At 44.1% G+C, this 144,179-nt stretch overlaps 1 protein-coding gene across 1 annotated transcript; it reads left to right on the top strand.

Moving 5' to 3' along the window:
- Window positions 1–45,567: 45,567 nt before the first annotated feature.
- On the top strand, window positions 45,568–110,275 carry KCNMB1 (potassium calcium-activated channel subfamily M regulatory beta subunit 1). Its single transcript, XM_056516524.1, has 4 exons — window positions 45,568–45,664; window positions 59,731–59,942; window positions 90,123–90,318; window positions 109,668–110,275. Exons 2-4 carry the CDS (start codon window positions 59,809–59,811, stop codon window positions 109,950–109,952), a joined length of 615 nt encoding a protein of 204 aa, XP_056372499.1. The 5' UTR covers window positions 45,568–45,664; window positions 59,731–59,808; the 3' UTR covers window positions 109,953–110,275.
- Window positions 110,276–144,179: the final 33,904 nt, after the last annotated feature.

Raw genomic sequence — 144,179 nt, 5'->3', positions numbered from 1 at the left:
AAAACTAAATAAAACCTATATAAATTAGGTTTCTTTGTAACCGTATGGACCTACAGAATAAAGATAAGGTGTAATTTTTAACAGAAAGTGCACTGCATAGGATCGGAAGCCTCAAAATGTTACAAAATGTAATTTTTTTTTCAATTTTGCCCCACAAGTATTTTTTTTCTGGTTTCACTATAGATTTTGCGGTAAGATGACTGATGTCATTAGAAAGTGTAAGCCCTCCTTTTCTCATGACTAAAAAGCCCTCATATGGGTCTTGAGGTGCAAAATTGAAAGTGTTATGATTTTTAGAAGGTGAAGAGGAAATAACGAATGTGCAAAAATTTAAAATGGTCCAGTCCTTAAAGGACAACTGCAACCATAACAACTTTTACCCTATCTGCAGGATAGGGGATAAGTGTTTGATCGCGGGGGTCCACCCGTGATCTCCCAAACGGACCCCAGCATTGCCACTCTGTGTGAACAGCTAATGAGCGTAGTGTAAACCTCACTGAGGTCGACGGTACGCCCCCTCCCCATACAGCTTTATGGGAGAGGCATAAATGCTGCCTCCCCGCCTCTCCCATAGAACTACATGGAGGAGGCGTGTCGGCCATGGCATCATGCTGCGGTTGCCACGCCTTCTGGATGGGAGAGCCACGGCAGAGTCGGGACCCTGTGCGGAAGATCGCGAGGGGTTCCAGCCGTCGGACCCCCGCAATCAGACACTTATCCCCTATCCTGTGGATAGGGGATAAGTTGTTAAGGATGCATATTTCATAAGGGGTTCAAAGCATCTTTTCAAGGGGTTATCCAGGATTAGAAAAACAGAGCTGATTTCTTCCCAAAACAGTGCCACATCTGTCCACAGGTTATGTGTGGTATTGCAGTTCAGTTCCATTGAAGTCAATGGAGCCAAGTTGTAATACCACACAACCTGGGGACACACATGGTGCTGTTTTTTGGAAGAAATTGTGTCAGTTTTTCTATTCCTGGATAGCTCCCTTAAAAATGCAACAAAAACAAATAGTGCATCCCAAAATCTCTATACACAGCATAGCCAGGCTGCTGTGTATATGGGAGGGGACGTGGAAGCCATCATGCCCCCTCCCATAGACATGAATGGAGGGGGTGTGGTGTGACATCACAACCACAGCCACCCAAACCAAGTAGTATTTTATCTTCCTTTTTCTACAGTAGCCTTGTAAATCTTTTTTTATTTTTATTTAATAAACATGTGTATCAGATTTACAACACAGGATTTGTATTGATTACGGCATCTGAGGGGTTAATGGCCGACATCTGTGTGATCGTGGATGTCCACTATTACCGGCGGGTCCCTGGCTGCTGATAGCAGCCGGGACCCGCCACGCATGAGGCAAGCACCATTCCAGTGCTCGCGGTCATTGCGGAGCATAATTGTACATCATGGCGTATTAAGTACCACCACACCATGACGTACATATACAGTCATGGCCGTAAATGTTGGCACCCCTGAAATTTTTCAAGAAAATTAAGTGTTTCTCACAGAAAAGGATTGCAGTAACACATGTTTTGCTATACACATGTTGATTCCCTTCGTGTGTATTTGAACTAAACAAAAAAATGGGAGGGAAAAAAGCAAATTAGACATAATGTCACACCAATCTCCAAAAATGGTCTGGACAAAATTATTGGCACCTATAACTTAATATTTGGTTGCACACCCTTTGGAAAAAATAACTGAAATCAGTCACTTCCTATAACCATCAATAAGCTTCTTACACCTCTCAGCCGGAATGTTGGACCACTCTTTCTTTGCAAACTGCTCCAGGTCTCTCTTATTGGAAGGAGGCCTTTTCCCAACAGCAATTTTAAGATCTCTCCACAGGTGTTCAATGGAATTTAGATCTGGACTCATCTGGACACAATTCAAAACACAGTTCTTCTAGCAAGTATTTTGCAATTGTAGCATTTAATGGGGTTCCGCAACTACAATTTGATATTTAGGAATTATATAAATTATACAAATTTACTCCATAATTTGTAATTATGCCTGTATAACTGAGATATTAAGAACAGTGGACAGAATTACAAATGTGTTTATGCCTATAGTTTGTCAAAAAATGTGGCAAAACTAGGTGCATTTTCTTATAATTAAATAAGATCAAAGAAACAAAGGGGTACTCCGGCCCTAAGACCTAAGACATCTTATCACCTATCCAAAGGGGGATAAGGAGATAAGATGTCTGATCGCGGGGGTCCCGCCGCTGGGGACCCAACTCCCCCCCTCCCCCCGCAATCTAGCATAGGGCCCCCACCTGCGAGCACTGGAGGAAGCACTGGAGGAACCACGGGGACGGAGTATTGCAATGTCATTACTCCGCCCCCGTGTGACTTCACACCCCGCCCTCAATGCAAGTCCATGGGTGGGACCCCTGCGATAAGATGTCTAAGGGCCGCAGTACCCCTTTAAATGTCCCTGTTAGTAGATATAGCCATAGTCCTACTTCTACATTTTAGGTTTAAGTTCAAAGGGTATGAATGATATTTAATTAACATTTATTAGGAAAAACTTAAAGATCTATGACCAAAACCTTTAAATATGGTAATATATAAAGTTGAGGAGAAAAGTTGGGCACAATCTAAGGTTAGTTAAGAGGAAGATCAGAATTCATGCCAACAATGTTACTGAAAGAGAAATAGACATTGAGCAGACATTGGAAAATCCCCATTAAGTGAATTTAAACATGCTTGGGATAAACATTTCTATCCTAAGAGTAAAAACAACAGAATATAATGGACCATGTGCTCCTTTCTGCTATTAATTGTGTTTCTAAGAACTATACTTTTTTAAATAAAGTCTTACCTTTCACAAAACAGACATAACATTAATTGGATAGTCTCACTAATAGGTAAATGTTACCGCCATTCATGCAGAACTTAACACAATTACTAAATTTTGTCTATTAAATCCTAAAATAATCAGTCATTAAAAGGTTAACCTAAGTCATTTAGAAGTTACGTTACTATAAGCAATGCATTTCAGACAAACATGACTTTCACAGTTAATGCAGCAAACTCTTTAACAGACTGTCACCCTTCCTGTTTATTGTTTAATGTAAAGTATGTTAAATATTTAATACAGATAGTTCAATGGGACTGTTTAATCAGAGTAGCTAATATACTCATAATTATTTAATGCTGTGACAAACCCAGCAATATATTCAGACACAGTAAAAGCAAAGTAGCATTCACACAATATAAATGTAGACTGTTGTACTAGCGTAAAATACATATTCTGCACTAAATGTTATCTTTTCTACTTAAATACAGTTGTCTTGTTGTAAGCCTCTAGCTTAGAATAAGAATATAACATAAAACTAAATGCATTTAGTTTGACCTGTAAAGGGTTATAAGTATTATAAAAATGAACTGCTCAGGATCCCCATATAAATATCCTGTAAAACCACACAATGATTTTGGTTAAGGGGTGAATTTCTAGACATAAATGTCTTAACAATCTAAGGAAGCGAGGTACATGATTAAAACATGGGATTGGGCACAGGTTTTGGTAGATTGCAGTAGTGTACAAGCACTTTTACAGCTATTTGTAGGACCCCTTAATAATGATAATGGGGAGGTTGTCACGGGCGATCAAGAGAAGGCGGAGCTACTGAATGGGTTCTTTAGTTCTGTATACAGTATGGAAAAAGGAGCTGACATTGGCCAGGTCAGTGCTGGTAACACATCATGTAATGTACTGAACTCGCTTAATGTAGAGATGGTTCAAGGTAAGTTAAGTAAAGTAAATGTAAGCAAATCTCCAGGGCCGGATGGACTACACCCAAGAGTTCTTAGAGAGGTAAGTTCAGTAATATCTGTACCCTTGTTCATGATATTTAGAGATTCTCTGGTGTCTGGTATTGTGCCAAGGGACTGGCGCAAGGCTAATGTGGTACCAATCTTCAAGAAGGGCTCTAAGTCTTCGCCAGGCAATTATAGACCGGTAAGTCTAACGTGCATTGTGGGTAAATTATTTGAAGGATTTATAAGAGATTACATACAGGAATACATAGGGGATAATAGTATTATAAGTGATAGCCAGCATGGGTTTACTAAGGATAGAAGTTGTCAAACCAATCTAATTTGCTTTTATGAAGAGGTGAGTAGAAGCCTTGACAGAGGAATGGCTGTGGATATAGTGTTTCTGGATTTTGCCAAAGCGTTTGATACTGTCCCTCACAGACATCTGACAGGTAAGTTAAGGTCCTTGGGCTTGGAAACTTTAGTTTGTAACTGGATTGAACACTGGCTCATGGATCATACCCAGAGAGTGGTGGTCAATGATTCGTACTCTGATTGGCCCCCGGTAATTAGTGGTGTACCCCAAGGTTCAGTACTGGGCCTGCTGCTGTTTAATTTATTTATCAATGATATAGAGGATGGTATTAACAGCTCTGTTTCTATCTTTGCAGATGACACCAAGCTTTGTAGCACGGTACAGTCTATAGAGGATGTGCATAAGTTACAAGATGATTTGGATAGACTTAGTGCCTGGGCATCCACTTGGCAAATGAGGTTCAATGTGGATAAATGTAAAGTTATGCATCTGGGTACTAAGAACATGCATGCATCGTATGTCTTAGGGGGGATTAAACTGGCAGAGTCACTGGTAGAAGGATCTGGGTGTACTTGTAGATCACAGACTACAGAATAGCATGCAATGTCAGGCTGCTGCTTCCAAAGCCGGCAGGATATTGTCATGTATAAAAAGAGGCATGGACTCGAGGGACAGGGACATAATACTCCCCCTTTATAAAGCATTGGTACGGCCTCACCTGGAATATGCTGTTCAGTTTTGGTCGCCTGTTCATAAAAGGGACACTACGGAGTTGGAAAGGGTGCAGAGATGCGCGACTAAACTAATATGGGGCATGGAACATCTTAGCTATGAGGAGCGATTAAAGGAGTTACAATTGTTTAGTCTTGAGAAGAGACGTTTAAGGGGGGATATGATAAATGTATATAAGTATATTAATGGCCCATACAAAAAATATGGAGAAAAACTGTTCCAGGTTAAACCCCCCCAAAGGACGAGGGGGCACTCCCTCCATCTGGAGAAGAAAAGGTTTAGTCTAAAGGGGCGACACGCCTTCTTTACCGTGAGGACTGTGAATTTATGGAACGGTCTACCTCAGGAACTGGTCACAGCAGGAACAATTAACAGCTTTAAAACAGGGTTAGATACATTCCTGGAACAAAATAACATTAATGCTTATGCAGAATTATAAAACTACATCCCTTTCCCTTATCCCCTTACACCCTTCACTTCAATTCCCTGGTTGGACTTGATGAACGTATGTCTTTTTTCAACCATACTTACTATGTAACTATGTAACTATTTGTGCAGCAGAGATCCTATAGACCAGCCAAACATACATACTGCATCTGCAAGGACCTGCCTGGGGGATAATGTCAGAGTGTGCACAAATGAGGAGAAGGAGATAATAGGGGAAAGTATGGAGGAGGAGCTGTGGAGGGAAGGTGAGGAGACCAATACATGGGGGCAATAGTGGGCAGTATTTCTGAGAGAGGGGAGCATAGGGAGCCACATATAGTGGGGCATAGGAAGCAGTATACGTAACGGTGCCATAAAGAACAGTATATGAGAGCAAGAAGGCTGTAGGAAGCAGTTTATAAAGAAGCTTTCATAGGGAGCAGAATGTGTGGGGGCCATTGGGAGTAGTATATGCGTGGGGCGCTATAGGGAGCAGTATATATATGGAGGCATGGGGAGCAGTATATGTGAGAGAGGGGGCCCTAGGGAACAGTGTGTGGAGAGAAGTCTTTTGGTTTGTTCTGGAGTCGGTTTTACAAGATTAAAATATCATTAATACATGGGATAGGTGATAAATATCTGATTGTTGGGGGTCTGAACACTGGGATCCCCACCAATCATGAGAATAGATACTCCGTGTCCCCCATGTGAATGGAGTAGTGGCTCACATAATTACCCATCACTCTATCAATTCTCCATTAGCATTATAAACATTTCCAAGCACTAAACACATCAAATATAGAGTTAATGGACAGGTGGGTGATCATTTGCGCTACCCCATTTACCCAGTGAAGAAGAATGCCCTGTAGTCTCCTGATCGGTGGGGTGGTCTTACTCCCATTGATCAGATACTAACAGTATCCACTATATGTTGACTAGTTTTAATTAGTTAAAAGCAGTTAGGTTTGTGGACAAATATTTTGTAGTGAACCCCTGTGCTGCAATTCCCTATCCACATCTTTAGGCACTATTATATGTGGATTATAGAATTTGGAGGCATTAGCAGCACTGTATGTACAGTATTGTGGGCACTTGGGGCAGCAACAGGCACAGAATTAGCAGCAGCAGCAGGATGACAGTATAAAGGATGGGTTGTGTTAAGGTTGTGTTTCTACAGAGAAAGGGGATGGCTACAGAAGTGAGGTGCCACATGTTTCTTGGTATAGTTTGCAGTTTGTGGAAGAAGTTGTAATATTGGTCTGGGCCAGATGAAAAATCTAAAGTCACTGGGTGCCCACAATGTGTTATATGTGACTGCATCTGATCAGGCCAGAAGCATTTTAGGGTTTAATTTATCTCACATAGTTAAATAGGCACTGTCATATGAACAAACATTGCATTCATCAATAGTACAAGCAAATATAATAAACTTTGTAATATATCTTATTAGACAAAAGTACTTCTTTCTCCTGTTATCAAACATTCTCCCTCTCTCCATCTTTCTGCTGCTAAACTCTTCACTTAAAAAATCAGCTCAGCTTTGTCCTATGTCTGCAAACAAGCAATACAGGACTATGTAGGGAGGAGGAGGGAGATGGTAGGGGAAGTGCCAAAGAATTCATGGGAAGTGGTATGTACTTGGTTTCCTTATTTTGCTGCTAATAAATCTCCTGGTTACTTTATACTTTTTTTTTAACACTTTTGTGTTGTGTATTTCATCTTTGGAGTAAATTGCACTTGATATATCTTGTCTAGTTCATTTTGCATTGATTACTGACAGTGTCTGCATGTGCACATACATGCACATACACTCTATAGACCTGAACTATTTGTCTTTTAGTTATGTCTTTTGTATTTGTAATATAATAAAGTGATAATTTTATACATAATATATTAAACATGTGATTGCATTTTTGGTGCTATGTTCTCTTTTTTGATCAAATGTTAAGGTTATGTCCTATGTTGATAGATTTCTAATAGGTATCATATTTTTAACCCCTTAAGGACCCAGCCCCTTTTCACCTTAACCCTTTAAGGACCAGGCCCATTTTGGCCTTAAGAACCGGAGCATTTTTTGCACATCTGACCACTGTCACTTTAAGCATTAATAACTCTGGGATGCTTTTACCTTTCATTCTGATTCTGAGAATGTTTTTTCGTGACATATTCTACTTTATGTTAGTGGTAAAATTTCATCGATAGTTGCATCATTTCTTGGTAAAAAAATTCCAAAATTTGATGAAAAAATTGCAATTTTTTCATTTTTCAACCTTTGAAGCTCTCTGCTTGTAAGGAAAATAGACATTCCAAATAAATTATATTTTGATTCACAAGTAAAATATGTTTACTTTATGTTTGCATTATAAAGTTGACATGTTTTTACTTTCAGAAGACATCAGAGGGCTTCAAAGTTCTGCAGCAATTTTTCAATTTTTCACAAAATTTTCAAAATTGGAATTTTTCATGGACCAGTTCAGGTTTGAAGTGGATTTGAACGGCTTTCTTATTAGAAATACTGCATAAATGACCCCATTATAAAAACTGCACCCCACAAAGTATTTAAATTGACATTCAGTAAGTGTGTTAACCCTTTAGGTGTTTCACAGGAATAGCAGCAAAATGAAGAAGAAAATTCAAAATTTTCGTTTTTTACATTCGCATGTTTTTGTAGACCCAGTTTTTGAATTTTTTACAATGGGTAAAAGGAGAAATATCCTCTCAAAATTTGTAACCCAATTTCTCTCGAGTAAGGAAATACCTCATATGTGTATGTCAAATGTTCAGCGGGTGCAGTAGAGGGCTCAGAAGGGAAGGAGCGACAATGGTATTTTGGAGAGTGAGTTTTTCTGAAACGGTTTTTGGGGGGCATGTCAAATTTAGGAAGCCCCTATGGTGCCAGAACAACAGAAAAAAAAAACAAATGGCATACCATTTGGAAAATGAACCCCTCAAGGCACGTAACAAGGGGCCCAGTGAGCCTTAACACCCCACAAGTGTTTGACAACTTTTCATTAAAGTCGGATGTGTAAATGAAAAAAAAAACACATTTTTCACGAAAGTGCAGTTTTTCCCCCCAAATTTACAATTTTTACAAAGTGTAATGGGAGAAAATGCCCCCCAAAATTTGTAACACCATCTCTTCTGAGTATGGAAATACCCCATGTTAGGACGTAAAATGCTCTGCGGGCAAACTACAATGCTCAGAAGAGAAGGAGTCACATTTGGCTTTTGGAAAGCAAATTTTGCTGAAATGGTTTTTGGGGGGCATGTCGCATTTAGGAAGCCCCTATGGTGCCAGAACAGCAAAAAAAAAAACATGACATACTATTTTGGAAGCTACACCCCTCAAGGAATATAACAAGGGGCACAGGGAGCCTTAACACCTTACAGGTGTTTGACGACTTCTTATTAAAGTTCAATGCGTAAATGAAAAAAAAATTCTCACAAAAATGCAGTTTTTTTCCCAAATGTTAGATTTTTTCAAGGGGTAAATTACCCCCAAAATTTGTAACCCCATTTCTTCTGAGTATGGAAATACTCCATGTGTGGACGTCAAGTGCTATGCTGGCGCACTACAATGCTCAGAAGAGGGAGCGCCATTGAGCTTTTGGAAAGATAATTTGTTTGGAATGGAAGTAAGGGGCCATGTGCGTTTACAAAGCCCCCGTGGTGCCAGAACAGTGGACCCCCACACATGTGACCCCATTTTAGAAACTACACCCCTCACAGAATTTAATAAGGGGTGCAGTGAGTATTTACAGCCCATTGGCGTTTAACGGATCTTTGGAACAGAGGGCTGTGCAAATGGGGCGTAAATGCTCACAGCACCCCTTATTACATTATGAGGGGTGTAGTTTCCAAAATGAGGTCACATGTGGGGGGGGAATCCATTGTTCTGGCACTATTGCGGCTTTGTAAACACACGTGGCCTTTCATTCTGGACAAATTTTCTCTACAAAAGCCTAATGGCGCTCCCTCTCTTCTGAGCATTGTAGTTCACCCGCAGAGCACTTTACATCCACATGTGCGGTAAGCTCTTACTCAGAAGAAATAGGGCAAAGAAAAACCCCAAACTGTCCGAGAACCACAAGAAAAAATACAACTGAACACACCCTCGGACAGAGAACCAAAGGAAAAACCCAAAAAGGGCGGGAGCTGTGTCCCCTTATGGATCCTTCGAGAAAGAGATTTCACGGTAAGTGTTAAAAAATCTCCTTTTCTCTATCGGCTCCATTGGGGGACACAGACCGTGTGACGTACCAAAGCCGTCCCTTGGGTGGGCAGATAAGTAATCAGGAAGACGGCAGATCCACTGCCGCCTGCAACACTTTACGACCCAGACTAGCATCAGCCGATGCGAAAGTATGAACTCGGAAAACCTCGAGAGAGTGTGCAAAGACGACCAGGTAGCCACCTTGCAAATCTGCGAGGCCGAGGCTCTATTCCGGAGAGCCCAGGAAGCCCAACAGAACGCGTGGAATGAGCCACAACCCTGAAAGGAGGAATCTTCCCCTTACAGCGATAGGCTTCCGCAATGGCGGACCGAATCCACCGAGAAACGGTGGCCTTGGAAGCAGGTTGTCCATTGCGACGACCGTCCGTAAGGACGACAAAGGAATCACACTGACGAAACGAAGAAGTGATGGACAGATAAGACCGAACAGCCCAAAACTACATCCAGCTTGTGTAGTATGTGCTCCTTAGGATGAGAAGGAGCCGGACAAAAGGACGGGAGGACAATGTGCGTTGGACTTGAGATGAAAGGCCGAGACCACCTTAGGAAAAAAGGAAGGAAGTGGCCAGAAAACAACCTGTCCTGGTGGATCACCAGAAACGGAAAACGGCAGGAAATAACTGCCAGTTCAGACACCCTCCGGATGGAGGTGATAGCAACAAGAAACGCCACTTTCCAATAAAGGAGGCGGAGAGACACCTCTCTAAGGGGCTCAAAGGGTTCACCCTGGAGGTCACTCAGAACCAAGTTCAAGTCCCAAGGGGGAGAAGGTGACCGATAAGGAGGAACAGAGTGCGCCACTCCTTGCATGAAGGTCCGGACATGAGAAATAGAAACCAGGGGCCGAAATCAGACCTTTAAGGGAACTGAGAGACAACCCCAGTTCCAACCCCGACTGCAAAAAAAAAAGGAGAGAAGACGGGAAACCAAGAAGGTCACCTGGGAGAAGTCCTGAGCTTCACACCAATGAAAATAAAACCGCCAAGTACGGTGGTAAATTCGTGCGGAGGAGGGCTTACGAGCCTACAGCATGGTGTGAATGACTTGGGAAGAGAACCCGCGGGCCCTCAAAACCACGGTCTCAACTGCCACGCCAACAAATGCAGCGACTGTAAATTGGGGTGGCAAGAGGACCCGCGGGAGTAGGACCAGGCGGAGCGGAAGGCGCAGAGGGGCGTCGTCCAGGAGCCTGACTACGTCGGCGTACCACGACCTTCGGGGCCAATCTGGAGCTACCAGAAAAGCGGGGACGTCCTCTGGCTTGAGCTTCCTCAGGGTCCCGGAACTTGGACACAAACGGAAGGATCTTCCGATTGTGCCGGAACGCGAAGAGGTCCACGTCCGGAAAGCCCCAGAGGTCGCAGAGCTGCGCTAAGACCTCCGGATGAAGAGACCACTTGCCGGGGTCGGGTGAGGACCGACTGAGGAAGTCCGCTTCCCAGTTGAACACTCCCGGAATGTGAAAACGCTGAAATGGCCGGAACCTTACTCTCCGCCCAGGTGAGAATCTTGGTCACCTCGGCCAAGGCTGCCGAGCTGCGAGCGCTGCCCTGTCGATTATGTACGCCACGGCCGTGGCGTTGTCCAACTGAACGCGGACAGGACGAGACTGAAGACGGGACTCCCAATGAAGAAGACAAGGAAGAATCGCCCGTAATTCCAATATGTTTATCGGAAAAAGGGGTCTCCAGGGGAGACCAGAGTCCCTGGACCGTCCAATCCCTGAACACGCTGCCCCAGCCCAACCGTCGTAACAACCTGCCAGAGAAGGGGAAGATTACTGCCCTTGGAGAAGAAGGGGGGAGCAGAGCCACCAGAGCAGAGACTGACGGACGCTGCTAGGGAGAACAATCTGACGATCGAGGGACAGAGGAGACCTGTTCCATCGAGAGAGAATCGCCAGTTGAAGGGGGCGGTAATGAAACTGGGCAAAGGGTACGGCCTCCATAGTTGTCACCACCCGACCCAGGACGTCCATACTGTACAGATGGAGACTGATACCTGGGTCTGAAGGGAGCGAACCCCCGACCAGAGCGCCAGACGTTTGTCCGGCGGAACCCAAATGCGGCAGAGGCTGTCGAATCGAAGTCCCAGGAAGGTTAGAGACTGGGTAGGACAGAACACTGACTTGTCCCGGTTGACCAACCACCCAAAGCGAGTCAGAGGGTAGAGAGTGACGTCCAGATTCTCCAGAGTCTGGGCTCTGGTCGGAGCCTTGAAGAGAGGGTTGTCCAGATAGGATATCACCGAGATACCCCTAAACCAAACAGGCCCAACACTGGCGCAAGGATCTTTGTAAGGACCCGAGGAGCCGTGGCCAAACCAAAGAGGAGGGCTACGAATTGAAAGTGCCCCTTCGGAACCGCAAGCGGAGGTACCGATGATGACCCGGAAGTATTGGCACATGGAGGTAGGCATCCTTGATGTCCCCCGATGAAGGGAACTCCCCTTGTTCCAGGGATGCCACCACCGAACGGAGAGATTCCATTCTGAAGTGGTGGATGAGAAGGTGACGGTTGGATTGGTCGCACAGAACCATCCATCTTGAAACACAAAAAAATTTGAATAGAAACCCAGAAAACGGTCCCCTGGAGAAACGTGGACGATAACCCTCTGGAGAAGCAGAGACTGGAGAGCCGCTCGAAATTGCTTCGCAAGAGGAGGAGACCGGGGGGCCCGGGATCGAAAAACGCGATCCCTCGGAAGGGAAGCGAATTCGATCCAGTAACCGTTGGACACCACATCCCTGACCCCAGAGTCCTGAATGTGTGAAATCCAGATGTCTCGGAAAACAAGAGATGACCTCCCACCTGAAAGAAACCGCGGGTGGGGGCCTCACTTCATGCAGAAGTGGGCTTGCGGTTGCCCGATTTGGGCGCAAAACGGCCAGACCGTTTGGAGTCCGACTTCCAAGCCGGGCGTGCCCGGCACGAGGGAGCCTTCTTGTCCGGCGAGGACGCCTGCCCGGACCCTTAGTTGGAACCAGAGGTCCGAAATGACCGAAAGGAAAAAGGACTTCCATTGGGAAGAAGGGCGAGCCCTATTTTGAGGTAAGAAGGAACTCTTACCTCCCGTTGCCTCGGAGATAATCTCATCGAGGCGTTCGGCAAAAAGACGGCCACCCGTAATGGAAAGCTCAGTGAGAGACCTTTTGGAAGCGGCATCCGCATTCCAAGCTTTAAGCCACATAAAGCGGCTGAGAGCCGCTAGGTGACCCACCGCAAAGGCAGAACAACGGGCTGACTACGTGGAAGCTGCGCACAGAAAGTCCCCAGCTTTAGAGCATTGGAGAGCCAGAGCAGATAGATCCTCTGGGGGGGGGATCCCGCTAAGATATTCTGATGGAGCTTTTGGCACCACTCCGACAGGGCCTTGGACACACATGTCGAGGCGAAGATGGGAAGAAGAGAAGAGCCAGCTGCTTCAGAAGCAAACTTCGCTAAGGATTCTACCTTCTCATCCGTGGGATCCTTGAAAGCAGTGGCAACTGCCAGAGGCAGAGTAGTCACCCTAGAGATCCGGGAGATTGGTGGATCCACTGAGGGAGGGGAAACCACCTTAGCGACAAAGTCCTTGACAAATGGATAACGTTCTTGGATTGTCTTGATTCCCGGGAACCTCTTGTCTGGATGTTTCAATGTAGATTCCAGAATGTCGTCAAAGTCAGCGTGAGAGCTGAACCTTTGAGGTGCTGGCTTAGCACGATGAAAGGATACTTCTGGATAGACATCCGAAGATCCCGGGTCCTGAGTCAGATGCCGGCTCGAAAGCCTCGTCCACCAGTTCACCAGGGGAAGTGAATGAGTAGAGGAAGTCCTGGAGGGGGGCGACCCTGACCGGGTGCGCAGCTCTGGAGTGGCAGAGCGGCTATTCCGAGAGCGTCCTCTGGAGGAGCGACCAGATGACAGGGGGGGGCGGGACCCACGAGGGGAATGCCCACGTCTATCTGAAGACTCAATGGAAGAGTCAGACGAGGCACCCCTAGTACACTTGTGAGAGCGTGAAGCATGAGGAGACGAGGAGCGGACCCTCTCAGAGGTCCTGCGCAGGGAAGACCCCTTCAGGGCGGACACCCCTACCCGGGAGGCCTCAGCCACCGAACGGGAGACTTGGGTCAAGTCAGCCATATACTGGGTCAAGGAGAAACCCAGGGTGGTGGAGCGTCTGAACCCACCGGGACCGAAAGGGCATCAGGGGGTACAAGGGGTCTGGGGGAGCAGTGGAGCAGGCAGGGCAAGTGGGCTCAGCAGATCCAGACATCTTGGTATTACAGTGCTTACAAAAATACTAAGTCACTGAAGTTCCAGGTTTCTGACTAGAGGGAGGAACAGCTCTGGGAGCAGACATAATGGTGAAAAAAGAGATAGAGAGAGACTAGCCTTTTCACCCTGGTCTGTGTCCCCTGTCAGCTGCAGTGAGGTAAGACAGGACAAGACTTCTGGGAGTGATGGGATTCAGCGGTGCTGGTCAGATGAGGACACGTCAGGTAGGTAATGGAATACTTTTTATTTGAACAATGCAACGCGTTTCACCGCAGGTGCGGCTTCATCAGGCATCAGCTGCAGTGAGGAGAACCCACTCCGTGCAGCTAAGGAGACTAAAAAAGACCAGCCAATAGAAAGGGAGGGGCGTGCCCGAAGTAAGGCACCCAGTAAGTGACATTGTGAAAATCGCGCCCACGGCGCTGCTTGGGGGCTGCTTCGCGTCCCTGGAAGCTCTCATTCCTGGGGGCGGAGCTAAGACCGGCTGAGAAGGGCTGTCATGGCGCCCGCTCCTTGTCCCGAGCTCCATGCCCAGTCCGCCTAGCGCTTGGGGGAATGGAGCGGGCGGCCTAAATGCCAGCCGATATGGCCGGTGAAAGTGAAAGTACGCCGGCGCAGAAGCGCCCGGCTAGAAGCGCCCGGACCGAACAGCGCCGCAGCAGACAGCTGCACTGAAGTAGTTGCACCAAGCACACACACACAATAAAATAAAGTGCACCCAGAAGTAAATGCCCTATAATATATGCCCCCTTAGGTGCTACTGCTCCCCCAATAAAAAGATGCAGCCCCTGTAAAATGCAGGCCCATAAACCTGAAGATGGGCCAAAAACAGGGGGTCTCCAGAGGTTGCAAGTCCGTACCTACGGAAAAAAAAGGGGGGAAAGTACTTACCTCAGTCAGAAGAACTTACCTAATGGAGTCTTCAGTGAAGTCTTCAGCCAGCTTACGGTCCCTGCATCTCGCCTGGCTGCTATGCGCGAGCGAGGCGAGCAGAGACATAGGGGGACCCAGACCCATGAGGTACCACCCAGGCGTTGACCGTTGGTAAAGGGGGGGTTAACAGCGCATATACGCAATGTCTGTGCCCCCTTACTCGCAATGGGGAAACAGTCCCTGAGTCCCCACCTGAAAACGGAAAAGAAAGGGAATAAAAAACGAACACGTCCCTATACTAGGAAAATAAAAAACAGAAGACCTGGACTGGAGAATCCAGCCCATGTCCACCTCCTTCAGACACTAAGCTTAAACTGACTAGCTCAGAGCCTGAAGGCGCGTATATCCTGCTGGGAGGAGCTGACTTTTTTTTTATTACCATAGTATCAGCAAGATACACCCCACGGTCAGTGTCCCCCAATGGAGCCGATAGAGAAACTTTTTTTTTTTTTTTTCACTTTCCCATCCAACTTTAACGAAAATTCGTCAAACACCTGTAGGGTGTTAAAGCTCACTATACCCCTTGTTACATTCCGTGAGGGGTGTAGTTTCCAAAATGGGGTCACATGTGGGTATTTATTTTTTTGCGTTTATGTCAGAACCGCTGTAAAATCAGCCACCCCTGTGCAAATCACCAATTTAGGCCTCAAATGGACATAGTGCGCTCTCACTCCTGAGCCTTGTTGTGCGTCCGCAGAGCATTTTACGCCCACATATGGGGTATTCTCGTACTCAGGAGAAATTGTGTTACAAATTTTGGGGGTCTTTTTTCCTTTTACCTCTTGTGAAAATAAAAAGTATGGGGCAACACCAGCATGTTAGTGTAAATTTTTTTACTTTTTTACAAGAACAGGCTGGTGTAGACCCCGACTTTTCCTTTTCATAAGGGGTAAAAGGAGAAAAATTTGTAACTCAATTGCTTCCGAGTATGGAAATTCCCATGTGGCCCCAAACTGTTTCCTTGAAATACGACAGGGCTCCGAAGTGAGAGAGTGCCATGCGCATTTGAGGACTAAATTAGGGATTGCATAGGGGTGGACATAGGGGTATTCTACACCAGTAATTCCCAAACAGGGTGCCTCCAGCTGTTGCTAAACTCCCAGCATGCCTGGACAGTCAGTGTCTGTCAGGAAATGCTAGGAGTTGTTGTTTTGCAACAGCTGGAGGCTCCATTTTGGAAACACTGCTGTACGCTGTATGGGGGGGAGGGGCAGTGTAAGGGGTTGTATATGTAGTGTTTTACCCTTTATTATGTGTTAGTGTAGTGTAGTGTGGTGCAGTGTTTTTAGGGTACATTCACACAGGGGGTTTACGGTGAGTTTCCCGCTAGGAGTTTGCGTTGCGGCGGAAATTCAGCTGCAGTTCAAACTTAAAGCAGAAAACTTACTGTAAACCTGCCCGTGTGAATGTTCCCTGTACATTCACATGGGGGGGAAAGGGGCAAACCTACAGCTGTTGCAAAACTACAACTCCCAACATGCACTGACAGACCATGCATGCTGGGAGTTGTACTTTTGCAACAGCTGGAGGCACACTGGTTGGGAACCTTCAGTTAACCTTCAGTTCAGTTCTGTTATCTAACTCAGTATTTTCCAACCAGTGTGCCTCCAGCTGTTGCAAAACTACAACTCCCAGCATGTACTGATCTCTGAAGGGCATGCTGGGAGATGTAGTTATGCAACAGCTGGAGGTACGCAACTACAACTCCCAGCATGGCGAGAAAGCCGTTTGCTGTTCGTACATCCTGGGAGTTGTAGTTTTGCAAGATTTAGAGGGCCACGGTTTAGAAACCACCACACAGTGATCTCCAAACTGTGGCCCTGCAGATGGTGCAAAACTACAAATCCCAGCATGCACAGACAGCAAATGGCTGTCTGGGCATGCTGAGAGTTGTAGTTTTGCAACATCTGGAGGGTTACAGTTTAGAGACCACTGCACAGTGTTCTCCAAACTGTAGCCCTCCAGCTGTTGCAAAACTACAAATCCCAGCATGCCAACACAGCAAATAGCTGTCTGGGCATGCAGAGAGTTGTAGTCAAGTCACCGGCTTCCATAGTCTGCAGCACGCCGCACCAGGGAGCCAGCCGGACGTCATCGCAGCCCGCCGATCACCGCCGCTGATCGCCGCCGATGGTAAGTGGACCTTCGGCGCCGTTCACCGTCTGTGCCTTTGCTCTGTCCGGACTACAGTGGATGGGCAGAGCGGGGGAACCGAACGTTAACCCCCCCGCCCCCGATCTGCTATTGGTCGTTGCTTCTGAACGACAAATAGCAGGGATAGGAGGGGTGGCACCCCTGCCACCTCACTCCTATCCCTTCAGGGGGATCATGGGTGCCTGCTGATAGATATCAGCAGTCATGCTGGTCCGATCCCCGCCCAGTGCGCGTCGGAGACCGAAATTCCCACGGGCATAGAGGTACGCCCTGGGTCGTTAAGTACCAGGGAGTGAAGGCGTACCTGTGCGCCCTGGGTCCCTAAGTGGTTAAGTATGAAAAAAAAAATAGTTTTTCATGGGGGAAAAACACCACTAGCTGGGTGAAAAATGGCACACCTAGAGCATGATGCATTTTTGAAAAACATACTGAAGGTAGAGTGTTTAATATAGCTGCAGAAAACTTCTGCAAAGCAAATGCAGGTAAAAAAAACATCTGAGAAATGGCACAAAAATGTTTGCATTTTTTTTGAAAAATCACTGGCCCTTATTTACTAAGCCAAAACCAACCAGTTTTTGTAGGGTTATTTTGGTGCAGAGTGTCTGCGACATGTCTGCACCAGCGTGCGACAGGAAAATCTGACAAACCTGACTTTGCACTGTGAGAAGCCGAAAAAGGTGGTGGTTGGTCAAAAAAGGGGGCATGGCTGGCACAAAAAGGGGCGTGGTTTACCAACCCGACTATTTACTATTGAATTCACAGAAAACCCTGTGGATAAATGGCTGGAAAATTCCACCTAGAAAAAACTGGTCAGAAAATGTTCTGAATCTGTGAATCTCTGTGAATCTCCATAGTAAATAGGGAGGAATCCTGCAAGTCTGAAACAACATTTCACACTAGTAAAAACCCAACACTCTTAGTAAATGAGGCCCACTATGTGTGAAACCAGCCTTACAATATATTTCCTGGAATTTTTACAAAATTGTGTATAGACTAGAACAATCACAACACTACGTATCACTAAACCGGCATCTGTTCCATTGCATGAACAATGTACATTTAAGCCCAGTACGGATGCTCGTGTACAAAAGCTTCTTTCTTCATCCAGTCACAAAAAAAAAATAAGGAAAATACGCATATCTGTTGGTCAGACCATCCTTAGCCATTCTGACAGCTGATAGAAAACAGATCTCATGCAGTTTTCCTTTATGCAGAAAGTCACATAATCCAATCACAGCACCAGAGTTGGAGATCACATGTTCCAAGAAGGTCACATGATTCACCCAGACCACCTGAGTTGGAGATTACATGATCCAAGGAGGTTACATGATCCTCTTAAAGCATCTGAGTTAGAGATATTTTTGCAATGAGATACAAGTATGAAGATAATAAAATATGTTACTTTACAGTTGCATACGTGGCAATGGCAAATTTCTGATACACTAAGAGAATAAAACCACACTACGTTAAATGCAACAGCTTCTATATCGCTAACAATCTATACTCATTTCCTTAAGTGGTGAGAATTGGGAACTGGTGCATAGAAAAATTACTGAATTGGAAAACACATATTGAATGAAACAAACTGCAGAGTCGAAAGGTATCCGGATCAACTCTCACAGGATATACTCATAGGTACTACTAGTGCTTATGTCCAACATTATAGATCACCTAGATGACGTAAATAAGAGAACAGAAAAATACAGTCATATATCTAAATCAATAATGCAAAATCACATCCTGTCTCTTGTTCAGGGCATCTGGATATCTAGCGCACAATTTCATCATCCTGAACACCTCATGATTCAACAGTTTTTTGCCTATGATCTCCCCCTCTTAGTGGCATACGGTGCTTCCGGGTCATTCAGGTCTCCGGTGACCCGGAAAAGGAGGGTGATCGGTGGTGTATGACACACCACCAACCACGCTTCGTACACCCCCCAGGACAGCGGTGATTAGGAGGTCGAAATGACCGCACCAATCACGGCAGTGAGGAGCAGGGAGGAGGGGGTTAACAGCACGCTGCCCACTCTGCCCACCACACTTTGTATGCTGGTGAGCATGACGGAGCCCCATGCTGCTATCTCCCCCTTCAGAGTGAAACAGAGTGAATCCAGTACCATCCTTTGCCATCCTGTGGCATCAAGCACTTCAGTGTATAGGGACAACTTAAAGTAGGGAAAGATTTAGGAGGTAAAAAATATTTACCGTATTTACTCGAGTATAAGCCGACCCGAATATAAGCCGAGGCCCCTATTTTTACCCTAAAAACCCATGAAAAGTTATTGACTCGACTATAAGCCTAGGGGGGGAAATACATCATCCCCCCATGTAATCATCCAGACCCCCGTCATCATCCCCCCCCCTTCATCATCACCGCCTGTCAATCCCTTCATCAGTGGTTTTCAACCTGCGGACCTCCAGATGTTGCAAAACTACAACTCCCAGCAAGCCCGGAGAGCCGTCGGCTGTCCAGGCATGCTGGGAGTTGTAGTTTTGAAACCTAGATGGCCCGGACCAGATGGCCCGGACCAGCTCACCCTAACTTCCCGTCGAGGGGAGGTGAGCACAAAACAAAAGGGGGGCCATCGGCTGTCCAGGCATGCTGGGAGTTGTAGTCTTGAAACCTCTGGAGGTCTGCAGGTTGAAGACCACTGCAGCCTTTGTCATTATCCAGACCCCCCCCCCCCCTCTATTGTTTTGTACTCACCTCCCCTCGGCGGGAAGTTAGGGTGAGCTGGTCCGGGCCATCTATGCTGCAGGGACCGTCCGGTGGGGATGGTTTGTCGTTGCGGGCTGTCCATTTCCACCGGGGGGGCCCCTTCTCCGCGCTTCGGGCCCGGACTAGTGACATTGCCTTGACGACGACGCACAGGGACGTTCATGCGCAACGTCCCTGTGCGTCGTCGTCAAGGCAACATCACTACTCCGGGGCCGGGCCCGAAGCGCGGAGAAGACGCCCCCCCCCCCGGTGAAAATGGACAGCCTGCAACTACTAATCCTCCCCACAGGACGGTCCCTGCAGCATAGATGGCCCAGACCAGCTCACCCTAACTTCCCGCCGAGGGAAGCAAAAGGGGGGGGCTGGATGATGACGAAGGCTGCAGTGGTCTTCAACCTGCAGACCTCCAGAGGTTTCAAAACTACAACACCCAGCATGCCCGGACAGTCGATGGCTGTCTGGGCTTGCTGGAAGTTGTAGTTTTGCAACGTCTGGAGGTCCGCAGGTTGAAGACCACTGATGAATTTAATTAAAAAAAATATAAAATCCGGAGCGTTCTTTTTTTGCTCTGTGTGGCCGGACCCTCTTCCCTATAAAAGAGCAGCCGGCCACCGTTAGCAAAATGCCCACCCACCGCTGATCAGTTTTGTAATACTGATCAGCGTTTTTTTGTGGTGCAGGCGTTTTTTCCGGGTCATAGCAGCTTTTTTATTTTCATTTTTGCACCTTTTTGCTGGTCCGTGCCACCAGAAGCAGGCTAGTGGGTTAGGGTAGGAAGTCAAGCACCACACCACATGCAGCACACACACTAATAAAGTTTTCCCGTTCATACACAAACTCCCCCCCCCCCCCCCCTTAGAGGAGGGAAATGGCACACAGGGCGTTTTCAGTGGAGGAGGCATATGCCTTACTTGCCTCCGACACTGAAAGCGCCATTGAGGGCGAGGAAGATCCCACTTTTTTGTTATCTTCCTCGTCCTCTACATTATCTATTGATGATGAGCCACCAAGGTGGCAGAGACACCGCCATGCAAGGCCGCAAACCTCCTCAGCTCCTGACCCTGTGCCCCATGCTAGTATGAGTCCCCCCTGGTGCCTGTACTAGTCAAACCCCCCAGCCAAGTTTACTGGTGCCCCCTATCGGTTAACTTGTCTAGACTGAGCCAGCGGACTACGAGCCCGTGATTCCTGCGTTTGTTGGTGACTCAGGAATCAAGATTGACATTGTCGGGTTCACTGAAATGGACTATTTAAGTTTTGTTTTCAGTGACAACTTTGTCAATCTAATGGTTGACCAGATGAATCTGTACGCCCAACGGTTCATCGCCACAAACCCAGGATCCTTTTTAGCTAGGTCCAATGGCTGGTTCCAAGTCAATGCAGATGAAATGAGGACATTTTGGGGCCTTGTGTTGCAAATGGCCCTAGTTAAAAAAAAACAGTGTCAGGCAATATTGGAGGGGGGACGTCCTCTACCAGACCCCACTCTACAGTATGGCAATTACACGTCCCCGGTTCGAGGTAATTCAGAAATGTTTGCATTATTCTGATAATGCGGCATGTCCCCTCCCGCGTATGAATGCCTCTACAAAATCATGCCGGTCAACAATCACTTTTGGGCCAAATTTGGGGAGGCCTATTTCCCTGGAAGGGAGGTCTCTATTGATGAGTCTCTCATCAGCTTTAAGGGGAGACTCAGCTTTCGACAATACATTCCCACTAAGCGGACAAGGTATGGCGTGAAGATGTATAAACTTTGCTAGAGTACCTCAGGGTACACTTGCAAGTTAATAGTGTACGGGGGATGAGATTCCCATATTGAACCCACAGAATTTCCCCCCACTCTGTGTGTTAGTTGGACTTTTTGCACCAATTGCTAGATAAGGGTTACCACCTTTACATGGATAACTTTTATACTAGTATCCCTCTGTTCACATCCCTCACCGCCAGATCCAAGTCCGCTTGTGGGACTGTGCGGAAGAATCAAAGAGGCCTCCAGATCTATCCCCTTCAGACACCTATCCCCAGGGGGGAGTCCCGTGCCCTTACCCATGAAAACCTGTTGATGGTCAGATATAAGGATAAGAGCGTTGTCCTCATGTTGACCACAATTCATGGTAATGGCAGCACCCCTGTCCCTGTGCGAGGTACCGCGGGACCGGTAGTCAAGCCTGATTGTATTCTGGACTACAAACGATATATGAGGGAGTTGATTTCTCTGATCCAGTCCTCAAGCCATATAATGCCATGCGGAAAACATGGACATGGTACAATAAAGTTGCAGTCTACATGGTACAGGTTGCTATGTACATACCTTCAGTTCCAAGAGGAATTTCTAAAGGCCCTAATCTTTGGCGACCGACAGAAAAGGGGCCAGAGCACCTCTGGAAGTGTAGGTGCTCAGATCATCCCAGGCCAACACTTTCCAGGTGAGGTCCCCCACACTGGAAAGAAGGGACGATCCCAGAAAACATGAAGAGTATGTTACAGGAGGGGGATACGGAAGGACATCACCACTCAATGCAACACTTCCACCGATCATCCAGGCCTCTGCATGAAAGATTGCTTCAGGAAATATCACACTTCCATGGAGTACTAAATGTATAATCCTTTTCCCTCATTTTAATTTCCCTGAATTCTACTCCAATGTACCAGTCAAGAATACATTGACTTCCAAATTTTAAACCTAAACACCCCCCGCCAAAAAAAAAACAAAAAAAATAAAACCTCTTTCATAATACCCCTCATAATGGCTTATGGGTGTTACGGTGAGCGCTCCGATCGTGGGCGCTCCTCACCCTGCATGCGAATCGCGGCCCATTCCTTACCAGCTTCTGCCCAGCTCTCTGGTTCTCTGCGCGTGCCCCTGCCTCCTAGGGCTCGCGCGCCGGCTTCTCGAGATTTAAAGGGCCAGTGCACCGCTAATTGGTGCCTGGTTCTTCATCTATGTTATTTAAGGTAGCTACTCCCCCTCTTCCCTGCCGGATCTTCAGTGCCCCTTGCCTGAGATGAAGCGTTCCCTATTGTCTGTTGCCTTGCCGGTGTATTTTGACCCTTCTGCTACATTATTAGGCTACGCAAGTTTGCTGCCTGCCTTGACCTTTCTGCTAAGTCCGACTACGCCTCTGCCTCTGAATGTATGTAACCCTCAGCTACTGATATGCCATAGGCCTCAAATGTAAACAGACCTCTGTGACTTTTGAGCTTGTTGTGCGCCCATCCAGCATGTTACCCCATATGTGGATGTATTTCCATAGTCAGGACAAAAAGCCCTCCCAAATTTTTAACCCAATTTCTCCCATTACCCCTTGTGAAAATGATAAAATTGGGTAACATCAGCATTTTAGTGTAAAAAATTAAATTTTTCATCTTTACAGCCCACTGTTCTAAAAAACTGTGAGGTGTAAGCAGGGCCGTCATCAGGGGGGTACAGCCAGTACCCCAGTAAGGGGCCCGGGCATCCTAGGAGGCCCGGGCCCCCGCTGTACCCCCCTGCAGCGGGCGCAGCACAGAAGGGATGGATTGATGGTGGGAAACTCCAGCCTGTGAGGGGGCCCACTGCTGCAGCACCATCTTCCTTTAAAATGTTCAGCCTGCAGGACTTTAATGTCAGTGCAGGAGCCTGGGCTGTGGCCGCACTGACTCTCTAGGAGGAGAGCAGAGAGATTCTCCTCCTCCCCTTCCCCCCACACTCCTCTGCGTGCAGGCTGCAGCCTTATTGGAGCAGGAGCATGCTTTGCTTCCTGCTCCACTGAGGATTCCGACACCTGCCCGCGCTGAGGCCACCCATCAATAAGGTAACTTTCAAGGAACAAATTGCTGTTTTAGGGTCAGTGGGTGATTTCTCAATGTTCCTGAGCAGGGTGCTGCCAGCTGTTGCCAAACTACAACTCCCAGAATGGTATGCTGGGAGTTGCTGGTTGAGAAACACTGATCTATCTATCTATCTATCTATCTATCTATCTATCTATCTCCTATATATCTCCTATCTATCTATCTCATATTTATCTATATTATATCTATCTATCTAGCTCATATCTATCTATCTATCTCATATCTATCTATCTCATGTCTATCTATCTATCTATCTCAAATCTATCTATTTATCTCTCTCATATCTATCTATCTCATATCTATCGATCTATTTATCTATCTCATATGTATCTATCTATCTATCTCATATCTATCTCATATATATCTCATATTTATCTATTGATCTCATATCTATCTATCTATCTCATATCTATTTATCTCATATCTATCTATCTATCTATCTATCTATCTATCTGTCTATCTCATATCCATTTATCTCATATCTATCTATCTATCTATCTATCTCATATCTTTTTATCTATCTATCTCATATCTATCTATCTCATATCTATTTATCTATCTATCTCATATCTATTTATCTATCTATCTATCTCATAGCTATTTATCTATCTATCTGTCTATATCTATGTTATACTTCAGCATATGAGGTATTGGGTTACAAATTTTAGGGGGCTTTTTCTCCTTATACCCCTTGTAAAAATGAGGGGAAACATGTTAGTGTAAAAAATGCAGATTTACATTTTTCTCCTCCACTTTGCTGCTATTCTTGTGAAACACCTAAAGGGTTAACAAAAGTGACAACAAAAAGTGACACCAAAAGTTATACAGTCGGCAGGCGATAACCAAGTCTAAAACTTGGTTAGACCTCAACACATACATAACACAACCAATAATTGCAGTGTATAAGAAAGTCTGTATAAAAGGGAAAGTAAATAAAAAAAATTGTGTAACCCTTGGCTATCTATCTATGTATATATATGCAATACACAACAGTAAAAACTGATTTAAACCAACAAAGCAAATATTGGTGTAGACGAAAAAGGGACTCTATGTATAATGTCATACTTTACAGAAAATATTAAAAGCATTGCATAAGGTGCAAAACATAAAGATGATGTCAGTAAAAGAGGCACTCATGGGGCAGCTCACATAAGAGGTAATGCTAGTACTATGGGGGGTATTTATCAAAGGATTTATGTGTTTTTTTCACATAACTTTGGCGCAATACTTTGGCGCAGTGTCTTTTTGTGGCAAAGTTTGGCGCATCTTCTCCACTGTCATTTTTACAACTTTCTCAAAATCATACGGTCCTGTGTGTGTGATTTTAACTTTAGTCAGTAATTCATCATTTGCGCCAATCGATCTTTGGCGCAATTTTGGCGCAAATTCAATTTTTTGGGCGCAAATCCCCGCCAAGAAATTTTGCACATGGAAAACACACTTTGCAATGTCAGAAAATGTAAAGGCGTCAAAATACATTCAAAATGTTTTTTTGTGAAAGCAGCGACGCCTCCAGGGCTGCTCAATACTATCCTGCGACATAGTTGTCTCCGAGGAACCTTCACCCTCTATTGAGCCAGCATTGGACATGGCCACACAGGTTCAGGAAAGGTAAGCACTAAAGCAGTGGTCTCCAACCTGCGGACCTCCAGATGTTGCAAAACTACAACTCCCAGCATGCCCGGACAACCAACGGCTGTCCGAGCATGCTGGGAATTGTAGTTTTGCAACATCTGGAGGTCTGCAGGTTGAAGACCACTGCACTAAAGTAAAAAAAAAAAAAACTACTGAAGTTGAAAATAAAATCCATTTCACATGGTGACTATAAACCCCACAAAAGAAAAGAACTCATGTCGCTTGCTGATATACTGCAGGAGGGACTCCGAAATGGCTGCTCTACAGGGTAAAATACGCGTCCTCTGTGGTGGTAAGTTCTGTGTAAAAGGCGCTGTGAACAGCTGATTTCAACATTTCAGCCAAAATTAATGACAACTTGCACCAAATGATAAATTTGGTGCATGTCCACGAAAACCAAAGTGAAAAAAAAGGGTAAAAAGAAACTGTCAACAGGCAGAATTGACAAATACCCCCCTATATGTGTGTGAACATAAACAGCTTCCACAGTAAAAAACAAAAACAAAAAAAAAAAACAGTAGGTGGATGGAATTGCTCTAGGCTAAGTGCAAATGCAGTGTTTTAATTGTAAGAAAGTAGCAAAACACTATTGAACTACAGAATAAGACTCACAAATAAGACTTGTGTCACCAAAAAATTCAACTCATGCCACAAAAAAACAAGCAAAAGGAAAAATGTTAATTATGGCTTTCAAACTAACAATAGAAAATGTAAAAAAAAAAAAAACTGCTACGTCATTAAGTTACAAGCTAGGCCTCTTTCTGGAAAGGTTAAAAAATGTGTCATCTTCCTTTGAACCCTCTCCAGATCTAACATGGTACACCATTTAAAGGATTTTGTAGATGGGCAATATCATATTGGAATTGCAGGTATTAACTCTTTAATTTGCTTTTATGGTTGCTGCTTGACATTAAATACCATCGCTTAACTTACTGTAATCAGAATATCTAAGTTCATTTGTAGTACATGCATTAATATGATTACTCCAGCTTAGGTGCAATATTTTACATATCAACATTAAAATGTATCTTGCCCATGTTTTTGCCAGCATAACTGGGTCTTTTTGTAAAGGGATCTGTCCTGTCAAACTAACTTGATCAGCTTTTATGAGGAGGTGAGCTCCAGACTGGACCAAGGGCAATCGCTGGATGTTGTACATCTGGATTTTTCCAAAGCATTTGATACGGTGCCACATAAACGGTTGGTGCATAAAATGAGAAGGATGGGGCTAGGGGAGAATGTGTGTAAGTGGGTAAGTAACTGGCTCAGTGATAGGAAACAGAAGGTGGTTATTAATGGTACTTATTCTGATTGGGTGACTGTTACTAGTGGGGTACCACAGGGGTCCGTCTTGAGTCCTGTTCTGTTTAATATATTTATTAATGACCTTGTAGAGGGGTTGAATAGTAAAGTAACAATCTTTCAGATGATACTAAACTCTGTAAAGCGGTAAACACTATAGAGGACAGTGCACTGTTACAAATGGATCTGGATAGGTTGGAAGTTTGGGCTGGGAAGTGGCAAATGAGGTTCAACACTGATAAATGTAAGGTAATGCCCATGGGGAGGAAAAAATACGGTCTGGGGTTATGTATTAAATAGGAGAACACTTAGGACGACTGACATGGAAAAGGACTTAGGAGTCTTAGTAACAGTAAATTTAGCTGTAGTGACCAGTGTCGGGCAGCTGCTGCCAAGGCTAATAAAATCATGGGGTGCATCAATAGGGGCATAGATGCCCACGACAAGGAAATAATTCTACCGCTGTACAAATCACTAGTCAGACCACACATGGAATACTGCGTACAGTACTGGGAACCAGTGTACAAGAAAGATATAGTGGAGCTAGAGAGGGTTCAAAGACGGGCAACCAGAGTAATACGGGGAATGGGAGGACTACAGTACCCAGAAAGATTATCAGAATTAGGGTTATTTAGTTTAGAAAAAAGAAGGCTTAGGGGAGACCTAATAACTATGTATAAATATATCAGGGGACAGTACAGAGATCTCTCCCATGACCTATTTATACCCAGGACTGTATATATAACAAGGGGGCATCCTCTACGTTTAGAGGAAAGAAGGTTTCTACACCAGCACAGACGGGGATTCTTTACTGTAAGAGCAGTGAGGCTGTGGAATTCTCTCCCGCAGGAGGTGTGTTACGCCGAGCGCTCCGGGTCCCCGCTCCTCCCCGGAGCGCTCGCTACACTCTCCTCACTGCAGCGCTCCGGTCAGATCCACTGACCCGGGGCGCTGCGATACCGCCTCCAGCCGGGATGCGATTCGCGATGCGGGTAGCGCCCGCTCGCGATGCGCACCCCGGCTCCCGTACCTGACTCGCTCCCCGTCAGTCCTGTCCCGGCGCGCGCGGCCCCGCTCCCTAGGGCGCGCGCGCGCCGGGTCTTTGCGATTTAAAGGGCCACTGCGCCGCTGATTGGCGCAGTGGTTCCTATTAGTGTTATCACCTGTGCACTTCCCTATATCACATCACTTCCCCTGCACTTCCTTGCCGGATCTTGTTGCCATCGTGCCAGTGAAAGCGTTTCCTTGTGTGTTCCTAGCCTGTGTTCCAGACCTCCTGCCGTTGCCCCTGACTACGATCCTTGCTGCCTGCCCCGACCTTCTGCTACGTCCGACCTTGCTTCTGTCTACTCCCTTGTACCGCGCCTATCTTCAGCAGCCAGAGAGGTTGAGCCGTTGCTAGTGGATACGACCTGGTCACTACCGCCGCAGCAAGACCATCCCGCTTTGCGGCGGGCTCTGGTGAAAACCAGTAGTGACTTAGAACCGATCCACTAGCACGGTCCACGCCAATCCCTCTCTGGCACAGAGGATCCACTACCTGCCAGCCGGCATCGTGACAGTAGATCCGGCCATGGATCCCGCTGAAGTTCCTCTGCCAGTTGTCGCTGACCTCACCACGGTGGTCGCCCAGCAGTCACAACAGATAGCGCAACAAGGCCAACAGCTGTCTCAACTGACCGTTATGCTACAGCAGTTACTACCACAGCTTCAGCAATCATCTCCTCCGCCAGCTCCTGCACCTCCTCCGCAGCGAGTGGCCGCTTCTGGACTACGACTATCCTTGCCGGATAAATTTGATGGGGACTCTAAGTTTTGCCGTGGCTTTCTTTCCCAATGTACACTGCACTTGGAGATGATGTCGGACCAGTTTCCCACTGAAAGGTCTAAGGTGGCTTTCGTAGTCAGCCTTCTGTCTGGAAAAGCCCTGTCTTGGGCCACACCGCTCTGGGACCGCAATGACCCCGTCACTGCCTCTGTACACTCCTTCTTCTCGGAAATTCGAAGTGTCTTTGAGGAACCTGCCCGAGCCTCTTCTGCTGAGACTGCCCTGTTGAACCTGGTCCAGGGTAATTCTTCCGTTGGCGAGTATGCCGTACAATTCCGTACTCTTGCTTCAGAATTATCCTGGAATAATGAGGCCCTCTGCGCGACCTTTAAAAAAGGCCTATCCAGCAACATTAAAGATGTTCTGGCCGCACGAGAAATCCCTGCTAATCTACATGAACTCATTCACCTAGCCACTCGCATTGACATGCGTTTTTCCGAAAGGCGTCAGGAGCTCCGCCAGGATATGGACTCTGTTCGCACGAGGCGTTTCTTCTCCCCGGCTCCTCTCTCCTCTGGTCCCCTGCAATCTGTTCCTGTGCCTCCCGCCGTGGAGGCTATGCAGGTCGACCGGTCTCGCCTGACACCTCAAGAGAGGACACGACGCCGCATGGAGAATCTGTGCCTGTACTGTGCTAGTACCGAACACTTCCTGAAGGATTGTCCTATCCGTCCTCCCCGCCTGGAAAGACGTACGCTGACTCCGCACAAAGGTGAGACAGTCCTTGATGTTTACTCTGCTTCTCCACGTCTTACTGTGCCTGTGCGGATATCTGCCTCTACCTTCTCCTTCTCTACTATGGCCTTCTTGGACTCCGGATCTGCAGGAAATTTTATTTTGGCCTCTCTCGTCAACAGGTTCAACATCCCGGTGACCAGTCTCGCCAGACCCCTCTACATCAATTGTGTAAACAATGAAAGATTGGACTGTACCATACGTTTCCGCACGGAGCCCCTTCTAATGTGCATCGGATCTCATCACGAGAGGATTGAACTTTTGGTCCTCCCCAATTGCACTTCTGAAATTCTCCTTGGACTTCCCTGGCTTCAACTTCATTCCCCAACCCTGGATTGGTCCACTGGGGAGATCAAGAGTTGGGGGCCCTCTTGTTCCAAGGACTGCCTAAAACTGGTTCCCAGTAAACCTTGCCGTGACTCGGTGGTTCCTCCTGTAACCGGTCTCCCTAAGGCCTATATGGACTTTGCGGATGTTTTTTGCAAAAAACAAGCTGAGACTCTACCTCCTCACAGGCCTTATGATTGTCCTATCGACCTCCTCCCGGGCACTACTCCACCCCGGGGCAGAATTTATCCTCTCTCCGCTCCAGAGACTCTTGCCATGTCTGAATACGTCCAGGAAAATTTATAAAAGGGCTTTATCCGTAAATCCTCCTCTCCTGCCGGAGCCGGATTTTTCTTTGTGTCCAAAAAAGATGGCTCTCTACGTCCTTGCATTGACTACCGCGGTCTTAATAAAATCACGGTTAAGAACCGCTACCCCCTACCCCTCATCTCTGAACTCTTTGATCGCCTCCAAGGTGCCCACATCTTTACCAAACTGGACTTAAGAGGTGCTTATAATCTCATCCGCATCAGAGAGGGGGATGAATGGAAAACGGCATTTAACACCAGAGATGGACACTTTGAGTATCTGGTCATGCCCTTTGGCCTGTGCAACGCCCCTGCCGTCTTCCAAGACTTTGTTAATGAAATTTTTCGTGATCTCTTATACTCCTGTGTTGTTGTATATCTGGACGATATCCTGATTTTTTCTGCCAATCTAGAAGAACACCGCCAGCATGTCCGTATGGTTCTTCAGAGACTTCGTGACAATCAACTCTATGCCAAAATAGAGAAATGTCTGTTTGAATGCCAATCTCTTCCCTTCCTAGGATACTTGGTCTCTGGCCAGGGACTACAAATGGATCCAGACAAACTCTCTGCCGTCTTAGATTGGCCACGCCCCTCCGGACTCCGTGCTATCCAACGTTTTTTGGGGTTCGCCAATTATTACAGGCAATTTATTCCACATTTTTCTACCGTTGTGGCTCCTATCGTGGCTTTAACCAAAAAAAATGCCGATCCCAAATCTTGGCCTCCTCAAGCGGAAGACGCCTTTAAACGGCTCAAGTCTGCCTTTTCTTCGGCTCCCGTGCTCTCCAGACCTGACCCATCTAAACCCTTCCTATTGGAGGTTGATGCCTCCTCAGTGGGAGCTGGAGCTGTCCTTCTACAAAAAAATTCTTCCGGGCATGCTGTTACTTGTGGTTTTTTTTCTAGGACCTTCTCTCCGGCGGAGAGGAACTACTCCATCGGGGATCGAGAGCTTCTAGCCATTAAATTAGCACTTGAGGAATGGAGGCATCTGCTGGAGGGTTCAAGATTTCCAGTTATTATTTACACCGATCACAAGAACCTCTCCTACCTCCAGTCTGCCCAACGGCTGAATCCTCGCCGGGCCAGATGGTCTCTGTTCTTTGCCCGATTTAATTTTGAAATTCACTTTCGGCCTGCCGATAAGAACATTAGGGCCGATGCTCTCTCTCGTTCCTCAGATGCTTCTGAAGTTGAACTCTCTCCGCAACACATCATTCCTCCTGACTGCCTGATTTCCACTTCTCCAGCCTCCATCAGGCAAACTCCTCCAGGAAAGACCTTTGTTTCTCCACGCCAACGCCTCGGAATCCTCAAATGGGGTCACTCCTCCCATCTCGCAGGTCATGCGGGCATCAAGAAATCTGTGCAACTCATCTCTCGCTTCTATTGGTGGCCGACTCTAGAGACGGATGTGGTGGACTTTGTGCGAGCCTGCACTATCTGTGCCCGGGATAAGACTCCTCGCCAGAAGCCCGCTGGTTTTCTTCATCCTCTGCCTGTCCCCGAACAGCCTTGGTCTCTGATTGGTATGGATTTTATTACTGACTTACCCCCTTCCCGTGGCAACACTGTTATTTGGGTGGTCGTTGATCGATTCTCCAAAATGGCACATTTCATCCCTCTTCCTGGTCTTCCTTCAGCGCCTCAGTTGGCTAAACAATTTTTTGTACACATTTTTCGTCTTCACGGGTTGCCTACGCAGATCGTCTCGGATAGAGGCGTCCAATTCGTGTCTAAATTCTGGAGGGCTCTCTGTAAACAACTCAAGATTAAATTAAATTTTTCTTCTGCATATCATCCTCAATCCAATGGACAAGTAGAAAGAATTAACCAGGTCTTGTGTGATTATTTACGACATTTTGTTTCCTCCCGCCAGGATGACTGGGCAGATCTTCTACCTTGGGCCGAATTCTCGTATAATTTCAGAGTCTCTGAATCTTCCTCCAAATCCCCATTTTTCGTGGTGTACGGCCGTCACCCTCTTCCCCCCCTCCCTACCCCCTTGCCCTCTGGTTTGCCCGCTGTGGATGAAATTTCTCGTGATCTTTCCATCATATGGAGAGAGACCCAAAATTCTCTCTTACAGGCTTCATCACGCATGAAGAAGTTCGCGGATAAGAAAAGAAGAGCTCCTCCCATTTTTTCCCCTGGAGACAAGGTATGGCTCTCCGCTAAATATGTCCGCTTCCGTGTCCCTAGCTATAAGTTGGGACCACGCTATCTTGGTCCTTTCAAAATTTTGTGCCAGATTAATCCTGTCTCTTACAAACTTCTTCTTCCTCCTTCTCTTCGTATTCCTAATGCCTTTCACGTTTCTCTTCTTAAACCACTTATCATTAACCGTTTCTCTCCCAAATCTGTTCCTCCCACTCCTGTTTCCGGCTCCTCGGACATCTTCTCCGTCAAAGAGATTTTGGCATCCAAAAAGGTCAGAGGGAAAACTTTTTTTTTAGTGGATTGGGAGGGTTGTGGTCCAGAAGAGAGATCCTGGGAACCTGAGGACAATATCCTAGACAAAAGTCTGCTCCTCAGGTTCTCAGGCTCTAAGAAGAGGGGGAGACCCAAGGGGGGGGGTACTGTTACGCCGAGCGCTCCGGGTCCCCGCTCCTCCCCGGAGCGCTCGCTACACTCTCCTCACTGCAGCGCTCCGGTCAGATCCACTGACCCGGGGCGCTGCGATACCGCCTCCAGCCGGGATGCGATTCGCGATGCGGGTAGTGCCCGCTCGCGATGCGCACCCCGGCTCCCGTACCTGACTCGCTCCCCGTCAGTCCTGTCCCGGCGCGCGCGGCCCCGCTCCCTAGGGCGCGCGCGCGCCGGGTCTTTGCGATTTAAAGGGCCACTGCGCCGCTGATTGGCGCAGTGGTTCCTATTAGTGTTATCACCTGTGCACTTCCCTATATCACATCACTTCCCCTGCACTTCCTTGCCGGATCTTGTTGCCATCGTGCCAGTGAAAGCGTTTCCTTGTGTGTTCCTAGCCTGTGTTCCAGACCTCCTGCCGTTGCCCCTGACTACGATCCTTGCTGCCTGCCCCGACCTTCTGCTACGTCCGACCTTGCTTCTGTCTACTCCCTTGTACCGCGCCTATCTTCAGCAGCCAGAGAGGTTGAGCCGTTGCTAGTGGATACGACCTGGTCACTACCGCCGCAGCAAGACCATCCCGCTTTGCGGCGGGCTCTGGTGAAAACCAGTAGTGACTTAGAACCGATCCACTAGCACGGTCCACGCCAATCCCTCTCTGGCACAGAGGATCCACTACCTGCCAGCCGGCATCGTGACAGTGTGGTCATGGTGAACTCTGTAAAAGAGTTCAAAACGGGTCTGGATGCATTCTTGGAGAGTAATAACATTGCTGGTTATGTATACTAGATTTATAGGGACAGAACGCTGATCCAGGGATTTATTCTGACCGCCATATTTGGAGAATTTTTACCTCTAGTATGAAGGTTTTTTGCCTTCCTCTGGATCAACACAGTAGGGACTCATTAGGGATATAGGTTGAACTTGATGGACTCTGGTCTTTTTTCAACCTCATGAACCATGTTTTTTTGGGGAAGGGAGGTTAACGCTGCTGTCAATACCTACAGGGAAGGGGGAGTTAACTCTGTTGCCTATACCTAGAGGGAAGGGGGCTACCTAATTTTATACCTGGATGCCTAACTACTTACCTACATACCAGGCTATCTACATATCCAGCTACCTATCTATATTACATACCTGGCCTTCATACATGGCTGCCTAACTACCTAGCTAGCACCCTACCTACCTGGCTTGTCACCTACCTACATATCTGGCTTCCTGAGCTACCTACCTAGTTACCTATTTACCCTGCTACCTACCTACCTGCCCTTTTACTGTGCAGGACACCAAGGAGGGCATTATTACAGTTTGTGGGCCTATAGATGGATAGATTGTGTAAAGGAGGGGAGGGTACTGGAAATATGCAGAGTCTAACATGTTTGTCCTGCATATGTTAAGAGATCCACATGGCGGTCTTATCCGGACAGAGAAGAAAAGGAAAGAGGACATCGCTGATCAGAAAAGATGTAATTGTGAGTCCCAAAATGTAACTGTAATCACTTATATGGTATACACATCCTGTGCACAGCTGATATCAACCGCCATATGGTCCTGTATATAATCACTTCTAGTATACAGATCCTGTATAGTATACTGGTATGTGTATAGTGGTTTTATTCAGTACAGTATGGCCGTATTATTGGTCATGGAAGTTTACCTATGTTTAAGTGTTTCTTACAGATATAAATTTTAGTTTATTGTGTGTGGGATTTGGGTGGAATAGGGGCGTGGCAGAAGAATGGTGAGCTGCAGAGCCTAGCAGGGGCCCTTGCCTTTTTTGGTCCTGGGGCCCCGAGTGTTGTCAGTCCGTCCCTGGCTCTATCACCTCTGTGCTGCACTGCCTTGCTGTGCATTTGTTTCCCTGCTGATCCAATCCCCTTACACTATGAGAGCGATATAGCCGCACAGTGTAGGACGGACATGCTCCTCCTCCAGACCTCCCCTGTAGCGTGCGCAGCGTGTTCTGTGATGTCACGCGGAGGCAAAGTCACGGCAACGCAAGAGTGAGGCACGGCCAAGTGGTTACTGCGCAAAACCAGTGGCATTACTCTCGATATCCCGCTCTCCCAGAACGGCTTACGGCAGCCAATATCTGCTAGAGGTGATTTTTTCATTTTGAAATCATCAATTTGTAATAAATTGTGTAATTTATTCGTTATATAATTATTATTATTATTATTATGATAGTGTACCCTAGCACTTCCATCTTTCTATGGATTCGCTAGTTAGTTAGTCACCCTAATGTTTTAGTTTAACAGCTTTAATGATAACAGCTATTGTTTATTTATTTTATATACCGTATTTATCGGCGTATAGCACGCACTGTTTAGGCTAAAATTTTTAGCCTAAAGTCTGTGTGCGTGTTATACGCCGATACCCCCCCAGGAAATGCAGGGGGAGAGAGGCCGTCGCTGCCCGCTTCTCTCCCCCTGCCTTTCCTGGGGTCTAGAGCGCTGCTGTTGGCCCTTTTCACCCCCTGGTTATCGGCGCCGCTGCCCGTTCTGTCCCCATGACTATCGGTGCCGGCGCCGATAGCCAGGGGGAGAGAAGCGGCGCCGACAGCCAGGGGGAGAGAAGGGGCAGCGGCACCCATTGCCGGCGCCGCTGCCCCGTTGCCTCCCCCCATCCCCGGTGGCATAATTACCTGAGTCGGGTCCGCGCTGCTCCAGGCCTCCGTCGTGCGTCCCCGGCGTCATTGCTATGCGCTGAACGGCGCGGCGCATGACGTCAGAGCGCCGCGCCGTGCATAGCAACGACGCTGGGGACGCACGACGGAGGCCTGGAGCAGCGCTGACCGGACTCAGGTAATTATGCCACCGGGGATGGGGGGAGGCAACGGGGCAGCGGCGCCGGCAATGGGTGCCGCTGCCCCTTCTCTCCCCCTGGCTGTCGGCGCCGCTTCTCTCCCCCTGGCTATCGGCGCCGGCACCGATAGTCAGGGGGACAGAACGGGCGCAGCGGCGCCGATAACCAGGGGGTGAAAAGGGCCGACAGCAGCGCTCTAGACCCCAGGAAAGGCAGGGGGAGAGAAGCGGGCAGCGACGGCCTCTCTCCCCCTGCCTTTCCTGGGGGTATATCGGGGTATACACGCGCACACACGCACCCTCATTTTATCATGGATATTTGGGTAAAAAACTTTTTTTACCCAAATATCCTTGGTAAAATGAGGGTGCGTGTTATAGGCCGGTGCGTGGTATACCCCGATAAATACGGTATATTTTTCAGATTTTTTTTCCTCAGCCATGTACAGTAAGAGTTTATTTCTTCTTCCTTCATGCTGCATTTTTATTTCATTTCCTCATTCGTTCAGCCTCAGTCAGACCCATCTGTGTCACATATTACAGGGGCAAATGACTACCTACTGATTTTAGACTGAGTTTAGATTAAAATATTGTTTTAAACTTGCATGATACTACATATTGTTCACACAGAGCACCTGACCTGGGCTGGTTTGTTGAGTGCAATTCACATAGAGATCATGAGCAAATTAGCAATGTGTTGTTAGTGACTTGTGTGACACCTGTCGCTAAAACACGGAGGAAAAGAAGAAAGTATAACCATCTCACCTATTGACTATATTCCTGAAAATTTTGGAAATCGTCTGGAAGCATTGGCAAAAAAAGAGATGTATTGGATTTACCATCTCCAATCGTTGCAACCACACGGACTTAATGAAGCGACCGAATTAATACGCTAAAATCCATCAGGTCACTCATTGAAATGAAAAAAAAAAAATTTTGTCTGAAAATTTTTTATCTAAGAAATGAAAATTTTTTATATATATTTTTTTTCCATCTTAATGAAATCTTTTTCAGATTATTTAAAGGGTAGCTCCCACCATCCTATTTTTTATTTTTTTTTGCTAGCCCGTTAACGCCCCCCCCCCCCCCCGCAGCGGCAGTAGCCTGTTCCCTCCTCCCCCCCCCCGCCCCGCATACCCCGTTCCCTCATTACACTTGCAGTTACTGCAGAGTCCAGCAGCGGGCGTTCAGGGACAGCAGCGGCAACGAGGCGGCGGCGGTGATGTGCGGGTGGAGTGGCCTCCCAGCCAGTGGCCGGGGAGCCAATGCGCTCACTCCTGCCTGTCTGATTGACAGGCAGGGAGCGAGTGAAGCCTAACTGAAAAAGGACTGATTGCCACTCCAAAATCAGTCCTTTTTCAGTAGCCGGTTTTTAAATGTAAATGAAACCTTTTTAATGAAAAAAAAAATAAAATAAAAGTATATTAGAGATATGTTGTAGTACATAAGTACTACAAAATATCAAAAAATAAAGTTGGTGACAGTGCCCATTTAATATTACCTGATTTCTTCCGGACATCATCCACATAAAGAGTGATATAGTTTGCAAATATGAGAACCCAATTTTTGGTATGCTACCCATTCCAGATGTCCCAGAGGTCTCCCATCCTTTGAATGGACCAAATACACTCTGCTGCACTAAATAGAGTCTGCACGAGCTCCAGTGAATAGGAACACCAAGGTCCCATACAGAAAGGACCATTAGTATCTGTGGCATTCAGTTACTTATACATAACCCATTGATGACATTTTTACATGGGCACTCCATTCTCTTTAATTCTTTTTAATATTTAAACTATTTTTATTTGTTTCTGTGTATTAATATTTTACTGTAAATTTCTTATAACTGAAGATGGATTATTCTAATAGATATACTGTTTCTGAATAATTGTTTGTTATTTTTGCGGTCTTTTTGCCGGTATAAATGACGGCATTCCCTGCCTGTGTATTCATTGGACCTGACGAAGAGGGGATCACGCCCTTCGAAACGCGTAGTCCCACCCCCTGTGTTACAGCCATTTTTATTTCTTTTATAAAATAAAATCCATTTGGTTTTATCATCTCCACTTGGATTTGACTTTTACTATCCTTTCCTGGATTAACAGACATCTGTGAGGAGAACGCCCGAATACACCTAATTTTCTGCTGCTGAGCAGACTACAGCTTCTGCAATCCTTTTCTGTGAGAAATACTTAATTTTCTTGAAAAATTTCAGGGGTGCCAACATTTACGGCCATGACTGTATGTAGTGTTTTACTCATTATTTAGGGTTAGTGTAGTGTTTTTAGGGTACATTCACATGGGTGGGAGTTTACAGTGAAACTTGCTGTGAACCCCTGCCTGTACATTCACATGGGGGGAGGGGACAAAACTACAACTCCCAGCATGCACTGACAGACCGTGCATGCTGGCAGCTGTAGTTATGCAACAGCTAGAGGCACACTGGTTGGGAATGGGAAACACTGAGTTAGGTAACTGACTACCGCAGTGTTTCCGCACCACTGTCTGTTTCCTAACTCAGTGTTTCCCAACCAATGTGCTTCCAGCTGTTGCAAAACTACAACTCCCAGCATGCATGGTCTGTCAGTTATAGTTTTGCAACAGCAGGAGGCACACGGGTTGGGAAACACTGAGTTAGGAAACATACAATGTTTCCCAACCAGTGTGCCTCCAGTTGTTGCAATACTACAACTCCCAGCATGCCCAGACAGCCGAAGGATATGTTGGGAGTTGAAGTTATTCAACAACTGGGGGAGAACAGTTTGGAGACCACTGTAAAGGGGTACTCCGGCCCTGACACATCTTATCCCCTATCCAAAGGATAGGGGATAAGATGTCTCACCTCCCATGCCCCCTCCCATAGACTTGCATAGCGGGGGTGACATAACACGGGGGCGGAATCATGACATCACAATACTCCGGCCCCATGGTAGCCACCCGGCTGTTTGTGAGCTGGCACCGCTGCGTGCAGCTCAAACATGTTGGTGGCGAATACAAGACAGTGGGGGTCCCACAGTGGATAGGGGATAAGATGTCTCAGGGCCGGAGTACCCCTTTAACTCAATGCATGCCTAGACTGCCCAGGCATGCTAGGAGTTGTAGTTCGGCAACATCTGAAGAGCCAGATGTTGCCGAAATACAACTCCCAGCATGCCTGGACAGTCTCGGCATGCTTTGAATTGACATCTGGAGGGCTACAGTTTGGACACCGCTGTATAGTGGGCTCCAAACAGTAGCCCTTCCAGATGCTGCAAAACTACAACTCCCAGCATGCCGAGATTTTCCAGGCATACTGGGAGTTGAAGTTCTGCAACATCTGAAGGGCCATATGTTACAGAACTACAACTCCCAGCATGCCTAGACTGTCTGGGCATGCTGAGAGTTGTAGTTTTTGCTAGATCTAGAAGGACACAGTTTGGAGACCACTGCACAGTGGTCTCCAAACTGTGGCCCTCCAGATGTTGCAAAACTACAACTCCCAGCATGCTCAGACAGCCAAAGGCTATCTGGGCATTCTAGGAGTTGTAGTTTTGAAACTCCTAGAAGCAGCAGTGAAGATCACTTTACAGCTATCTTCACTACTGCCTCTGACGCCACGGATGCCTCCACTGTCCTGCTGTCCTTTCAGCCACCGGTCCCTGGTCCCTGCATAATCCCAGGTAACTGCCGCCGATTACCTCCGCCCCCCCACTCACCGCATCCATGGCCCGTGCACCATCGCCACCATCTTCCCCTGCTCTGAACCAGACTTTCAGGGGTGGTCAGAGCAGGGGAAATGAATGGGGTTCAAAGACGGGCAACCAGAGTGATACGGGGAATGGGAGGACTACAGTACCCAGAAAGATTATCAGAATTAGGGTTATTTAGTTTAGAAGAAGAAGGCTTAGGGGAGACCTAATAACTATGTATAAATATATCAGGGAACAGTACAGAGAGCTCTCCCATTATCTATTTATACCCAGGACTGTATCTATAACAAGGGGGCATCCTCTACGTCTAGAGGAAAAAAGGTTCCTACACCAGCACAGACGGGGGTTCTTTACTGTAAGAGCAGTGAGAATGTGGAATTCTCTCCCAGAGGAGGTGGTCATGGTGAACTCTGTAATAGAGTTCAAAAAGGGTCTGGATACATTTTTGGAGAGTAATAACATTACTGGTTATGTATACTAGATTTATAGGGACAGAAGGTTGATCCAGGGATTTATTCTGACTGCCATATTTGGAGTCAGGAAGGAATTTTTACCTCTAGTATGAGGTTTTTTTTGCCTTTCTCTGGATCAACTCAACTCAATAGGGACTTATTAGGGTTATAGGTTGATACGGTGTCTATTTTAGGACAGCATCAGCCGTCAAGCTGTACCTCGCTCATCCTTCAGGCAAAACGGCGTCCCGCCTCCTCCCTCGCTCATCCTTCAGCCAAAACAGTGTCCCGTCTCCTCCCTCCTCCGTCAGGCAAACCCTTTGTCATCCTTAAGTCTGTCATGCCTCAGATGAAAATGAAAGTGCTGAGTCAGCAGAGCTTCGGCAGACCTGCTAGCACAAACAGTGTGTGATTGGCTGCTGCCAGCAAAGATACTGTGATTGGTTGATGGGAGCATGGGTGTCCAGCTCCACTGTTTAGACACATTTCTTTACAAACCCTAATCCTCTCATGTACCCTGCTTCCGTGCAAAACAAACCTGCGCTCTCGGCTTTTCCCCTATTCCTGCAAAACCTACAGTTATGTACTCAGCTTTTAACAATTCCTGATAAACCTACAGCTGACTACATAACTGTAGGTTTTGCAGGAATAGGGGAAAAGCTGAGAGCGCAGGTTTGTTTTGCAGGAATAGGGGAAAGCTGGGTACATGAGAGGATTTGGGTTTGTAAAGAAATGTGTCTAAACAGTGGAGCGGGACTGCACACACCTACACTCCCATCAACCAATCACAGTATCTTTGCGCTCCCATCAACCAATCACAGTATCTTTGCTGCCAGCCAATCAAACACTGTCTGTGCTAGCAGGTCTGCCGAAGCTGTGCTGACTCAGCACTTTCATTTTTGTCTGAGGCATGAGAGAGTTTAGGTTGACAAAGGTTTTGCCTGACAGAGGAGGTGGGACGCAGTTTTGGAGGAGGGAGGAGGCGGGATGCAGTTTCGGAGGAGGGAGGAGGCGGGACGCAGTTTTCGCTGAAGGATGAGGGAGGTACGGCTTAAAACTGACAGCGATTTGTCTGAGGGAGGAGGTGGGACACTGCTTTGGCTGAAGGATGAGGAAGGTACAGCTGAAAACTGACAGCGATTTGTCTGGGGGAGGAGGCAGGACGCCGTTTTGACTGAAGGATGAGCGAGGTGAGGCTGACGGCTGATGCTGCCCTAAAATGGACACTGTACGTTGAACGTACGTTGAACTTGATGGACTCTGGTCTTTTGTCAACCTTATGAACTATGTTACTATGAGTTCATAATGTCTCACTTTTGTCTCAGACATATCCTAACCAAGCTCATTTTGAGAAATTGAAGATGAATTGTAATGGGGTGCTATCAGACAAAAACCAGACTAAATTTTGAATTATATATCTGAAGATTATACATTTATATGTGTGCATATGGATTGTACTGTAATGTATGTGTAATTTAAGTGTTTATGGTTCTTTTAATGTTTTGAGTCAGGTAGCGTAAAATTATTAAAATAAATAAAAATCAGACCCTACCAGTCCAATATACCACTCATCTCTCCAATCCCCCTCACCTCTCTGATCCCTGTCACCTTTCAAATCCCCTGTCACCTCTCCGGTCCCACCTCTCTGATCCCTCCCACTTCTGTTCTAATACTGACCACCACTTCCTGATGCAACACAACTGAGACAAGTAATTGGCTGAGCAAGCAGCTCCCTCCATTTTCTGTGTGTCAAGATGGCGATGTGGATGTGTTTACTGTTGACTGGTTATCAGTATGTTTCCCTCCACCCAAAGTGCAGAGACCTGACATCTTGTCCTATTTGCTAGGAGCACCACTTTCTATGGAGAAATCTCAGGAGATGCATCACTAAATGAGCTTTTCTTTGTAAGTATCATTGGAATCATTGGAGTCTAGGAAGTAAGATCCACACCGGTCACAAATGATGGCAGATCCTAGCCTATAGGCCACCACATTATAAAATGGAAATCATTTCAGGAAGTAGAAAATATATGTGCACTCCTTGCAAGATAGTAATATGTATGATAATATATCTTCCTTGTGATTGATAATATTTGGTTACTGTATTACGATTAGTTATAAATATAGAGTCTACTTTTTGGTACACATATACTGCAGATATTCTGCATGTAAGCCTTTCATGTCTATGGTTTTCTATAGGGGGAGGGGAACACTAATTCAGTTTTTTCCTCAAACAGCAGAAAAGCTATAATCAGCCCTACGTGCTCCTAGTGCCGCTAAGGATGGGTCCAGCATATTTATAAGGTGCCGCTCCCCCTGCCCACCTGCTCATAATTTATAGGTTTCTTGCTATGCGCAATGATAGGGAGAAACTTGTAAATCATTAGAAAGTGGAGAGGAGGAGCAGCCCCTAATAAATATTCTGGACTCAACTCTAGCCTGGTATGTGCTTTGGGCTCCACATTGTATTTAGAACAAGTGACAGATCATTGTACGTTGTAAACAGTGTGTCTTTTGCTTTATCAGACTACCCTCAGCAGGGGCAGCATAATAAGTATTAAGGATCCCCTTAAGAAAAGGTTTTAACACACTCACTGCTACTTTTAGCCAATGTTTAGTATGTTTTATTTTCAATGGCTCTTACTGTTTTCTCTCTCCTCAAGAAGTGTTTCTGAATTTATCATGAATTGTATTGGAGACAGTGTTGTATTTAAAACAGCCGCAACTCCCTTAAGGGTCTCTGCTTCACAGCCGGCAATTACATAATCTTCTTACGCACATAGATAGGAATCAGGGGTGGGATTAAAATACTTGAAGTGATTGACACTTCAGTTAATTTAAAAAAGCCTGCTGGGCCCCCCCGCAATCTACTGTGTGGGGCCTGACTACTCCTGTCCTCAGCACGCTCTGGCCTCCACCTTCAAAGATGAGCACAAGTGACAGCCTGCTCAGCCAATCACCAGCTAAGGTGGCACATCGGTGTGGCTGGTGACTGGCTTAGGGGGTCGTCACTTGTGCTTGTCCAGGAAGGTGGGGCCCGAAGCACCATGAAGACAGATAAGTTGATGGGCCTTGTACAAGAGATAATGGGGTCCCAGCTATCAAACAACCCTTCCTATACCCCCCCCAATCCCAATCAGACTCAGTTCCTCTGAGTGCCCCCTTAAAAGGGGTTTTCCCATATCAATACACAGCCACAAATTCATTTATTATCTGTGGGGCAGTAAAGGTGTTCAGGTGTTCAGGTGCTCCATAGAGAATGAATGGAGTGGGGGCTGTGCAGGTGCGTCTGCACCATTGTCAGGTGTCCCAGCAGTCAGATTCTTACTAATCTGTTATCACCTATATTGTATACAATAATAGCTGTTGTATTAAGCGTTGTTATAATAATATTGGTGGTCATAGTCTTTATATATCAGTATTTCTCTTCTAAATGTTTCCAGAACACAATGTTTCCAGAACACAAACACCCTAACCAGAGTGGGTAAGGGAACCATGTACATCAAATCCAAAAACTCCTTGACCTAAGCCCAGAGTCCCTAGACCCTATTTGTTCCTGCCTCTAAAATATATATTTTATTGTATATCGCTATAAGATGTGTAAACCCTCCAAACAAATTCAAAGTAAAATTAAATACTTTAGAGTTACTATGTAGGAGATATATAGAGACACTGAGGTATCACAACTCACTATACATGTATTTCAGAGAGTCTGCAGCTCTCCACTGACTTATAAAGTACTCCACAGTATAAGATGAAATCTTCATGCTTCCCTTGGCTTACAGGCAATGACATGCAGAGAGTATATACAGAAATGCAGACAGTATACACAAACATAAAGACAGTATATACAGACTATATGCAGCCAGTATATACTGTACATACAGACAGTGTATACAGTATATAATGACAGTATATACACATGTGCAGACAGTATATACACACATACAAGCGTGACAATGATCCCAAACACACTGCCCGGGCAACAAAGGAGTGGTTTTATAAGAAGCATTTCAAGATCCTGGAGTGGCCTAGCTAGTCCCCAGATCTCAACCCCATAGAAAACCTTTGGAAGGAGTTGAAAATCTGTGTTGCCCAGCGACAGCCCCAAAACATCACTGCTCTAGAGGAGATCTGCATGGAGGAATGGGCCAAAATACTAGCAACAGTGTGTGAAAACCTTGTGAAGACTTACAGAAAACGTTTGACCTCTGTCATTGGCAATAAAGAGTATATAACAAAGTATTGAGATGAACTTTTGTTATTGACCAAATACTTTTTTTCCACCAGAATTTGCAAATAAATTCTTTAAAAATCAGACAATGTGATTTTATGATTTTTTTTCTCTCTCATTACAGGCCTCTCTCATCTTTTTAAGTGAGAGAACTTGCACAATTGGTCACTGACTAAATACTTTTTTGCCCCACTGTATATATCACAGATGTTGTCACGTAGGGCAGTTATATGTACAGCCCGCAGCCACTTTCTCTGCCTTAATTGAGTATTCATCATAGGCGATGAATCCTCAAATGGATGGCAGTTCCTGAACTGAGAAAGTGCAGGGGCATGACAAGATCCAAAACAATAAACAAAAAAAGTACAGAGGTCAGCGAATCAGGTCAGAACACAAAGTGTTAACAAAAGCACAAAGCAGGGAGCACAATACAACAAAAACAGTGAAATAGAACTTTAAAGCAACGTCAAACAGGCTGGATCAAACCAGGATGGCTTGTATTGCAAAAACGGAAGACAGTAGAATGGTCAGATCACAACAGCCAAGAGTCAATATACACAAGGAAGATCAAGCTAGGAGCAGGACAAAAGCTAGTGCAGAGAGATTCAAACACAAGCCAGGACTGAACAGCTGCATATTTATATGCACCTGGCAAGGGTGTGGAGGCTGAGAATAGATGTGATTGGCCCGTGCATCATTACAGCAATGCATGATTCTTTTGCCAAACACCGGAAAACTTTAACCCTTCTGCCAGAACCAGGTTGAGTTATTGCAGGTGTACACCAGTCACAAGCTCACCACCAAACAGCAAATTCCATTTCAACTTCTTAGATTGGCGCATAATAACCTGTTTAATTGTTGTCAATGGAAAATGCACGAGGGGGGAAACAGGTTGTTATTTCAACGGCCATTAAATTAATTAGCAGGTTTGGATAACTTTAGGTTAAAAAAGAAATAAATAGATGAAAAAATTTAATCGGCTGTAAAATTGTAAACAATCGGACCATTTTTTTTACCTATTTGTCTAAAAATAACCTTTTTCTTTTTATGACAAAAAAAAAATAGAAGAGAAAACAGTGGACAAACATAACTTGAAAAAGAAATCCTGATCGCTTGTTCACCATCACCTCCTGTCTTCCCCTAAGCCACCATCTAAACTGAGTTATGATCAAAAGAAAGTTGATCAGCTGCGATTTGATCATACCTACAGGAGTAGCTGGAGACTGAGCCATCAGACAAGATTTGTAATGGATTTCACTGTGAACATGACTAAGCAGCTTTCAATGAAGTGTGGTGGACCCATAATGTTTGCCATGAATAGTACAAAAACAAATATATTTTTGGGATCTGTCTTGCTGTCATACATCGGCATACTTGTTTATTACTGTATTCGAAGGTGCAGGTGACTACACTATCCAAAACAAGGCCACAAAAAATATCTGAGGCCGCAAAAATATCTGAGGGTATGTAAATATGGATTAGGGATGGTCAGGAATGGATTTTTGGTAATTAAAATTGTTCAAATTAAAACAGGGTTAAGAAATACAATAGGGTTGAAATCTCAGTGTATATTTTATTAATGAACCAACTAAATCTTAGTAAATGAGTAAAAGCCAGCTACATGTACAAGACGGAAAACTGTTGTGATGTGATCTATGTTGTTCTACTTCTACCAGTAGCATCTCAGTTATCAGTGAAATGAACACTGCTGGTTACGGCGTAAGTCTTGGGAGACATGTCAACACCTGTTCTAATAGCAGCAGTCGGCGGTGTCTCCATGTAATTATCCGCTGGTTTTTTTTCCCTTCGTCCCCTTTTATCTGCACTCTATTTCCATCATCTCCTGATGGATACATGACTTTCTTCGTTATCAACAAGATGTCTTCACACTGGCCTCTGCATCAAACCCTGCAGAAGTATTGAAGGATACCTTGCAGAACAATTTGCAAATAATAAGGCAATTTACTAGATAGAATGGAATTTAAAAGGGACAAAATACAGAGGATTTGATGAAAACTAGAAGTGGAAAAAATGTACATTGTCTTTAGATATGTTATGCAATAAGTGCACCAGAGACCATAAAGTTTCTGCACTTTAATATTTAAACACTAGTTTTTAGTCTTTAATGGCAGTTTAGCTGCTTAACGTTATTTTCTTAGGAGCTGTGGTTGAGGCATAAGAGAGATTCATACCTTACCATTTATGGCCAAAAGATGAGTTTAATTGTTTTGATAAATGGAAGCAGAGTGAAGCCAGCCAAGAATAGCCATCCAGTGTATGGAGCTCTGTTCCTTTACTGGACACGTATTCATTGTTTCTTTACTGGAATATGGAAAAGTAAGCAGAATCTCAAGAAACAGCGAAAGCACTACTATACATTGTAAGTATAATTTATGGAGTCACATATTACAATCATGTAAGGCAAAACACCTTTGTTGTAAATTAGTATGTGCTACAATATTTTTCATTTACTATTCGTTAATATTTTTGCATTTATTGTTTATCTATGTTTTTACCCTGTTAATATCACATTGTACATGCCCATGAAAGATCACTATACAATCAGACCACTATATAAGTAGTAATTCTATGAATAATGCAGCATGTCACTTACAAGTTAAAATCTAGTTATATTTACTTGTAAACACTGCTCCATTATGCACTTAAGTTTGTGAGAGTAGTGAAAAACTATTATTTTTGCCGGTAATCCTGTAAATGGTTCAGTTATAGGTTTTGAGCTTTTGGTGTATGATGAATAGATAGATAATTTACTTGGACCTGTCCTATTATATGATGCTTGTAGTTCAGCAATACCATTGTAATGACACACATTTGTATTTCAGAATGTGTTAAGTAAATGCAACAGTTAACATTTTAGAATAACTAACATGTCATGTTTGTTAAGATAGATAGATGAATAAATACACATAAATAAATAAATAAATAATATCTAGTACTGTCACATTATTGGCCCTAAAGTCACATAACTCTTGTAACACAAGTATAAATAATTTTACAATATATTGTGGTAGGACAGATAAACAAATACAATTTCAGCAACAAAGTAAAACACATAATTAAATTAAATAAATAAATAAAAAAACTGCTGCTTTTATACTTATTTTATTACCATTTCTTTGTTTTCATTTTATGCTGTGTAAGCAGTTTATTTTGATCCCCGGACATGTCTTTTTCTCTGTCAACAAGTTGTACTTTGTTTTGGGGGTATATTTTATATATTCAAAAAACTGTTTATTTTTTTAGGTGTTAGGTGAATGGAAAAAATTCAGCAATTATTTAGGTTTTGTTTTTACAACATTCACAGTGCTATATTAGTGACATGGTACATATATTCTGCAGGTCATTGTGATTCTGGTAATACCAAATTTATATTGTTTTATTTATGTTTTACTACTTTTTCAAAATAAAACCTAATTTTCCAAATGCTTATTTAGTAAGTGTGAACAAGAATGTTCCCTTCCAGGAATTCTTCTAAATTCTGAAGTACCCAACCAATATACCACTAACTGTGGGCCATAAGAAGCATTAGAGTGGTAATTTGGACAATGCATTCAGAAAGTCTTTAGATCTTTTCACTTTTTTCACATTTTGTTATGTTGTAGTCTGGTGCTAAAAAAATAAAATAAAAATAGTTTCCCCATCATGCTGTGCTCAATACCTAATGACAAAGTTAAAACAGAATGTTAGAAGTAAGGAAAAACTAAAATATTGCATTATACTAAGTATTCAGACCCTTTTCTCATAACATTGTTAAAGCACCTTTGGCAGCAGTTACATAGTTACATAGTTAGTACGGTTGAAAAAGACATACGTCCATCAAGTTCAACCAGGGAATTGAAGGGTAGGGGTGTGTTACAGCCTCCTTTCTTCTTGGTATGATGCCACAAGGTCTGCACACTTGGATTTGGGCATTTTCTGCTATTCTTCTCTGTAGATTCTCTAGAGGTAAGTCAGGTTGAACAGGGACAGTCGTTAGAAGGTATTTTCATCTCCTTGATTGAGTTCAAGTCAGGGCTCTGGCTGGACCATTCAAGGACATTGACAGAACTGTCCGTTAGTGACTCCCGTGCTGTCTTGGCTTAGGGTCTGTGTGTTATGCTGGAAGGTGAACCTTTGGCCAAGTCTGAGGTCCAAAGTCTATTCAGCTTTCCCTCAACACTGACCCTCTTTAACTATATACCGCATTTTTCGCCGTATAAGACGCACTTTTTCTTCCCCAAAACGGGGGGGGGGGGGGTCGGGGGGGGGGAGTTGGTGCGTCTTATACGGCAAATATACGCCCGAGGCTGCTGCTGGCTAAAGTGGGAAGTCAGTGGTAAGTACAGAGGCTGCGGCGGTGTGGTACAGCGCTGACTACCCGTTCCCCACCCGCAGCAGCCTCATGACCCCCAGTGAATTTTTACATTACATACAGTTCCGGGCGCCGGGCAGGTGAATTACTAATAACTGTATACTAAAAATCAGGGTGCCTCACGCTGTTGTGGAACTACAACTCCCAGCATGCCCAGACCGGCATGAATTAGTTTTTACCTGCTCTGGCCGGTCCCCGCCTGCAGCCGCACACAGGAGCTGGCCCGGGCAGATAATCATAGGTTTTCCTATGCCGGACATCCCTGTGTGCCGAAAAATCTTTTCGGGACATAAGGATGTCTGCGGGTCACTAACCATTCCCCGGCCGATGCGCGTCCTCCTCCGGTCCTCCTGCGGTCTTCCTGCAATCATCCGCCTCTCTATGGTTGTATGCATGGGACGTCAGTGACGTCCCGTGCGTACAACCATAGAGGCGCAGGAGGACAGGAGGACCGGAGGAAAACGCGCGCCGGCCAGGGCCTGGTGAGTGACCCGCGGCGCGTAATCTTCAGTGTTCCGGTCACTGCTCCTCCAGTAGATTGTGACACCGGGCCAGAGGGGCGGTGACAGGAACACTGTGGGGGCAGCACACAGGCATACAGCCTCCAGCCGTACACTGTATATGGCTGGAAGCTGTATGTCTGTGGGGGGGAGCTGCCTACTGTCTGTGGGGGGGAGCTGCCTACCATTGTGGGGGAACTATACTGCCAACTATTGTGGGGGGGAGCTGCCTACCATTGTGGTGGCACTATACTGCCAACTATTGTGGGGGAACTATACTGCCAACCATTGTGGGGGGAGCTGCCTACTATTGTGGGGGAACTTTACTCCCAACTATTGTGGGGGAACTATACTGCCAACCATTGTGGGGGGGGGGGGAGCTGCCTACCATTGTGGGGGAACTATACTGCCAACTATTGTGGGGGAACTATACTGCCAACCATTGTGGGGGGGGGGGAGCTGCCTACCATTGTGGGGGGACTATACTGCCAACTATTGTGGGGGAACTATACCACCAACTATTGTGGGGGTACTGATATAAAATATTTTACTACAGTATTTGGTTCAGAATCTTTTTTTTCTAGATTTTCCTCCTTTAAAATTGGGTGCGTCTTATATGCCGGAGCGTCTTATATGGCGAAAAATACGGTAAATAGTAAAAGGTTATATATATATATATATATATATATATATATATATATATATAAACTAGCTGAGTACCTGGCGTTGCCCAGTTTTTCTTACCTAATCCTTGTGGGGGGAGGAAAAGCAACATAGGAGGAAGTACTTGTCCTCATATCTCATCCTCATATCCCGACTAGAGATAAGAGAATTTTTGAAAAATTTGATTCGGTGGATTCCCCGAATGTTTTGAAAAAATTTGATTCGATCTGAATAAATTCATGGCGAATCGATATTATAAAGTGTGTGTGTTTTTAACTTTTTAAACTTTTTTTCTTAATTTTTTTAAAAGTAGTACTACTACTCCCAGCAGGGAACAGACTTTTCCATGATGGGAGTAGTAGTACCTGTAGTAATAGACAGATCGCCCAGGGGTCTGACACCCGTTGCGATCCTCATATATAATGTATAGATGCGGGCGGGCGGCCAATCTTCTGCGCGATCCTGCACTATGTTCTGCTATATAAAGTTCTACGTCACAGATTCATATTTCCCGTAGAGAGCTGTGATTGGCCAGATGGTTCCAGCCAATCACAACTCTCCACCAGAGAAGAGTGGCCGTGCCCCGCATCTATACATTATACAGGACGATCATAGTGGGTGTCAGGAGTGACACCCCCTGTGATCTTTCCTTTACTGCAGGTACTACTGCTCCAAACAGTAAGAAAATAGCAGAAGAAAGATTGCAGCAAGTGTCACTTCTGACACCTGTTGCGATCTGTCTATTAATGCAGGTACTACAGCTCCCAGCATGGAGCTGAGTGTGCTCCATGTTGGGAGCAGTAGTACCTGCAGTTAAAGCGCCACTGTCAATGATTTTAACCCCCATAAACTAGCCCCAGGATGACAAAGTTATTAGAAATTACAGTTCAAGCATACCTTTTGCTGCTTTCTAACTGATTTAATCGGGCTAAAAAAATGCTTTTTATGAAAGTCAGCAACAGTCAGATATGACTGAGATCGAGCAGACCAGAGCAGAAGATGACCATTAATACTGAGCAGTGCTGAGCAGTGCTATGTCCTATACATAGCACTGAACAGTATTAGCAATCAAATGATTGCTATGAATAGTCCCCTATGGGGACATAAAAAGTGTAAAAAATAAAAAAAAAGTAAAAAAAATGTAAAAGTAAAAAAAATATGAAAAATCCCCTCCCCCAATAAAAAAGTCAAACGTCCGTTTTTCCCATTTTACCCCCCAAAAAGCGTAAAAAAAATAATTAATACAAATATTTTGTATCGCCACATGCATAAAAGTCTGAACTATTAAAATATTTTGTTAATCATCCCGTACGGTGAACGGCGTAAACGTAAAAAAATTAAAAAGTGCAAAATTGCTGCTTTTTTGTCACATTGTATTCCCAAAAAAAATTTATAAAAAATTTATAAAAAGTAAAACCTAAGCAAAAGTGGTACTGATAAAAACTACAGATCATGGCGCAAAAAATGAGCCCTCATACTGCCCCATATACGGAAAAATTTGAAAGTTATAGGTGGTCAAAATAGGGCAATTTCAAACATACTAATTTTGTTAAAATGGTTTTTTTTAAGCACAACAATTATAGAAAAGCATATAACCATGGATATCATTTTAATCGTATTGACCCACAGAATAAAGAAAACATGTCATTTTTACCAGAAAGTGTACAGCGTGAAAGCAAAACCTTCCAAAATTTGCTAAATTGCGGTTTTCTTTTCAATTTTCCCACATAAATATTTGTTTGGTTGCGCCGTACATTTTATGGTAAAATAAGTGATGTTATTACAAAGTACAATTGGAGATGCAAAAAACAAGCCCTCATATGGGTCTGTGGATGGAAATATAAGAGAGTTATGATTTTTAGAAGGCGAGGAGGAAAAAACGAAAATGCAAAAATAAAATTGGTCTGGTCCTTGAGGCCAAAATGGGTCTGGTCCTTAAGAGGTTAAGGAAATATCACCCAGGTGTCACTTCTGACATCCGTTGAGATCCTCCTGTATAATGTATAGATGCGGACGGCTGCTCTTCTATGGTCCCCTGCACTGACGTATTTATACACCTATTCGTATTTCCCGCAGAGAGCTGTGATTGGCTGGATGGTTCCAGCCAATCACAACTCTCTGTGGGAAATATGAATAGGTGTATTAATACGTCAGTGCAGGGGACCATAGAAGAGCTGTACATTATACGGGAGGATCGCAACGGGTGTCAGAAATGACACCTGGGCGAACTGTCCTTAATGTGCAACTGTCAAGGATTTTAACCCCATAAACTAGCCCTAGGATGACAAAGTTGTTAAAATTACAATTCAATCATATCTTTTGCTGTTTTCTAGCAGCTTTAAACAGGTTAAAAACAGTCAGATATCCCCTGTATGTCAGCACTGGGACCACTGTGTATTTGACACACAGATCCCAGCGCATAGGCTCCTTATTATTCTTATATGCGGGTGGTGCATAAACATTGCCGTTTCTCCTGTACCTAGCAGTGATGCAATGCGGGCGGCCACAACAAGCGCTCAGTCCCTAAGGCCCTATGCGCGATGCAATGCAATGGTGGAATGAACCGCCCGCCCATTCTCCTGTCTTCCTAGAGTGCACAGCAGTAATGTGAGGCACGATGGCGCCTGCATCGCATCACCGCTGTGCACAGGAGAACGGACACTGTTTATTCTTTTACAGTAGAAAACTCGCCACCCACATATAAGAATAAGGGGCCTATGTGCTGGTACTTGTGTGTCAATCTCACAGTGGTCCTAGCACTGAAATACAGGGGATATCCGACTGTTGCTGCCTTTCATAAAAAGCATTTTTTAGTCCGATTAAAGCTGCTAGAAAGCAGCAAAAGGTATGTTTGATCTGTAATTTCTAACAACTTTGTCATCCTGGGGCTAGTTTATTGGGGTTCAAATCCATGACAGTTGCGCTTTAACTGCAGGTACTACTGCTCCCGACACACTCTGCTCCATGCTGGGAGCTGTAGTACCTACATTAATATAAAGATCTCAGAAGTGACCCTCGCTGCCATCTGTCTATTAATGCAGGTACTACAGCTCTCAGCATGAAGCAGAGTGTGCTCCTTGTTGGGAACAGTTGTACCTGCAGTAAAGGACAGATCACAGTGGGTGTCTCTCCTGACACCTACTGCGATCGTCCTATATAATGTATAGATGAGGGACACGGACGTTCTTCTCTGGTCCCCTGCACTGCCATATATATATATATATATATATATATATACACACACACACACATATATATGTACCTATTATTCATATTTCCCACAGAGAGTTGTGATTGGCTGGAACCATTTGGCCAATCACAGCTCTCTGCGAGAAATATGAATCTGTGATGTGAAGAACTTTACATTGCAGAACATAGCGCAGGATCGTGCATATCTATACATTATATAGGAGGATCACAACAGGTATCTGTCTATTAGTACAGGTACTACTACTCCCATCATTGAACAGTCTGCTCCATGCTGGGAGTAGTAGTAGTACCTGAAAAATTGAAGAAAAAAATAAAAGTGAAAAAGTTAAAACACACTATATTAAACACATTATTAAAATACATTACTAATAAAGTTTAACAAAATGAATTTAAATGGCTCCTTTCTACATTTTTATTATTGTTGGCTAAATTTTTAGGTCCCTGCCGCCCACATAAATTGGTCCCTGTTAAAAAATTTTGTTATAGAAAATAAAAATCTTGTTAAACACATTTTTTTACTGCAAAAAATCTGTGGAATCTTAGCCTTAGAGTAATAACAAAATGGAGTGAATGAAGAAATTTGTTATTTCGAATTGAGTGGAATAATGGCACAATGGGATCAGAGGGAGGGGAAATAATGGCACAAGGGGATCAGAGGCAGGGGGGAATAATGGCACAAGGGGATTAAGATGGGTGGGGGGATAATCATTACCTCCCTCTATCTTAATCCCCTTTTGCCATTATCCCTCCCCCCCTCCATCTTAATGCCCTTGTGCCATTATTTGTCCCCCCCCCCCCCCCCCCCCTCATCCCCACCTCCAATCCCCCTGGGCTAATAATATATATATACAATAACATTCCTCCCTCCCATACGCTTGGTTTTTACTTTTTTTTTTTTACATTACCCGGCCTGTTCGGGTATACAGTGCGTCCCGTTACCAGAGTCCCATTTGGCAGGCCCGGGTGACATCCTTATGCACTGTGCCGGCACCTCCACGCAATGTCAGGGGACGTCACACGTCTGCCCGGCAGCCATGCAGCTCTTACAAAGGGATGTGTTGGGGTTTGGGCTGAAAAGTGGCAGATGATATTAAACACAGATCAATAATAATGAGGAGGAAAAATCCAGGCAAGTAGTATGCACTAAATGGGAAAATACTGCGAAGAACATAGATGGACACGACAAGAAAGACACAGCTGGAATCTGGCAACCATAGTAATAAAGGGAATGAGAGGACCAGTGGCGTAGCGTGGGTTGTCAGCACCCGGGGCAAGGCAAGTCATTTGCGCCCCATAACCCGTGGCTTTTAGCACTCGAGTTTCTTCCACTAGATTAGTTAAAGAAACCCTTACCCCCTAAGCACATGTATTCCTTGTTATGAAAATACTGATGTAATTAAAGTAAAATGCATCTAAATACAAGTTTATTTTCAAACACTTTATTGAACACAGTCTCCACATTTTCAGCAGGTCTATGAATACAAATCTACAAATGTAGTAACCTAGCATGGGCCATGCTATTATATGTCGTCTCACAACCATCGTAAACGACAAAAAATATCAAGAACAAAAACTAAACTTCAAAATGGAACCATACCCTGGAGATGATCCAAGGCACATGACTTTGGGTATTATAAGTAAGCGGCAAATGTCAGGGGGGCATTATATGTGCATTATATGGGCACATGACAGGGGGCCCCTGTCATGTGCCCCCACATATATTGCCCCCTAACATGTGCCACTCACATATAATGCCCCCCTGTCATGTGCCCCCACATATAATGCCCCCCTGACATGTGACCCTGACTTATAATGTCCCCTGTCCTGTGCCCCTCACATATAATGCCCCATGTCCTGTGCCCCTCACATATAATGCCCCCCTGACATGTGCCCCTCACATATAATGCCCCCTGAGGGGGCAGGACAGGGGGCATTATATGTGAAGGGCACATGTCAGGGGGGGCTTTATATGTGAGGGGCACAGAACATGGGGTATTATATATGAGGGGCACATGACAGGGGGGGTCCTGACATGTGCCCCCACATATAATGCCCCCCTGACATGTGCCCCTTACTCTTCATTTGCCCCTCTCACTCAATTTGCTCCCCCCTCCCCTTTCTCTCACCTTTCTCCCACGCTGCGGCTGCTCCATTCCTGCAGTCAGTGAGAGACGCAGGGACGTGATCTCCGGGCGTCGGCGCGATGATGTGATGTCATCGCGCCGGCCTGCCATGATTGGCTCTCACTGACTATAGGAATGGAGCAGCCGCGGCTTGTGATAGCAAGGTGATGGGCGTGAGAAAGGTGTGGTGGAGCGGGACAGCCGATAGCTCCCGCTCCACCATGCGATAGTTCAGGAAGAGGGGCAACAATCTTGGGGGGGGGGGACAGTTGCCCCCCCCTGGATCCGCCACTGCCTCCACAGTGGGTGGCAACCCGGCGGCTCGAATCGGATTTGCACAGCCAGCACTGCAGAGAGAGTGAGTGAGCCCGGCAGGGGCAGAGAGCTGCGAGTGCGAGCGCGCCCCCCCCAGATGTTGCACCCGATGCGGCCGGCCCCCCCTGCACCCCCCACGCTACGTCTCTGGAGAGGACTACAGTACCCAGAAAGATTGTTAGAATTAGGGTTCTTTAGTTTAGAAAAAGGATGGCTTAGGGGTGACCTGATAACTATGTACAAATCTATCAGTGGGCAGTACAGTGCTTTAGGAAAGTACTAGTTTTAATGGTATCTGTGTCCTCAGTATGCAGATACAGTTAAAATCTATGGTCGAGTACAGAGCAATTGACTCCTTGCCCACCCATGTACTCTAATAAGATGTTGGTTTAAAGAAAATCTGTTATCAGTTTCACCTGTAGTGTTGAGCGGAATAGGCCATATTCGAATTCACGATATTTCGCGAATATATGGACAAATATTCGTCATATATTCGCTAAATTCGCATATTCCTAATATTCAAGTTTTTTTTGCATACACAGAAATTAGCATAAATGAAAATTAGCATATGCGAAAATTTACATATGTGATAATTAGCATATGCGAAAATTCACATACGCGAAAATTAGCATATACAAATTTTCACATATGCGAAAATTCGTACGCCAGTCTCACACAGTAGTATTAGAGCCGTATTCAGCAGCTAATAAGTACTGGAATGATTAAAAATGTTCTAATAGAAATCATTTACCAATCTGTTTAACTTTCTGGCACCAGTTGATTTAAAAAAGAAAAAAAAAAAGTTTTCCACTGGAGTACCCCTTTAACTCCTTAACAACGCAGGACGTATATTTATGTCCTCCGCCTGCTCCCGCGATATGCCGCAGGGTCACGCTGTGTCCCCGCGTCATATCGGGTCGGTCCCGGCGGCTATCAACGGCGATCGCGGTGATGCCCTGTATTTGCCCTTCAGATGAGGCGATCAAAGCTGACCGCCTCGTCTAAAGTGAAAGTGAAAGTTTCCCGGCTGCTCAGTCGGGCTGTTTGGGACCGCCGCGGTGAAATCGCGGCGTCCCAAACAGCTTACAGGACACCGGGAGGGCCCTTACCTGCCTCCTCGGTGTCCGATCGACGAATGACTGCTCTGTGTCTGAGATCCAGGCAGGAGCAGTCAAGCACCGATAACACTGATCACAGGCGTGTTAATACACGCCTGTGATCAGAATGAGAGATCAGTGTGTCCCTATGGGACCTATAACACTGCAAAAAAAAAGTAAAAAAAAAGTGTTAATAAAGGTCATTTAACCCCTTCCCTAAGAAAAGTTTGAATCACCCCCCTTTTCCCATCAAAAAATAAAAGTGTAAATAAAAAAAAATAAACATATGTGGTATCGCCGTGTGCGTAAATGTCCGAACTATAAAAATATATCATTAATTAAACCGCATAGTCAATGGCATACGCGAAAAAAATTCCAAAGTCCAAAAAAGCGTATTTTTGGTCACTTTTTATACCATTAAAAAATGAATAAAAAGTGATCAAAAAGTCTGATCAAAACAAAAATCATACCGATAAAAACTTCAGATCATGGGGCAAAAAATGAGTCCTCATACTGCTCTGTACGTGGAAAAATAAAAAAGTTATGGGGGTTAGAAGATGACATTTTAAACATATACATTTTCCTGCATGTAGTTATGATTTTTTCCAGAAGTATGACAAAATCAAACCTATATAAGTAGGGTATCATTTTAACCGTATGGACCTACAGAATAATGATAAGGTGTCATTTTTACCGAAATATGCACTGCGTAGAAACGTAAGCCCACAAAATTTACAAAATGGCGTTTTTTTCTTCGATTTTGTTGCACAATTTTTTTTTCCGTTTCGCCGTGAATATTTGGGTAAAATGACTAATGTCACTGCAAAGTAGAATTGGCGACGCAAAAAATAAGCCATAAAGTAAGGAGGAAAAAACGAAAGTGCAAAAACTGAAAAACCCTTAGTCCTTAAGGGGTTAAGCTTATTCCTGTTTTGTTCTGGAGTATGTTCAGACTTCTCTGTTTTCCTGTCTGGTGTTTTGAACTCTATATGTTTATTAGTTCTTTTTTCAGATCTTTGGAGTTCTGTTCATGACCGTTTATCTCTAGTGTCATCTGTTCATGTCCACTGTTCTCTATACTAACTTTCTGATCTGTGTCCTCTGAACTTTATACTATAGAGTTCTATGTTCCTGGTTTGTGACGGACTATTTATTAGTATGTGTTTTTATTAGGCCCCTGCACTTTAGTTCAGGGACGGACTGGCGCCCAGATTTTGATCCACCGGTTAGGGTGGATGGGCAATTAGGCAGGGAGAGCAGTTTTAGGGTCAGTTTAGGGCTCGCTCTCCCTGTCCCCTGGTCGGTCCCTGACAGTCCATGTCTCTTTTCATTTTATTCAGATGTACAGCAAAATATAGTGCGATGGCCAAAAAAAGAATCGATAACAAGTGTGCCTAAGCTAAACATATACAGCATTTTAGTAGTAATAGTTTTTAGCTGAATTGTCATTTATTATGGCTTCCAGCTATGTAATATGTATAATTACAAAATGCATTACAGCAATAACATTACCAGTTAGACATTATCCAAAGGCATAAGCAAACTTCAAAATGTTATTGCAAAATTATTTTAACAAATGTAAAAGGGAAAGCAGATTATCTGTTCATGTATTTTTTTTTTATTTTTTTTTTTTTACAGTGGCAACTTCTACTTTTTAATGTGATTTGTTTCACTTACGAGAAAAATCGGTCATTTTATTTGTTGCTATGTGACATGCGGTTACTTTTGTATTTATTGGGTCTGTTACAAAGACAATCAATAAAGTGAAATATGTTATACACTAAGGAACAATGCCAGCTTAAAACTAAAAGGGTTATGGCTGAATAATGGGCTATTACCAAGATGCTGTCATATACAATTTCTTTAGCATGCTGACACTATAAAATTGCTGTGGCCATTACATTTTCTAAACTATTTATAATTGTTTTTTAGAATTACTGTTGAAACAATCTATATATATATATATATATATATATATATATATATATATATATATATATATATAAAACTCAATGTGTGTGTGTGTGTGTGTGTGTATGTATGTGTGTGTATGTATGTATGTATGTGTGTATGTGTGTATGTTCCAGCATCACGTCCAAACGGCTAAAGATATTAACATGAAACTTGGCACACATGTTACTTATATGTCAACAACAAACATAGGATAGGTGATTTAACCCTTACTCACCCCCATTTGCCAGGGGCGGGGCTTATGTTTAAAGTCTCATACAAGTCAATGGGAAATACATGTTACTGCATAACTTCCAAACGGCTGGAGATATTTTGATAATACTTGATCACATGTTACTTATATGCCCACTTAAAATATAGGATAGTTAATTTAACCCTTAACTACCCCCATTTGTGAAGGTCGGGGTTTTTGTTTAAAGTCCCATGCAAATCAATGGGACATATATGTTCCCACATAACTTCCGTACGGCTAGAGATATTTCAATACCTGGTACACATATTACGGGTCGGGATAGGAGGTCGAGATAGGAGGAAGGGATAGGAGGATGGGATAGGAGGTCATGATAGGAGGTACAGATAGGAGGAAGGGATAGGAGGTCGTGATAAGAGGTCGGGATAGGAGGTCTAGATAGGTCGAGATAGGAGGACGGGATAAGAGGACGGGATAGGAGGTCGAGATAGGAGGATGGGATAGGAGGACGGGATAGGAGATCGGGATAGGAGGTCGGGATAGGAGGACAGGATAGGAGGTCGGGATAGGAGGACAGGATAGGACGGGATAGGAGGACTAGATAGGAGGTCAGGATAGGAGGTCGGGATAGGAGGTCCGGATAGGAGGTTGGGATAGTAGGTCAGGATAGGAGGAAGGGATAGGAGGTTGGGATAGGAGGTCGGGATAGGAGGTCGGGATAGGAGGATGGGATAGGAGAACGCGATAGGAGAACGCGATAGGAGGTCGGGATAGGAGGTCGGCATATAAGGACGGGATATGGGGTTGGGATATGACAACAATATATGAGGATGGGATATGAAGTCAAAAGCTTCCTCCTTTGTTTATTTTCCTCCCCAACAAGGATTAGGAAGGAAAAACCGGGCAACGCCGGGTACTCAGCTAGTTCTAAATAAAAAATATAAAGCTAAAACATCATGTATAAAGCAGAAAACAAAGTTAGTAATCCAGGATAGGTATATTATTCAGTGCATGAAAATGAAAACTGCGCACATGTAATGTACTTTAAACAGATTTGTAAATTTCTTCTATTAAAAAAAATCTTAATCCTTCCAGTACTCATTAGCTGCTGTATAACACAGAGACATGTGTGAATTTATTTTCTGGCTGACAACAGTGCTCTCTGCTGACACCCCTGTCCATGTCAGGAACTGTCCAGATTAGAATCATATCCCCATAGAACACCTCTCCAGCTCTGGACAGTTCCTGACACGGAAAGAGGTGTCAGTAGAGAGCACTGTTATCAGACAGAAAAGAACTTCCCGAATTTCTCTTTAGTATATCTGTAGAATACAGAAGCTGACAAGTACTAGAAGGGTTAAGATTTTTAAACAGAAGTTTTTTACAAATCTGTTTAACAAATCTGGAAAATAAACTATTGAAGACAAGAAAAAGAGCAGACAAAGAACATATAAATCTGATTGAAATAATATTTAAAGTTTTAAATATAAATGTAAATATTTATGTTACTGTCACTAAATCACATGGAAATAGACACATGCAGTATCACTGCATCCCAGCTTCTTCCACTATTTCCATCTGTTATCTTTACCTGCTTTGGTGTGTGAAACCACAACCCTACTTTACCTTTCTTGAATTGCATAGAGGTATATAATTTGCCAAGGTATCAATTAAATACAATCATATGCCACCAAGTGAAAAAATGTGTAGTAAACATATACTTTTCTTTTACGTGGAAGTCTATGGGAATCAATCATCACATCCATCTAATAAAAGACTTATAAATATATACTTTTTTAGCATGAGACCCTACAGGTAACCACAGATGGTTGAGGTATGTCTGATAGATGGCATTTTGCCAGGGTATCTACAAGACGTTTACTTGCTTTTTTATGTTTATATTACATCTTGTTTAACACATTAAGGAAGTATACATCTGTGAAGACATTCTTTTCTATGTGTTATAGTTCTCTTTGGAATAATCATTACCTTCTGAATTCTACAGCCACAAGGAAAAAGGTCACATAGCTTTGCCACTGGACTGCTTAAAGAATCATAGAAGCAAGACATAAATGTATGAACAATGGGAAAGAAACTATTCATGGCCCAAAAGAGAGGGGAAACACGAGCAGTTTGTTTGGGCATCGGAATGATTATCTGCTCTGTGATGATGTTTTTTCTTCTGGGAGTGACTGTACTGCCTAAATATATAAAAAGGTAATGTATATTTAATCGATTTTGTTTTTGATCCATGGAAAAAGACTTATTCTCTTAATATGCAACCAATAAATAAAAAAGATCATTATGTTTACATACTACACTTTGCGTAAGTTCAGTGATCTGCAGCTGCACTTTTGCAGAATTACGTACACTATATAACATAGAATTGACAGCTTAAAAACATTTCCTTTCTAAATAAATGAGGCAGAACTACGTTCCTCAATATCTGATTTTTTCAAATCTTCATAAAAAATTTCCTACCATTTAGCTGTTACTCAGAGAAAGATGAGTCTGACAGACTTTCTGCTCTCACAGAGATAACGGCAGGGGGAAGTTACACACACCAGCTCAGCTAGTATACAGGAAGAGCAACATCTTAGAAGATAGCTTACTTTGGGTACGTTCACACGCGCTGATTTTTTAGCCGGTTTTCCGCTGCGTATTTGAAAGTGGGCGGGCTCTTCTCGGCTGTCCGCAGCAGATTTTCCAGAGCGGAATTTACGCTGCGGAAAATCCGCCACAGTCCCTACTGACTTCAATGGGGCTTGCGGCGGATTTTCCGCAGTGTACATTCCGCCACGGAAAATCGGCTGCGGACAGCCGAGAAGAGCCCGACCACTTTCAAATACGCAGCGGAAAACCCGCTAAAAAAATGCACGCGTGTGAACGTACCCTTAGACTGGAAACAAAGGGGAGAGCAGACACAAGGCAGTCTGCAGGGGAGAATCGCATAGGCAATGTACAAGTATAGAGAGAAAATACAGCTCAAACTGCACATTTAATAAGCTGTAGAAGCAAAAAACAAAAAAATTCAATACAGACCTATGATGAAAATATTTTTGCACCATAAAGTACTCCTTGCTTGACATCATGGGACTATAGTATAATAATAATAATACAACAAGAATATTTGGCAAACTTTTAGGGAAAAGGTGCAGCAACAGTCCAGCGCCCCCTCCTGGATAACCAATAGATAAATATAGAAATGTATTCAGCTCTCCAGTGAGAAAATAAAACTATCTTTATTAAACCATCTTAAAAACAGTCAATTAACTGTTCCCGGCCCATCATGTAAATTTACTTCACTACTTAACGTGAAATGACTTACTTTATGTCATGACTATAAAAAACAGCTAATCTTGCAAAAATGAAGCCCTCATACAACTCTGTTGGTTGAAAAATAAAAAAAATAGTTATGGTTGTTTGAATATAACAACATAATTTTTTTTAATGTTGGTTTCCAAGACAGAAAATCCTAAAATATAGATAACATAATTTATACCGCATGGTAAATGCCTAAAAATAAATATATAAAAAAAATTTTTTTTCAATTACAAATTAAGTATTTATCTTGCTTTGCCAGAAAATGTAATTCAATCTGATCAAAAAGTCATGTGTACCCCATAAAAGTATCAAAAATAGTAGAAGACAACATCCCTTCTGTGACATCTAGGTCAATCCTGCTGCCTGTGCTCCCGCCATACACCAGCACATGCATGCCAACCTAGAACTTCTACCTGCATAATTGCTTGATCCCTGGAAGAACTTTCTCATGACAGGACACTAAGGTTTTCACACTGTAGTGGGATTATAGAGATTATATGTGACTATATGGGATTATAGAGATTATTATAACTACATTTGGTGGTAATCCTTCAACAGTTTACAGGTATCAATAAATAATAATGTGTTTTTTTTTCAATTCTGACCACTGTCACTTTAAGCATTAATAACTCTGGGATGCTTGTACACTAGGATGCTGAATTTGATTCAGAGATAGTTTTTTCGTGACATATTCTACTTTATGTAAGTGATAAATTTCCGTCGATACTCGCATCATTTCTTGGTGAAAAATTCCAAAATTTCCTGAAAAATTTGAAAATTTAGCATTTTTATAACTTTGAAGCTCTCTGCTTGTAAGGAAAATAGACATACCAAATAAACTATATATTGATTCACGTATGCAATATGTCTACTTTATATTTGCATCATAAAGTTGACGTGTTTTTACTTTTTGAAGACATCAGAGGGCTACAAAGTTCAGCAGCAATTTTCCAATTTGTCTAGTAAATTTCAAGATCTGAATCTTTCAGGGACCAGTTCAGTTTTGAAGTTAATTTGAGGATCTTTATGTTAGAAATACCCCATACTGGACCCCATTATGAAAACTGCACCCCTCAACGTATTCAAAATGACATTCAGAAAGTTTGTTAACCCTTTAGGTGTTTCACTGGAATAGCAGCAAAGTGAAGGAAAAAATTCAAAATCTTCAATGTTCTTGTTGACCCATATTTTTTATTTTTACAAGGGGTAAAAGGAGAAAAAAAAAATATGTAACCCAATTTCTCTCATGCAAGGAAATACTTCATATGTGGATGTAAAGTGCTTTGTGGGTGCACTAGAAGAACATAACAAGTGGTACAGTGAGCCTTAACACCTACACAGGTGTTTGACAAATTTTCAATAAAGTTGGACGTGAAAATGAAAAAAAAAAATGTTTTTTCACTAAAATGCTGATGTTACCCCAAATTTTTCATTCTCCCAAGGGGTGAAAATGTCCCCCAAAATTTGACACACCATTTCTCTCGAGTAAGGAAATATCTCATATGTGGATGTAAAGTGATCTGCGGGTGCAGTAGAGGGCTCAGAAGGGAAGGAGCGACATTGGACTTTTGGAAAGCGAATTTTACCGAAATGGTTTTTGCGGGGCACATCTCATTTAGGAAGCCCCCATGGTTCCAGAAAAACAACCCATATGGTATACTATTTGGGAAACTACACCCCTCAAGGAACGTAACAAGGGGTACAGTGAGTCTTAACACCCCACAAGTGTTTGACGACTGCAATGAATTTGGACGTGAGCATTTTATTTTTACTTAAATTGGCACTGTCATGATATCAAAAAATTGATATGTTGTAGTACTTAAGTGCTACAACATACCTCTAATATACTTTAATTAAAAAAAGTTATTTTAAATGAGTTTAAAATCACTTTTAAATTCGGCCACTAGGGGCCTCCTAATGGCCGAATGCATTCGGCAGTGACGTCACTACAGAATTTCGACTCATTTAAGCCTGGCAATGAGTCAAAATTCAGTCACTGCGGTGCTCGCTCCCGCCTGTCAATCAAACAGGCGAGAGCGAGCATGCTGATAGCTGGGGCTGCGCGCATTGGCCAGCTCAACTGGCCTCGCGCGTGGCCCCGCCCGCCCCGTTACCCTGTCCAGAGGCAGCGCACGCACTCATTGCTGCGCTGATCCTCTGGATGGGTAAGTCTGATAAATATATATGTTATATATATCTGGCATGAGTAGTGCTGGGCGGTATGGCCTATAATGAATATCACAGTGTTTTTTATATTATTGCGGCATCACGGTATTACCGCCTGCCCCCCCCCCCTGTGCCCACTAGCGGTGTCAAATGTGCCCCCCGCAATCGATCGCTATCATCACCGCTAGTGGGGTCCCTGTGCCCACTAGCGGTGTCACAAGAATGCCGAGCGCGGCTCTGTTCATCGTCCCTGTCAGCTCTCAGGGTACAGAAACAGATTTAAAAGGCTTGTGCCCAGCTAACGTAGTACTGTGCATGTGCAGTACTACGCAAATAGCGTAGGGCTAATGCCAGGCTCCTAGTGCTGCCTACATTAGCCCTACGCTATTTGCGTAGTGCTGCGCCTGCGCAGTACTACGTTAGCCGAGCGATGCTTTTAAATCTGTTCCCGTACCCTGAGAGCTGACAGGGACGGGGAACAGAGCCGCGCTCGGCATTCTTGTGACACCGCTAGTGGGCACAGGGACCCCGCTAGCGGTGATGGTAGCAATTGCGCTCGTGGGAGACATTCTTGTGACACCGCTAGTGGGCACATGGATCCCGCTAGCGGTGGGGATTGATCGTGCTTGCGTGGACACTGGCTGACAGGCGCAGTGGGGGGACACAGTAAATGGATTAGCTTCTGTGAATCGGGCCACAGAAGCACACCGGGACAAGTGAGGGCGCCGCGCTGGGCTCTACAATTCCTCCGGAGGGTGGGGGAGGGGCCCGACCGGTATAGCGGTATGGGCAAAAATCCATACCGTGGGAGAAAAAAAAAATGGTATCTGGTTCAGAACACTCATGCATAGACAAGGGCGGAAGCAAGCGCCCAGCAAGGTGTCAGTGACGTTGCGCCTGTTGGGAAGCGCTGCTTCCTGCCCTGCTTTATAGAGCAGATTTAGAAGCACTAAATCTGCTCTATTAAAGCGATTTAAAAAATCAGGGCTAGATTACTACTAGGTAGGGACATATTAGATTATATAGTACTTGGTGGGAGCTACCCTTTAAATGCTGATGTTACCCCAAATTTTTCATTTTCACAAGGAGTAATAGGTGAAAATGTCTCCCAAAATTTGAAACCCCATTTATTTCTAGTAAGGAAATATATCATGTAAAGTGATCTGCGGGTGCACTAGAGGACTCAAAAGGGAAGGAGCGACATTGGGCTTTTGGAAAGCAAATATTGGTAAAATGGTTTTTGGGGGGCATGTCACATTTAGGAAGCCCCCATGGTGCCAGAACAGCGAAAAACACCCCACATGGCACAGTATTTGGGAAACTACACCCCTCAAGTAACATAACAAGGGGTACAGTGAGCATTTACATCCCACTGGCGTTTGACAGATCTTTGTAACAGTGGGCTGTCCAAATGAAAAATGACATTCTTCATTTTCATGGACCACTGTTTCAAAAATCTGTCAGTCACCTGTGAGGTGTTAAGGCTCACTATACCCCTTGTTATGTTCCGTGAGGGGTATAATTTGCAAAATGGGGTCACATGTGGGTATTTATTTATTTTGCGTTTATGTCAGAACCGCTGTAACCAGCAGCCCCCCCCCAATCACTAGAGATTTTGCGAATTGTTCGCCGGCGAACAGTTCCCGGCGAATTTTGCATGGTCGCGTTCGCATCGCCGGGCGAACATATGTGAAGTCGATCTGCCCCCTATACTTTAACATCGCAGTAAACGTTGACCCTGTGAGTCAGAGTCAGCAGACACATTACTGCCAATCAGCAGCAGTCCCTCCCTTCCAGACCCTCCTACCTCTTGCACGGACGCCATTTTAGTGTCATTCAGCATGCTGCAGGCTTAGGAAGTGGAGGGTCAGAGAAGCTGCTCCTGCTGTATAGGGAAAGTGATAGCTAGGTTTCTGCTAGGTGGTGTATTCAGGGTCCAGTTTACTTGTAAAGCACTAGTGTAACATCTGCTTTAAGGACAGCACCCAAAAAAGCCCTCCCAAGCCCTCCTGGTTGGGAGGGAACCGCTGGTTAAAAGGGGTACTCCAGAATCAAACTTAAGTTCCTTCAAGCAACTAACTACTATAGTATTCAAAGGGCTGAAAGATATCAGTCCGTGTGTTTTGCAACAGCTGGAGGCACCCTGGTTAGGGACCACTGCATAAAAGGGGAACTCCGCTGGGAAGCTTTTTTTCTTTAAAGCAACTAACTACTACAGTATTCAAAGGGCTGAAATATATCAGTCTGTGTGTTTTGCAACAGCTGGAGGCACCCTGGTTGGTGACCACTGCATAAAAGGGGAACTCCGCTGGCAAGTTTTTTTGATCATTATCACACTAGTGCAAATCACATTAGGTGTGACAGTTGTGCAAATTAAAAAAAAAAAAAAACTTTTTGGGCTGTTAAATAAAATCAGTCGTCACTGTTAGTTCACGTCACAGTTGCCATTTTTCTTGCCTGCAGGGCAAATTGTGTCACCCTAGTGCAAATCACATTAGGTGTGACAGTTGTGCAAATCAGGAAGTTTTATTGCCTAGGTTACTGGAGGTTTTGCGAACTGCAGCGGAGGGGGAGGGCCTGCCGGGGTCCATGTCAGAGGCTGTAATAGTGTTGCTCTTTAATCCTGGGAAAAATCCGCAATCCGCGGGCTCCTTTAGACCAATCTCTCTCTTGTGTTCCGATGTTAAATTGATAGCAAAGGTCTTGGCCAACCGTCTACTGAGGGTTATAACCTCCCTGATTCATGGGGATAAGATGGGGTTCATGCCTGGGAGATCAACTGCTGACAATATTAGGAGGCTCTTTTTGAATTTGCAGCTGCAGCCTGAGAATGCTGGTGGTAGGGCCGTTCTTTCACTCGACGCTGCCGAAGCTTTTGACAGTGTTGAGTGGAATTTTCTTTAGAGTGTTTTGAGATGAATGGGTTTTCCCCTGCAAGACTGTAGTTCTCAGAAAGTGGCTACCTGGCGTAAGCTCCCCCTCTCCATGGTATGTAGGTCTAACTTAGTTAAAATGGTTCTTATGCCCCAGTTTTTGTATGTTCTCCATAACACCCCTGTATGGATTCCTCTGAAATACTTTTATAGGATTCAGGCCCTGTATAGAGAGCTCATTTGGAAAGGCAAGTCGGCTAGAATCCGTCTTGAAATGCTACAGCGAGGCAAAGAGGAGGGTGGTCTGTCTGTCCCGAACCCGTGGTTATACTTCCTTTGCATCGCAGGTCCAGCAATTAAAGGGATGGGCACAATTCGCTATCATGGGGAGTACAGGTGATATAATCTCAAAGCACATAGGCGATGTGACCCCTATTTATTTGTTAGAAATGGATGCACAGACTCGTCCCCCGGACCTCCCCCCCCCACCTTTATCCTTATCCGTAAAGTGTGGATGAAGTTTAAGTCTCTTATGCATCATCCTGTCTTTGTAACATACTCTCCACTGTGGTATAATCCTGGTCTTTCTGAATTGTGTTCCCTGCCAGATATTGCCCTATGGTTCTCTCACGGGATTCTCTATATTTCTTAGGTGTATGATGGGCCGACATTGAAGTCATTTGCTCAACTGCAGGAGGATTTTAATTTGCCTTTTTCTACCACTGCCTGCAACTGCGACATGCCCTGGATACGCAGTCTAGGGCTTGTGACTTGACTGTCGGATCATCTGTGGTGGTAAATTATTTATTTACTCAGGTAAATGGGAAGTGGATGTGGGTCCCTTTTCAGATGAGCAATGGATGCAGATTTTGGCCATAACCCCGTGGCTTGCCGTTTCAGAGGCTCACCGGGTGTTGCAAATTTTCCTACTGCATCAAGTATAGCGTACTCCTGCATTCCTGCATAAGATCGGGGTACGGCCGGATTCTTGTTGTCCCCAATGCTCTCTGTCTGACGCTCATTTGCTCATTTGCTCCATGTGATGCGGGACTGTGCTCCACTTGCACCATTTTGGACTGCTGTGAGGCAATTGATTGGGAGAATGTATGGCTACCTGTTCGGATTATCCGTCATGACGTGTATCCTAGGCTATTTGGATGGGGTTAGATAAGGACAGTGGCCTATGTATCGGTTTTAGCAGAATTTTGTATCAAGCGCGTAAACTAATTGCACAGCACTGGCTGAGAGTCTCCCCTCCTACTATATTGGAGCTGATTACGAAATTAAACCACGTCATTAGATTGGAGAAGGGTGTATACTGCAAATGTAAAGACACGCGTTAATTTGAACTCATTTGGGGCCCATGGATTGATACCCCAGGTTTACTGTCCACGTACCTGCGGAGGACTGCCATGGAGGTGCTGTTGGGGTGACTGGAGAGGTCTGCACACTAATACATTCTGATGTCTTGAACGTACTGTTTATGTTTTTGGTGTCTTGTCGTTTCATGTCTGTGTCTATGTGCTATGTTGTTTCGTAGGTGGTCTCTTCTGTGTGGGTCCCTTACACAATCAGTGATTGCCCATATCATGGACAATGGATGAGGGAGGGGGGGATGGACATAGGTGAGAGGGGGATGGACATGGGTGGAGGAGGGGGGGATGGACATGGGTGGGGGAGCGGGGATGGATATGGTACAGTACCTTAAGAAAGCAATTTTTCTTCTCCGTTCTTCCTCTCTCCGGCAGGGCACCGACTCAGGGCTCCGGCAGGGCAATCATTCACGGTGCCGCAGGGGGGAACGCTGGGGCACGGGTCATTACACCGGTCCGGCGCAGCTTCCGCATACTTCACCCTCTCTGGGCCGCAGGGGGGAGGGGGAAGCTAAGGGACGCTGGGGGGCATAGGGGTACGCTGAGGCCTATAACAGCAGCCTCTGATCATGTGACTCCGACTCCTCCATGTGACTGATCACATGTCAGTGACATCATCGCAGGTCCTGTTAGCCTCACAGCGCACACAAACTTCCCTCCCCCTGCGGCACCGGGGAGGGAAAAAAAAAAAAAATCAGGGTTGGGAATCACTGCGCTCTGGATGTGCAGGTACTGGGTTGAGTGGCGGGGCTGGGAGCCTACAGCTCATAGCTCCGCCTCTCTGTGGCCGCTTCACACAAGGTCCTGACTTAGTGTCAGCACCTTGTGTGAGTGAGCAGCCACTGTGTGGCTGGATGGGCCGGACGGTGTAATGCAGAAAACCGGCTCCTGCCGGCCCACTGTGCGGTCGGCCCACTGGGAATTTTCCCGGTATCCCGCTAGGCCAGTCCGGCCCTGGTGGAAAACCACACTACAGGCTGATCCAACTTTGATGTAATGTCCTTAACCCCTTAAGGACTCAGGGTTTATCCATTTTTGCACTTTTGTTTTTTCCTCCTTACCTTTAAAAAAATCTGAATTCTTTCAATTTTGCACCCAAAAATCCATATGATGACTTATTTTTTGCACCACCAATTCTACTTTGTAATGACATCAGTCATTTTACCCAAAAATCGACGTTGAAATGAAGAAATGCCATTTTGTTAGTTTTGGGGGCTTCCGTTTCTACGCAGTACATTTTTCGGTAAACATGACACATTCTCTTTATTCTGTAGATCCATATGATTAAAATGATACCCTACTTATATATGTTTGATTTTGTCGTACTTCTGAAAAAAATCATAACTACATGCAGGAAAATTTAGACGTTTAAAATTGTCATCTTCTGACCCCTATAACTTTTTTTTACTTTTCTGCGTATAGGGCGGTATGAGGGATCATTTTTTGGCGGTACAAATGATTCAGTTTTTAGCAGTACCATGTTTGTATTGATCAGACTTTTTGATAGCTTTTTATTCATTTTTTCATTATATAAAAAGTTACCAAAAATACGCTATTTTGGACTTTGGAATTTTTTTTGCACGTACATCATTAACAATGCAGTTTAATTAATTATATATTTTTTAAAGTCAGACATTTTCGTACGCGGCGATACCACATATGTTTATTTTTATTTACATTTTTTTATGGGAAAAGGGGGTGATTCAAACTTTTATTAAGGGAGGGGTTAAATTATCTTTTTTCACTTTTTTTTCCACTTTTTTTTTTTTTGCAATGTTATAGCTCCCATAGGGGGCTACAAAACTGCACACACTGATCTTTTACATTGATCATTGTTATCCCATTGATCAATGATTCTGCCACTTGACTGCTCCTGCCTGGAACTCAGGCACTGAGCAGTCATTCGGCGATCGGACACGCAGGAGGAAGGTAGAGACCCTCTTTGTGTCCTCCAGCTGTTCGGGACATTGCAATTTTACTGCTGCGGTTGCAAACAGCCTACTGAGCAAGCCGGGAGTAGTTTACTTTCACCTTAGATGTGGCGATCAACTTTAAACGCCATGTCTAAAGGGTTAATAGCGCACAGCACCGTGCGCTATTAGCCATGGGTCTCGGCTGATGTTACAGGCCAGGCCCGACTCGCTATGATCCCGTTATAGAAAGGGAGCGAACTCAGGGCATACAGGTACGCCCTGGGTCCTTAAAAGATTAAAGGGGTATTCCCGGGAAAAAAAAATTATATATCAACTGGCTCCAGAAAGTTAAACAGATTTGTAAAATAGAGTAGTAGAATGAAGATAGAAATATGTCCGCACTCACCATGCCATTTCAAGTGGTTCGCTTTATTGGATTCTTCAAATCTCCATTAGAAAGCATGTAACAAAAACACCCAAGTGCAGGGAGGGGGAGCTGCTCCGGGCAAGGAGACTAGGAGCAACTGTCAGGAACAACAGCACCGTTTCGCGTTATTCACGCCGGAAGATGCGTGGAACCGGAAGATGCGTGTATAACGCGAAATGGTGCTGTTGTTCCTGACAGCCACTCCTATTGAAGAATCCAATAAAGCGAACCACTTGAAATGGCATGGTGAGTGCGGACATATTTCTATCTTCATTCTTTCATATGAAAGACTGTCTCTTTAATTGTCCAGCACCATATACCAGCCATACACCCGAACACATTGATTGTCACACCTGCATAGTGGTTCTCTAGCAGTGCCCACCCATTTTTCTACTTCTACAGATTTGTAAAATACTTCTAATAAAAAATCTTAATCCTTCCAATAATTATCAGCTGCTGAAGTTGAGTTGTTCTTTTCTGTCTGGCAACAGTGCTCTCTGCTGACTCTCTCTCTCTGTTTGTCTCGGGAACTGCACAGAGTAGAAGAGGTTTGCTATAGGGATTTGCTTCTACTCTGGACATTTTCCGAGACATCATAGAGCACTTAGACAGAAAAGAACAACTCAACATCAGCAGCTCATAGGTACTGAAAGGATTAAGATTTTTTAATAGAAGTAATTTACAAATCTAAAAAAGTAGCCATCCCCTCTAGGCTAGCATCAGTTGCCTGATACAGTGATGTAATGGTAAAAATGATGACTGGATCGTGCTTCAATTATAATATGAAAGTGCAAATTTATTACACAATATAAAATACATATAAAATATAAACAATAACTCCTCGAAACACAAGGGCCCTTGTGCCGAGGAAAATTACAATATAAAACTTATACACACACCAATAGCTAGCATTGAGAATTTTTTAACAATGCAATAGTACTTTAAATCCGGCCTCCAATATTTCAAATGGGTTAAATGTCCCTTAAAAGGTATAGATTCCAATTATACGTAAGGTACGTCAAGTCCCATATAGGATATAGATTCCAAATTTTAAACGTAGAATAGGTAAATTATAGTTACCAGTCTGCAATACATCCCGATAGAAAGTCACCTTGAGTTGAAAATGTGGAGTCCGCACGGTTAGGTGGTACCAGACGCTGGCATGCGTCCTCGCGGCGGTCTGCCTGCCACAGACCAGCTGTAATAATAACCGCTTGCTGATGTTTCGCTGCAGATGGTAACCACACGATGAAGCAGGTGCGGACTTCTAGGTAACTCGATGGTGGGTGACGTCACAGGCGCTTGGGCAATGCTGCCTGGAAGATGATTCCGGGAATGGTGTACTGCTTAGCAGAACTGGATCGGAGTTCGCCTTTGGATAGTCAGGTAGCGGGGATGTATGATATTCTTATACCTAGACGCGTTTCTGGGCTCACATGTGCTTTATACACGGCCCTTTCCTCAGTAGGCTTGCATGATCTCTGAAGCAACACATCTACTCTATATTCATCCGGTCATAATCAAATAGATTGTGTAAAGGGGATACTTAAGATATTCAAAAACTAGGAATGGATCACTATGGAGGGGTTTGATGTGTAAAACCCGAACTGGTATTAGTATGGACTCGTAAGTCAGTACATACTTGCGGATCTTGCGTTATCGCATTGTATGTATTGGTTTTAGCGATAGTTTCAACAAATTCCCAATGGGCTAAAAACATATACTAACATCAACTGTATATATCCTAAAGTTAAATAGAGGCTCTAAACATAAGAAATATAAAAGTTTAGCATGATGCGATGGGAATTCGCATTTGCAACCTAACCATCGCATCGTGTGAATGGAGGCAATAGCAGATATGGTTCGTGTGAACCAGTATATATACGAATATAAAGAAAAGGAAAATGGAAATAAAGACAATTAAATAAAATTAAATGAAATAAGATATAAAGAAGCACAATAATATTAATAAAATTAAAAATAGAAAATTAAAAATAAAAATAAAATAAAAATAGAAATAAAAATAAAATAAATAGATAATGAAAAATATATAAAAATAAATAAATAAAAATAAAAATGAAAACAAAAATAAAAATAAAATAAAAATAAAGATAAAAATAATAAAAATTAAAATTAAAATAAAAATTACATTAAAAATAGAGTAAAAATTAAAATAGAAGTAAATAAAAATTTATTAAATGCAATATTAATTAAAATGAATATTACAGAATAAACTGACCATACAGTTCTCTCAGACCCGAGAAACTGATAAATATACTTTTTTATATAGATACCACATTCTCAAGTGTGACTCTTGGTAGGAGACGGAATGAGGGGGGCATGGAGGGCTACAGGGACCCTCCTTCAATATGATAGAAAGGAGGAGACCCTGGAATCCTGCAGGTCCCCTACAGAAAACCAAACAATTTGAAAGTAGAATTAAGTCCATTAGGCTCTTATGTATCGAATTCATAGATTTTTTTGCTTTCTGCTCTGGACATTCTTACAAATAGGCTCCCCCCCCTCCAATCTTTTCCCCAATTCTTGTTAAGGCCCTCTTAGTTCTGCCTATATATTGTTTTTTACAACTGCACTCTATTATATAAATTATACCTGTGGAATTACATGATATATAGGCAGAACTAAGAAAAAACAATATATAGGCAGAACTAAGAGGGCCTTAAAAACAAGAATTGGGGAACACATTATGAATATTAAAAATGGTAACTTAAAACACCCTCTATCGGCACATTTTATTAACACCCACAAAAAAGATTTAAAATTTTTCTCTTATACTGGCATTCAAAGAGTAAGAAAAGATTGGAGGGGGGGAGCCTAATTGTAAGAATGTCCAGAGCAGAAAGCAAAAAAATCTATGAATTCGATACATTAGAGCCTAATGGACTTAATTCTACCTTCGAATTGTTTGGTTTTCTGTAGGGGACCTGCAGGATTCCAGGGTCTCCTCCTTTCTATCATATTGAAGGAGGGTCCCTGTAGCCCTCCATGTCCCCCTCATTCCGTCTCCTACCAAGAGTCACACTTGAGAATGTGATATCTATATAAAAAAGTATATTTATCAGTTTCTCGGGTCTGAGAGAACTGTATGGTCAGTTTATTCTGTAATATTCATTGTAATTAATATTGCATTTAATAAATTTTTATTTACTTCTATTTTTATTTTTACTCTATTTTTAATGTAATTTTTATTTTAATTTTAATTTTTATTATTTTTATCTTTATTTTTATTTTATTTTTATTTTTGTTTTCATTTTTATTTTTATTTTTTTATTTTTATATATTTTTCATTATCTATTTATTTTATTTTTATTTCTATTTTTATTTTATTTTTATTTTTAATTTTCTATTTTTTATTTTATTAATATTATTGTGCTTCTTTATATCTTATTTTATTTAATTTTATTTAATTGTCTTTATTTCCATTTTCCTTTTCTTTATATTCGTATATATACTGGTTCACACGAACCATATCTGCTATTGCCTCCATTCACACGATGCGATGGTTAGGTTGCAAATGCGAATTCCCATCGCATCATGCTAAACTTTTATATTTCTTATGTTTAGAGCCTCTATTTAACTTTAGGATATATACAGTTGATGTTAGTATATGTTTTTAGCCCATTGGGAATTTGTTGAAACTATCGCTAAAACCAATACATACAATGCGATAACGCAAGATGCGCAAGTATGTACTGACTTACGAGTCCATACTAATACCAGTTCGGGTTTTACACATCAAACCCCTCCATAGTGATCCATTCCTAGTTTTTGAATATCTTAAGTATCACCTTTACACAATATATTTGATTATGACCGGATGAATATATAGTAGATGTGTTGCTTCAGAGATCATGCAAGCCTACTGAGGAAAGGGCCGTGTATAAAGCACATGTGAGCCCAGAAACGCTTCTAGGTATAAGAATATCATACATCACCGCTACCTGACTATCCAAAGGCGAACTCCGATCCAGTTCTGCTAAGCAGTACACCATTCCCGGAATCATCTTCCAGGCAGCATTGCCCAAGCGCCTGTGACGTCACCCACCATCGAGTTACCTAGAAGTCCGCACCTGCTTCATCGTGTGGTTACCATCTGCAGCGAAACATCAGCAAGCGGTTATTATTACAGCTGGTCTGTGGCAGGCAGACCGCCGCGAGGACGCATGCCAGCATCTGGTACCACCTAACCGTGCGGACTCCACATTTTCAACTCAAGGTGACTTTCTATCGGGATGTATTGCAGACTGGTAACTATAATTTACCTATTCTACGTTTAAAATTTGGAATCTATATCCTATATGGGACTTGACGTACCTTACGTATAATTGAAATCCATACCTTTTAAGGGACATTTAACCCATTTGAAATTTTGGAGGCCGGATTTAAAGTACTATTGCATTGTTAAAAAAATTCTCAATGCTAGCTATTGGTGTGTGTATAAGTTTTATATTGTAATTTTCCTCGGCACAAGGGCCCTTGTGTTTCGAGGAGTTATTGTTTATAATTTATATGTATTTTATATTGTGTAATAAATTTGCACTTTCATATTATAATTGAAGCACGATCCAGTCATCATTTTTACCATTACATCACTGTATCAGGCAACTGATGCTAGTCTAGAGGGTTTGGCTACTTTTTTAGTTTTGTTTCCCTTATCACAACACCAGGTGTAGGTGTACAGCCCTTTTACCTTGGCTAGTTAATTGTGAGCTGCACATCCCCAGTTTTTTACCTAATTTACAAATCTGTTTAACTTTCTGGGGACATAGGTAAATATATATATATATATATATATATATATATATATATATATATATAAATAAAGTTTTTTCCTGGATAACCTCTTTAAAACAAGTAAAAATGAGGCTCAGTAGTGTGTGTGGCCTCCACGTGCCCCTACAATGACTGGGCATGCTCCTGATGAGGTGGCAGATGGTCTCCTGAGGGATGTCCTCCCAGACCTGGACTAAAGCATCCCACTCCTGGACAGTCTGTGGTGCAACGTGGCGTTGGTGGATGGAGCTAGACATGATGTCCCAGATGTACTCAATTGGATTCAGCTCTGGGGAACGGGCAGACCAGTCCATAGCATCACAGCCTTCCTCTTGCAGGAAATGCCTACACATTGCAGCCACATGAGGTCTAGCATTGTCTTGCATTAGGAGGAACTCAGGGCCAACCGCAGCAGCATATGGTCTCACAAGGGGTCTGAGGATCTCATCTCGGTACCTAATGGCAGTCAGGCTACCTCTGGCAAACACATGGAGGGCTGTGCGGCCCCCCAAAGAAATGCCACCCCACACCATTACTGACCCACCGCTAAATTGGTCATGCTGGAGGATGTTGCAGGCAGCAAAACATTCTCCCCAGCATCTCCAGACTCTGTCACGTCTGTCACATGTGCTCAGTGTGAACCTGCTTTCATCTGTGAAGAGCACAGGACGCCAGTGGCCAATTTTCCAATCTTGGTGTTCTCTGGCAAATGCCAAACATCCTGCACAGTGTTGGGATGTAAGTACAACCCCCACCTGTGGACGTTGGGCCCTCATACCAACCTCATGGAGTCTATTTCTGACCATTTGAGTGGACACATGCCCATTTATGGCCTGCTGGAGGTCATTTTGCAGGGCTCTGGCAGTGCTCCTCCTTGCACAAAGGCGGAGGTAGCGGTCCTGCTGCTAGGTTGTTGCCCCCCTATGGCCTCCTCCATGTCTCCTGATGTACTCGCCTGTTTCCTGGTTGCATCTCCATGCTCTGCACACTACGCTGACAGACACAGCAAACCTTCTTGCCACAGCTCGCATTGATGTGCCATCCTGGATGAGCTGCACTACCTGAGCCACTTGTGTGGGTTGTAGACTCCGTGTCATGCTACCACTAGAGTGAAAGCACTGCCAGCATTCAAAAGTGACCAAAACATCAGCCAGGAAGCATAGGAAACGAGAAGTGGTCTGTGGTCACCACCTGCAGAACCACTCCTTTATTGGGGGGTGTCTTGTTAATTGCCTATAATTTCCACCTGTTGTCTGTTACATTTGCATAACAGCATGTGAAATTGATTGTCAATCAGTGTTGCTTCCTGAGTGGACAGTGTGATTTCACAGAAGTGTGATTGACTTGGAGTTATATTGTGTTGTTTAAGTGTTCCCTTTATTTTTTTGAGAAGTATACACCCCTACCCTTCAATTCCCTGGTTGAACTTGATGGATGTATGTCTTTTTTCAACTGTGCTAACTATGTAACTATGTACTATAACAATGATCTTCTCAGTGCTGCCTATCATAAGTAGCGCCCACATACACTATAACAATGATCTTCTCAGTGCTGCTCATCAGTAAAAGTGTTCATTTTATTCTTCACACAGTAATAGTTTTCCTCTAAATGTCCCACACTGTACAAATGCCCCTTTTGTGCCCCTTACTGTATAATAATGCCCACCTTACTGTACTACAGATCACGGTGCAAAAAAATGAGCCTTCATACTTTCCCCTATTACCTTCTTCTTTTGTATCCATTGCACAGAGCCCATACACAGCTCCGACTTCCTATGGATCTTCCAAGACCTGCGATGACTTCTATAGGCTATGACTCCTGATGATGTCCTAGCAGGTCCATAGTAAGACTACTAGTGCTGACTATAGGCTCTCTGCAGCCCGGACAGCTTTAGGGCTATACTAATACTGCTGTATTTTGCCACGATTTGCTCAAAATCCCGGCAAAAACACTGCGATTTTACCATGATTTTGAGCAAAATAAAGCAAAATGCATTAGTGTTAGTACACACCTAAAGCTTTTTCAGGGGCCCCCTTTTAGATTGTGGCCCTAGGCAACTGCTAAGGTTGCCTCCCCTAACGTCAGCCCTGATGCTAGGCTAGGGTAACACATTACTACAGCCCATTGTACCTAGCAAACACAGAAATACAGGATTTTTAACACACTTTTGCTCATTATATCTCTTGTTAGTTATATTTCTATTTAAAATTCTTTGTGCTTAAGTATTGTTATATGGTCCTGTACTACCCTTAGGCCCTGTCAGGTTGAGTCCCTCAGTGACCTGGGGGCTCCTGTGAAAGGTCTCCCCCAGTTGGTTTTATAAAGGTGTGTGTGTCACTTTAACCCCTTAAGGACCAGGCCATTTTACACCTTAGGACCGGAGCGTTTTTTGAACATCTGACCACTGTCACTTTAAACATGAATAACTCTGGAATGCTTTTACCTATCATTCTGATTCCGAGATTGTTTTTTCGTGACACATTCTACTTTATGTTATTGGTAAAATTTTGTCGATACTTGCATCGTTTCATAGTGAAAAATTTCAAAATTTGCTGAAAAAATTTAACATTTAGCATTTTTCGAACTTTGAAGCTCTCTGCTTGTAAGGAAAATGGATATTCCCAAAAAAAATAAAAAATGTATTCACAAATACAATATGTCTACTTTATGTCTGCATCATAAAATTAATGAGTTTTTACTTTTGGAAGACACCAGAGGGCTTCAAAGTTCAGCAGCAATTTTCCAATTTTTCACAAAATTTTCAAACTCACTATTTTTCAGGGACCAGTTCAGGTTTGAAGTGGATTTGAAGGGTCTTCATATTAGAAATACCCCATAAATGACCCCATTATAAAAACTGCACCCCCCAAAGTATTCAAAATGACATTCAGTCAGCGTTTTAACCCTTTAGGTGTTTCACAGGAATAGCAGCAAAGTGAAGGAGAAAATTCACCATCTTCATTTTTTACACTCGCATGTTCTTGTAGACCCAATTTTTGATTTTTTACAAGGGGTAAAAAGAGAAAATTTATACTTATATTTGTAGCCCAATTTCTCTCGAGTAAGCACAAACCTCATATGTCTATGTAAAGTGTTCGGCGGGTGCAATAGAGGGCTCAGAAGCAAAGGAGCGACAAGGGAATTTTGGAGAGTACGTTTTTTTGAAATGGTTTTTGGGGGGCATGTTGCATTTAGGAAGCCCCTATGGTACCAGAACAGCAAAAAATCCCCACATGGCATACCATTTTGGAAACTAGACCCCTTGGGAAACGTAACAAGGGGTAAAGTGAACCTTAATACCCCACAGGTGTTTCACGACTTTTGCATATGTAAAAAAAAAAAAAAAATTCACTAAAATGTGTGTTTCCCCCCAAATTTCACATTTTTGCAAGGGTTAATAGCAGAAAATACCCCCCAAAATTTGTAACCCCCTCTCTTCTGAGTATGGAGGTACCCCATAAGTGGACCTGAAGTGCACTACGGGCGAACTACAATGCTCAGAAGAGAAGGAGTCATATTTGGCTTTTGGAGAGCAAATTTTGGTCGGGGGGCATGTCGCATTTAGGAAGCCCCTATGGTGCCACAACAGCAAAAAACCCTCACATACCATACCATTTTGGAAACTAGACCCCTTGAGGAACGTAACAAGGAATAAAGTGAGCCTTAATACCCCACAGGGGTTTCACGACTTTTGCATATGTAAAAAAATATATATATTTTTTCACTAAAATGTGTGTTTCCCCCCAAATTTCACATTTTTGCAAGGGTTAATAGCAGAAAATACCCCCCAAAATTTGTAACCCCATCTCTTCTGAGTATAAAGGTACCCCATAAGTGGACCTGAAGTGCACTACGGGCGAACTACAATGCTCAGAAGAGAAGGAGTCATATTTGGCTTTTGGAGAGCAAATTTTGCTCGGGGGGCATGTCGCATTTAGGAAGCCCCTATGGTGCCAGGACAGCAAAATAACCCCCACATGGCATACCATTTTGGAAACTAGACCCCTTGAGGAACGTAACAAGGTGTACAGTGAGCATTTACCCCCCACTGGTGTCTGTCAGAACTTTGGAACAGTGGGCTGTACAAAATTTTTTATTTGCACAGCCCACTCTTCCAAAGATCTGTCAGACACCTGTGGGGTGTAAATTCTCACTTCATCACTCATTATATTCCGTGAGGGGTGTAGTTTCCGAAATGGGGTCACATGTGTTTTTTTTTTTTTTTTTTGCGTTTGTCAAAACCGCTGTAACAATCAGCCACCCCTGTGCAAATCACCTCAAATGTACATGGTGCACTCTCCCTTCTGGGCCTTGTTGTGCACCCCCAGAGAAGTTTGCGCCCACTTATGGGGTATCTCCGTACTCGGGAGAAATTGCATTACAAATTTTGGGGGGCGTTTTTCCCTTTTACCTCGTCAAAATAAAAAGTAAAGGGCAACACCAGCGTGTTAGTGTAAAAAATTTATTTTTTTACACTAACACGCTGTTGTAGACCCCAACTTCACCTTTTCATAAGGGGTTAAAGGAGAAAAATCCCCCCAAAATTTGTAACACAATTTCTCCCGAGTACGGCGATACCCCATATGTGACCCTAAACTGTTGCCTTGAAATACGACAGGGCTCCAAAGTGAGAGCGCCATTCGCATTTGAGGCCTGAATTAGAGACTTGCATAGGGGTGGACATAGGGGTATTCTACGCCAGTGATTCCCAAACAGGGTGCCTCCAGCTGTTGCAAAACTCCCAGCATGCTTGGACAGTCAACGGCTGTCCAGCAATACTGGGAGTTGTTGTTTTGCAACAGCTGGAGGCTCCATTTTGGAAACAGTGGCGTACCGGACGTTTTTCATTTTTATTGGGGAGGGGAGGGGGGCTGTGTAGGGGTAAGTGTATATGTAGTGTTTTTTACTTTTTATTTTATTTTGTGGTAGTGCAGTGTTTTTAGGGTACAGTCACATGGGCGGGGGGTTACAGCGAGTTTGAGCTGCCGCGCAAAATTTGCTGCATCGCAAACTTGCAGCCTGATACTCACTGTAGGCCCCCTGCCCATGTGAATGTACCCTGTACATTCACAGGGGGGGGACCTCCAGCTGTTACAAAACTACAACTCCCAGCATGCACAGTTTATCAGTGCAAGCTGGTAGTTATAGTTTTGCAACAGCTGGAGGCACACGGTTGGGAAACACTGAGTTAGGAAACAGACAATGTTTCCCAACCAGTGTGCCTCCAGTTGTTGCAAAACCACAACTCCCAGCATTCTCAGGCATGCTGGGAGTAGTAGTTCGGCAACATCTTTAGAGCCAGATGTTGCCGAACTACAACTCCCAGCATGCTGGGAGTTGTAGTTTTGCATCATCTGGAGGACTACAGTTTGCAGACCACTAATACAGTGGTTCCCAATCTGTGCCCTTCCAGATGTTGCAAAACTAGAACTCCCAGTATACCAAAACTGTCCAGGCATGCTGGGAGTTGTAGTTCTGCAACATATGAAGGGCCAGATGTTACAGAACTACAACTCCCAGAATGCCTGGACAGTAAGGGGATGCTGAGGATGTGTAGTTTTGCAACATCTGGAAGGGCACAGTGGTCTCCAAACTGTGGACCTCCAGATGTTGCAAAACTGCAACTCCCAGCATGCCCAGACGCCAAGGGCTGTCTGGGCATGCTGGGAGATGTAGTTTACAGGGTCCCAATACAGCAATGCATGTCGCTTTACGGCGACGTGCATTGCTGTAAAGGGCCCGACCGCGGCTGAAGATCTACTCACCTGTCGCCGCCGCCGCCATCTTCCTCGCCGGGATCCGGGTCTTCAGGGACGAGGTAAGTACCGGGGCTGGTCCCCAGCACTCCCCCGTCCCCCGCCGCGTCCTCCGGTCTTCCTCCCGTCCTCTCCGGACTTCAAGGGGCCGGGCAGGACGGGAGGAAGTAACCGCCCCCCCTCCTGCGATTGGTCGGTTAGTTAACCGACGGATCGCAGGGGATCGGAGGAGGTGGCCGGCTTGCCACCTCGCTCCGATACTTCAGCATGGTCCTGGCTGTCTGTGACAGCCGGGATCATGCGAAATTACCGGGCGGTCGGGTCCCAGAGACCCGATCAGCCCGGTATCGCCGCAGATCGCAAGGGCGATTTCCCTTGCGATTTGCGGCGATCGCCGACATGGGGGGCCTACATGGCCCCCCTCGGCGTTTGCCCTGGATGCCTGCTGAAGGATTTCAGCAGGCATCCAGTTCCGATCTCTGCCCGGCGAGCGGCAGAGACCGGAAATACAACAGGACGTTCTCTAACATCCTTGGGCATTAAAGCCCAGGTAGTGGGGACGTTAGAGAACGTCCTATGTCCTTAAGAGGTTAAAGGGGTATTCCAGGCCAAAACTTTTTTTTATATATCAACTGGCTCCGGAAAGTTAAACAGATTTGTAAATTACTTCTATTAAAACATTTTTATCCTTCCAATAGTTATTAGTTTCTGAAGTTGAGTTGTTGTTTTCTGTCTAACTGCTCTCTGATGACTCACGTCCTGGGAGCTGTGCAGTTCCTATGGGAACTGGTCACAGCAGGAACTGGTCACAGCAGGAACAATTAACAGCTTTAAAACAGGGTTAGATACATTCCTGGAACAAAATAACATTAATGCTTATGCAGAATTATAAAACTACATCCCTTTTCCTTATCCCCTTACACCCTTCACTTCAATTCCCTGGTTGGACTTGATGGACGTATGTCTTTTTTCAACCATACCAACTATGTAACTATGTAACTATGCACAGCTCCCGGGACGTGACATCATCATTGAGCAGTTAGACAGAAAACTTCAGAAGCTAATAACTATTGGAAGGATTAAGATTTTTAATTGAAGTAATTTACAAATCTGTTTAACTTTCCGGAGCCAGTTGATATATATATATATATATATATATATATATATATATATATATATATAAAAAGGTTTTGCCTGGAATACCCCTTTAATGCCTAGACAGGATCCCTATGTATAGGTAGTATAGAGGACCTGTGGGAGGTCTCAAGGACCTGTGTAAGTCTGTCACATGCTATGTTATGCAGTCACATGATTTGTTTGTCACATGTTCTCCCAGAGAGCACCAGCTTAACCTATGACCCGCAGCTTGACCAATGGACTTTAGTCCAGCCCCCACTATATAAAGGGGTGGTCATTACAATTCTCTCTCTTCCATCTAAGCCTTTGCTGAGCACAGCAACCACCAGAGATCTCAGTGCAAGTGATCAGCGTCTGAAAGACCCCAAAAGCTTCCAGTAAGTCTCAAGTCTATGTCTGCTGTCACTACGAATAGTCAAGTCCTGCACATAATCAAGTCAAGTCTAATTTCAAGTCAAGTTAACTAGAAGTATATTGGCCCAGCAAGCTGTGAGGTCTTCTGGGTCCTGGCCACCACTCTGGGAATTCTGGCCTTAGCTGTGAAGATAATTTTGCCTGTCTTCTACTCAGTAAAGCCTCTGTTTACCCTTAACTGGTTGTGGACTCTCCTTTCACTTCTAGCAATTGGCATAGTGGAGAATCTGGGCATGTGGTGTTCTGGAATCCGAAAACCACACTGGCACTAGGGGTTAATACCATCTGATCCCACCACTCACACCACTACACCCGTGGATCCATCATTACAACCGGTGGTCCACCACAGTTATATTAGGGGTTTTTGTACTTCAGGCTTTTATGCACTGGAGAAGTGTTCTGTATTTTTGTTTATTTCATTTGGCATTAAATAATGCCTCAACATATTCCTTAACCACTATTTACTATTTAACCACAAGATTGACCATATTCAGCTACACAAGTTTTTTTTAAATCTTTACAAAAGACACATGCAATTGTATAATATGTTTTCTGAATAGAGAAATGCAAATTTTAGGTGCTAGTTCATACTAACATTTAGCACTATCCTACAGAAACTAGAGGGTGGGCCATTTATATGGATACACCTTAATAAAATGGGAATGGTAGGTGACATTAACTTCCTGTTTGTGACACATTAATATATGTGAGGGGGGAAACTTTTCAAGATGGGTGGTGACCATGGCAGCCATTTTGAAGTTGGCCATTTTGAATCTAACTTTTGTTTTTTCAATAGGAAGAGGGTCATGTAACACATCAAACTTATTGGGAATTTCACAAGAAAAACTATCATGTGCTTGTTTTTTTTTATTTTTTTATTCATTCATTCATTCTATTGAGTTTTGAACAATAAGACAGCAACCAAAATATCAAACAATAGGCCTTAGTGTGGGCCCTAAATGGGACAAACATAATACAGTAAGCAATAATCATAGTACATGTGGTGTACAAGAGGGAATATTCAGTCCGCGTTGTGGACTGTCATCCAGTATTGGTGTAAAGGAAGGACAAACCAATATCAGTGACAAATATTGTAAGATGAGCAAAGCATAATGAAAGGAGACGATCTCCACATGAATACAAATAAAATAGAAAGGAATTAAACACTAAATGGGTTTTCGCCTATGAGGGCAAACCCAAAAAGATATTAACCACAGTGTGTGTCAACAAAGGGTGTGTTAAAATGTATATCAGGAAGCTACCATTCAATCGGGTTTCAAGTGCGGACAATGGGGGCTGGACAGCCAGGAGGACCAATGTTTCAAAAAAGATTTATACTGCGAGTGCACAAGTGCAAATGTTCTCTCATACCCACATGACAGATTAACAACATTTATCAGCTCTATGAGTTCAGGTATTAGATTAGATTTCCAGCGCCTAGTTATCAGGAGCTTGGCAGACATCAAGATATGAGCAGTACGTTTCCGAAAAGGAAATGGGACACGGTCTAAGTTTAAAAGGAGAATAGCTAGAGAGGGGGTCAGCTGAAAACCTGATCATAGAAATCTCTGCAGCAAACTAGTTACTTCGTTCCAGAATGACGTAAGCTTAGGGCATCCCCATAGGATATGTAACAAAGTACCCTCCTGCCCACATCCACGCCAGCAAGATTTAGAACATTCTGGGTTAATGTGGTGTAGCCTGGAGGGGGTAAAGTACCATCTAAAAATCAATTTTAGTACAGCTTCTCTGTGGTTTGTAGAGTGGAACATTGATTTCACTAGACCTAAAGCGGACATCCATTGGTCCATTGTGAACGTTTCTCCCAACTCTCTTTCCCACCTATCCATATATGGAAGTTTTGCTAGGTCTGTTTTACCATTAAGTAGGTTGTAAAACACATTAATCCCCTTTTTAGATGGTGCCGTAATCTGGAAGAAATGCATTATCCTAGATGGGATTAGTAGACCGCGACTAAATTTAGCAGTGAGGAGGCTTCTAATTTGTAGGCATTTATAAAAGTCAGATTGGGGTATACCATATGTCTTTTGTAGATATGGGAAATGTACAGCATCATAGGAATCAAGCAAGTCGCCGAGGGAGTTCATTCCTCTCTCTTTCCATGAGCTCAATGACAAATCTGGGATAAAATGGGCCAGGAGATCTACGGGGACATCCTTCAATAGACATGTCCTTTTAGGCAAGGGCTGAGCCAAAAATTGTCTCCACACTCTATCAGAGAGATTGACTGAGGTTAAGTGAGTCGGGGAAGGAGGGGGAGAGAGGGAGGGATCCACAGTCTGGACAAGAAGGCGAGCTCTAAGGGAAAGTGGGGCAGAGCATTCAGCTTCAATGTCAACCCAGTATTTGTCGGGATTGTACGACCACCAGTATTGGAGTTGATCCAAAATACATGCTTTGTGATAGTCCTCTATATGTGGGAAACCCAGGCCTCCAGCATCAGGATGATCATAAGTTTACGGGCCACCCTAGGCTTCCTACCAGACATAGTGATAAATAGCTCGATTTAAGGAGTTAAAGTAAGATCCCGGGATAGAAATGGGCAGGGTTCTAAATAGATAGAGTAGCTTTGGGAGGAGAAGCATTTTGAATGCCGCCAGATGACCCAGCCAAGAATTAAGTTGTGTAGAATAGGAGAGAAGAGAGGTCAGGAGAGAGGTGGCCAGAGGAGGGAAGTTCGTACAGAAAGTATTTTTAGAAGGGATGGTAAGTTGTATGCCTAGATAGGAGATAGATTCCAGTTGCCAGTCTAGTTTGGAATGGCGTTTAAGAGAGTCAATCGCTGATTGCTGTACGTTGATAGGTAAAATTTGAGACTTTGCGGTGTTAAGCTTATAGTATGAGATTTTGCTAAAGTAGTCCAGGAGGGCAAAAAGGGGGGGAAGGGAAGTCAAGACGTCTGTCAAAGTCAGAATAATGTCATCCGCGAACAGTGCCACTTTATGATCCCTTCTACCCACAGAAATTCCGTGAATGGCGGAATGGGCTCTTATTGCCTGGGCAAGGGGTTCTACAGAAAGGACAAAAAGTAGTGGGGAGAATGGACATCCCTGCCGTGTACCATTTGACAGAGTGAACTGGCCGGATAACGCTCCATTTGCAAAAATCATAGCAGCTGGATTGGAGTATAACGCTTTAATTGCGGTAAGAATGGTGCCGGAAAAGCCAAAGGCCTCCAAGGTGGAAAAAGCATACTGCCAGTTCACTCTGTCAAATGCTTTTTCAGCATCGAGGGTTAAGAGAGCTGCAGGGGAATGAAGATGTTCACAGTGTTGTAGAAGGGATAGGATTCTTCTGGTGTTATCGGGACCTTGTCGTCCTGCTATAAAGCCAACTTGGTCGGCATCAATGAGAGAGGGGAGCAAGGGCATGAGTCTAGACGCCAAGATTTTAGCGTAAACCTTGACGTCTCCATTGAGTGAGGAAATAGGCCTGTAATTAGAGGTATCGTCTGGGGGTTTACCAGATTTGGGGATAGTAGTTATTAAAGCTGTCAGCATCTCTTGGGGGAGGGAGCCCGTGGTCATAGCCAAGTTAAACACAGTCATCAAGTGAGGTGTAAGGATGTCAGAATATCTTTTGAAATACTCATTAGGGAGTCCGTCAGGTCCAGGGGCTTTATGGGAGGGTAATGATTTAATGGCTGTCACAACTACTTGCAGGGAGATAGTAGAATTAAGTGCTTGCATTGCGGAGTCGGAGAGCCGAGGTAGGGAAACAGACTGAAGGAAGGACTCAATGGAGAATTTAGTCGGCTGCATTGTCTGGGGGTCAAGATGCATATTATATAGGTTTTTGTAGTAGTCTCTAAAGGCATTAGCAATTTCTCTGGGCGACAATATGGTTTTTTTAGTGGTAGGGTGGACCATGGATGCTATTCTACTTTTCCTCGCTGAGGGTTTGAGTGTCTTAGCAAGTAAGGAACCGGGCTTATTGTTCTGGGTATAGAATTTGAATCTAGATTTACGTAGGTCTTTTTCAAACCGGTATAAGAGAAGTTGGCGCAGTTTCGTACGGGCAGACACTAGTCGAGAGAAAATATCAGAGCTGGGATTCGATTTATGGAGAGCTTCCAGCACAGCGACCTCATCTAGCGCTTCTTGTAAGTCTCTGGCTCTCTGCTTTTTGAGCGTAGATCCAAGGCGAATAAAATCGCCCCTTATGACTGCCTTATAGGCCAGCCACAAAGTCGTCGGGGTGATATCAGGGGATTGGTTGAGGCAAAAGCACTCCAGAAGGGAGCTCTATATTACTTTGCTATGAGAAGAATGGGCCATAATATGAGAATTCGCTCTCCAAACGAAGTCGCTATGCAGGGGCGTAGAGTCTGTGAGTGAGAGGAGTGTAGGAGCGTGGTCCGACCACGTCAGCTCCCCAATCTCTGAGTGTTCAAGTCTATCTAGGAGACCCCTTGATATCAGAATCAAATCAATCCTCGAGTATGTGTGGAATCGAGGGGAAATATAGGTATAATCTCGCTTTGACATATGAGACATACGGCAAGCATCAAAGTAATCATATCTAGCAAGGGTGTCTCCCAGACAGAAAGAACGCCTACCACCTATTTTGGAGAGGTCCATAGATGGATTAGGCACCGAGTTAAAGTCACCACACAAGATAACCTCTCCCATTCGGACCTCTGTAATCAAGTTAAACACTTTCTTTAGGAATCTACTCTGTTTACTGTTAGGAGCGTAAATATTCACAATGGTATAAGGGACATGATTAATGCAGCACAGTAAGATGATAAATCGTCTGTGAGGATCTATAATCTGTTTGGAGACAGAGACTGCCAGATCATCTCTAAAGGCAACTAGGATGCCTCTCTTTTTCTTGTCCAAGGTAGAGGACACTATGGTTGAGAACCTCCTGTGATGTAAAGTAGGGAATTTTTTAGAGGAGATATGTGTCTCCTGAAGGCACAATAGCATAGCATCTCGTCTCTCCACTTCAGGCCACATGAAGTATCTTTTTTGTGGGCTATTAAGCCCGTTAACATTCATGTAAAGTAGGCGAATGCTCATGATAGCCGCTAGGAGAAATGTGGAGGTGACCAGGAGGGGGAGTATAGTGTAAGTCTGACCAAGCATCTAGTGGTTCAATCAGGGGTGACACACACTAACCTGTGATTCAGTGAAGAAGTCGACACACACTGGGCTTGCAAAGTTGGTAGTTAAAAACCCGACTTGGCTCTGTGAGCCACAGACGGGGATGTCACACAATTGCTCCTACTAAAACCACAAAAGAAGGAGCGTTAGAACAGCAAATACAAATAAAAGGGTTAAGGCTAAAAAAGAAAAACAGATCAGCAAAGTATTGGCATGAAATCAAGATAGGCAAATAGTAATAGAAAAGTGCAGTGTATAGATGTTATAGACACCAGTACAGTGGGTGTGGAAAGTAAAGTCACAAACTGGTCAAGGGAATTGCTATCAGCCATTCCACCGGGTTAAGTTGACATTCTAAGAGGGTAACATGTAATCATAGTACTGGAAAGAAAGTCACTCTGGATCTTTTCTGATGGGAGAACCGGAACGAGGAGATGGAAGCTCATCTTGATCAGGCAGCATACCCCAATCTTTGAGGATGGATAGTCCCATTTCAGCATTCAGCAAGGCATGGACTTTACCCTGTCTGTTGATCAAAATCTTCGCAGGGATACCCCATCTGTAGGGAACACCTAGGTTGCGGAGAGTTTCAGTCAGAGGGCCAAAACTATGCCTAGCTTGCAGCGTAGCTGCAGAGAGGTCTGCAAAGAGTTTAATATCTTCATAGGGATCAGCAAGAACCGTGTGTTTTTCGAGAGTATTGTAAAAGTAGGTCCTTGGTTTGAAAAATGTGAACCTAGCAAGGACGTCTCTTGGCAATTCATCCGGAAGGGACCTCGGCTTGGCTAACCTGTGGGCCCTATCTATGCTATACTCGTAATCTTCCAAATCAGGGAGCAGTTGTTTGGTAAGCTGCTTCACATATTTAACAAGCTGGGACCCAGGTACGTTTTCAGGTATGCCCCTGAACTTCACATTATTGCGCCTATTGCAGTCCTATGAATCAATCATTTTGTCGTGCAGGGAATCAACCTTCTCATCTAAGGCATTATGGGCATCTTGCAACTCATTGTGGGCTTCTGCGAAGGAGGTAAATTTAGTCTCAGTGTGGCACATTTTCTGCTCCAAGATAGAGGTAGAGGCTTGCAGTGGGTTTAACAGCTTGCTAAAGTCCGTCTGCAAAGAGCTATGCAGGGCCTGCAGCATTTCTTTAAGCATGGTGTCAGAGACAGCAGTATCATTAGTTTTCAGAGATGAGAACCTATCATTATCAGTCTCTGGAGCAGGGGTCTGAGGAGTCACTAGGTCCCCGTCTGGGGCAACCAGACGGGGTCTCTGCTTCTGAGGACTAACCTGTGGAGATGTCGGAATGTCCTCAGCAGCGGCGCTCCACGTATCGCAGGCCTGCGAGGAGTCATCAGCATGTGTCTCCAGCGCTGCTTCTCTGCTCGGTCGCATCACAGCTTCAAGACAGGTAGGTGGTGGTGAGCTCCAGTGCTGCGGCATCTCGAACAATAATGACTGGTTAACCTTAGTGGAAGGAAGCGACTGGTAAGAGCTCCGCATAGCCTTCGAGCCGTCTCCCCCTCCATGCTTCTTCTGCCTCCGTCTTGGGTCTGAGTGCGGGCTGAGCCCTCAGAGTGAAAATAGCTAATATTAGAGTCTGTATACCTCCTTTATGGAAGTTTCTTTTCCTGCCCAGAGTCGCCATGAGGGCTGAGACAGCCACAGAGTTAAGATTGAAGTCGCTGGCAGTTGAAAAATGCTTATTTCCCCGGTGTCACAGCAGGAGCTCTGTATTCACACAGCCATCTAGTCCGGCAACCAAGCCACGCCCCGATGTGCTTGGTTTTAACTTAACACATCATCATGTAGGCCACTGGATATGCGAAATTGCTACATGATGATGTGTTCCCCTCTTTATGCACTGAAGCTGGCACATTCCCTGAGTTTTTCCAGCAAGATGGTGCACCACCACATTATGGGTGTCAGGTACGAGCATTCCTAGATGAACAGTTTCCTGGAAAGTGGCTTGGTCATCGTGCTTCAGTTGAATGGCCCCCAAGGTCTCCCGATCTCACCCCCTTAGACTGTTATCTTTGGGGTCATCTGAAGGCAATTGTCTATGCTGTGAAGATCCGAGATGTGCAGCACCTGAAACTACGGATACTGGAAGCCTGTGCTAGCATTTCTCCTGTGGTGTTGCTATCAGTGTGTGAAGAGTGGGAGAAGAGGGTTGCATTGACAATCCAACACAATGGGCAGCACATTGAACACATTTTATAAGTGGTCAGAAACTTTTAACACTTCTGGCTTTTGCTCAAAAACTGCAGTGGCAGTTTTCCAAAAACTGGCAGAAAAAAAAACAAGTGGAAACAGCCTTATATTGATTATGGACAAAAAATCCTGAAAAAAACATGTTAACACTCAACAAAAGTGATAAATCACAAAAAACATAAATGCTCAAAAACAAAAGTGCCGAGTGTTCAAGTGCAAGGAGCAATGTGGTGGAAACCGATTTCCAGGACCTCCTTCAAATTTCAAAATAAAGGGGTGTGGCACTAGTTACAAAGGGACTAAGGGTGCGCTCACATGTGTGTATTTTCTGTTGCAGATCTGCTGCACATTTGCTGTAGCAGATTTTACTACCCATTGAAGTTAATGGGCAGCAAAATCTGCAGCAGCAAATTTGCAGCGAAAATATGCACATGTGAATGTACTCCTTGCTCCTGTATGTTCTGGGCACCAATTATGCAGTACTGTATGCCTTCATGGTCACCTATCATTTTTTGGGCATAGATCATCTCAGCTTACCTTTGCACCACCATACATAATAGCAGATTTCTGTTACTACTGTGCATAGACAGAAAGCTGCCAGTTATTGTAGTCCAAGGTAATGAGATTCATTTTTATCAAAACCAAATCACTGGGGGAAAGATAAGTGTCCCTGCCACTAGGTTTATGCTGCTGAGAGACTTTTGTTAAGGTGGCAGTGATTCCCCATACCCATTGGGCTCCTTTAGCAGCTGCACTGGTTACACCAATGGTATGTTATACAATAAAGGTATAGCCTGTGTTACCTGAGCTGTCTTCTATACATCAGTGCCTTACATCATTAATAACAAAGCTAATTTGATACTTGTTTTCACAGTGTGTGGACTGAAGAAACTAAGTGTACCCTTGTTCAAGCTACTTTCAAAGAAACAGCCAACTGTGTTCATAATTCTAACACAAAGCTCGAAAGTATATTAAAATACCCCTGTCTGGAGGTATTGGTAAATATGAATTATTCAGAAGATATATTTATGCTATATCACACCGAGGAATCTCCAGAATGGAATAATAAGGTAATATGAACCAACGTTTTATTTGTCTGCCTTCTAGTAAACAGGTAGTTAGTATATAGTTATCATTCCAACAAGTAATATGTGAAGCAACCATTAAACATATTTATAAAAGAACTGGAGGATCTAGTTTATCTGCTACATTAAATATCCTAAGTGTCCTCTTTCTTAGGGAAATCAAAACTTTTGAAGCAAAGGCCTTTGTCTCTCTTCACTCAAAAATAAACCCTCTTAAAGGGGTTGTGCGCTGCCCTGACTTTCGGAGCTCCGCTGACAGCGTCCAGAGGTTCATTACTCCGAACGCTGTGTGTGGGCTGTCACGCCCCCTTCCCATAGACTTTCGTTGAGGGGGCAGGTGAGACATCACGAGGGGGTGGACGAGACATCGCGAGGGGACGCCCGACGGCTGCGAACACGGAAGCCCGCACACAGCGTTCGGAGTAATCAACTTCCGGACGCTGTGAGCGGAGCTCCAAAAGTCAGGGCAGCGCACAACCCCTTTAAATTCCACAAAGATGAAGTTCGTGTTAGACTGTATTGGGGGAGAGTTTATGGTAACAGGATGTGATCTTTATTTCAGATGTGACTTGTAGCCTTTTGCCTTACATACATCCCTTACAAAGAACCAGAAATTAAAACTTAAATGCTCCTAAATGTTTGGGGAGAAGGGCTACTGCCACTAAAAGGAGGGTTGTTATTACCTACAGGGGGGCTGCTACTACCTACAAGAGGCTGCAGAATGATGGAGGCAGGGAAAAGGCACTCAGTTACGGGGAATGAGCAGCCATCAAGGCTGGGGCTTCAGGAGACTGGGAAAGCTGGGTGAGAGGCAGTACACAGTGCAGGGCTCCATGATACTCCCCAAGCTTTATGTACTGCCTGTCAACCAGCTTTTCCAATCTCCTGAAGAGATTATCTGTCTGGTGCAGCAGCCGTATTAGATTAACAAATATTCAGAAGTCTTAGTGCCAGGCTTACAGTACTTCCCCAGCTTTTTAAGGCTACTGAATTGCAGAGTCCTAGTGTGACATAAGTTACTTCACTTCATGTCTGAAACTTGGCTGCTGCACCAGACAGCTTCTTTAGCCCCTTAAGGACCAGGCCCATTTTGGCCTTAAGGACCAGACCAATTTTATTTTTGCATTTTAGTTTTTTCCTCCTCGCCTTCTAAAAATCATAACTCTTTTATATTTCTATCCGCAGACCCATATGAGGGCTTGTTTTTTGTGTCACCAATCGTACTTTGTAATGACATCACTTATTTTACTTATTAAAATGTACGGCGCAACCAAACAAATATTATTTATGTGGGAAAATTGAAAATTGTACCGCTTAAAAAAAAAATCTAAAACCATTTTAACAAAATTAGTATGTTTGAAATTGCCCTATTTTGACCACCTATAACTTTCTCATTTTTCCGTATATGGGGCGATATGAGGACTCATTTTTTGTACCATGATCTGTAGTTTTTATTAGTACCACTTTTGCTTAGCTTTTACTTTTTATAAATTTTTTATACATTTTTTTGGGAATAAAATGTGACAAAAAAGGAGCAATTTTAGACTTTTCTAATTTTTTTTTACGTTTACGCCATTCACCGTATGGGACAATTGACAATATATTTTAATAGTTCAGACTTTTACGCACGCGCTGATACCAAATATGTGTATTAATAATTTTTTTACGCTTTTTGGGGGGTAAAATGGATAAAACAAACGTTTTACTTTTTTATTGGGGTAGGGGATTTTTCATATTTTTTTACTTTTTTATTTTACATATTTTTACTTTTTTTTTTTTACAATTGTTATGTCCCCATAGGGAACTATTCATAACAATTAGTTGATTGCTAATACTGTTCAGTGCTATATATAGGACATGAGAAAAGAAAGAAAAAAAACGAAAATGGCGCCTTGCGTATTACCCTTTGTATATAGAGAGATAGATATTGTGGGGGAAACCCACAGGTCATATAGGTGGGTGCTCACCAGATAGTATTAGTAAAAGCGCATATCACCCCGTATTGGGGTACTCACTGATGTCCACAGAGCTGCTGTGCCGGGAGGTCCCAGGAAACAAGCAGATGCTTGTCCAGAAGAATATGTCCAGATGCAAGAAAAAGACCTTTGTTGTCATGGCGCTGCCCGTTCGGTCATCAGTATGGGAGAAAGAAGGCTAAGAGTAGATCTCAAGTAAAATTTAAAGCTTTATTGCTTAAAATAGAAAATAATAAAAATGTGGATGAAGCGTTTCGAGGGGGTCTCCCCTCTTCCTCAGATCAATGATCTGAGGAAGAGGGGAGCCCCCCTCGAAACGCATCATCCACATTTTTATTATTTTCTATTTTAAGCAATAAAGCTTAAATTTTACTTGAGATCTACTCTTAGCCTTCTTTCTCCCATACTGATGAACGAACGGGCAGCACCAGGACAACAAAGGTCTTTTTCTTGCATCTTGACATATATAGGACATAGCACTGATCAGTATTATCGGTGATCTTCTGCTCTGGTCTGCTCGATCTCAGACCAGAGCAGAAGACCCCGGGAGACGGCCGGAGCCAGGTGAGGGGACCTCCGGCTGCCATGCTGGATGATCGGAAGATGTCGTGATCTGTATTGATCACTGCATCTGAGGGGTAAATGGCGGACATCCGCACGATTGCGGATGTCCGCCATTACTGGCGGGTCCCTGTCTGTTGATAGCAGCCGGGACCTGCCGGGCATGACGCGAGCACCGCTCCGGTGCTCGCGATCATGGCGGCGTGTACAGTGCATAGTGAAAGTATTCGGCCCCCTTGAACTTTTTGACCTTTTGCCACATTTCAGGCTTCAAACATAAAGATATAAAACTGTAATTTTTTGTGAAGAATCAACAAGTGGGACACAATCATGAAGTGGAACGAAATTTATTGGATATTTCAAACTTTTTAAAAAAATAAAAAACTGAAAAATTTTGCCTCCAAAATTATTCAGCCCCCTTAACCAGCCTAGCGGTATTCCCGAGCGTGACTCGGGGTTAATTTTCGCTGCTAGAAGCGGTAACCCCGAGTCACGCTCGGGGTAGAATTGCAGAGTTGCTGTGCGGGCTGCACAGTATATCACAAAAGCAATCAAATCGCGATTTTTGCTTTTTGCGATGTAGTGATGCAGCCCCCGGGAAAATATGTGATTATCTGCTCGGGTCGGCTCCCGTGGCGGGGGCCGACCAGAGCAGGTAAAGACATATACTAAAAGTCAGTGTTTCTCAACCAGGGGGCCTCCAGATGTTGCAAAACTACAACTCTCAGCATGCCCGGACAGCTAAAGGCTGTCCGGGCATGCTGGGAGCAGTAGTTTCACAACAGCTGGAGGCCCCCTGGTAGAAAAACCCTGAACTAAGTGTAAAAGTAAGAAGGAAGAAAATAAAAAAAAACTTTTGCTCACCTAATCCCGGTCCCTGCAGATGTCGTTCCCCTCCATGCGCTCTGTTCACTGCTCTATTCATCTTACAGGACCTTTCCCTTTTCAGCCAATCACAGGCCGCAGTGGTGTAAAGCCTGTGATTGGCTGAAGGGGAAAGGGCTTGTTCTGCAGCAAATACACTAGGTTTGAAATCTGCCGGCAAACCTAGTGTGTACTGCTGCAGGACAAGAAAAGGTGACAGAGGGGGGAATGTGACACAGGGGAGAATGTAACAAGGGGGGGGGGAATGTGACAAGGGGGGGTAATGTGACATAGGGGGGAATGTGACAGAGGGGGGAATGTGACAGAGGGGACAATGTGACAAGGGGGGGATGTGACAGGGGGGAGGAATGTGACAAAGGGGGGATGTGACAGGGGGGGAGTGGAATGTAACATGGAGGGGGGAGAATGTAACAAGGGGGGGGGAGAATGTAACAAGGGGGGGGATGTGACAGGGGGGATGAATGTGACGGGGGGAGAGTGTAACAAGGGGGGAGAATGTGACAGGGGGGATGAATGTGACAGGGGGGGAGAATGCAACAAGGGGGGAGGGAATGTGACAGGGGGGGGGAATGTGATATGGGGGGGAAATGTGACAAGGGAGGGGGAATGTGACGGGGGGAGATGTGGAATTTCAATGCAAAAAATTGTACCGCTTTTGGTACAAATTTCCAGACGGAATCGTACCGCTAGGGAGGTTAAGTTAATACTTTGTAGTACCACCTTTTGCTGCGATTACAGCTGTAAGTTGCTTGGGGTATGTATCTGAAATTTTTGCCCATTCCTCCTTGCAAAAACAGCTCGAGCTCGGTGAGGTTGGATGGAGAGCGTTTGTGAACAGCAATTTTCAGTTCTTTCCACAGATTCTCGATTGGATTCAGGTCTGGACTTTGCCTTGGCCATTCTAACACCTGGATATGTTTATTTGTGAACCATTCCATTGTAGAGTTTGCATTATGTTTTGGATCATTGTCTTGTTGGAAGACAAATCTCCGTCCCAGTCTCAGGTCTTTTGCAGACTCCATCAGGTTTTCTTCCAGAATGGTCCTGTATTTGGCTCCATCCATCTTCCCATCAATTTTAACCATCTTCCCTGTCCCTGCTGAAGAAAAGCAGGCCCAAATCATGATGCTGCCACCGCCATCTTTGACAGTGGGGTGATGAGCTGTGTTGCTTTTACGCCAAACATAACATTTTGCATTGTTGCCAAAAAGTTTGATTTTGGTTTCATCTGACCAGAGCACCTTTGGTGCGTCTCCCAGGTGGCTTGTGGCAAACTTTAAACGACACTTTTTATGGATATCTTTAAGAAATGGCTTTCTTCTTGCCACTCTTCCGTAAAGGCCATATTTGTGCAGTATTTGACTGATTGTTGTCCTATGGACAGAGTCTCCCACCTCAGCTGTAGATCTCTGCAGTTCATCAAGTGTGATCATGGGCCTCTTGGCTGCATCTCTGATCAGTCTTCTCCTTGTATGAGCTGAAAGTTTAGAGGGACGGCCAGGTCTTCGTAGATTTGCAGTGGTCTGATACTCCTTCCATTTCAAAATTATCGCTTGCACAGTGCTCCTTGGGATGTTTAAAGCTTGTGAAATCTTTTGTATCCAAATCCGGCTTTAAACTTCTCCACAACAGTATCTCGGACCTTCCTGGTGTGTTCCTTGTTCTTCATGATGCTCTCTGCTCTTTAAACGGACCTCTGAGACTATCACAGTGCAGGTGCATTTATACGGAGACTTGATTACACAAAGGTGGATTCTTTTTATCATTATTAGTCATTTAGGTCAACACTGGATCATTCAGAGATCCTCACTGAACTTCTGGAGAGAGTTTGCTGCACTGAAAGTAAAGGGGCTGAATAATTTTGCACACCCAATTTTTCAGTTTTTTATTTGTTAACAAAGTTTGAAATATCCAATAAATTTCATTCCACTTCATGATTTTGTCCCACTTGTTGTTGATTCTTCACAAAAAATTACAGTTTTATATTTTTGTTTGAAGCCTGAAATGTGGCAAAAGGTCGAAAAGTTCAAGCGGGCTGAATACTTTCACTATGCACTGTAAATGTACGTCATGGTGCGTTAAGTACCACGTCACCATGACGTACATTTACGTCCATTGTCATTAAGGGGTTAGGAGACCAGAAAAGCTGGGTCACCACCCATGGGTGAGCTGTGATGGCCACCTGCAGGGTGGTAATACCAGGAAGATATAAGAAGTGCATATCCCTATAGGGACTTAAAATGTGTATATCTAAGAAAATGTATAAAAAGTCCCTCCCTTAATAAAAAGTAAAACCCCCTGCTTTAAAAAAGAAACGAAAAACTGTTCACCCACACTAACATGAATATACAGGTACATAGTTCGGGTCACCTTGTTTCTAACACTGCTTACCAGTGAATATTGGAGCAGCCTTTCTGGAAATATTGGTCTGGTTGCTAATAATTATATTCCATGTTCTGTGCAATGTAGGTGGGCGGCTGCTGTATATGCAATGTTTTCTCCGGCCTGCTCGCTCCAGCGATATCACTACCCTTGTCATGAATATTTCTCCCTGCTTTATTCCAACTGCATGACTGGAGTGGTGATAGCGGCCGATGTGGTCAGGAGAAAGCATTGCACATTCAGCAGCGGCCCACCGACATTGCACAAAACAAGAAATTACATATTAGAAGCAGCGTTAGAAACAGATTCACCCTGGTGTCAGATTCCCTTAGAAAACAGCGTCCTTAATGTTCATATTAATTTCTTTCTAATATAATAACCTATGAATTGTTTTTAAATGTGTCTTGGCCACAGCTATATCGTTTTAGTACATAAGGCTGTGGTACAGGATATATGAGCTACAGTAGGCCCTTTTGCTTGGCTAGCTTAAATAGTGCCTTTATCAACACAAGGTCCAAAAATATAACCATCTTTGCTGCCTCTACAGTGGTCAAACCTGTAGGGCAGTGGTCTTCAACCTGCGGACCTCCAGATGTTGCAAAACTACAACTCCCAGCATGCCCGACAGCCATCGGCTGTAGGGTTTAGACTAAACAAGGGTAGGATTTTGGCCGACATATTGTTATGCATGGTGATGGTCTAGGTCACCATTAAATCAATAAAATGTGTTTGAGGCCTCAGAATAGGCCTTAAATGTGAGATCAGTGGAGGTCCAACTCTCGGCATCCCAGCCTCCTGTAATTGGTCTTCGCCCTCCAGCAGGTAGTAGTGATTGGCTGTTATCCATAAATGTATGTGACATGACATACTGTACAGAACTGGTTCTAGCTTTGACTCAGATTAATGGTCTATTCCAGGGGTCCTCAAACTTTTTAAACGGGGGGCCAGTTCATGGTCCCTCAGACCGTTGGAGGGCCGGACTATAGATAACAAAACATGAATAAATTCCTATGCACACTTATATATCTTATTAGTGGACTACCACTTTAAGTACACAGCACAGTTCCCCCCCCCCAAATTAGGTTGGCAGTATAGATCCCCCCACATTAGGTTGTAGTTCCCCCACATTAGTGTTGGCAATACAGTTCCCCCACATTAGGGTTGGCAGTACAGTCCCCCCACATTAGGTGCAGTACAATTCCCCCACATTAGGTGCAGTACAATTCCCCCACATTAGGTGCAGTACAATTCCCCCACATTAGGTGCAGTACAGTTCCCCACATTAGGTGCAGTACAATTCCCCCACATTAGGTAGTAGTTCCCCCCCACATTAGGTGCTGTATAGTTCACCCACATTAGGTTGTAGTTCCCCCACATTAGGTGCAATATAGTCCCCCACATTAGGCTTGCAGTATGTTCCCACACATTAGGTGCAATATAGTCCCCCACATTAGACTGGCAGTATAGTTCTCCCACATTAGGTGCAATATAGTCCCCCACATTATGTTGGCAGTATAGTTCCCCACATTAGGTGCAATATAGTCCCCCACATTAGACTGGCAGTATAGTTCCCCCACATTAGGTGCAATATAGTCCCCCACATTACGTTGGCAGTATGTTCCCCCACATTAGGTGCAATATAGTCCCCCACATTAGGTGCAGTATAGTCCCCCACATTAGGCTGGCAGTATAGTCCCCCAAATTACGTTGGCAGTATAGTTCCCCCACATTAGGTGCAATATAGTCCCCCACATTAGTCTGGCAGTTTAGTTCCCCCACATTAGGCTGGCAGTATAGTCCCCCAAATTACGTTGGCAGTATAGTTCCCCCACATTAGGTGTAATATAGTCCCCCACATTAGGCTGGCAGTATAGTTCCCCCACATTAGGTGCAATATAGTCCCCCCACATTAGGCTGGCAGTATAGTTCCCCCACATTAGGTGCAATATAGTCCCCCATATTAGGCTGGCAGTATAGTTCCCCCACATTAGGTGCAATATAGTCCCCCACATTAGGCTGGCAGTATAGTTCCCCCACATTAGGTGCAATATAGTCCCCCATATTAGTCTGGCAGTATAATCCCCCACATTAGGCTGGCAGCATAGTTCCCCCACATTAGGTGCAATATAGTCCCCCACATTAGGTGCAGTATAGTCCCCCACATTAGGCTGGCAGTATAGTTCCCCCACATTAGGTGCAGTATAGTTCCCCCACATTAGGTGCAGTGTAGTTCCCCCACATTAGGTGCAGTAAAGTTCCCCCACATTAGGTGCAGTATAGTCCCCCACATTAGGCTGACAGTATGTTCCCCCACATTAGGTGCAGTATGTTCCCCCACATTAGGTGTAGTATTTTCCCCCACATTAGGCTGGCAGTATGTTCCCCCACATTAGGGGCAGTATGTTCCCCCACATTAGGCTGGCAGTATAGTCCCCCAAATTACGTTGGCAGTATAGTCCCCCACAGGCATACAGCCTCCAGCCATAAAGTATGGCTGGAGGCTGTATGCCTGTGTACTGCCCCATTTCAGTCTTCCGACCACCGCTCCGGCCATAGCAGGACCGGAGGATCGGTGGTCAGAACACCGAAGGAACGCACCGCTGGTAAACACTTACCTACTACCAGCGTGCGTGTCCTTGCTTCTTCTTCTCCGCTGCTCCGCGCTCGGTTGCCATGGGCGCACGCATGGGACGTCAGTGATGTCGCTGCGTGCACCTGCTCCCAGCGGTCCCCGCGTTTTTAAAGTAAACGCAGGCCGCAGGGACTTCACAGAGGCATCCTTGTGTTCCGAAAGCATCTTTCGGAACACAGGGATGTCCTAAGGCAAAAACAACCAGCGGGCCGGGTAAATGCACTCCGCGGGCCGCATGTGGCCCGCCGGCCGTAGTTTGAGGACCCCGTGTCTATTCACATGTACAGTATTCTGCGCAGATTTGATGCACAGATTTGATTTGCAGGATTTTCTGCTGCAGATTTCTTTTCAATAAGATTTTTATTGGTGTTTTAACAATATAAGAAAGGAAACAAAAGGAACATCTTGCTATAACACACATAGATAAATTGTTACAAAGGGAGCAAGATGAATGTAAACAAGTTCAAAGGTCTCGATATGGAATGCTAATAATACAAAATAACATACTTCTTGACATGTCGTCTTATTACGTTGGGTCAAGGCGACTATAACAGAAATCATCCCTATGCTGGGATGTGTCAACGCTGGGCTCATCTTTAAATGCTAGCTTGTCATTAAAGTACTGAATAAGTTAGTCGAGATAATATAACTGATCCAGTTATAACTCCGACAAAACAAAAACAACAAATAATGAACATCATTATAAAATAAAAAAATCAAAAAAAGTTTGTGTGGCATATGTATCACAATAAGATGCAACACTGAATTACATTCAATATCAGAGTGGACTTACCAGACCCCATCCAGAACCTCCTCGGAAGTTAGAGTGTGGTCTTATAGACGGTTAATGGGGGAAAGATGGGGTTGAGCATTAATTAATGAGTCTGGCCGATGTAAATTGTGTACTGTTTAAGAAGGGTTTAAAAATTTGGGACTTAACCTCTTAAGGACCATGGACGTGTAAATATATCATTAATTAAACCGCACGGTCAATGGCCTACGCGTAAAAAAATTCCAAAGTCCAAAATAGCGTATTTTTGGTCCCTTTTTATATCATAAAAAAAATGAATAAAAAGCGATCAAAAATTTCAATCAATACAAAAATGGTAACGATAAAAACTTACGATCACGTCGCAAAAGATTAGCCCTCGTACCGCCCTATACGCAGAAAAATAAAAAAGTTATAGGGGTCAGAAAATGACAATTTTAAACGTATACATTTTCATGCATGTAGTTATGATTTTTTCCAGAAGTACGACAAAATCAAACTTAAATAAGTAGGGTATCATTTTAATCGTATGGACCTACAGAATAAAGAGAAGGTGTAATTTTAAACGAAAAATGTACTGCGTAGAAACGGAAGCCCCCAAAAGTTACAAAATGGCATTTTTTCTTCAATTTCTTTGCACAATGATTTTTTTTCACGTTTCGCCGTAGATTGTTGGGTAAAATGACTGATGTCCCTGCAAATTAGAATTGGTGGCGCAAAAAATAAGCCATCATATGGATTTTTAGGTGCAAAATTGAAGTGGTTATGATTTTTAAAAGGTGAGGAGGAAAAAATGAAGGTGCAAAAACGGAAAAACCTGTGGTCCTTAAGGGGTTAAGGATAAAATATTTTAACCCTGCTGCTGCACATTTCAATGTAAACTGAATGAACACAGCTTGAAATCCTGCGCATCAAATCTGCGGAGAATTTTTTTTGATGATATTTTGTATGTGGAAGTTGTAATAAAAATTTAATAAAAATGTAATAATTTAATTTAAAAAAAAATCTGCGCAGAGTACTGTACGTGTGAATAGACCCTAAAACAATGAAAAATTACACGGAATTTTTTTTGTCCTTCTTGTGCATAGCAGGTACCTATACCACCCAACAGCACGACAATCCCTGATTTCGGGAAACATGCTGCATGCCATGATGTGTTCACTGCCAGTCTCATGCTTGGTTCTGTTACTGAGCAGTCCCAGCAACTGTGGGTGTTTTCTCAATGGGGAATATTTATTAACAGGAAAATATTGGTATAGTTGAATAATTCAACTAAATAACCAGTCCTCAAGGTATATAGAAAATGAAAGATGGAAGAAATATAGAGTATGATCCAAGTAATTAATGATGGTAGTTCATTAATAAATCACAAATAATTGTTAGTCATTGTTATCTTTAACTACCATAATAAAAGATATGAAAGAAGTTGCTATGGGCAACTGGGCAACTTTTCCTCTGAACAGGTTTTGATAAATCTCCCCCAATGTGTTTAACAAAAGATGGGAACAGCTTAACTGTTTGTGTGGTATTTGTTTAGCTAAGCTGAGTTCATCAGTTGAGTTTACTTTTTCTTGTAACTGTGTCCTATGGCTGTTTCAAATAGTTCCAGAAAGTTAAATAGATTTGAAAATTACTTCTATTAAAAAATCTTATTCCTTTCAGAACTTATCAGCGCTGTATGCTCCAGAGGAAGTTGAGTTATTTGTTTCTGTCTGACCACATTGCTCTCTGCTGACACTCTTTTTTATTATAAAAATACAAAACAATTCCAAAAAACAAGAACACAAAACAAGCTTAACCAGCTACAACAGAAATGTAAAATAAAATAAAACCCTGCCTAACCGGCCAGCCCAGCTTTAATAAATTCTAAAATATACCAAACTACAACTATACTATACCTATACACCTAAGCAAACTATGAAATTCACACTCACACACATAACAGAAAAAAAAAAAAATAAATAAATAAATTAGCACAACTTGGCTAATTAAATGAAATAAATAAACCAACATAAAATTCAGCACCACCTGGCTATAACTCAAAATCATCCATACTTGGGAAAATAAATAAATAAATAAATAAAGCAACAGAAAACATAACACACGCATAATCTCCAAAACTAACAAAGACACACACACGCATATATTGAGAATGAAAATAACAACAGCACAACTTGGCTTATCAAAAAAAATAAATAAATAAATAAATAAATAAATAAAAATTAAAAGCACACCTCTGCTTCTTAAATAAAAGTTATATATACACAGACAAAAAACACCTATATACAATAATAATACTACATAACTACAACTGGTCCGACTGCCCTTTTCTTATGGCTAATGCAACCATATAAAACAAAATACATGACACAATATACCAACAAATAAATAAAATAAAACAATAATATAAAACAATATACATAGCACAGCATACATACAAATATAATAAATGTGCCTCACAAAAATACCTACAAAAACCCAAAAATAAATCCTACACAAAAACTGTGCCCTCTCCCACACCACCCCTCCTGTACATGGGTCAGTCCATAACCGTTCGTACAGTTCTTAAGTCCAGTCCTTAACTGACCCATGTCAGATCCCTTAAGGAAGAAAGAGAGAAAAAAAAAATAAAAAAAATTTAAAACACCCACAAATACCCCCTCCCCACCTAGCACTCCAACCAACCAACTAAATACAAACTTACATACAAGACCACAACCCAATTTAGGCCCAAGTTCAGTGCCTGTAAGCCCTTCATACCATATCAGCTGAAAACAAAACAAAAAGCTATGGTGCACATGCAACAGCCCACCACCAGGGAGAAGGATGGCAGATCTGATACACTGAAGAAATTTAAACTCTTTCCCTAACTCCCCCTACTATTCTCCCTAATTCTATCCCTTCATCAAACTGACCCTACTATCACCCTATCTCTATCCCTGTATGCCTGTCCTTAACCAAAATAAAGGTACTCTACCAAAAAGGTCTAGTACCTAGGGCACATCAAAAGAAAACCCTCTCCATAGGAGAGAAGCCCTACTGGTGCCAAGACTGCCATACTCCAAAGACCTGATCTTCCCGAGGTCACCGGTGATGTTCCTACAGACCTCCACCTCGGAGAGGACTTTCTGCTGGGTTGACACTAAACACCGTGCATTCCACGTGTGATACTTAACCACTAAGCTAACTAAAAATAAAGTGCCCCGATCTCGGCCACCGAGGGTCCTGAATGCCCCATAAGCCCACTCCGGATAGGTAGGGCCGGCAAGCTGACTCCAGCCAATGGAAGCGCCCACCCGGTTGTAGACCCCTACGTTAAAGGGACAATGAAGCAGGAAGTGGTCCATGCTTTCCAGCGTGTCCACACACTCTTCTCGGGGACACCCCCGGTCATCAGAGTTCCTGTACTTCAGGTTGTCCCTTACACCTAGCTTCCCCTGAAAGCAGCGCCAGGCCAAGTCCCAAAACTTCTGGGGGATTCTTTTCAAGTTTAAAAGATACAACCCCACCCTCAGATCCCGACCTGGGCAGTCCCTGAGCGCCAGAGGCTTCTGGAAGTGGGTCAACAGAACCCGTTTGTCAAGGAACTGCCTTGACTGGGTCCTGATCTCCCACACTCCCAGACCCCACCGACGTAACGCCTTCAGAGTCGGGGTAGCGTAAGCCGGAAGATATCCATGGGGCGTACGGAGGTCCTTCACTTGCCCTCCTCTCTCCCATTCCTGGAAGAAAGGCCGAAACCATTCCCTGCAGGAGAGTACCCACGGAGAAGCCCTCTCTTTCCAGAGGTTCGAAATTTTAGCTTTCAAGAAGGTGTTTGTTAAGAACACCACAGGGTTTACCATAGATAAACCCCCTAGTCTCCTCGTACGGTACGTAACCTCCCTCTTGACTAGGTTCAACCTGTTCCCCCATAACAGTTGGAAAAACAGGCTGTAGACCCTAGTGTAGTAAGCCTCTGGCAAGATACATACACTGCCCAGATAGATAAACAAGGGGAGCAGGTATGATTTGATCAGTTGTACCCTTTCCCTGAGAGTCATAGACCAACCCTTCCACTGGTTCACCCTCTGAGTGGCATCATGGAGCTTACCGTCCCAGTTTTTGGTGGGATAATCATCCTGGCCGAATGTGATGCCCAGAATTTTTGCTGACTCTTGGGGCTCTGGGAGGGTGTCCGGGAGATCAAATGTGGGATCCCCCCTCCCAGCCAGAGACTTTCACACTTTTCCCGGTTGATCTTGGACCCGGATGCCTCCGAGTAGCGCTCCACCTCTGACATCACCACATCGACCTCCTCCCTCGAGGAGACGAAAATAGTGACATCATAAGCGTACGCCACCACTCTCTGGGTGACATCCAGCTCCACCAGACTCATCCCAACTCCCGCCAACGGCCCACGATCTACTCTCCGGACGAAGGGATCAATCGAGAACACGTATAAAAGCGGGCTCAAAGGACAACCCTGACGGACTCCGGACCCCACCTCAAAAGAGCGGCCAGACCACCCGTTCACCAGTGGGAAACTCTCTGCCCCGGCATACAAGATCTTAAACCAATTCACAAAAGTACTCGGTAAGCCATATCTCAGGAGGACGGACCAGAGGTACTCGTGGTTCACCCGATCAAATGCTTTGGCCTGATCCAAGGACAGCAAGTACCCCTTCCAGAGACCCGCACTACTCCGCTCCACTGCCTCCCTGACACTGAGGACAGCACTTAAGGTGCTTCGGCCTGGAACAGAGCAGTGCTGAGCCCCCGAAAGGAGCCGGGGTGCAAACTTCACCAGCCGATTAAACAGTATCTTGGCCAGAAGCTTCCTGTCCGTATTGAGAAGAGCTATGGGCCTCCAATTCTCAACACGGCTAGGATCTTTACCTTTTGAGAGAAGAATCAGGGCTGACCTCCTCATTGACTTTGGCAGAGTGTCCGAGGAGAGACATTCATTGAATACCTTGGTCAAGAGGGGAGCTAAAGACTCCTTAAACTCTTATACCACTCGGATGTTAAGCCATCTGGACCTGGTGACTTCTTGGGGGCGAGCCCCTCGATCGCCTGTCTCACTTCCTCTTCCCTGATATCTTCTGCCAAAACATCAAGAGAGGGGTCTACCCCTGGCTCAGGAATGGTTTCAGCCAGGAAAACCGACATCCTGTCTCGATCTAGATCCTTCCTCCCCAAGAGGTGTGAGTAGAAGGATCTGACGACCTCCAGGATCCCTGATCTGGACCGATTCAGAGATCCTGTACTATCAACCAGTCCTGAGACTACTTTACTACTCACTGACATCTTGCAGTTCTTGTAAGGGTCGGGCGAGCGGTACTTCCCGTAATCCCTCTCAAAAACCAAAGATGCGTGCCTATCGTACTGACACCTCATCAGCAAGGACTTCACTCTGGAGATATCATCACGACTACCTCCAGTCGAGACAAGAAGCTCGAGTTTCCTCCTCAGACCCTGATACAGGCGATACTTATTCAGGGACCTGAGGCTCGAGAGCTGGCGGAAGAACCCCGCAACCCGCTTCTTGAATATCTCCCACCACTCTGACTTACTACTACAAAGGCCCAGTAAAGGTACCTGACTCTGAAGAAAATCCTCAAAGGACTGTCTTATCTCCGCTTCCTCCAGGAGGGACGAATTCAGCTTCCAATAACCTTTACCCATCTGGGGGGTCTCTAAAACATTCAAGGAAAACAAAATCATACAGTGATCAGAGAATTCCACCTCAACCACGGACACTGCGGAAGAGACGGCTTCCTCCTTTAAATAAAACCTGTCTATCCTAGACCTGCGACTACCTTGATGATAGGTGAAACCCGCGTGGCCTGAGGGGCTCCGGATGTGGGCATCCTTTAGGAGAGCCTCCCTAACTATATTATTAAGGGCCACACTATCGCAATCCAGTGGACCGTTGGAGCCTCTCCTATCTTGGGACCTTGTGACATTATTGAAGTCCCCTTCAAAGATCACCAGCCGGCTAGTAAAAAGGAAGGGCTTAATCCTCATAAAGAGATTTTTACGGCCCAGTTTTGTTTGTGGGGCATAGATGTTTATGAGCCGGAGCTCCTGTCCCTTCATGAGGACATCTAAGATCAGGCACCTCCCCATTTCTAACTCAATAACCCGTCTGCATTCAACCGGAGCGGTAAAAAGGACCGCCACCCCACTATACGGCTCAGCCGCAAGAGACCAGTGGGAGGGCCCGCGCCTCCACACTCTTCTGGCTTTCACCAGAGAGGCTAGATCTGGCAACCTGGTCTCCTGTAAAAGGAAAATGTCGGCTTCAACACGGCCGAGAAAATCGAAGGCTGCGAATCTAGCCGTATCCGACTTTATACTGGCACAGTTAATAGATGCCAGCGTCAATGGGGTGAGTGCCGCCATCATTGGTGATTGAGTTAGACGGCCACACCTTTACTTCTGCTTCCCCTTCTTTTTTGCCCCCTCATCCCCTGAAGAAGAGGAAAGGGCAGGACCACTTTTCGACCTTTTGTTAGACTCTGATTGGTCCATGGGGTCCCCGTCTCCGTCCGGCCCCAGTCTAGCCCTGCCCTCCGAGGAAGGTGCCTCCGCATGACAGGGCCCAGTTCCCCCCAGAGGCTCTCTCACCCTAGGCACCCCACCCTCACCTTCCCCCTCCAAGGAGGGGGAGGAGATGGTATCGAGGAAGAGGTACCGGTTTGACAGGTCAATCAGAGGGGGGGCAGTCAAGCTTCCGTTTTGGACCTGGCCCGTAGTACAAGGCTTAACAGAGGGCTCCGACCTCTTCTTTCTCCCTTTCCTTTTGCCCTTGTCTTTCTTTTTTTGCCTCTCCCCACTCTCCTCGTCCACACTTTCATAGTGGGAGGAATCGGAAGGGTCGGCCATATTGCCTTCCTCTCTGCGCAGCCTCCTGATCTCCTCATTCAGCACATTCTCCCCCAGAGCTTCAGTGGTTACAGGGCCAGCTTCAGGACCAGGGGCCAGAGCTACCCCAGTCACCTGGGCACTCTCCAGCTCCCTACTCCTCCTACGAGTTTCCTCCCGCCTTAGTTTGGCGGGGCCCTTTATCCTCGTCACTAGCCCTGTTGCGCCCCCATCCCTGCTCGTACCCTCCCCAGCCGAGGCAACTTCACAGCTCTCCCCGGACGGAGCAGTCACAGCACGGGCGAAAGCACTCGGACAACGGCTGAAAGGGTGCCCGAGGACACCACACAGGTGGCACCGGATCTGCCTACAGGATGCGGCCAGATGACCCACCCCACCACACAAAGCACAGACCTGTACAGTACAGGCTGCGCTAAAATGGGTGGGGCTACCGCACCTGTGACAGACCTTAGGCTGCCCCTGGTAGAAGACCTGGATCCTGTCACGTCCAAGGAAGGCGGCTGACGGAATGTGGGCAACTGTACTACCTGAACGTTTGAGTTTGACGGAAAACGTCCAGGCCCCGGACCAGATCCCGTGCTCATCCAAATTTTTCTTGGGCATGTCCGTCACATCCCCATATCGACCGAGCCAGGTCATGATGTCATAACAAGAAAGTGACTCATTACGGGTCAAAACTGTCACTTTCTTGACTGAGTTCTGACGGGAAATCGCCTTTTCAGCAAAATCCCGCCAGCAGGGCTCGTTCTTCGCCACTTCGTAGTTTGGCCAGAAGAGTTCGAGACCCTCCGGCCGAACGAAACTGACGTCAAACTCAGACGAACCGTAGGGGTGGATCAGGGCAAAGATGTCACTCGCCCTGAATTCTATCTGTAGGAGGAGCTCAACCACTTTAGCGCGAGGCGGGCACGCATCCTCGCCCCTCCAAATCAGACAGACCACATTCCTACGGTTATTGTCCTGCCCGGGTGTCGGGAGGGACCAGACCACCTCCCCATTCTGCTCTCGGAAAGCCCCCAAACCATGCCTCTCTATCCAGAAAGACAGGTCGACCTCACCCCTTCCCTCTACCTGGATCGACCTGTCGCCCCTACGCAGAGCCTCCAGGAGGCGCTGTTGCAAGTAACCCCAGGGGCCAGACGGAGATGGGGACCCCACCGAATCCCCGGCAGCAACACTGGCATAGCTCCTAGGAGCAGTCACTGCCGGGGGGGCAGCCGGACCAGACCCAGACCCAGGAGCACCATTCACACCACAACTCCCATCATCCATACCAGATGTTGCATTCACACCACCACTACTCCCACCATCATTCACTCCACTGGCACTCCTCCCAATCACAACACTACCACCCCCATCATTCTCACAACCTGCACTCACTTCCTGCCTAACATATCCTGGGCTGGCTGGGACCTGTAGTACTGCCGTTTTTAATACAGGTTTTCTTGCTGGCTTAGCTGCCGCTGGGGTCAACGCTGATGGCTCCTCCTTCATAGGCGATGTTACCACCTGAGTCTGGGGCTGCCCCACCGGGCGCACCCCAGCTCCTCCCACAATGCCACCACTAGGCTTGCCCGACTGCTCAGGCTCTGCTGATGACACTGACGCCCGGACACTCCCCCGGAGTGCCCTGCAGCGCCCGCAGAAACCACAGTACTCGGGGGACCGCCCCCCGAGCACACGGACCGACCTTTCTCTGCTTCCGACGCCCGGACACTCCTCCCCCTCACAGGAGAGTACCCAGCAGCGTCGGTAGTGCCCACAGCACTCGGGGAACCGCCCCCCAAGCACACGGCAGCATAGCTCTTCTCTGGCATTTGGACATGCCCCCCGCCACCCTGGGGCGTCCCAGCAGCGCCAGAGTTGCCCAACATGAGCCCATCCTGCCCTTCCCTACCGGCAGGACGGGTGGGCTTCATATCTATTGCGTCCATAGCCATTTCAGACGCCATTCTATACCCCCCTTGCTACCCCCCACCACAGGAACGGCGTCTTGCAGTTTGGGGGGCTCAGCAGCCTGAACCAGCTTTGCAGCTGACCCAGACTGCTGGAAAGGTACGAACATGTACTGCACAGATTGTTGGGTCGTCTGCTTCTTTGCTTTACGCCTGACTTTTCCATCCTCGCACTGATCTTCACCGAAGGTGAAATTCTGGAGGTGGACTGGGGATTCCTGCATGACAATTGCCCTCAATAAACCCCCAGCCTCACTCTCCACATCATCCTCCTCACTGTCAGCCACTTGGGCCGGCTCTATGTAGCTGTCCTGGGTGTCACAGGGCATAGGAACAGACACAGCATCCTCCACCACATGCGCTCCTTCCTCTACCTTCTCCTTAACTCCTTCACTGCCATCCTCACTATCTTCACCGCCACTACTCTCCCCATCATCCACCTCAACCTCCACCTTACCTGGGGATTTCATGGCGGCAAACCTTTCATCATTTGCCAGCTTCTCTCTTAGGAGACCGCTGCCCTCCAGGATCTCTGCCTTCCTCTCCTCCAGCTTGGCAATCTGGGCTTTCAGGGCTGTGATCCTTTTCTTCAGCTCAGGCTTGCTTCTCCTGGACCCAGAGTTTGCCAGACTCTGAGTCCCATGCAGATCTTCTCTTGCAAGCCTGAGCTCTTTACTGCAGCGGTCATATTCCGCAAAGCGTGCGGCCATGCGGGAGCAGTAGGTCTCACTTGATTCTTTGGGGCCTCTTTCAGCCCACATCTCCAAACTCTTCCTCCTTGTTTTCTTTCCACCACCAGATCTCTGGCTGGAACCCGTTGCCGGAGGAGCAGAGCTTGCATTGCTGCAGACTCTGCTGGATCTTCTGCCTCCGGCTGGAACAATGGCTGTAGCAGTTTTCTCTCCACCCCCGCCAGCCTTGAAGAACGGGGAATGGAGGCCTGAGGCTCCATGCAGGAAAGCTCTCCCAGGGAGCCTGCCACACCCCTGGGAAAGCCTTGATGTAAAATGCTGCTTCTCTGGAAGTCTGGAGCTCAAAAGAGACACACCCGACAGCTTCTCACACAGAACTCCTCTGGACTACAGGATGTGCTCTGTGCTGACACCTCTGTCCATGTCAGGAACTATCCAGAGCAGGAGAGGTTTGCTATGGGGATTTGCTCCTGCTATGGACAGTTCCCCTTTAAGTTTAATCACATGGTTAATCACATGGCCTCAGAATGGATAATATTCTGTTGTTGATTTTTACTTACAGTGTGCTTATATTTCACAGTAGTATTGATACTCTTATTATTATTTTTTTAGTGCACCTACATTCCTGATTGTAAGGAAAACTATACAGAAGTGGAAATGAATATACAAGAAATTCAAGGAAAATTCAATAAGTCATCTTCATTTACTTGTTACTTTGATCCAAAGGGGAGACAGAAGAGCATTATTTTAATGAGGAAGTTTGGACCCCAAAAGATGATTTCATACTTTTTCTGGCCAACATCAATGTTTACTGTTGGACTTTTCGTTGTTATTATTGTAAAAATAAGTCACTGTTTTGCTATGGTTTCTGTGCAAGTAAACAGAGCAAATACCTGATTCTATGAATTGTTTCTCATGATGCAGCCCATGTGTACATGCTACCCCTACATACTTATGGTATTTCTAACACAATTCTAATAACAGTCAAAAACACATAAAAACTATAGAAAATGACTGAGCACTATCTCATCTATATGTTGTAACATAATACACAAATAAGTAATTTGTTGATGATACAGAAGTCTATGTTGATTTTGTTAATACTATACAATTTATTTACCTGTTACTGATCTTCTTAAAATAACATGAGCGCATGGATGATATACAACAAGTAATGTGAGTGAATGAGTTGGCTGTCATCAGTGTTTTGGCAATGGTCTTTTCCATACGCCCAATTAAAGGGGTACACCGGCCCTGAAACATCTTATCCCCTATCCAAAGGATAGGGGATAAGATGTCTCACCGCGGGGGTCCCATCGCTGGGGACCCCCACAATCTTGTGTTCGCCACCCACCTGTTTGAGCTGCACCCCATGGTGCCAGCTCACAAAGAGCTGGGTGGCAACCACGGGGACGGAGTATGGTGACGTCATGACTCCGTCCTCGTGTGACGTCACCCCCCGCCCCTGCTATGCAAGTCTATGGAAGGGGGTGTCACGCTCCCTCCCATAGACTTGTATAGCGGGGGCGGGGGGTGACGTCACACGGGGATGTAGTTTTGCAACAGCTGGAGGCACACTGTTTATAAAACACTTTCATAGCAGGTCAATTTTGGTTTTAAATATGCTAAAGAATTATTGCAGATTTTCCTCATGGACTTCAATGGGGTAGTGGAATTCTGCAATAAATGTGCAGTATGGCAGATTTTACTATAACCGCAGATCTACAGCAAAATCTACAATTGTGGATTTTTAACACATTGTTTCCTTTATAATTTGCATAATTCACTAAAATTAACAGCAAATGGTCTGCAAGAAGCCTGCAGACAAAATAATATGTGTGAAGGTGTGTATGTATTTTTTACATGTATTTCTTTTAAGTGAAGGCTGTGAATGAATCTAAAACATAAAAACGTATAAGTCTTATTCTTCATTCTTATAAAGTTTATATTTTGGATTTCAAAATGCTATGCAAATATATTTGAGGTCTATGCATAGAAAAAAATCTACATTTTTGGAGGACGTTGCTAATCAATAAATCTTCACACAAAGTTTTCAAGTCAGTTAAAGAAGAAGTATATAGAAGTATATAGCCATTAAGAATTGCTCCCCTTTAAGCCCCAATGACTACTATTGCATAACAAGGGCATCTCTGTTTTCATAGGGGAGACACATCATCACGCTTATGATGTCATATTCCCAAGATGGTGGCCATGGAGTCCATTGTTACCCTTAGGGTAAAAATACATGATCATATTGCATTGTGGTTGACCGCTGGCACGAGATTCGAATGAGAGGCACCTCCCCCTTGGAAAGTAAATTGAGTGGAGATGCATAAAAAGTACATGCACTTCATCACTCACAGTACAGCACAGAAGCAGAGAACATCAGTAATCCCTGCTCCTGTTATCACAGCGGTGCAGTGCTTACACTGCAATACCTATCTAACTACTGGGGGGGGGGGGGCTAAAATATCTATCTAACTGATGGGGAGCTGTAATATCTATCTAACTGATGGGGGGGCTGCACTACCTATCTAACTACTGGGGGGGCTGCAATACCTATCTAACTGCTGGGGGGGCTGCAATATCTATCTAACAATGGGGGCTGCAACACCTATCTAACTGATGGAGAGCTGCAATGTCTATCTAACTGATGGGGGGCTGCACTGCCTATCTAACTACTGGGGGGGCTGCACTACCTATCTAACTACTGGGGGGGCTGCAATACCTATCTAACTGCTGGAGAGCTGCAATATCTATCTAGCTGATGGGGGGCTGCACTACCTATCTAAATACTGGGGGGGGGGGTGCAATACCTATCTAACTGCTTGGGGCTTCCCTACTTATCTAAGTACTGGGGGCTTCAATAACTATCTAACTACTGCACACTTTGGGGGGCGGAAGAGGATAGAGAATTTCCTTACCTATGTAACTGGGGAATTTACTACCTAATTGGGAGGGGGGGGCAGCAAAATGTACCTTCACCTGTGTAGGCTAAAATCCTTGCACCGGCCCTCCTTTGAGTTTCTGCTGTTATCCTGCATTTAAAAAAAAATTTTTTGTCAGTTTTAGCAATTACACCCTAATTACTAAATAGCAAAAATTGCCACATATTAAAAAGTGCAGGTTACCAGCAGCATCTTAGAAGCAGTAACTGCATATGACCATGTAAGCACCACACAATCGAATCATGTGTTTTTACCCACTGTGCCTTATTAACAAGTGTACTGCCCCATTCATATCTGGCTTTATTTTATACTTTGGTTTTCTGGGAGTAGTATAGTCATTTACTAAATAATTTATTAAAATATTCAAAGCAATTTTGACACCTTGTTAACCTGCACTAATCCCAATAAACAGGGATATAGTGTAAGTGAAAGAGATATAATGCACTCTGCATCCGAGATTTGCTTTCTTAGATCCAGGCTGTATACAGACATCATTGCTAATCCCCACCCCCCACCCCTCCCCGCGCAACAGCGTTTTCCTGCCCTCGTCGCACACCCAATTCATAAATATTCATACTCTTCGCTCATGTGAGTACAAGGTTGAAGGGCATATGGGAGCAGAAAGAAAGGAGACAGGGAAGTTCTGTATACCAACTCCCTCCCCCATTGCGTTGCGTTGCGGTGCAGTGCGGTGCGGAGGGGGGGGGGGCTGGTGGGGTAGCAATGATGCCTGTATACAGCCTGGATCTTTGGACCATGGATCCTGGAGAGTTATACCTCTTTTTAATCAGGTTCACGTGCACTATAACCCTGTGTATTGAGTTATGTTTGGGTAAACATAGTGTGAGAAAAAATGGCAAATAAAGCACTAAAACAGGACCATCTGCTTTTGTTTCCATTACAACTGTCAATCTGGCTGGATTGACAGCGTCTGTGTTTTTGCAATTGAAAGGAAATATGTTAAATAAAGTACTAAACCAAATAACATTTCTGAGCCTTGGTTATTCTTACAACAGACAATACCCTTTGGTTGGATTCAATGTTTAGTTGCTTTTTTTGTGACAGGTTGTTACTAATTTAGGGCAAAAATCACGCAAAATGTCGAGCTTAGATGATACCTTAAAGTTTATGGCAAAATATTGAACATAGTCTTCAGACACAGCCTTTAGGTTTTGCTGTGTTTTGTGGTAAATTTTTGTCTCTATGCGGCACGCTCTGAGAATAGTATTTACCTACTACTATTCCTGTAAGTGTCTCTATTGGGCTTTAACCCTTTAACCCCTTAAGGACCCGGGGTTTTTCCGTTTTTGCATTTTCATTTTTTCCTCCTTACCTTTAAAAAATCATAACTCTTTCAATTTTGCACCTTTTGTTATCCTCCTCGCCTTCTAAGAGCCATAATTCTTAAATTTTTCCATCAGTTGAGCCGGGCCTGTCTTTTGAGCAACCATTTGTACTTTGTAATTACACCTTTTGTTGTACCATAAAATGTACGATCATGAGAAATGAAGAAAATTGTACTTTTGAGGGTATTTGTTTTTACGCAGTACATTTTACGGTAAAACTGACATGTTATCTTCATTTTGTGGGTCAGTACAATTATATGCTTTTCGATTAGTTAAAAAGTACCTGTCACTAAATGAACATTTCTAAACTAACTCAGGCTATGATCCCTAACTACTCCTAACACTCCTCTCACCCTTAAAAATTTCAGAGCATTAAAAAACTCTGTATCACACCTTTATTCTTGCTCACATAGTGCAGTCTCCCAGCAGGAGAAACTGGGCATGTCCCAGCAGGCATGACATTACTGAAGCCTGCTGTGGGGATCACTTCCGTCCAGGGGCGGACTGACACCATTCAGGGCCCCCAGACAAAATAAAGCAAGGGCCCCCAGCAAGACTCCACTTCTGGCCCCACCTCTGCCCCGTCCCTATTCCCACCCAGTATGTACATGAATATTTGCCATAGAATAGGGGCTGCAGTGCGCTTGAGGCTATGGTGTACTTTGAGGGATGGCAATGCCAATCACCTTAACTACACCAAGCGCTTAAAAACATTGAACTATCATCCTCCTTTTTATTCCAACTTGGGATTTCTATCTGTGATACCAAGTCCAACTTGGCTCCAGCCTCCACTCACCTTAACCCCTTAAGGACACATGACGTTCTCATACGTCTCCATTTCCGAGTCCTTAAGGACACATGACGTATGAGAACGTCATGTGTTTTACCGGCCCCCCGCAACCATCTGGAGCGGAGCCGGTCCCCGATGCCTGCTGAAATCGTTCAGCAGGCATCGGGGCATATCGCCCAGGGGGGTCATTATGACCCCCCATGTCGGCGATGGCCGCAGATCGCTGGACAATTCAGTCCAGCGATCTGCGGCGGATTCCGGGTCAATCGGGTCTCCAGTGACCCGGTGACCCGGAATTACAGGCTGTTCGGGGCCGTCTCCGACGGCCCCGAACAGCCAGAGCCAGCAGGGGTGAGGTGGCACTGGTGCCACCTCACGATCGCCCTGATTTGTCGGCCGGATTACCGGCCGACCAATCAGGGCGCCTGCTGCGGGTGTCACTCCCGCAACCCGCTCCGCCCCTCTTCCGGAGGACGTGAGCGGGTGCGGGACGTGCACCCCGGGTGCTGGGGACCCCGATCCCCGGCGCCCCTGTTGGGATCGGGGCCCCAGGAGCAGCGGCGGCGGCGGAGACGACGAGGGACTGACCTGTGCGGCTGGATCGTTGGAGGTGAGTGACAGCCTCCTGCTGTTGCTTAGCAACAGCTCCCAGCATGCAAAAAGGGCATGCTGGGAGCTGTAGTTATGCAACAGCAGGAGGCAGACCACCACAACTCCCAGCATGCCCTTATGGGCATGCTGGGACTTGTAGTTTTGCAACAGCTGGAGGCACATTCTTTCTATGGAAAAGTGTACCTTCAGCTGTTGTGTAACTACAACTCCCAGCTTGCACAATCAGCTAAAGTGCATGCTGGGAGTTGTAGTGGTGCATCTGGTGGTTGCATAACTACAACTCCCAGCATGCCCGTTGGCTGTCGGTGACTGCTGAGAGTTGTAGTTTTGCAACAGCTGAAGGCACACTGAGTTAAGTAGCAAACCAGTGTGTCTCCAGCTGTTGCATAACTACAATCCCCAGCATCCCCAGCCAAAGTAGTATGCCTCCAGCTGTTGCATAACTACAACACCCAGCATGCCCTTCCGCTGTCCGTACATGCTGGGGGTTGTAGCTTTTGCAACAGCTGAAGGCACACTGGTTGCAAAACACTGAGTTTGTTACCAAACTCGGTGTTTCACAACCAGTGTGCCTCCAGCTGTTGCAAAACTACAACTCCCAGCATGCACTGATAGACCGTACATGCTGGGAGTTGTAGTTTTGCAACAGCTGGATGTCCCCCCCCCCCCCCAATGTGAATGTACAGGGTACACTCACATGGGCGGAGGATTACAGTAAGTATCCGGCTGCAAGTTTGAGGTGCGGCAAAATTTCTGCCGCAGCTCAAACTGCCAGCGAGAAACTACTGTGAACCCCCGCCCGTGTGACTGTACCCTAAAAACACTACACTACACTAACACACAATAAAATAAAAAGTAAAAAACACTACATATACACATACCCCTACACAGCCCCCCTCCCCTCCCCAATAAAAATGAAAAACGTCTGGTACGCCACTGTTTCCAAAACGGAGCCTCCAGCGGTTGCAAAACTACAACTCCCAGCATGCACTGATAGACCGTACATGCTGGGAGTTGTAGTTTTGCACTGATTTCCCCCCCCCCCCCCCCAATGTGAACGTACAGGGTACACTCACATGGGCGGAGGATTACAGTAAGTATCCGGCTGCAAGTTTGAGCTGCGTCAAATTTTCTGCCGTAGCTCAAACTGCCAGCGAGAAACTACTGTGAACCCCCGCCCGTGCGACTGTACCCTAAAAACACTACACTACACTAACACGAAATAAAATAAAAAGTAAAAAACACTACATATACACATACCCCTATACAACCCCCCTCCCCAATAAAAATGAAAAACGTCTGGTACGCCACTGTTTCCAAAACGGAGCCTCCAGCTGTTGCAAAACAACTACTCCCAGTATTGCCAGATAGCCGTTGACTGTCCAGGCATGCTGGGAGTTTTACAACAGCTGGAGGCACCCTGTTTGGGAATCACTGGCGTAGAATACCCCTATGTCCACCCCTATGCAAGTCCCTAATTTAGGCCTCAAATGCGCATGGCGCTCTCACTTTGGAGCCCTGTCGTATTTCAAGGCAACAGTTTAGGGCCACATATGGGGTATCGCCGTACTCGGGAGAAATTGGGCTTCAAATTTTGGGGGGTATTTTCTGCTATTACCCTTTTAAAAAATGTAAAATTTTTGGGAAAACAAGCATTTTAGGTAAAAAAAATATATATATTTTTACATATGCAAAAGTCGTGAAACACCTGTAGGGTATTAAGGTTCAAATTACCCCTTGTTACGTTCCCCGAGGGGTCTAGTTTCCAAAATAGTATGCCATGTGTTTTTTTTTTGCTGTCCTGGCACCATAGGGGCTTCCTAAATGCGGCATGCCCCCAGAGCAAAATTCGCTTTCAAAAAGCCAAATGTGACTCCTTCTCTTCTGAGACCTGTAGTGCGCCAGCAGAGCACTTTTCACACCCATATGGGGTGTTTTCTGAATCGGGAGAAATTGGGCTTCAAATTTTGGGGGGTATTTTCTGCTATTACCCTTTTTAAAATTGTAAAAATTTTGGGAAACCAAGCATTTTAGGTAAAAAAAAAATATATTTTTTTACATATGCAAAAGTCGTGAAACACCTGTAGGGTATTAAGGTTCACATTACCCCTTGTTACGTTCCCCGAGGGGTCTAGTTTCCAAAATGGTATGCCATGTGTTTTTTTTTTTTGCTGTTCTGGCACCATAGGGGCTTCCTAAATGCGGCATGCCCCCAGAGCAAAATTTGCTTTCAAAAAGCCAAATGTTACTCCTTCTCTTCTGAGACCTGTAGTGCGCCAGCAGAGCACTTTTCACCCCCATATGGGGTGTTTTCTGAATCGGGAGAAATTGGGCTTCAAATTTTGGGGGGTATTTTCCGCTATTACCCTTTTTAAAAATGTAAAATTTTGGGAAACCAAGCATTTTAGGTAAAAAAAATATATATTTTTTTTACATATGCAAAAGTCGTGAATCACCTGTAGGGTATTAAGGTTCACTTTACCCCTTGTTACGTTCCCTGAGGGGTCTAGTTTCCAAAATGGTATGCCATGTGTTTTTTTTTGCTGTCCTGGCACCATAGGGGCTTCCTAAATGCGGCATGCCCCCCAAAAACCATTTGTCGCTCCTTCCCTTCTGAGCCCTCTACTGCGCCCACCGAACAATTAACATAGACATATGAGGTATGTGCTTACTCGAGAGAAATTGGGTTTCAAATACAAGTAAAAATTTTCTCCTTTTTATCCCTTGCAAAAATTCAAAAATTGGGTCTACAAGAACATGCGAGTGTAAAAAATTAAGATTTTGAATTTTCTCCTTCACTTTGCTGCTATTCCTGTGAAACACCTAAAGGGTTAATACACTTACTGAATGTTTTTTTGAATACTTTAGGGGGTGTAGTTTTTATAATGGGGTCTTTTATGGGGTATTTCTAATATGAAGACCCTTCAAATCCACTTCAAGACTGAACTGGTCCCTGAAAAATAGTGAGTTTGAAAATTTTGTGAAAAATTTCAAAATTGCTACTGAACTTTGAAGCCCTCTGGTGTCTTCCCAAAGTAAAAACTCATAAATTTTATGATGCAAACATAAAGTAGACATATTGTATATGTGAACCCAAAAAAAATATATTTTGAATATCCATTTTCCTTACAAGCAGAGAGCTTCAAAGTTAGAAAAATGCAAAATTTTCATTTTTTTCATCAAATTTTGGGATTTTTCACCAAGAAAGGATGCAAGTTACCATAAAATTTTACCACTACGTTAAAGTAGAATATGTCACGAAAAAACTATCTCGGAATCAGAATGATAACTAAAAGCATTCCAGAGTTATTAATGTTTAAAGTGACAGTGGTCAGAATTGCAAAAAACGCTCCGGTCCTTAAGGTATAAAATGGCCTGGTCCTTAAGGGGTTAAAGGGGTACTCCGGTGGAAAATGTTTTCTCTTTTTTTTTTTTTTTAAATCAACTGGTGCCAAAAAGTTAAACAGATTTACAAATTAATTCTATTAAAAATTCCTAATCCTTCCAGTACTTATTAGCGGCTGTATACTACAGAGGAAATTCTTTTCTATTTGGATTTTTTCTCTGTCAGAACCACGGTGCTCTCTGCTTACACCTCTGTCCATTTTATTAAATGTCCAGGGAAGCATATGTTTGCTATGGGGATTTTCTCCTGCTCTGGACAGTTCCTAAATTGGACAGAGGTGTTAGCAGAGAGCACTGTGGTCAGACAGAAAAGAAATCCAAAAAGAAAATAATTTCCTCTGTAGTATACAGCCGCTAATAAGTACCGGAAGGATTAAGATTTTTTAATAGAAGTAAACTACAAATCTGTTTAACTTTCTGGCATCAGTTGATTTAAAAAAAAAAAAAAAAGTTTTCCACCGGAGTACCTGCCTTTCACCACTCACTACATGATGGCACAGTCAGATATATAACTCATATCTCTGACTGTGCCATCATATAGCGAGTGGTGAAAGGCAGGTAGAAAATAGCAACTAGTCCATTCATAAGCCACAGACTTTACCTTTTTTGCCCCCTGCTTGGGTGAGGCTGAGGCGTCTTAGATTTATAACAGTAATAGCACAGCAGCACAGAGTATCTCTGGAGTGAACTGTAGTGAGGCAGACTGTCTGCCTCACTACAGTTCCTGCCAGAAATACTCTGTGCTGGTGGGAAGCCTACTCCATCTTCTACCTGCCTTTCACCAAGCAGGGCTCTGTACACTGAGGACAAAAAGGGCTCTGCACACTGAGGAGAAGCAGGGCTCTGTACCCCGAGGACAACCAGGGCTCTATACCCCGAGGACAAGTGGGACTCTGTACATCAAGGACAAGCGGGACTCTATACACTGAAGACAAGCGGGGCTCTGTACACTGAGGACAAGCAGGGCTCTGTACACCAAGGACTAGCAGGGCTTTGTACACCGAGGACAAGCAGGGCTCTGTACACCAAAGACAAGCAGGGCTCTGTACTCTGAGGACAAGCAGAGCTCTGTACACTGAAAACAAGTAGGGCTATGTACACTTAGGACAAGCGGGGCCCTGTACACTGAGGACAAGCGGGTCTCTGTACATTGAGGACAAGCAGGGCTCTGTACACCAAAGACAAGTGTGGCTCCATACACTGAGGACAAGCGGGGCGGGCGCACTGGACCACAGCGGCGGTGGCAGCAGCAGTGAACTCCGGTGCTGATGTGCTTAGATGTGAGGTGTGACCTAAGCGCCTGTCCAAGGCAGCCACTGCGGTTCTCTTAAAGGGCCGCCGCTACAGTGGCTGTCTGGGAGCGAAATAACAGTAACAGCTCTGCGCCTGGCTCTGACATTGCGGCCGCGACGGGCCCTTTCCCCATGCTGGGCCCGGCTATTTAAAAAAAATATACATTTTTTTTAGATTTATATGATATGCGGCAGACAGCAGGCCCTTTTCCTGACCAGGGCTTTGGACAATGCCCGAATGGACCGGCCGGTCAGTCCGCCCCTGCTTCTGTCCTCGTTGCAGTGATGTGACCTCAGGCTCTGTGCATCTTCAGTTAGGCTCTTTGCAACTGTCAGGTCACCTGCTAGGAGGAGACCAAACTCAATGTATTAATTATGGCAGGGAACAGAACAGTGCCACCTAGTGGACGTTTTTTCTATCACATTTTAAACATATTTATGTTGATCATTTTAAAAGCAAGTGAATGGGAAAGTGTCTGCTAGTTACACAAGGAACACTATATTAAAAGTTTTATTTGGTGACAGGTACCATTTAACAAATACGTGCTATAAGAAGATGGCAGCACTCACCAGGTAGGTTGCAGGAAATCTTTTTATTTAAAGTGCAGACACAAGACATCTTAGTGCGTCCGGACACGGACGCCAAACAAACGTTCACAGGTGACAGCTGTTGCGCGAGCATGGAGCACGGTTCATCAGACCTCTATTTAACAAATATGATGGCTCACTTTTTATGCCTTTTTTTCTGGGATGTGATATGACAAAAACTCAGCAATTTCAAATATGTGAATTTATTTTATTATTTTACATTTGTTCTTAGTAAAATGGGAAAAGTGGGTCATTTTTTTCATTTTTATTGGAGGAGAGGCTTATTCACATTTTTATTTGTCCATATTGGGGACTATTTACTGAAGTCTTTTTATTGGTAATACTGTTTAATGCTATGCATAAGCAAAGCACTGATCAGTGATATTGCCAATTTACTTCTATGGTCTGCCAGAGGCCATGGAAAAGGTAAGGAGACTTCTGGCCGCCATCTTGACTCCTCGGACCCCGCTATGGCGCCAAGGGGGAACTAATGTGTCCTTGTAAGGGTGCATTCACATCACGTATTGCCCATACGGCCGTGTCCGGCTGAACCTCATTCGCTAAAATGAGCCGACATGAGTCAGATAGTGCCCCGTATCTGGTTTTGTGACCGGACTAAAAACCGTAGTATACCATGGTTACAAAACCAGATACAGGTCAAAGATGGTCCAACCAGAGTCACTATCTAACTCCAACAATAAATATAGGAAAACAGTCCTACTAGGCTGGGGATGAAGGTAAAAATATAAGAACGTAAAAGAGAATAAGAGGAATAAAAGAGAGCAAAAATGAAGTAAAGAGATGGTGTCCAATGATAAAATAATATTTAATAATTAATAGGTACATGCACAGTCTTCAGCAGGGCCCTTCCCCTGTCAATAAATAAAAATGCTAAAAAAATAAGCTAAAGGATTAATGCAAACATATTTATACAGTATTTCTCATATAAGAATGTTCATGCAATACTAGGTGCTACCCCTTGGGACAGGTCAGGGAAAATAGGACGTTCAGCAATTTAGGCAAATAAAGTGCTGCAGGTGCTGGAGTCAGTATAGTCTTTCCACAATTAAAAGTCACTATCTAACTCCAATTGGCTCATTTTAGTGAATGAGATTTGGCATTGATCCGGCTGGGATACGGGAGCGCCCGGTTTTGACAGATTATTCCAAAATCATGTTTTTTTTTTCCCCCAAACCTAAGGATATATATATATTAATATGAGAAGTTACAAACCAATAATAGGAAAACCTCAGATAACTTTTGAAAATCAAACTTTTTTGACTGAAACAGAAAGTGATAAATATCCTTTATTTGTTATATGGCATGCCAAAAAGCTGATATATTGGGTACCATGGTGACTGGAATTGTTACCTGACAAAATTTAACCCCTTAACGACGCAGGATGTATATTTATGTCCTGCGCCGGCTCCCGCGATATGAAGCGGGATTGCGCCATGATCCTGCATCATATCGCGTCGGTCCCGGCGCTCATCAATGGCCGGGACCCGCGGCTAATACCACACATCGCCGATCGTGGCGATGTGCGGTATTAACCCTTTAGAAGCGGCGGTCAAAGCTGACCGCCGCTTCTAAAGTGAAACTGAAAGTGACCCGGCTGACCAGACGGGCTGTTCGGGACCGCCGCGGTGAAATCGCGGCGTCCCGAACAGCTGACCGGACACCGGGAGGGCCCTTACCTGCCTCCTCGGTGTCCGATCGACGAATGACTGCTCCGTGCCTGAGATCCAGGCAGGAGCAGTCAAGCGCCGATAACACTGATCACAGGCGTGTTAATACACGCCTGTGATCAGGATGAGAGATCAGTGTGTGCAGTGTTATAGGTCCCTATGGGACCTATAACACTGCAAAAAAAATGTTTAAAAAAGTGTTAATAAAGGTCATTTAACCCCTTCCCTAATAAAAGTTTGAATCACCCCCCTTTTCCCATAAAAAAAATAAAACAGTGTTAAAAAAAATTAAAATAAACATATGTGGTATCGCCACGTGCGTAAATGTCCGAACTATAAACATATATCATTAATTAAACCGCACGGTCAATGGCGTACGGGCAAAAAAAATTCAAAGTCCAAACAAGCGTATTTTGGTCACTTTTTATACCATTAAAAAAATGAATAAAAAGTGATCAAAAAGTTCGATCAAAACAAAAATCATACTTCAGATCACGGCGCAAAAAATGAGTCCTCATACCGCCCTGTACATGGAAAAATAAAAAAGTTATAGGGGTCAGAAGATGACATTTTTAAACGTATAAATTTTCCTGCATGTAGTTATGATTTTTTCCAGAAGTGCGACAAAATCAAACCTAAATAAGTAGGGTATCATTTTAACCATATGGACCTACAGAATAATGATAAGGTGTAATTTTTACCGAAATATGCACTGCGTAGAAACGGAAGCCCCCAAAAGTTACAAAATGGCTTTTTTTTCGATTTTGTCGCACAATGATTTTTTTTCCCGTTTCGCCGTGCATTTTTGGGTAAAATGACTAATGTCACTGCAAAGTAGAATTGGCGACACAAAAAATAAGCCATAATATGGATTTTTAGGTGGAAAATTGAAGGGGTTATGATTTTTAAAAGGTAAGGAGGAAAAAACGAAAGTGCAAAAACGGAAAAACCCTGAGTCCTTAAGGGGTTAACATGCTTTTTGGAGTTAGTGATACAATATTTCCTTTTGATGGTATTAGGTAGGTATGTTATTAAAGTATACCTTGAATTTTATTGCACTCCTAGATAGAAATACATAATAGAGTATCTAATTCATACCTCCCAACTAAAAGAGGAAAAGATGGCTGCAGCAAATGTTTAAATGGTTCTACAGCACGTAGAACATAGCACGTAGTGTGACAGTACTGTGACGTGATGTAAATGTTGTGTTCATGATGGCAGCCCAGTAATGGAGAAAGAAGGATCATGATAAATCCTGGAATCTTTGACTCTTTCATTGCATCCAGAATGGTTGTGAGATCAATTTATAACGTCTAAACATTTTTTTATGTACTGTATCTTTTGTAATATTTTAAGGCAACTCTAAGCTTGTGAGCTAGTAAAATAGTTGCTTGGAAGCAACATGCACTGCATATACAGAATCTCTGTTATCTCACTGAAAAGTCATTGAACAAACAGACATGTAAAATCTGCCAAGTTGGCCACTTCCTCCAGATGGAAAACCTTTTGTAAGTACAAATGTAACCATTGCCAAACAGCTCTGACAGATGCGATACACACAGTTGTTACTACAGTATATATTTTCTGTGACTCCCTATACTATTAGTGTAGGGTGCCACTAAACATACAGGAGCAATGATAGTGTACGTTCGCAGAGAATGTGTATGGCAACCCAGAAGTAAGTGACAATGCTGTATGTATCTTACACTCATTCTCTGAGCTATGAACTTATTGTGGCACATTATGCTATACAGCATAGGGCACTAGGAAAAGTACATACAGGAGAAAGGTCTCTTGTTAAAGGCAGAAAGCCCTGCTCCTATATGTACTGATGTGCTCTATGCTATCAGCACCTAACAAAAAGAGTACCGTAGTGGATCACCAATAAAATTGGTTACATCTGTAGCTTTCCTATAAGTCAATACATGACCCATTAAAGAGACTTGAAACATGACAACATGCAAGGAAACAGGAGAAAGGGATACGAGCCCCTAGTGTAATATGTTACACAATGTGAATAAAACCCGGTGGGGTTGCGCTAAGAGCACAACACCTCAGATGGCTTCTAGTATCAGGATCTGCTGCTACAGTTCGGCCCGTTGAAGCTTGACTATCCCCGTATAACAAATTAGTAGCAAGGGAAAATTAACTTTCTGCAGCGCCGATCCCCTTAAGTCACACGTTGGCATCAATAAGTATTATTAAAATCATTTATTAGCGCAAAGAAACTTGTTTCCAGTCCGGAACGGCCTCTTCATTAGGCAGGTGCATACGTACTAAAACAACAGTGTCAGCTGAAATGTACACAGTACGTATTGTTGAAGGTTACGTCTATTAAGGTATTCAGAGGGATGGAGTAGCGTTTCTGAACAGAATGGACATTAAAAACAAAGCAGTTTACATAAAATGAGTAGCAGGTCAGTGATATATATATATATATATATATATATATATATATATATGCTGATTACTCCTAAAATACATAAGCAATTTGTAATACATAACAGACTGAGTAAAATATTACTGTAGTCCACCCGAGTGCAAGCATTTCAGCAGAGGGGAGGCGGAGCGGGTTAGGCAGCCTATAACTCTATGATTCAAGCACTGTATTGGTGCTCTACATGTCAGCGCTTCCCCACTGTAGCTAAGTTCAAGAGGAGGAGGCAAGGCAACCCCGGGTCTTATTTTGGTATCGGTACTCCGTTGTTTTAGCGGAGATGCAAGGAAGTGAATCATAATGATTTAAAATTAGATGCTGTGGCCTTAGACACTACGGCGCTGAGAGCTACATCGTTGTAGCAGAGTTTAAAAGGGGCAGACCTCACTGAACATGGCACTAGCGCTATAGTCTCAAGCTCTACAGCGCTAAGAGCTGCATGGTAGAAGGGGCGGATCTCACTATTTTCAGTGCTGGAATTGAAAACATTTTACAGGTGAGAACCAATGGGATGGCTTTATTCCTTAAATAAAATAAATTATATAAGAGATATGTAAAAATTTATGGAGAGCTATTCACCTTTATGTATATATATTTAATTAATTACTCCCCAAGATTATGGTAATTTAAAACACATAAATGGGGGGGGGGGGGGGTGCAATTTTATGGAGCAAAGTGACCCCTTATATTATAAGAGTGATTTGGGGTACATACAATATTGCCCATTATTAACAGAAGAATTTCTATACTAGGATAGTTTCCGCCACTTAATTTAAGCCCTTAGGCTGTAAAGAGTTACATTTAAAAATCCAAAAGAAGCTCAAACCTGTTGGACCTGTGTTTGTATACAGCATCAAAAGGGGTAACCATAAACAGGTTTCTCACTCCATTGTGACTAATGGTACAATGCCTAGACAAGCTGTGTAAAAGAAACCCTGTTTTAACATTGAATCTATGTTTGTATATTCTATTTCTCAATTTCTGCGTAGTTCTGCCAACATAGTGTAGGCTGCAGCAGCATTAAACCAGATATATCTCTAATTCTGAATCACACGTCAAATGATGTTTAATTTCAAAATATTCACCTGTTGCTATTGACCGAAAAGACTGACAATTGTGTGTTATTTGACAGTAAAGACAACAGTTTTTGCCACATCGGAAGCTTCCTAACCTCGTTACCCCAGATTCTTTACCTTGCTGTTGTTTTAGTTAACTGGGAGCCAACAAATTCATTAATGACAGAAAGGTGAGCAAAGGTTGCTTTGGTAATCAGCCTTTTAGAAACTTGGCATTCTCCAGAATATACCAATTCTGCAAAAAAAAATATTTTTAATAGTTTGAGATGAAGAACTATATGTTGTTATAAGGTTACAGTCATACTTTCCTGCTATATCTTTATTTCACACAATGGTTTTAGATGCTCCTCCTGAGTTAACTCTTTTATTCTGCTAAAGGCATCTGCTAATAATCGAGGATGATAGTTCTGCTGTAAATCTCTTTCTTAGAATATCAGCTTGTTCCTTAAATACTTGGTTATCGGTAATTTTTCCTCACCCTTTTATACTGTGAATAGGGAACATTTTTGGGCCATTTTTTATGATGGCTAATGGAGAAATCAATGTAACTATTTGTGTCCACTTTAAAAAAATAAAATAAAAAAGTGGATGTGACAAACTGCTTGTTGTCATGGGATATCACTAAATCCCAAAATTCGATTCTATTCTATTTCTGATTCTGGGCCCCTCCAAATAAAAAACAAATCATCAATATATTGATAGTAGCAGAGGATGTGCTCTCTTAAGCTGGTATTTTCCCATATGTACTGGGTTTCAAAGGCCCCTATAAATAGATTGGCATATACAGGGGCTACTTTGACCCCCATTGCAGTGCCTTTCTTTTGATTGTAAATATTATCATTATAAGAGAAAAAAATGTTCTCCAGAATTTTCTTAAGGCCTACCAGTAAAAACTGCTGCTGCTTTTCAGACATTTCTGGATCATTAACCAGGAATTTTTCAACTGCACTCAATCCACGTGAGTGTTCAATATTTGTATACAAAGAGTTGACGTCACATGTCACCATCATGAATGTGAAGTCCCAGGTTTTGGCGGGCAGATGCTGTATGAGCTGAGAAGAATCCTGAAGAACATCTATATAGTGGGCTAAATTGCTTGTAGGTGAGTTAGTGTAGGCTATGATGGGCCTCTCAGGGGGTTGTGTAAGACATTTATGAATTTTTGGCAGAAAATAAAAATATGGATGGTTTTGATTTTTGACAGAGAGGAATTGATATTCCTGTTTGTTGAAAATGTTTACTTTTTCTCTGTCCCTGCCTATTGCCCATCTATCCCTAACCCCCTCACTGCTTCTACATTTTTTTTACTATATTAAAAATTCCTTTTTGTCTGCCTGGTAGTGTGCTCACTTACCAGTAGTCAAGCAGACTTCCCCAGGAGGTGCGACATCACTGATGCCTGCTGGGGGGGCCTGCTGGGGGGGCCTACTTCCACCCTTAGAGCTAGTGGCGGATGAAGCTTTATTGACCTTGCCCCTAAAAAATCCCCATTTTTTTCCTGAGGCATACTATCCTCAAAGCACAACAAGTAATTGGGGTTAGTCACACTCAATGAGGCTCTGTGTAGAGAAGGTACCAACATGGATGAGTTACCAGAATTATCAATGTGACAATGTCACCTCCTAAGTTTCCCTCTATATTGCCAGCTATTATTTCTAGTTCCCTGATCTCTGGGTCATCATGTACCGATTAATCGAACAATTGTTGGAATGTATTAGGGGGCTTTTTTCCTTTTCTGTTTTCTGTACATTGGAACTCAAGGGTGAGATTTGTGTCCCTAAACGGTTTCCTTGAAATACAACAGGGCTCCGAAGTGAGAGAGCATCATGCACATTTGAGGACTACATTTGGGATTGCATAGGGGTGGACATAGGGGTATTCTCTGCCAGTGATTCCCAAACAGGGTGCCTCCAACTGTTGCTAAACTCCCAGCATGCCTGGACAGTCAGTGGCTGTCTGGAAATGCTGGGAGTTGTTGTTTCGCACCGGCCAGATGTGCTGCTGTTAGAATACTTTTCATTCATAGCGCTGCAAAGGCATATGATTATAGAAGTGCTGTGGGAGCCAGACATATGGATATATATCTGACCCCTGCAGCGCATCTATATACAGATGCCGCTGTAGCACTATGAATGACAAGTATTCTTTAACCCCTTCATGACCCAGCCCATTTTCACCTTCAGGACCTGGGCATTTTTTTAAAATCTGACCACTGTTACTTTGAACATTAATAACTCTGGGATGCTTTAACTTATCATTCTGATTCCGAGATTGTTTTTTCGTGACATATTCTACTTTATGTTATTGGTAACATTTCACTAATATTTGCATCCTTTCTTGGTAAAAAATTTAAAAATGTAATGAAAATTTAGAAAATTTTGCATTTTTCTAACTTTGAAAGTCTCTGCTTGTAAGGAAAATCGATATTCCAAATAAATTACATATTGATTCACATATACAATATGTCTACTTTATGTTTGCATCAAAAAATGTACAAGTTTTTACTTTTGGAAGACATCAGAGGGCTTCAAAGTTCGGCAGCAATTTTCCAATTTTTCTCAAGATTTTCAAAATCGTACTTTTTCAGGGACCAGTTCAGGTTGGAAGTGGATTTTAAGGGTCTTCATATTAGAAATACCCCACAAATGACCCCATTATAAAAACTGCAGCCCCCAAAGTATTCAAAATGACATTCAGTAAGTGTTTTAACCCTTTAGGTGTTTCACAGGAATAGCAGCAAAGTGAAGGAGAAAATTCTAAATCTTCATTTTTTACACTCGCATGTTCTTGTAGACCCAATTTTTTTTATTTTTACAAGGGGTAAAAGGAGAGAAATCACCCTAAAATTTGTAACCCAATTTCTCTCGAGTAAGGAAATACCTCATATGCGTATGTCAAGTGTTCGGTGGATGCACTAGAGGGCTCAGAAGGGAAGGAGCGTCAATGGCATTTTGGAGAGTGAGTTTTTCTGAAAGGGTTTTTTGGGGGGGGCATGTCCCATTTAGGAAGCCCCTATGGTGCCAGAATAGTGGACCCCCCACATGTGACCCCATTTTGGAAACTACACCCCTCATGGAATTTAATAAGGGGTGCAGTGAGCATTTACACCCCACTGGCGTTTGACAGATATTTGAAATAGTGGACTGTGCAAATGAAAAATTGTATTTTCCATTTTCACAGACCACTGTTCCAAAAATCTATCATACACCAGTAGGGTGTAAATGCTCACTGCACCCCTTATTAAATTCCATGAGGGGTGTAGTTTCCAAAATGGGGACACATATAGATATTTATTGTTTTACGTTTATGTCAGAACTGCTGTAACAATCTGCCACCCCTGTGCAAATCACCTCAAATGTACATGATGTACTCTCCCTTCTAGGCCTTGTTGTGCACCCCCAGAGCCTTTTGCGCCCACATATGGGGTATCTCCATAGTCGGGAGAAATTGCATTACAAATTTTGAGGGTCTTTTTTCCCTTTTACCTCTTGTGAAAATGAAAAGTATAGAGCAACACCAGCATGTCAGTGTAAAAAATTTAATTTTTATACACTAACATGCTGGTGTAGACCCCAACTTCACCTTTTCATAAGGGGTTAAAGAAGAAAAAGCCCCCCAAAATGTGTAAGGCAATTTCTCACGAGTACGGAGATACCCCATATGTGTCCCAAAACTGTTGCCCTGAAATACGACAGGGCTCCAAAATGAGAGAGCGCCATGCGCATTTGAGGGATTTGGGATTTGCATAGGGGTATTCTATGCCAATGATTCCCAAACATGGTGCCTCCAGCTGTTGCAAAAATCCCAGCATGCCTGGACAGTCAATGGCTGTCTGGCAATACTGGGAGTTGTTGTTTTGCAACAGCTGGAGGCTCCGTTTTGGAAACAGTAGCGTACCAGGCGTTTTTCTTTTTTTTTGGGGAGGGGGCTGTGTAGGGGTATGTGTATATGTAGTGTTTTTTACTTTTTATTTTAGGTTAGTGTTAGTGTAGTGTAGTGTTTTTAGGGTACAGTCACATGGGCAGAGGTTCACAGCAAGTTTGCCGCTGGGAGTTTGAGCTGCAGCGCCAAATTTGCATCATCTCAAACTTGCAGCACTCACTGTAAACCTCCACCCATGTGAGTGTACCCTATACATTCACATTGGGGGGAGGGGGCAAACATCCAGCTGTTGCAAAACTACAACTGCCAGCATGCCCTTTGGCTGTCCGTGCATGCTGGGAGTTGTAGTTTTGCAACAGCTGGAGGCACACTGGTTTGGAAACACTAAGTTAAGTAATAAACTTTCAAGTGTTTTGCAATCAAACTTAGTGTTTCCAAACCAGTGTGCCTCCAGCTGTTGCAAAACTACAACTCCCAGCATGCATGGTCTGTCAGTGCATGGTGGGAGTTATAGTTTTGCAACAATTGCAACAGCTGGAGGCACTAAGGTAGGAAACGGACAATGTTTCCCAACTAGTGTGCCTCCAGTTCTTGAAAAACTACAACTCCCAGCATGCCCAGGCATGCTGGAAGTTGTAGTTCGGCAATATCTGAAGGATCAGATGTTGCCGAACTACAACTTCCAGCATGCTTGGGCAGTCTGGTATGCTGGGAGTTGTAGTTTTGCAACATCTGGAGGTCCACAGTTTGGAGACCACTGTATAATGGTCTCCAATCTGTGCTCTTCCAGATGTTACAGAACTACAACTCCCAGCATGCCTGGACAGACTGAGCATGCTGAAATTTGTAGATTTGCAACATCTGGAAGAGCACAGATTGGAGACCATTATACAGTGGTCTCCAAACTGTGGACTTCCAGATGTTGCAAAACTGCAACTCCCAGCATGCACAAAAAGCCAAAGGCTGTCTGGGCATGCTGGGAGTTGCAGTTATGAAACTCTCAGAGGCAGCGGTGAGATCGCTTTACGGCGATCTCACTGCTGCCAATGAAGATGCCGCACTGCTGCCGGAAACTCACCGCCGGGACGCAGCGCCGCCGGGACCGCCTGGAGGACGCCGCTCGCACCGGGACCGCTCGGGACACCGCATGGCCGGGTAAGTGATGCCGGGGGACGGGTCAGGGACACTTAGCAGAGCGGAACGCTGCTATCAGCTAGTCAGATTTGACTAGCTGATAGCAGCGATCGCTGGGAGGGGTGGGGGATGAAACCCCCCGTGGTCGCATGGTAAGATGGCTGGCTATCAGTGATAGCCACCATCTTAACGGGCTCTGCGGGATGCCGCGAGTAGCGGCAAAAATGTTCATGACGTACCTGTATGTCATGGGTCGGGAACACCTTCCCACTCATGACGTACAGGTATGTCATAGGTCGGGAAGGGGTTAAGCAGCCCATCGCACCGGCCAGATGGGCTGCTGTAGAATACTTTTCCTTAGTTATGATAGCGCTATGGGGGGGTGAACATATATGTGCTGCAGGGGGAACATATATAAATGCGCTTCGGGGGGAACATATATAACTGCGCTACGGGGGAACATATATAAATGCACTGCGGGGGAAACATATAAATGCACTGCGGGGGGAACATATATAAATGCACTGCGGGGGCAAGATATATAGAAGACTTGAATGGGATTTTGTAACAGACGTTTAACATCCGTTTTTAAAGCTTTTCTAACGGACACTTATAACTGATCCTTTGATGGATGAATTTTATAGTCTGAAAGGGGCCTTGGTTTACCTTTGTGGAATAGTACGGATCATTACTGAGCAGGCAGACTAGCTCAGCTTGCAGGTACACAGCCAAGGGTTTCTGAGGCTTCCCTCTCATCTGAACATATCCCCTCCCTGTGTAATTTCCTGATCTAGTTTTTACTAAAGACAGATTTCCCCTGACAGTAGGCAGTAGACAGCAGATTACGGAAAAGATAAAAAATTGGATACCAAGTGGCCAAGACTTAGTAGAGCTGTATTTCTGTGGAAGGAAGCCATGTAAGTGATAGCCAGAGAAAATCAATTAACTCATTAAGGACTCCGCCCATTTTTACCTTACAGGGGTACTCCGGTGGTCAATGTGTTTTTTCATTTTTGACTTACCCTATTTGTTTTGTTTCATTTCTATTCTTGTTGTTTAAGCTGCTCTATTTTTGTTCTTCATTGTCTTTTTATCCCCATCTATTTCCTGTTTCTTGCTGTGCTGAAAACTACAAATCCCAGCATGCCACATGCCTTGCTGGTTTGGGGCGGCTCCTTTTTTTTTGTTCCGCCCTTTACCCATCCTACTATTTTCCCGGGGCTGCCCCCTTACACACAGCACACTAATATAAATCAGCCCTGGTTGGGATACACTGTCATACACACACAAAAGGGACTAAAACTCCCAGCATGTGTGATTCAGGAGTCTTCAGTATAACACCAGCATGCTGCCTCTGTAGTCTCCTGGGGGTTGAAGTTCACCACACCTCTGTAGGACATACACCAGTGTTTCCCAACCAGGATGCCTCCAGGTGTTGCAAAACTGCAACTTGCAGCATGCCCTGACAGCCTTTGGGAATGCTAGGAGTTGTAGTTTTGCAACAGCTGGAGGCACACTAGTTGGCAAACACTGGTGTAACATGATGTGTATGCTGAATAGGCTAGAACAGTGTTTCCCAACCAGTGTACCTCCAGCTGTTGAAAATCTACAACTCCCAGCATGCCCAAAGTCTGTCAGGGCATGCTGGGAGTTTTAGTTTTGCAACAGCTGGAGGCACACTGGTTTGTAAACACTAGCATACACACACATAACAGGGACTACAACTCCCAGCAGGTGTCATTCAGGAGTCCCCCCCCCCCCTTCACATATAGAGATAATTCCCAGTATGAGATTTATTCCCCTGCAGTCCATACATCCTCAGCCCATGCACCTTGTCATCCTCCCCTTCAGATAACACTTATCTTCTCTGTGTCCCTTCTCCTGTGCAGACCTGCGTCCTCAGAAGCAGTGTAGGGGGAGGGGAGGTGAGGAGCTGCGAACTATGGCTTCTCCTGTGCAGACCTTCGTCCTTAGAATACAGAGCAGGGGGAGGGGAGGTGAGGAACTGTGTACTATGGCTTCTCATGCAGACCTCTGGGAGGGAGGGGGGGGGGGGTGAGGGGGCATGGCTTATTTCTCATACAGACAGAGAAAAAAAAAAGCTATGACATCTTGTCCACAGCAGACTCAGAACATGGCCATTGTGGACAACAGTAAAAGAAAACACTCTAGAGAATTTCCTGCCCAACAAGCTGGTAAGCAAAACACACACATGCTGCCAAAACATATAACACATGTATATTGCAAAAAAACAAAACTTGCAAAGAAGATGCCATATAGTCAAAAAATTAACCACCGGAGTACCCCTTTAAGGACACAGACTTTTTTTTGCAAATCTGACCTCTGTCACTTTATGCTTTAAAGGGGTGCTCCACAGCTGCTATATGAATCACAGGAAGTTCTTTTCTTTATGAATTCCCTTTCTGTCTCACCACAGTGCTCTCAGCTGACATCTCTGTCCATGTGAGGAACTGTCCAGAGCAGGAGAGGTTTTCTATGGGGATTTCCTGACATGGACAGAGGTGTCAGCAGAGAGCACTGTGGCAAGACAGAAAAGAAATTTAAAAAGTAAAAAGAACTTTCCCTGGAGCATACAGCAGCCGATAAGTGTTGGAAGGATTTAGATTTTTAAAAATAAGTAATTTACAAATCTGTTTAACTTTCTGGCACCAGTTGATAAAAAAAAATGTTTTCCAGTGGAGTACCCCTTTAATAACTCTGGGATGCTGGTACTTATGAATTTGATTTCAAGATAGTTTTTTCGTGACATATTTTCGTCAAGAGGTAGGTGGAGAACAGCACTGGACCTATTCAATGTGCCTGTGGTCACGTGGACTGTCAATCCAGCAAACAACGATAGAGAAAGGCTGTGGTCTTTGCATTTCTCTATGATAAATTTTTGTTGATACTTGCATCATTTCTTGGTGAAAAATTCTAAAATTTCATAAAAAATTTGAAAATTTAGCAATTTTTAACTTTGAAACTCTCTGCTTGTAAGGAAAATGGACATGACAAATAAATTATATATTGATTCACATATACAATATGCCTACTTTATCATGGCAGTGACTTTGAAACGCCTTTCTGTAAGAAATCGCCCATAAATGACTCCAGAGAGCACCATGAACATTTGAGGCCAAATTTGGCGATTTGCACATGGGTGGCTGATAGTTACAACAGTTATGACATAAACGCAAAAGTAAAAAAACATCCACAAGTGACCCCATTTTGGAAACTGCACCCCTCAATGAATGTAACACGGGGTGAAGTGAACATCTACACCCCACTGGCATTTGACAGATTTGTGGAACAGTGGACTGTGCATATCAAAAATAAAAATTTTCACGGACCACTGTTCCAAAAATCTTTCAGACACCTGTTAGGTGTAAATGCTCACTGCACACCTTGTTACATTCCTTGAGGGGTGTAGTTTCCAAAATGGGGTCACATGTGGGTGTTTTTTTTTTTTGTGTTTATGTCATAACTGCTGTTTATGTCATAACTGCATCAGCCACCCCCTTGCAAATCACCAATTTAGGCCTCAAATGTACATGGTGCTCTCTCACTCCTGAGCCCTGTCGTGCGCCCGCAGATCGCTTTGCATCCACATATGGGGTATTTCTGTACTCTGAAGAAATTGTGTTACAATGGGAAATTAAAAGTATTGTCACGATTCGGCTGGCTGGAGGTGGATCCACTGTGCCAGAGAGGGATTGGCGTGGACCGTGTCGGTGGACCGGTTCTAAGTTGCTACTGGTTTTCACCAGAGCCCGCCGCAAAGAGGGATGGTCGTGCAGCGGCGGTAGCAACCAGGTCTTATCCACCGGCAATGGCTCAACCTCTCTGACTGCTGAGATAAGCGCGGTACAAGGGAGTAGACAAGAGCAAGGTCGGACGTAGCAGAAGGTCAGGGCAGGCAGCAAGGATCGTAGTCAGGGGCAACGGCAGGAGGTCTGGAACACAGGCTAGGAACACACAAGGAAACGCTTTCACTGGCACAATGGCAACAAGATCCGGCAAGGAAGTGCAGGGGAAGTGAGGTAATATGGACAGGGATCAGGTGGAAGCAAATTAGGCTGATTGGGCCAGGCACCAATCACTGGTGCACTGGCCCTCTAAATCTTAGAGAGCTGGCGCGCGCGCCCCCTAAGGTGCGGAGCCGTGCGCGCCAGGACGTGACAGCCGGGGACCGGGACAGGTGAGTGACTTGGGATGCGATTCGCGAGCGGGTGCATCCCGCTATGCGAATCGCATCCCCACCGGCAATGTCAGTGCAGCGCTCCCGGTCAGCGGGTATGACCGGGGCGCTGCAGAGAGAGGAACGCCGCGAGCGCTCCGGGGAGGAGCAGGGACCCGGAGCGCTCGGCGTAACAAGTATGGGGCAACACCAGCTTGTTAGTGTAGAAAATTTTATTTTTTTTACACTAACTTTCTGGTGTAAGGGTGTGTGTGTATATGTAGTGTTTCACACTTTATTTTGTGTAAGTGTAGTGTGGTGTAGGTGTTTTTTTTTACAGTATGTACACATGGTCGGGTTTACTACGAGTTTCCCGCTCCAAGTTTGAGCCACGGCAGATTTTTTGCAATTCAAATTTGGAGCAAGAAACTTACTGTAAACCCACCGTGTGCTTCAAATGCAACTCCGAGCATGCCCTGACATTAAAAAAGCATGCTGGGAGTTGTATTTATGCAACAGCTGGAGGCACACAACTATAACTCCCAGCATGCTGTCTGTGCATGCTGGGAGTTGTAGTAATGCACTTTTGATAGAAAAGAAGTGCCTCTAGATGTTGCATAACTACAACTCCCGGCATGCACAGACAGCCAAAGGGCATGCTGGGAGTTGTAGTTATGTGCATCCAGATGTTGCATAACTACAACGCCCAGAATGCCTTTTGACTGTTTGTGCATGCTGGGGGTTTTATTTATGCAACCACTAGAGGCACTTATTTTCTATCAAAAAGTATCCAGCTGTTGCATTACTACAACTCCCAGCATGCACGGACCGTCAAAAAGCATACTGGGCGTTGTAGTTATGCAACAGCTGGAGGCACATAACTACAACTCCAAGCATGCCATTTGGCTGTCTGTGCATGCTGGGAATTGTAGTTATGCAACAGCTGGAGGTGCACATTTTGCTTGAAAAAGGGGTCTCCAACTGTTGCATAGCTACAACTCCCAGCATGCACAGACTGCCAAAGGGCATGCTGGGAGTTGTAGTTGTGTGCCTCCAGCTATTGCATAACTACAACTCCCAGCATGCCTGTTGACTTTCTATGCATGCAGATGGTGGCACCTTTTTGCCCCAGCTGTTGCATAACTACAACTGCCAGCATGCACTGACAGCCGAATGGCATGCTGGAAGTTGTAGTTTTGCCACAGCTGGACGCACACCACAACAACTCCCAGCATGCCCTTTGGATGTCCATGCATGCTGGGAGTTGTAGTTATGCAACAGCTGGAGGCAAAAAAGTGCCTCCATCTGTTGCATAACTACAACTCCGAGCATGCCCTTTGGCTGAGCATGCTGGAAGTTGTACTAATGCAACAGCAGGAGGCACACACTCCTCGCCTCCTTCTATTGCTTCTGTATCCTGCTGCCACCACATCTCACCCGCCACTGCAGCTGGACCTACCGCAGCCGCTGACTCGGTGCCCGCCACCAAATCGGGCCCTGCCACCATGTCAGGTGACCCCCACTGCTGCCACTCAACTGCCGAAACCGCCCAGCAGGAGCTGCAATTAGTCGTCCGGTCTCGGCCGACCAATCACAACGATTGTGAGGTGGCACCAGTGCCACCTCACTCCTGCTGGGCAAGGGTGACTGGTACTGTCTTGGACGGCACCAATTAAGCTTATTTTCCCAGCAAAGCCAGAATTGACTGGCTAATCATGGCAATCACCTAAATAGGGGGTCTCAGGACCCCCCTAGGTGATATGCCCAGGTGGTTGCTGTTAGACAACAGCAGCCCTCCCGGCCCAATCAAGTTGTCCGGAGATGCAGTGATCACGGAACGCAGCGCCATAAATGTACGACGCTGTGCACTAAGTAACATAGTAACATATACATCAATGAGAGAAAGAATAGACGGACGACTCACCCAGGTGCAGTAAAAAATTCTTCTTTATTTTCATGAAGTGTTCATGTATCCACGGCAGAGCAGTACAGGGGGGTTATCGGAGGAATGCAAGGTGCGGGTGTGCAACAATTGTGTCACTCGTTCACTGAGCTTCTTCTGGCTTCCCACAGGTGTGTACTGACCTGCCGTGATTTAAAACCAGGTATGTGAAGGGAAGGGGAGGGGGAGGGGAGGATCCTTCACCCTGGGATCAAATCACCTTCGAGTGCTTAAAACCAATAGAATATCACAGGAATGGTCCGAATTCAGCTCGGTCATTTAACCCAGCCGGTCCGAGTGCTACTGTTCTTAGAATCCAGCGGGTCTCCAACTGTATTAACAGATTATCTCTGTCCCCTCGGTCTTGTAGAGGGGGGACCCGCTGGATCCCAAAGAATTTCAGAGCCTTGGGATCATTATGGTGTTCCTCTGTCTTAACGCACTAAAAACGCTAACTACACAGGCTGGCTCACTACTTCCCTCCCCCCAGGAAACTACACTTGTGGGCAGTGTTCATACTGCCCTCAAAATTTGAAACTTAGTTTTGTAAACCTGGGAGGGAGAGAAATAGTGGTAAAGGAAGTTATTACATGTAAAAGTATGCATGTGGTATATGGCATAACCTGCCAGTGCGGCCGATTTTATATCGGGAAAACTAAAAGACAGCTGTGTACTAGATTCAGGGAACACTTGTATTCTCTAAAAACTGGAAAAGGTGTCCCCAGACTCATAAAGCATGTGAGAGAGGAACACCATAATGATCCCAAGGCTCTGAAATTCTTTGGGATCCAGCGGGTCCCCCCTCTACAAGACGGAGGGGACAGAGATAATCTGTTAATACAGTTGGAGACTCGCTGTATTCTAAGAACAGGAGCACTGGGACCGGCAGGGTTAAATGACCGAGCTGAATTCGGACCATTCCTGTGATATTCTATTGGTTTTAAGCACTCGAAGGTGATTTGATCCCAGGGTGAAGGATCCTCCCCTCCCCCTCCCCTTCCCTTCACATACCTGGTTTTAAATCACGGCAGGTCAGTACACACCTGTGGGAAGCCAGAAGAAGCTCAGTGAACGAGCGACACAATTGTTGCACACCCGCACCCTGCATTCCTCCGATAACCCCCCTGTACTGCTCTGCCGTGGATACATGAACACTTCATGAAAATAAAGAAGAATTTTTTACTGCACCTTGATGAGTCGTCCGTCTATTCTTTCTCTCATTGATGTATATCATATGGAACTGTTTGCCTGTCAGACATAGACGCTTCCCGCGAGGTGTAAACACTAGAGCAGTTCATCATTCCGACAGTCCGGAGCAGCAAGAACCTGCGAGTAGGCAGTGCCTGGTGTAAATCTCCTTGTATGTTATAACATAGTAACATAGTTCATAAGGTTGAAAAAAGACCACAGTCCATCAAGTTCAACCTATAACCCTAATGAGTCCCTGCTGAGTTTATCCCGAGGAAGGCAAAAAACCCTATTACTAGAGGTGAAAAAAAATCCTTCCCGACTCCAAATATGGCATCAGAATAAATCCCTGGATCAACGTTCTGTCCCCATAAATCTAGTATACATAACCAGCAATGTTTTTACTCTCTAGAAAGGCATCCAGACCCCTTTTGAACTCTTTTACTGAGTTCACCATGACCACCTTCTCCGGAATAGAGTTCCACAGTCTCACTGCTCTTACAGTAAAGAACCCCAGTCTGTGCTTGTGTAAAAACCTTCTTTCCTCAAGATGTGGAGGATGCTCCCTTGTTATAGATACAGTCCTGGGTATAAATAGATCATGGGAGAGATCTCTGTACTGTCCCCTGATATATTTATACATAGTTATTAGGGCGCCCCTAAGCCTTCTTTTTCTAAACTAAATAACCCTAATTATGATAATCTTTCTCGGTACTGTAGTCCTCCCATTCCCCGTATTACTCTGGTTGCCGTCTTTGAACCCTCTCCAGCTCCACTATATCTTTCTTGTACACTGGTGCCCAGTACTGTACACAGTATTCTATGTGTGGTTTGACTAGTGATTTGTACAGCGGTAGAATTATTTCCTTGTCGTGGGCATCTATGCCCCTATTGATGCACCCCATGATTTTATTTGCCTTGGCAGCAGCTGCCCGGCACTGGTCACTACAGCTAAATGTACTGTTAACTAAGACCCCTAAGTCCTTTTACACATCAGTCGTCCCAAGTGTTCTCCCATTTAATACATCATCTTAGTCCGGATTTTTCCTCCCCATGTGCATTACCTTAGATTTATCAGTGTTGAACCTCATCTGCCACTTCCCAGCCCAAACCTCCAACCTATCCAGATCCATTTGTAACAGTGCACAGTCCTCTATTGTGTTGACCACTTTATAGAGTTTAGTATCATCTGCAAAGATTGCTACTTTACTATTCAACCCCTCTACAAGGTCATTAATGAATATATTAAATAGAACAGGACCCAAGACTGACCCCTATGGTACCCCACTAGTAACAGTCACCCAATCAGAATAAGTGCCATTAAAAACCACCCTCTGTTTCCTATCACTGAGCCAGTTACTTACCCACTTGCACAAATTCTCCCTTAGCCCAATCCTTCTCATTTTATGCACCAACCTTATATGTGGCACCATATCAAATGCTTTGGAAAAATCAAGATATACAACATCCAGTGATGCTTAGCAGCACCATACACTTACAGTGCTTGTCCTTAAGGGATCATAAAAATAAACCATTTGTCAACAATGAATACAAGGTCTGGACAGATAACCCAACTGAATAAATAAATAAAAAATGGCCAAAGAATATTACCTGGCCAAATTGGTATACTCGGCACCAACCATCATCTTTTTGGAGAATAACCAACTCCCAGTTCGTTCATGCGGTCCTCCTCTCCTGAAATTTGAGCCTTGTTTACAGGGAGGCTGGGCCATTTAGTATGGCCCTTTGACAGCCTGTCAAAAAGATAGTGCCAAGATAGACAGCTTTAGTAAATTCCCCTCATTGTTCCTCTGTTATTAGTAGACCCGTGCTCTGTGTAGCTCAGCTCTCTATGGATATGTATGTCCTGTAGATATCAGTCCTCTTTCTACTTTTTACTGGGATGTGAGATGATCAGCAATTCTGGTATTTGGTGTTTAGTTTTTGTATTTTATTTAAGGCATTTTACTGTGTAATCACTTACATGGTAAAACCAATAATATTTTCTTTGTAGTGTACATTTTGAATTTGAAAATAAGGAAGAATGGTGTTTTAATTTTTAATATAAGATTTTATAAATGGAATGTTTATACATTTTTTTTACATTTTGTTTATTACATTTTAAGTCCTCTAGGGGACTTCAGTACATGATAGCTTGATCTCTTACACAGTACAATGCAATACTTATGAGCCCACTCCATACTTTCCAACAAACTGCCAAGGGGCTAAACTTATAATGTGATTATTTCACAGGACGTTCTTGTACTCAAGAATCTTTCTATGTCCCAAGGCTAACTGTACAGCATTACTAGATCAAATTACCAGAAAACCCATGTGGTCTAACTTGACAACAACAATCAAAGGTCTAAATGATGATGGGCAATGATGTAAAAAGTGTGCTAGCTGTTATTATAGAGTTAAAATGAGAGTTTTAAAACTATGATGATGTATACAGGTTGAGTAGAAGGTCACTTGGACCATTATACATGGACTTTATATATATGTATTGTGAAGAAGAAAAAAAAGCCTTTGAATTATGCGCTACACTAACTTGAAAAGAGCTGCACTATTTAGCTGGCTTCATTAGGCAAATACTGGTAATTAAAATGAGAATAAAACAGAATAAAACACGTAGTCTCCGGCTTAAACTCGAAATTCAGCAACTTGCATCTCTTTAACAATAGGCACTAAAATGACCTCTTCATGCTCTGCGTAGCTATTGTTCTGTTAAATTTCCCATTTTCTGGCCGCTATTAGATATTTATTGGGCATTTGTCTATTGGAAAGTAAAGTCATTACCTAAAATCACTGCCTGAACCACTAGGCTTTACCAACGAGCAGTTCCAACTCACTTACAATATCCTCTGACTATGTTTACTTTATTGATATTTTTAATACTTATAAAGCAGGATGGCATGAAATGTGAGTCACAATACTAAGCCAAATGTACCCCACCTTTGAAGGGAATGTAACACCTTTCTTTTTTTATTAAGAATAAAAAGCTAATACTAAGATCTATAAAGACATTTATGTTTTATCAATGTCTTTAAGAAATATCTGATAGATATTTTTTTCCAAAAACAGCACTGCACCTGTCCTCGAGTTGCATGTTGTATTACAATGTGGCTCCATTCACTTCAATGGAACTGGAACATTTGGAAATTTTACCTGCTTTTTTCCATGCTGTTTTTCTTCACGTTGGGTGTTCTTGTGGTTTCTGTGTTTCCCCCTGTTTATCTACTTAAAAATGCATGGACATTTTTAGTTTTTTTTTTGTGTTATTTTTACAGCAATAAAAACAGATTTAAAATGCACAAAGCACAAAATACTGTTATTCACCACATAAAAAATTAAGTATAAATTAGGCCTTTGGGCCAGTATCACACAAGTGTTTTACGGGGATCTTTGATGCTGTGAGTTGAGTTTATTAAAGGGTACTCTGGGGAACTAAACCCATAGCCAATCCTTTCCCTTTCACCAACCTATGTATTTGTCTAAATATCATTCATGGGCTACATAGAGCAGTTTCCCTCTTTCAGCTGTCACTTACATGCAGAAAGACTTCATAATCTGAACTGCTTATTTGGGTGCAAATCCCTCACTGAGACTAGCCCCCCACCCTCCAGGAAGACAAACACCAAGTGATTTCTGTCTTCACAGCCACACCTCTCCTTTCCCTGTGTAAGGATCTTGCAGGCAGAGAAGCCCAGTCTCCTCAGCACATAATGCTGCTCTTTTCTTGCTGTAGATTTTAGCACCATTCAGAGCATAGCATGATTTATTGCTGGAGGAAGCATAGTTTGAAAAGAAAAGACATGTACAGTTACAACAACACAGCATGCACACGGATAGTAAGGGCAATTGGCTGGCAGCCATTACACAGAGCCACACTGACTGCTGAGAGTTGTAGTCTGGGCTGCAAGCAAGGAAAAAGAATATCTAGGAGACAACAGGGGCCACAGGAGCTGGCAAAATCACATGGATAACTACAGGGGACACAAAACAGGTATTGTAGTGGCTTTGTGGAATTATTAAAGGTGTAAAAATGCACTGCATAGAAACAGAAGCCCCAAAAAGTTACAAAATTGCATTTTTTCTTAAATTTTGTCAAACAATGAATTTTTTTTCCGTTTCGCCGTGGATTTTTTGGTAAAATTATTAATGTCACTGCAAATTAGAATTGATGGCACAAAACATAAGCCATATCATGGAATTTTAGGTGGAAAAATTGAAAGGGTTAAGATTTTTTAAACGTAAGGAGAAAAAAATCGAAAGTGCAACAACAGAAAAACCCTGAGTCCTTAAAGGGGTACTCCACTGGAAAACATTTTTTTTTTAAATCAACTGGTGCCAAAAAGTTAAACAGATGTGTAAATTACTTCTATTAAAAAATCTTAATCCTTCCAATACTTATCAGCTGCTATATGCTCCACAGGAAGTTCTTTTCTTTTTGAATTTCCTTTCTATCTGACTGCAGTGCTCTCTGCTTACACCTCTGACCATTTTAGGAACTGTCCAGAGCAGGATATATTTTCTATGGGGATTTGCTCCTACTCTGGACAGTTCCTAAAATGGATAGAGGTGTCAGCAGAGAGCATTGTGGTCAGACAGAAAGGAAATTCTAAAAGAAAAGAATTTTACATAATTTTACATAACAGCAGCTGATAAGTACTGGAAGGATTATGATTTTTTAATAGAAGTAATTTACAAATCTGTTTAACTTTCTTGAACCAGTTGACTTAAAAAAAAAAAAGTCCAGTGGAGTACCCCTTTAACCCCTTCATGACCCAGCCCATTTTCACCTTCATGACCTGGGCATTTTTTGAAAATCTGACCACTGTCACTTTAAACATTAATAACTCTGGAATGCTTTTACTTATCATTCTGATTCCGAGATTGTTTTTTCGTGACATATTCTACTTTATGTTATTGGTAAAATTTCACTGATATTTGCATCCTTTCTTCGTAAAAAATCTAAAAATTTCATGAAAATTTTGAAAATTTAGCATTTTTCTACCTTTGAAAGTCTCTGCTTGAAAGGAAAATGGATATTCCAAATAAATGACATATCGATTCACATATACAATATGTCTACTTTGTGTTTGCATAAAAAAATTGACAAGTTTTTACTTTTGGAAGACACCAGAGGGCTTCAAAGTTCTGCAGCAATTTTCCAATTTTTCTCAAGATTTTCAAAATCGTAATTTTTCAGGGCCCAGTTCAGGTTGGAAGTGGATTTTAAGGGTCTTCATATTAGAAATACCCCATAAATGACCCCATTATAAAAACTGCACCCCTCAAAGTATTCAAAATGACATTCGGTAAGTGTTTTAACCCTTTAGGTGTTTCACAGGAATAGCAGCAAAGTGAAGGAGAAAATTCGAAATCTTCATTTTTTATACTCGCATTTTCTTGTAGACCCAATTTTTGAATTTTTACAAGGGGTAAAAGGAGAGAAATCACCCTAAAATTTGTAACCCAATTTCTCTCGAGTAAGGAAATACCTCATATGCGTATGTAAAGTGTTCGGCGGGCACAGTAGAGGGCTCAGAAGGGAAGGAGCGACAATGGGATTTTGGAGAGTGAGTTTTTCTGAAAGGGTTTTTGGGGGGCATGTCCCATTTAGGAAGCCCCTATGGTGCCAGAACAGTGGACCCCCCCCCACATGTGACCCCATTTTGGAAACTATACCCCTCATGGAATTTAATAAGGGGTGCAGTGAGCATTTACACCCCACTGGCGTTTGACAGATATTTGAAACAGTGGACTGTGCAAATCAAAAATTTTATTTTTCATTTTCACAGACCACTGTTCCAAAAATCTGTCATACACCAGTGGGGTGTAAATGCTCACTGCACCCCTTGTTACATTCCGTGAGGGGTGTAGTTTCCAAAATGGGGTTACATATGGATATTTATTGTTTTGCGTTTGTCAGAACTGCTGTAACAATCAGCCACCCCTGTGCAAATCGCCTCAAATGTACATGGCGCACTCTCCCTTCTGGGCCTTGTTGTGCGCCCCCAGAGCACTTTGCGCCCACATATGGGGTATCTCCGTAGTCGGGAGAAATTGCGTTACAAATTTTGGGGGTCTTTTTTCCCTTTTACCTCTTGTGAAAATGAAAAGTATAGGGCAACACCAGCATGTCAGTGTAAAAAAAAATTTTTTTTACACTAACATGCTGGTGTAGACCCCAACTTCACCTTTTCATAAGGGGTTAAAGAAGAAAAAGCCCCCCAAAATTTGTAAGGCAATTTCTCTCGAGTACGGCGATACCCCATATGTGTCCCAAAACTGTTGCCCTGAAATACGACAGGGCTCCAAAGTGAGAGAGCACCATGCGCATTTGAGGCCTGAATTAGGGATTTGCATAGGGGTATTCTATGCCAATGATTCCCAAACAGGGTGCCTCCAGCTGTTGCAAAACTCCCAGCATGCCTGGACAGTCAATGGCTGTCCGGCAATACTGGGAGTTATTATTTTGCAACAGCTGGAGGCTCCGTTTTGGAAACAGTAGCGTACCAGACGTTTTTCATTTTTTGAGGGGAGGGGGGCTGTGTAGGGGTATGTGTATATGTAGTGTTTTTTACTTTTTATTTTAGGTTAGTGTCAGTGTAGT

The sequence above is a fragment of the Hyla sarda genome, chromosome 4 (assembly GCF_029499605.1).
Source record: "Hyla sarda isolate aHylSar1 chromosome 4, aHylSar1.hap1, whole genome shotgun sequence".
Lineage (NCBI taxonomy): Eukaryota > Metazoa > Chordata > Amphibia > Anura > Hylidae > Hyla > Hyla sarda.
Note: the sequence above shows the minus strand (reverse complement) of the source record. Positions and strands in the feature narration are given on the sequence as shown.

Coding starts and splice junctions, on each gene's coding strand:
- KCNMB1 (XM_056516524.1), top strand. CDS start 59,809: ATGGGAAAGAAACTATTCATGGCCCAAAAGAGAGGGGAAACACGAGCA. Junction 59,943..90,122: donor CTGCCTAAATATATAAAAAG/GTAATGTATATT, acceptor TTGTTTTCACAG/TGTGTGGACTGAAGAAACTA. Junction 90,319..109,667: donor CTCCAGAATGGAATAATAAG/GTAATATGAACC, acceptor TTATTTTTTTAG/TGCACCTACATTCCTGATTG.